General features: G+C 46.5%; 1 protein-coding gene across 3 annotated transcripts; it reads left to right on the forward strand.

Moving 5' to 3' along the window:
• Positions 1-1119: 1119 nt before the first annotated feature.
• On the forward strand, positions 1120-49600 carry ICE1 (interactor of little elongation complex ELL subunit 1). Of its 3 annotated transcripts, none has more exons than XM_031442936.2 (19): positions 1120-1425; positions 11025-11083; positions 11672-11706; positions 13934-13952; positions 14690-14801; positions 16239-16315; positions 17332-17369; positions 19272-19354; positions 19539-19578; positions 19667-19723; positions 26500-26586; positions 28307-28695; positions 30896-35632; positions 36758-36926; positions 37742-37902; positions 40743-40933; positions 42730-42836; positions 46155-46253; positions 48245-49600. In XM_031442936.2, the coding sequence occupies exons 1-19, from the start codon at positions 1342-1344 to the stop codon at positions 48424-48426; spliced, it is 6726 nt and encodes a 2241-aa protein (XP_031298796.1). In that variant the 5' UTR covers positions 1120-1341; the 3' UTR covers positions 48427-49600. The 3 variants fall into 3 exon arrangements, with proteins under 3 accessions (XP_031298796.1, XP_064335389.1, XP_064335376.1); XM_064479306.1 differs by lacking the exon at positions 1120-1425 and adding an exon at positions 4924-6814; XM_064479319.1 differs by lacking the exons at positions 1120-1425; positions 37742-37902; positions 40743-40933; ... (1 more) ...; positions 46155-46253; positions 48245-49600 and adding an exon at positions 4923-6814 and having other exon boundaries at positions 30896-35437; positions 35545-35632; positions 36758-36895.
• The last annotated feature ends 94163 nt before the right edge of the window (positions 49601-143763 follow it).

A 143763-nucleotide genomic window follows, 5' to 3' on the forward strand; every position in this document is an offset into this window, starting at 1 on the left:
ACATGCAATCTAGCAGTCTACAGTCCCCCACGTGGTGTATACCTGAGAGCTACGATATTTGGAGAAGAACCCAGGCTACTTTCTGGGAAGGGGTGTTTTCAACTGCAATTTCCATCCTTAAGATTTAGGAAGGAGTCGGTAAGGTCTGGACATCTCAACACACACAATGCTTGTACTGGACCCTAAGAATTTGGACTTTATAACCAGACGTTTGGAAACCATGGAAGTCTTCTGAGCAAGGTAGCGATGGCAACAATCTATGATAATTAAAAAGGTTCTGGTAGCGGTGGATATTGAAATAGAGAGGGGAAAAACCTCCGCTCAAACAAGAGGATCAAGGCCTGAATTTATCCAGGAATTGCGGTCAGGTGAGGATTTCTTTTCCTTTATCCCTTCCCAAGAGATTTTAAAAATAAGACTTGGCAGTGGCTGGCTATTGACCGCTGGCGGGGTCGCCGAGGATTCGGCCATGCGCCGTGCTTGGCACCTGGCTTCACGGACGCGGCGGGGACCGGTCTGGAAAGACATGGAGGAGCGCTGGGTCCGACGGCAAGTGGACACAGGAGGCAGGCCGAGCTGCCGGGAAGAAAGACAGACGTTCCCAGAGGAAGGACAGGTCACTGCAGGCCACGGCCAAGGCGAGGCGCCGCAGCGCACCGAGCGCGGCCGGAGGAACCGCTCGGGCTGCGCCCGCCGCGAGGGGCAGCGGGAACCGTAGTCCTCACGTCTCCTCCTGGGACCGGCCGGACCGGGGCAGCGCGGTTCCCCGCAGCTATAAATCGCGCACTAGCCCGTCTGGTGCGGGGTCCTTCAGGGCCAGGAGGCGCCTGAGTGACGTCATCCCCAGGTCGCCGCCCCTCTGTCGAAGGCTTTAGGTGTCTAAAGAAACCGTGCCACACAGCAAGCCGGCAACGAAAGATGAAACCCTAAACGGTGGGAGAGGGGTCCTCCATTGCCTCTTCTCTCTTCGGCTCTTCCTTCGCGCGCGTCTTCCCTGCCGCACCTGCGCGGCCTCGCTCCCTGCTTTGCTCAGGCAGCGCCTCAGGCAGCCCCGCTCCGAGGCGAGGGGCGGGGCGAGCCAGGGCGGGGCGGGGTCCTGGCTGGGCTGCGTCGCGCTCGGGGGCCGCGCCGGGTAGCGTTTCTTTCTAGTGCTGGAGGCGGCTCTGGCTAGGAGAGCCCTTCGCCGGCTCCACGGGGACCTCTGTGCACGGATGGACCCGCCCGGACCCGGCGGGAAGCGGCCTGGCAGGCGGCGGCCCCGGCGGCGTCAGCAGAGGCAGGGCAGGGCCGAGGCCACGGGTCCCTGAGGCGCGCGGGCCCACCGGGCCCGGCGGCGGCACCATGATGCCGGGCGAGACCCACTCGGCGGCGCCCGGGACGGCGGCGGACCTCTCGCGCTGTCAGGGCTGCGCCTCCCTGCAGCAGGTGCGGCGTCTCCCCTGGGCTGAGAACGTGGAGGGGCTGGGTCGACCGTCCATGGCGCGGCGCTGGGGGTCTGGCTGCGCGGGCGACCCCTCCGCGCCGTGCTCCCGCTCCTGGGCTGAAGCTCCCCCTCCTCCCTTTCGTCTAACCTCCTGCAGTCGATTTGGGAGTGGTTTGCGTTGTTTAGCTTTGGGATCCAGGATTCGTTTAATGGGATGCGGTGGTGGGGCGGGGGAGCAAACGAGTTCTGGAGGGCCCTCTCCACTTACCCAGTCTCGTATTCCCCAAGGCTCACTTTTGATGAGTCGTGGTCAAAATGACAAGGGACGCTACTTCTTCAAGGATAAAGTTTTTTGTTGTGCTGGCTCATCTTAAAATATTTCTTGCCTGGGGGCAGGATCTTTTGCGGCCTACGGTTGGCTAGGAGGTTCATTCATCATTAAAGGCACGCGGATACTGGAGGTTTTTAACAGTAGCGTGGACTGTTCGCTACAGTGACAGCAGAGGAGTTGCAAGTGTCTGGCCCTGGATCTTGCGGAATAGTAGGAATAGTCTCGAATACTCTTTTCCAGCTGGACTCTCCCAGCTGTCTGGTGTCGGGAGTCTCTCTTCAGTATCTTCAATGGTAAAGTGGAGCCATCCACGGCCGTACAAAGGTGTAATTAGATTATCGCTTATTCTACTTAGGGTTCTAGGCAGTAGGGACATGGTAGTGAACAAAATAGGTAAAAAATTGCTTTCATAAGTAAGATCTATGCCTGCAAATAAGACTTTGGAAGGTCTGAAGTGTTAGGAGAAAAAGGAGGAGTCAGAGTGGTGGTCTTGGCTCTTGGCTGGGGTGCAGGCAGGGTATTTTTGAGGAGGTGACATTTGAATGATGAGAAGGAGCAGACTAGAAAAGGTGTGGGAAGAGCTTTCTAGGAGGAGCCTTCTAGCTTCCTAGGTAGGGGCATTAGCAGGTGAATGGCTGTTGAGGTGAGAAGGAGCACATGAGGAGCAGAATAAGGGCTGGTTGGTGTGAAAGCAGTGCAGAGGGGAGAGTTCTGATGAAACCAGAAAGGAATGTAGGCCAGACAGGCCATCAGGAGAAGTTTAGTTTTTTTTTTCTTTCTTTTTTTCCCCCTCCAAACTGCATTGCCTATGAACTGATCCCAAACGTTTTAAGGCTGAACGCAGGGGAGGGAGAAAGTCTCCCTCTTTGTCGTGGGCCGGCACTCTGGAATAGGAGGGCTAATAGTAACATCGTTGCCTGTGCTGAGCTGCCTCTTATAAACATTGTTTATAATCTGCTTTTATGTTTTCCCCTCAAAACCTAGGAACATGAGCAAAGTTCTTTTAAATCTTTAGTAAGTTATATTTCTTCCTTGGGCCAGTTTATTCCCTCAACAAATGTTTACTGATCACCTGTTGTGTTTTAGGCAGCACAGTTACTAGCGGGGGAGAGACAAATATTCTTGATCTCTTGGAGCTTCCATTTTAGGAGGTGGGGGGAGGAGGTAGGATAAAACAAGTTACGTGGGAAGGTAGTAAATACATTGGAGATGAGATGGGCAGAAAAGGGGGAGAACAGAAGGGCAAGGAAGGAGCCGGTTGGTGGAATTAAGGCGGAAGTCCTGGGAGGCCTCACAGAGCTTGTGTTTGAGAAAAGGGGGTGAGGTAAGCTCTGTAGACGGCTTGGGAGGAAGGCATCCCAGACAGTGGGAAGATGAGATGCGGCTGACGCAGGAGCTTTTTTGGTGTGCTTGGGAAGAGAAGGGGGCCACTAGCTGGGGTGGCGTGACTGTTTGGGGCTGCTGTAACGAAGTACCATAAACTGGGTGGCTTTTGAGGCAGTAGGAATTTTCTCACAGGTATGGTGGCTGGGAAGTCCAAGATCAAGGGGCTGGCAAACTTGGTATCTGATGAGAGCAAGATTCCTGGTTCATGCTTTCTTCTTGTTGTGTCCTCACATGGCTGAAGGGGAAAGACAGCTCTCTGGAGTCTCTTTTACAAGAGCACTCATTCCATCCACGAGGGTTCTGCCCTTAGGACCTCCTCACCTCGCAAAGGCCCAGCCTCCGAATAGCTATCACGTTGGAGACGATATTTCCACATGTGAACGTCGCAGGGGCACATGTGGCCTGCAGCAGTCAGGGAGTTTGAAGTCAGAAGAGAGAGCCTGATTGTGGGAGCCCTTAGAGACCATTGTAAGGGTTTTGGCTTTTACTCTGAAAGGTTTGTGAATCGTGGGAGGCTTTTGTGCGGGAGAACAACTGCTGTAAACTGTGCTTTTCAGTTGTTGATCTGATTTTCCTTCAAAATCCTGTATACCCGTAGTGGTCCCCATCCTGCTTCAAAGTAGCAACTGTTTGCTTCTGGTTGCTTAGGCCAGAAACTAGGTGTCATCCTTGGTTCCTCACTTCTCTCTCACAACCTGCATCCAGTCCGTCAGCTGATTCTGCTGGCTCCGTCCTTGTTATCCCCCACTGTCTTGCCGTTCCCACTGCTCCCACCCTTGGTGAGCCAGCATGATCTCTGGCCTAGAGGTTATCTCAGTAGCTTCCTAGGACGCCCTCCTTCCACCCTTGTCACGTTCCCCCTCTAGGTTCTGAGAACAGCAGTAGGAGCAATCCTGCTAAGTCTCTGAGTCCAAGGGTCTGCAGGCCTTTTCTGTAAGGGATAAAGTGATAGATATTTAGGTGTCGCGGTCTTGTTCACAGCTCCCCAACTCTGCCTGTGTAGTGTAAGCACAGCCACAGTCATACGGGAGGAATGGGCGTGGTTATGCTCCCTGGAACCCTGCTTTGGAAAAACAGGCAGAGGGCCTTTGCAGACCTCTTTCCTAGACTGTAGCACTCCATTGTATTTGGGTTTTCTGTTGCCTGAAATGCTTTTTTAGCGGAAGGGGATGGTTAGATGTGAGTGGAGTCTCTGAAACAAATCTTTAATATTGCAAAGTAAAGCTGGAAGAAGAGATTCCATGCAGATTGTGGAGGACCTTGAATGGGAACCGCCTGGAAGTTCTGTACTTACTTCCGTTCGCAGTGCGGAGCAGCGAAGGGCTTGGTGTGGTGCCGCACAAGGGCCATGCTGTGGTAGAAATCGCCCGTGCTGCGTGCAGGCCGCAGGAGGAGGTAGATTACTTCACTAGCGCATGCTGGCGGTGATAAATGTGTGGCTTCACTGAAGGGTCTTGGAAATGGGACAGCGAAGAAAAAGGTTCTGAGTGTGAGAAACTGCAGAGTGGACAGATCTCAAGCCGGGAAAATAGAAGCTTCAGGGAGTCAAAGCCCTGGTGAGTGTGAGGACGGTGGTAGAGGTAGGAGAACGCGGGCCCCAAGAGGGAAGAGATGTTGGAAACGTGGGCCCGAAGTTTTGGAATGAATGATTTCAGCACTGGGGGTTTTCAGCTGTTTCACATTGTGTGTGGAGCCAAGTGCCTCCAAGGAAATAGAGAAGCAGCAGGTTAGATGGACACCGAGTTCCTTGTAAGAGTTTTGCTTGGGGAGGGGTGGGGAGAGGACAGTGGGGGAATGTGTCCTGTCACTTCAAAGGAACTTTGTAAACCTTGGTGGTAATTAGTGAGACTGCCTGCCATCATGAGGGGTCAGCGAAGAAAACCCACCAGCTCATGACTCAGGGCTACGGCAGGGGGAAAGGGATACACAGGAAGCGGGTAGGAAGTCAGGATGGGGAAGGAGGACTGAGAACAGGCGATGCACGTACCCGTGGAGAGGACGTTTCTGCAGGGTTACACAGCATCACAGCAAGTTCTGTATTTCAGCTAAAATTGTGCCCGAGAGACGAGGCTCCGTACACGGAGAAGGGGTCCGGCTGTGCAGTTTGAACACACTGAACCTCCTGGACTTGCAGAACATTTATGAGCATTTAACAAACATCCGGCCACACCTCCACGGGAGGCTGGCTGTCCCGGGTGGCCCAGCAGTTCGCCTGGACTGCGGGTCTTCCTTCGTGCCTCAGTCCTCCCTGTGCTTTTTCTCTTTAGTGGGTGCAGAGGTACACTGCCTTTGCTGAGATCATTGCTTCGTTCAGACATTTGTAGATTGACCGCATCTTTTTTCGTGGTCTCACAGATCCTCTCATCTCTGTTTTCATCCTGTTGGCTATAATGGTTCATCACTGGTCTGTAGCTTAGTGTCCATGTGGGTTGCCAAACTTGAGGAGTCCTGAACCACTGGATCCTCAATCTGGTGATGTTATGCTGACCCCAGGCCACCTGGAGTTGGAGGAACAACAGCTCAGACCCCACCTCCTTCCCTAGGGGCCGGGCAGTAGTGGGGCACAGTGTGTGCACCCCTAAAGGAACGTGAGTCAGGGCCCTCAGTGCCCTCTGCCTGGGCGCAGCCGCTCTGCACTCATGGTCCTGAGACTCCTGAGTTAGAGACCTTGGTTGCTACCGACATAATCGGATAGAAGGAAGAAGAGCCTTTATTGTGATACTGCAGTTGCCGACCAGAACTGAGCTGCCGCGCAACCAGGCCATCGGGAAATAGTGAGGGACTAGCGTGCTGTAGGAAACCAAGAAGTTGTCTTCACTTCGTTTCATTTTCCCGTGTAATTCCCCATTTTGTAATTGTAAGTTTTTAAAATCAGAGTTAGACATGAGCATAGCTTGGAGACACAGCTGGATACGCAGCTTGTTAAGCCCCTGCCAGCCTAGCCCGCTTCCCAGGGGACCCCGCTGCGTTTGCACTCTGCTGTGTCTCAGGTTGTGAAGTAATAGACGTGTGTTGCTACTTCTTGTTTTCCAGTTTTAGGCATATTGTTCAGTTTCTGACTTTGGAAGGTGAAGACTGAGCTGTCTTTCTGCCCTGCACCCCAGCACGCCTTAGTCTCCCCTCACCCCCCAAAATCCTCTCCGCGTGGCTATGACTTCCCTTAGGTCACTATTTGGAGGTGACATTATTATGGTGGTTTGTTTTCAGAGCCAAACTCTGGAGTCCATTTCAGTTACTTTTCCTTTCCTGTGTGTTTTCTTGTTTCCCCTGGTGAATGATTGTATTCTTAATTCAATGTATTCATCTTGAAAATGTTAACAAATGCTTATTATAAGTCAGAGACAAAGTTAAATACTTATACGGCTCATTCTGTTTAATCCTGGCCAGTTAGGGACCCCCCGCCCCGCCAGCACACCATAAACCAATGTTTCAGTCTCCTTATCTGCAGCGTGGGAAGTGGTACTGAGGCAGGGGTCAGTGAGGTCAGTGTGCCCATGGTGCGCATCCGCAGGGTGCTGGAACAGGACTGTGAACCCAGCTGTGCCTGACTCGAGCCTGAGCTTTCTGGAATGTCTCTGGCGGGGGACTTGACATCACAGAATGGCATCTGGAGGCAAGACTGGGAAGATGAGATGGACTCGCAAAAACTCCAAAGAGAACGGGAAAAAAAAGAGGTTCTTTAAAAAAACAATCAATTTAAATGCGTGATGGAGCCATATTTGCTTGCCCTTCTCTGCCAGTCACGTAGAAATACCACCTTAACGCTTTCATTCCACCCGGTGCTCTGTCGTTTTATTAGGGGAGAACTTCCCCCCAAGCCTTTAGACCGGCTCTAACCTGCACGTGCGAGGCTGCCTCCCAGATTCTCTGTGCTCTGTTTTGTGTCCCACATTGTCCTCCCTGGATTCACTCCACGATTTGGGTGGAACGTGTTCACGTGCTCGTGTACCTCCCTGAGCAAGGGTGTCTGGGAAGTTTGCGGAGACTACAGATTTGAGAATGCCTTCTAGCATCATGATTGGTTGGTAGCTTGTATGGAATTTTCCTCTGGGATCATTTTCCTGTAGGCTTTTGAAGGCTTGCTTTCTGGTCTCTAGGGTTCTAGGTCTCTGGATTATTGTTTAAGTCTGAAGCCATTCTGACTCCAGGTTCTTTGTGACTTTTAAAAAAAATTTTTCTCTCATTCTTACAGGATCTTTGCTTTGTCTCTGATGATCTGAAGTTTTGTGCTGATGTTTCATGGTTTGGATCCTGTTTGTATCCATTTGCTGTGCTCTTTCTGGAAACTTCTGGCTTCAGTTCTGGGGTTTTCTTCTTGAATACCAGCAGTGTTTCTTTAGCGACCGCCCCATCTCTTCCGTCTCTGTCTCTCTCTCTCTCTCTCTCTCTGTCTCGCAGGGCGCAGGAGACTCCTTGCGCTGACACTCCGATTGTTTCTATTTTTGCTCTTCCCCTGTCTGTTTTACTTTATTTTGGAGGGCTTTTTTTTTTTCAACTTTACCATCAAATGTTCTGAGTCTTTTATTTTGCTTTCCTGTTTTTAATTTAGTTATAATAAACAGTTTTACTGAAGTATAATTCACATGCCATAAACTTTATACTCTTAAGATGTACAACTCAGTAGTTTTTAGTATTTGCACAGTCAAGCAACCCAGTCAGCAGTGTGTAATTATAAACCATGTTTATCCTGCCCCTGTGCCCCCGCCAAGAAACCCCTTAAGTTTCGGCAGTCATTCCCTCCCCCGGCGCCCAAGTCCTGGGCAGTCGCTTACCTGCTTCCTGGCTCTCTGGATTTGCCTGCTGTGGATGGTTCATATGGATGGGGTCATACAGGAGCCTTTTGTGACTGGCTTCTTTTGCTTAGTGTGTTTTCAAGGTCCATCCATGTTGTAGCTCGTGCCATCCATTCCTGTTCATCATCGGTCAGTCCCGTCGTGTGGCTATCTGACGTTTTGTGTATCTGTCCGTCAGCTGCTGACCCACCCCTTTATCAGTTGACACTTAATTGATTTCCACTTTTTGGCTGGTGTGAGGAAATGCTGCCATGAACCAGAGTGGACGAGTTTACGGGCAAGTGTTTCCACTTCTCCTGGGTGTATACCTGGGAATGAAATTGCTTCTTGTATAGTTAGCTGTTTACCACTTTTTGTTTGTTTGTTTACCATTTTGAAGAGCTGCCAGATTATTTTCCACAGCAGTTGCACCTTTCATATTCCACTGGCAGTGTATGAGGGGTCCAGTTTCTCCACGGCTTCATTTTGATTTTAGCCATCCTAGTGGGTGTTTGTTTTTAATTTAAAAAAGATTTCTAAGAACTCTGAATATTTCTTTTAAAGACAGCTGCTGTTCTTGTTTCTTGAATATAACATTTATCTCAGATCATATTAATATTTTTAAAGTTATGTTTTAAGTTTTTATTTCGTCTGAGTGCTTTGGCTCATTTTGTTTTGGTCCCTCATGCTACAGGGTTTCTCTCTGATGTTTGGAAATCCTTGATTGTTTGTTCTCATTAGAAGCAGTGGCTAATACGGTGGTTGGAGACACCTAGTGTGTGGGGCTTTGGGGCCCTGAGCTTCACGTCAGTACCTTTAGATCTTGTCTCCAGGCTGGTCAGATTTCTTCAGAAAACCTGCTTCTAAGTGTCCCGCCTTGAGGGCAAAAGGGTTGGCTGGCACTGTCTGGGAGCTGAATGGCGAGAAGCAGGTGGTCAGTGTCAGGGCGTGTGCGTGGGTGTACCTTGTCCCTCTGTCTTTGGTGCATTCCACCTGCCCCATGTGTTCACAGTGTCCCAGGCAGAGAACTTCAGAAAGCAGACCTTCTGCTGCTTGAGGGAGGAGCAGTTTCCTAGAGGCAGAGCAGAGGCGGGCATTTGAGGATTAAACGCTTTTACCAAAAAGCTTGCAACTAGTTGCCATTTTAGTGCCCACCTTCCCCGCCTCCCGCCTTTCCAAGGAACCTGTTTCTTCCACTCTTGTTGAAGTTTTTTGCAGTATAAACTGAGAATTGACTGGTTTGTCGTCGTCCCCCACCTGCCCCACCCCTGGTTCTCCTGGGTCTGCTAAATCAGTATTCTCAGATCTGCTTTCCTGTTTCCATTTCTGTTTTATCCTGTTCTCATCCTTTGGGGGAAAATAAATCCTGACTTTAGTTTTAGGTGGTTTTAGGGAGGGAGTAAAAACAGTTGCATTATTACCCTCTCTGGTTAGAAATCTGCTATGTAGAATTTATTATGTACATAATGAAAGATTTTTTTTTTTATGTGGAAAGCCAGATACACTAAAGCTATTGAATAGTCCATTCATTGCCCTTTTCACATACATTGTTCAGAGTCCCTACTGTACACAAGAATAAATTCTAGAATAAAGATAGGAATTTAAAAAGGCATAAAAGTAATAGAATTAACATATAGAAGAATCCTTATATTTTAGCATCTTAGGTGGGGCAGAACTTTCTAAATATATCAGGAAACCAACATTTAAAAAATTAACTATGTAAATATTTAAAACTTCTGTATTCATATGTGGTTTTATTTTAATGACCACTTGACAAACATGCACATATATTTGTATATATGTATATTAGTAACATTTGACAAGATGTTACTATCCCTCATATACTGTAGCTAATAAAAAAAGTACAGCCACACCAATGAGCAAATCATACCAAGGGGCTATTACTGCAAGAAAAACTGTGACTGGTCAGAAGAGATAAGGATGGTTTCTCAGTCTTGTGAAGAAATACGAGTGAAAAATATGGCTCTAAGATTATCAAAGCTCCCAACCATCACCAGTGCAGGGAACCTATTTGGACTTTATCCTAAGGAAAAATAAAAGTGTCTCCCAGAGGATCGGGCAAGGAATGCATTGCCTGTTGTTAGTAAAGGCTGAACAGGATCTAAATGGTCTTTGGTGGAGAGTTGGTGAATTAAGTACATCCAAATGTATTTTCAATGTGCAGTAACAGTTCTGAAAGGATATATGCAAAAAGTATGAGTGATTTTTGACAGGTGATGGGATCATAAGAGCATATACTTCTTACTTTATATGCTTTAATGTGTAGATTATTTTCTCAACAAATAACGTTACATGTATGACTGCAAAGAAAATGCACATATTACCATGAAGGGAAGTATCTGTATAATTCTCAAAATCAATCAGATTATCTAGTAAAAGATATTTTGGGAATAACTAGTGAAAAATAAGTTCTTATTTCTGAAGTATTTAACAGTGAAAAAAGGAGGCATTCAAGGGAAAAGTCACTTAAAAGAGAAAAAAAATCTGTTCATTTTTAAATTTTAGGAGCATTTTGAACAATGTAACTAATGTTTTCCCTGTCAAGTTGGTAGCAGTAATTTGGAGCCCAATTTGTAGTTGGTCCCTGAAGTGTAGTATAGCTCTTTATAAAATAAGTTTTTCACTTAATTACAACCCCTTTTTAATATGCGCTTTTGTCTTTCCTATGTTATTTTTATCTTTGCTGGTTTTTTTTTTTAATAATTTGTGTGTCTTTCTGGATTGTCTGAAATCCGTCCAGAAATGATGAGGGTTGACGTGTAGACTGATGGTTAGTAGCAGGGAGTGAACTAGAGTCGTGAGTGTTTGCTGAGCGCTCGCTGTGAAGAAGCGCGTGCAGTCAGGGCGTCTGTGTCGCTGACTGCCTTGTTGGAGCGTCATTCGGATGAAGATTCAGAGAGGGACAGCCTGGGCTCGGGGCTGCACAGAATACGTCTGAGTTTACACACAACATAAATGTTAGATTTACGTATTTCTGTGTTTAATGTAGTGAGTAGTATGTTTATATTTTATAATAAATGTTCCATAAAAATTACATATAAAGTAATGTATATTATAAAAGCAAATAGCTAACTGTATTTTTTTCTTTCAGAATTTAAATGAATATGTTGAAGCATTAATTACCTTGAAGCAAAAAATCATTAATACAGAGTGAGTATGTTTTCATGTGTTTGGCTGGACTCCACGAACCCGACATACCGGCGGGAGCAGGTGGTGGTGGTAGAGCCTCGGGCTGAAAGGGGGACTGGGGTTGCTCACCTGGGGCCTGGGTGGTGTGGGTTCGAGTGAAACCACTCTGGGGCCACCTGCGCAGGAGCCCCTGGTCTTGGTGCTCAGGCTTTACAAGGCTCAGGGTTAGGACGTGATTTTTGCTAAACTGTAATTTTTTTTTTAAACTGTTGTCTATCTTTAAAGTCTTCTTAGCTTTAGGACTGGACCTCAGATTTCCTTGTAGTACTTCATGGCCTTGGTATGAGGGTGTTTTTATTTTAATCCTATAAAAGTCAAAGGAATTTATAGGCTAAGATATTATTTAGATCAAAGGTATTTTAAATTAAAAGCTCATATATCAGTGCAGTGCTTTAAAGGAATTTAACATGATACATGTTACATTAATTAAACATAAATTTGTTGCAGGAAACTTGGGATGAAAGGAGCCTGGCACATTTTGAAACATGATTTTAACAGAGTATATTTTCAGGATTAAGAAAAGTAACATAAATCTTTTCTTTGTTGCAGTAATTTGTTAACAGAATATCAGAAGAAATGTGATGATATCCTTTTACTGGCTTTTCCTTTGAAGTTTTAAGAATTCATAGAAATGTGAGAATTTTCATGGTCATCTTTCCAAAGGCAGTGTTTTCAGGCTTAATGTAGGAAGTCCCTCTTGCAGGCACAGTAAGCAGCTGGTTTTCTGTTAACACGTGTTAATGATAAAGGCTGTTCTACGGTGCATTTTGTTTTTGTCTTTGATTTGATTTTTTTTAAGGACTCATAAGCTTTTTAAAGAGCAATTTTTGTTTGTTTGGTTTTTTGTATTGCAGATGTGACTGTTCTTCAGGGTTAGGAATAATGTTAGACTGAATATGGTGCTGTGAGACAGTTAGGGATCTCTGAAGTGCATTGTAGAAGTATTCAAGATGTTTGAAAATTAACTTTTGTTAATCAGTTTTGTAATTGTGGAGAATTAACGAGTATATCCAAATCACAGTGTAGTTTCTCATCCATACGACGGCCCCGGGGCTCAGTCGGCGTTCGTTGAGTTTGGCTGTGTGGAGCCCCTGTAGTGCAGCAGGCCTCTGTGTTTTCCTGGTGGAGTGAAAACCGGGTGTGTAATTGCTTCTTCCTCACCTTGTGGTGATGCGTACCTGAATTAAATCTCTCCCGTAACAGTAAACATACATTTTTAGGGATTTTAGGAACAAGCTGACTTGCAGCTCCAGCTTCGTATTACAGCCCCCTGTGCTATTCACTTGGGCGGTAGCCTGAGGCCTGCTTCAGTGTGATTTCTGGCGCCCTTAAACTTACTTACATGCGATCACCAGTCATCGGTGTTGGTACCATCGTATCTAATTTGTGTGATTAGAGTAATAAAATCAAGATGTAGCATGTAGATTTATCTTTAGTATCTGAATTTTTACATTCAAAAAAATAGGTCATTGAAAATCTCTCGTGCTTTGTTTGTTGAAACTGCCAGTCTGTTTAATTATAAGTGCATGTTACTGCAAGAGTAATAGTTTTGATTTTGAAAGCTGTACAGAAGTAGTTCTTAGAAACATTTTTAATTAGCTAAACAGGGAAATAGATAAACAGTTAAGAGAATATGTGTTCATTATATCCTCTTGGAATAAATAGTATGAATGTTTTAAGGTAATTACACCTGTAATCTGGCAGGGAAACCTTTGATTTACTTTGCTAAAATGTGACTGCAAAATCTTAAAGTCAGAATTATTAGAATAATTTATTACAAATTGCCAAAACATTTTGATTATTCTTGAATTCTCATTCTGTAATGTGGTCATCTATTTTAGCTTCAACTGCAAGTAAATACTGATTTTTTTTCTAAATACAGTTGGCTTTTGCCCACCATATGTGTTTGTTGTACCTCAAGCGTGCGGTTGTTTGCTCTACATCCTGAGGTGCTGGCGCTGAGGGTTAACGTGGCTTCTTATGTGAATTGATTTCTCACTCTTATGTAATTCTGACGTGTTTATTAGTTCTTCTTTCTTCAGGACAGAGTATATTTTATTTTGTCAGATTTTTTTTTAACTTTTCTTCCTTGCAAAGACTGCAGGGATGTGGGATGAGCAAAATAGACTCCTTAACCCTGAGAAGTTTACATTCTATGGAGGCGGGTTCAGGTGTGCTGTGACCAACAGACAGCTGTCTCCTGCGACATGAGTAGGGTTGTATAGGAGAGGAAGCTTAAAGGAATGGTTTTTTGCCGCCTTAGAACATTTTACTGGCAGCATGATGAGAAATGAAGTTTTATCAGATTGTGCAAACTGTACAAGTAAAAGGTTGTCTAGATTTTATGTTCTCTCTGTTATTTATTTTCTCGTTGCTCATTAAATGTAGATGTATATGGTTTTAGTGAATACATAACTCTTTTCTGCTGAAATTACGCTGTGGACTGAGAAATGAAGGGTGGGTTGTTTGGGTATTCTGATGTATACAGGATTCAAGGTAGTTTCCACCGGTTGCATATTACTTTGTCTTTATTCTTGGAATTTACTATGAATCATATATTTGACCAAGACTTTCTTAACTTAGAGAAATAGATATTTTGACTTTTGGTACATGTTATGATAAATAGGGGTAACTCAGTAAGAAGCTTTATTGCTATGTTACAGATGGAACTTTGAATGTTGTTTTTTAGGAATTATGATCTTGCCTGTATGTGTATTTAACACAGATTATTACAGATGGTTTTAAGTGGGTTTTTTCTTCAGACAAATTCCAGCAGATTAAACTATCAGAGTTTTCTTTAACAAGTTTTACAGCTGCAGTTTGCAAGAAGGTAAGCTACCTGTTTTCATAGTCGATTTGGGGGAGATGTTTACAGACTAGGTTTTTACAGAGATTCAACAAAGTGCCACATAGAATTGACCCAATGTTTAGGATGTTTCTTTGATGCTCATAATAAAACAAGATTCACATTTTCCTTACTATTAAATTGTCCAGGTGAATTTCTCACTAAGGTCTTAAATTGCAGCCTAGAGTTTTACCTTTCAGTAACTTACTGACGTGTGGCCTTTGGGGTGAAGCTTATTGCTGTCTCTGAATTCAGCTCTTTAATGTAGCTGTTTTTTGTGCATATTTTAAACAATTTAAAAGTCCTGTGTAGAATTCAGTAGTGTTTTATACTCTGATTGCATTTATCACTTAGAAGGCAAAACATGGTTATAAACTGAATCACAAAATTGCCCGTCATTTAATTTGAATCAGTGGTTGGAAGAGCCAAATTACTTGGCAGATTGTTCTTCAATGTATTTTTCAGCAGATTGAGAATCTATTGTATTTGTTTCTCAAGTGGCTTTTTGATGTACTTTTATTAGAAACAGAATATAATGACAAAGAAATAAAGAGGGATATGCAAATCATTTTGGTATAGAGAGGATGCCTTGAAAAAGAGAGATTCTTTTCTTTCTTTTTTGTTTTCAGGTAGAAATAAAATCCAAACTCACCAGTAGATGTATTTGATAACTCACTGGAGGTACTTTTGTAGTGTAACGTTAATGTATTGTCCATTTCTAGAGAGAATAGTACTCTGCATCACCAAGTGGAACAGATGCTTCAAAAAATTTCTCCTCTGCAGAAATGTCAGGAAGAACTAGGATCTTTAAAAGCAGAGCTAGAAGAGAAAAAGGTACCTAAAGTAATTTTTCTACAAAGGATTATCTTCAATAAATTACAGTCTACTTATTTATTATAATTGGGATAAGGGGACGTTCTACGTCTTAACAAAGGGAGTAAACGATAGGACTCTGTGTATTATTATACTTAGAGAATATTGAACTGGTTGAAATGGCTTGGTCCTTGCAGGAATTATTAGCTCTGTAATGCTGTATTAGTTGCTTACGCTTTTTGAGAGGTTCGGTAGAGGAACCTCTCAGCAGTGAATTTTTATGACTGTGTCCTGTATCAGTTGCCTTTTCACACTTTTCTTCCTCTAAGTGTAAAATGACATGCGGAAGTGCAAACTTGAAGTTAGAGACATCGTGTTCTACATTTCAAAATCAAGTCACGGTGAAACAGTTATTTTAAATGCTGTAAACTTATTTTTTAAATATAAATTTTGGTTTTCTCTTTACTGGAATTCTTTAAGGAGAATTCATGGCTTTTGTAGTTTTAAAAAAAAAATTCTGAAGTCAATAAAGTTAGATAGTTTGCATGAGACAAGTCATAGCCAAGCTGGAATGATTCCTGGCTTCTCGACCTATTTTCTGAGCTCTTTTCATGATAGTATTTGTGCTTCTCATCTTCAAATTGTGCCATTTTAGTAATGCCATGGACATCTCTGAGGCTTAAATACTTTAGCAGGGGTTGATTTTCCTGTTTCTGTAGAAAGTCTTTATTGTATATTTAACTCTACAGTAAAAGTTACAGAAACAATCACAATGTTGAATTTTATTTACTTCTGATTATAAAATAATCTTACCAGCCATACCTGAGAGCAAGCATGAACATTGGAGTCAGACTTGAAAGACTGTCAGTCCTTCACTGTGACTTTCAAAGAATAAGTCAGCTTCTGAATCCTCAGACCCCTCATCTGTAAAAGGGGGTCATAATTAAAGCCCTTTTCTCAGAGCTGTGGCGACTGAAGAACTGTCATATCACAAGACACTGTCATAGGCTCCCCGAGCGTCCTTCCTGTTCCACAGGGGCCGCAGGGTGTACATACTGATTGGTGTTAACGGGTAATGATTTGTTTTATATTTTTGCATAGTAGTGATATTATTTATTAAGCTGTGAAATTTCTTTAGGTTTTGTTGAATTGTAATTGGTTGCGACAAAAATATTAGCTATTCAATATTATGAAGATTTGGAGTTACCTTGTGATTAGTGTATTTTAAGTTTTACAGCTCTGTTTGATTAGACTGTTAGTCATACTACCTCTGTTAAGGATCTGGTTATATCCAGTCGTTCAGTGAATTATACTTTGGCTTCCTGCCTAATCATGTTTATTCATTTGGTTAATTTCATAGTGTTAAGTTATAATAATTTAGCCTTTTCAGGTCATAACCAGTTATCACTGATGATGAGTGGCTTTTAAGTTGATAATACACATTTCTTCCTTTTTCAGAGTTCTCTGAAGTTGTACCAGAACACTCATCAGGAATATGCTCGTGTGAAAGAGGAATGCTTGAAAACTGATGCTCAGTGAGGATTTTTAAAATTATTGTGGAAATAATTTTCATCTTTGAAAATGTCTAATCCTTAAATCAGTAGTGTTTCTCTTTTCTCTGTTTTTGGGTTGGTTGTCTGCAATTAATTAACTGGGTGATCTTGACCTAGTCTCTCAGTATTGGATTCCACATCTGTGAAATGGGAACTGTACCTACATTGAAGGATCAATAGGAGAGTTAAATAAAGCATGTGTTAAAGAGCTGCTCACAGGAAGGACTGCATGAAAGCTTTTCTGTCTGAATGCCTGCGCGCACGTGTGTCTGTATTATGTTTTCCTAGAGAAAACAGTTATCTCCTGTCTCTGTACCAGTCCTTTAACAGATGTCATTTGAAATGGGTGTCTTTGTCCCATTAATAAACAGGGCTGTTCAGAAGAAGTCAGTTGATTGTTTTGCAGTTTAATGCTGTATTCACATTATTTACAGAACTTGTGAGTGACGTGTGCAGTGGTTTAACGCAGGTGTGATGACACGGTAACTCAGAAACTTTCTCAGGGCTTCTTACCTTCTCTGGCTCAGAAATCTGTCCTAAAACAAGGGCAGTGTTCCAGCCACTGCCTCCTGTAGAATGGTGGTGTGAACCCTCCCACCCTGTGTGCTCCTAAAAGTAACTTCACCTAATCAGATGCCAGACTGACTCTGGGAGACCATCTGGACGCATCAGCTTGGCTCAGAGATGGGGCCACAGCAATTCAGGAAAAGGCCCAGACGTGGCATGTCAGAAAAATGCAGATTTCTGTGATCCACTTTGTGAACATGTCGCCCTGAACAGCGTGCTGCTCTTTGTGGGGTTCACTCTCCCCTCAGAGCAGTTGCTGGTAATTGTAGTGCTTGTGTGTGATGCTTCTTGTGGCTGACATTTTCTTTGTTATGTAAATCCCAGTAGTTTTTAAAAAATATGTCCTGGAAATTGTAACATTGAGATTTTTTTTCCTGTTAATTTTTTTTCTTTCTTCTATACCATTTTAATTTGTAAAATTGTATTCTCAGGAAGAAGAAACTAGAAGCCAAGGTGAAGAAGCTGGAAGGTAATTGGCCCTCTGGTTGTCCATCTAATGGAATTGGTTGTCTCTGTACACATGGTTGGTAACTGCTGGTAACTGCACAGGATTATAGTGCTTGGTCAGGCTGAGTCCTGGACTGTGGTGGGGCAGCCCTGGGTGAGTGCATTAGGGCACTGTTAGGAAGAAGTTTGAATACTATTCTCCTCTTGGTTCCTGGATAGTAACGTGGAAATGGTAGAAATGTGGCAAATCCTGAAGTGTTTGTTCAAAATAATAACAGCCCCTACTTTTACTGTAAAAAGCAGCAACCGATAAAAGGATTGAATTTTAAAAGTTGAGTCTCATGGGGCATTCTCATTTTTTCCTAAAGAAGTAAGTGGTTAGTAGAAAAGGTTACTGCTTTTGTACTGAGGAGCTGATGTATTTGGATGGTCATGACGCACTCGTGGAGGGAGTCCCCGGCGACTCCCCACACCCAGGTCGCCGCTTTGTCCCTGGCCCTCTCCCGGCCCCAGCCCTCGGTCAGGGGCTGCTGGCGCACCCTGAGCAGGCAGAGTGTCTGCTCAGTCCTCCTGGGGCAGCCCAGAGCCCTTCAGGAGCTGACCTCAAGATCCTGTCTTCTGTTTAACCATCTTCGTTGAGCGGTTGTGACGTGGAAACAGCATCACGCGGAGACGAGCGGGGCCCGGCCGGCCCCCCAGCTGCTCGCCCTCTCCCTGCGGCCTGGGCTTCAGCGCCCTGCCGCTGCCCCGCTTCCCGAGCCCGCCCCCTGCACGCGGGCTCCCGGCTGCGCTCGGCCTCCTCTGGAGGAGGGAAGGCTCGGTTCTTCTCAGTTCCGGTGTGAAGTAAGAACTTAAACGAAAGTTGCTGAATATATTTTTAGTCATTAACCTGCCTAGATTCAGCCCAGCTTTTCAGACTTAAACTGTAAATATTTTGCTAACAGCTTTCCCTCTGACTTGCTCGTCGTGCAGCCTGGGCAGGGCAGTGAGCACTCATGGTGCTCTGTCTAAGGGCTGCCTTCTCTTGCTAGTGTGTGGAGAGAAGTGTCTATTTAAGGTCATTTTTTAAAGGGATCTAAAATGCCTGTGAGACTATATGAATCTTTTAGAGCAGACTTCCTTTCCAAGTGTGTTTTCCATGTGACAAAAATATTTTCCTCCAGTAAGTGATGGGACGTGATAATCGGGTGAAGAAATGCCCGAGCTTGTTAGAGGAGTCAGGAGAGGGCTGTTACTGTGGTGTTCGTGGGGTTTTGCTTTTCACAGCAATTGTAATGAACGTATTCAGATAAAGTCAGTACTGCTCAGATTCTTAATAGTATATTTGAACCATTCAGTGCCTCAGAACCAAAAACTCGAGTTAAGAATTTGCTGTAGACCCACAGAAAGGTTATGCAAATAGCTGAACGGTAGACCTGCAATAAAGACACTGGGACTTGGGACTGTTGGCTTAGGGAGAGGGAGTGCCAGGCAGAAGGAGCAGCAGTATAGAAGCATCCAGAAGACCGCCCCTGCCCCAGATGAAGGGGCCAGTGTGAGCTGTACTCGAGGTGAAACCTGGTCCAAGTCTCTGAAACTTCAGTGCTGCTGAGCGTTAAAGAGCAAGGGACCGCGGCCTCTCCCGCTCAAGGCCTGGGCGGCGGGCTGTTGCCTGACTAGAGTCTGGCTGGCTGGGGTTAGGACTGGAGCGGGTTCTCAGGGCCTGCGGCCGTTCTCTGGTCTCACAGGTAGTGGCCTGGACACACACGCTCCTGCACTTCTCCGTGACTCTGACAGTACTGAAGGGACAGCACCTTTTTACAAAACGTGTTTCAATTTCAAGAAACAAAAGCTCTCAGTAGATTATTTATTTTGAGCATTTCGTTGACAGTAGTTGTAAATTTGGTAATGATTTTTCTCTCTTCACTGCACGCTTTAAATAAAGAGGCTGCCGTCAAGCAAACTCAGGACTTCAAGCAACTGAGGAATGAAAAGAAAATACTTGAAAAGGAATTTAAGAAGACACAGGTAATAGCTAGCAGGGGTGCACACGTGTGCCCGGTTCCTGGCCCCAGGGCCCCCTCGCGCCCCGGTTGTGCGGGGGTCCGAGCGAGGCCCCGGCGAGGACAGCGGCGCCCTCCCCTCTCGCGCCCTGTCTGGAGCGCTGCATCCTGCACCCGCTGCAGACCCTGCTGGTGTTTTGTTTTTGCAGGAAAGGCTGGATGAATTTTCTAAACAGAAAAATGAAAAGGGTGAGTGTTCAGTTAATACTTATTTAAAAGTTCTATTTTGACCTGCAGTTTTTTTTTTTTTTAAACTGTTATTTCCCCACATTTTTAGAATTGAGACACATTGGAACACAGATTTCAAGTGATTCTTACGGAAGTATCGATAAGAGTGAGTACATTACGAGTTTAGGTTTAATCTCTGTGCGTTACTTTAGTGGTTTGGGAGGCTGCTTGTTGCTCTTACCTGTAATTGTGTGAATTCCAGGGTTTGTCCATGTGTTTTGTTAGAAGAAGCCATGTCCTCTTTCCTGTCTTCATCAGCTCCGTGTTTGTTATCACCACCTTGCTGTCTGATAGAATAATACAGTGAATGAAAAAGTCAAAAAGCAGTATTGTTTGGGAAAGAAAAATCATAAAAGGTATAATTTCCATAGTCTTCAATAAATAAGTGTAGTTTTCTCTTTAGATTACAATTTATCAAGTTAATGTATTAAATTTCTTAGGTGCCAGATACATAAAAATGGTGAAATTCAGGCAGGCAAACTGTGGAGCCAAAGCCGGATGGTGTTTCTGGAAGACAGGAGGGTCAGGGAAGGCCCCTTGCAGCTGCAGGGAGCGGGGCAGTGGTGGCAGGGCGGGGCGTCCCCGGCGCTCCGGAGCTCGTGGGGCGGCAGGGCCGTGCAGATGGGCGGGTGTGGCTCCGCGCGGGGGCTGGAGTTTTCACAGGGGTGTTTCTGTTTGTTGTGTGACCCTGGCCAGCGGCTTCCCTTCTTTGTGTTTTCATTCCTGATGTTGGAAAGGAGATGATGAATTTCTGCTCTGCCTATCTTGCACATTTTTGGTAGAGATTGATTCAAAATGGTAAAGAAGTAAATGATGGCATTTTCATGTCACTCATGTTTTCTCCAAATGGAAGTTATTAAAACCACTTACATTGTTTTGTGCGGGTACGTAGTGTCCCTTCAGAAATCTCCTTCACTTTCAGCTTCTTTTCCTTCGTTTTTTTTTTTTTTTTTTTTTTTCCTTTCTTTTCCCTGTGGCCCAAGGCTTAAGACTTGGACAGTTCACACCTGTCAGTTGCCTGGGCCCTGATTCTCTGTTGATCGCTGTCCCTGATACATAATTCCATGTGCTTTTGACTCTTCTTCCTACTCTTGTGTGTGGAAAGTGAGACTTTGAGAAATAGAGGACTTGGCTTTCCCAACTCACAGTCAGCTGTTGAGTGTAACCACCTCTGCACAGACAGGTTTGCTTCAGGGTTTGGCGCTTCTCCGGCTTCCCTGTTAAAACAGAGCCCTACCCCTCCGTAGTCTGTCTCTAGCCTTACATTCTGTTTCATTTTCTTCAAAGAACTAGTTACTGTCTCAAGTAAAATCTCTCTCCTTTTTTTTTTTTTTAAATCTACCCTCAGTGTGAGAGAGTGGATATTCTTTATTGTACATTTTACTTTTTCCAAATAAATGAATGAAGTCTTTAGGAATCTGTTGATTATTTAGCTGTGGGCCTTGGTGGGTTTAATTCCTAATTCTTGTGTATATCTTTAACACTTTTCTCTGTTAATGCCTGACTTCTGAATGAGATTTAAAGTGAGGCAGAAAGAGTGTTGGGTTGGCTTCACTTTTAAAAAGACTGCCTAAGTGCTATGTTTGTCTGCCTGCTTTCCTTTCAGATTCCAATAAAAAAATGGCAGAAGATTTTTTTAAAAAAGAATAGCTCTCCTTTATCCTTAAAAAGTGCTAGAAATTAATGAGGAAGATGTAAAGCAGAATGATGTCAGCTGGTGATGAAACCCAAATTACAGAGAAAACAGCAGCCCTCAGAAAGCAGGTTTTCACTGCAGGAGCCTGTGTCTCCCCAAATCTGAGGTGGCAGGAGTGGGGAGGGAGCAGGGCCTTAGCAGTTTGCCCTGGATTGATTGATTAGGGGGTCAAAAATCTATAGCCTTATGGTTTCAGGAACAGTTTCTGGTGAGTCCTACAGGGTGTGGCCCGACATTTAGTTCTCTGAAGTGTTAGGACGTGAGGGGGCCCAGAGTGGGTGTGGATGTCAGGAAATTGTATTAATTATATGGCTGCTTTGAGGGATAGCCTCTTGTGTTCATTCCTAGAAAATGGGACATTTGTGTGTGTGTGCTGTCAGTCCTCACAGCTGCCTTCGCCCTGCTCCCCTCCTCCTGAAGGCAGGGTCCCATAGGTTTCATCTAGAACCGAGAAAAAGCAGGGACGGGAAAGAAAGGCGCCAGACTCAAGAAAAAACTGGTCTCTGAAGAGGTGATATCCTTAGAGAGTGTCTAGGAACATACCTGTAGGCTCTGCTGTGAAATCTGAGTTGGGGGTCCTCAAATACTAACCATACGATTGTAGAAATAAACCCACTAGAAAGGCTGGATTGTTGAGTGGACAAATAGAAGATTGCTGCAGTGAACCAAGAAATTTAGTCGTGGTCGTCTCTGAGAAAGTGCTGTAAAACGACAAGGTAAGGAAAGGTATAAGGGAAAATCTGAGACTGGAGTCATGCAGCCAGGTGTTGTAATTGTTATCTCGGACTTTTCAGAGGTGAGGACAGGGTGTAAGGAGAGAATGTGATCGAGAAATAATAGAAAGAAACCTCCCAGAGCAGAGCGCGGGTGTAATGCTTCGTTAGAAAATCCTCCAGCCATAGAGCGTGTTTGTTACGTGCAGCCTCCACCTGATCTTGTCATAGGAAATGCATTTCAGATCAAGTGAAGCAGAAAGATTGAATATAGGGGGATAGGAAAAAAAAATTCCAAGCAGATACTAACTTGAAAGTAGTAATAAAGGCAAAAAAATTCAAGCCTAGAAATGAATTTCCGGGGATTAAAAGGAAATGTCTAGACTGAGTAAAGGTGCAGTTCATCCAGAAGCTGCTGCTCTCATGCCCTTCGAGCGTGAAGCTGCATCCAGTGACATGCTTGGACGTTCTGGGGGGCGTAGCCTGATCTGTTTTCACGGGAGGCCTCCGTGTGTTTCTCAGAATATAGAATAAAAGCAGACAAAGTAAGGGATAGAACTGGACTCCTAATTACACAATGGAAGATTTACATACAGCTCTTTTAAACCACAGACTTTGACGTCTTTAAAATACTTTTCAAACATGTGAAAGATGACTATTTACTAGGCAACAAGAAGCTACAATCTAATACGAGATACTAAGATACTGATAAGTCATAAAATAGTAATAAAAATCTTTCCCACCTGCCCCCCAAGAGACCTGATAACTGAACACACATAAACACAAACAAACCCCTCTTGGGCAACAACAACAACAACAAAAAGAACCAAAAATACCAAGCTGTTTTAGAAATAAAAGTAGGGCAATATTTACTAAAATCCTTGAGGTACTGCCAATATGGGATTCAATGAATGGTTTTGATCTTAGGCTATTATTTTGGAAAGCAGGAATTACGGAAAATGAATGACTAAGAAGATAGGAAAATGCAACAGAAACGTAAGCGAAGTAGGAAGAGGGAATTGGTGAAGGGGAAAACGTAGTATGCTACTGAAATAGAAAAGAAAGCAGTTGGTTTGGGACCATTAAACGTATCAGCTGGGTCTTCACACTGCTGGTGAGACTGACAACCCTCTAACAAATCGGACTAAGAGAGGAAGGAACAAAAAGCCAGTAGCACCAAGACTGAGAAGGCTATGAAACTACATTTGGAGAATTTCTTAATTTAGAAATTTATATTCAAATTTGATCATGTTCATAAAATGGCTCATTTTGTAGGAAAACATACTCAAATTGACACAGACAATCCTGAACAGAAAAATAACCCAGAATAAATTTTAAAAAATAGGTAAGACCCAGCACCATGGAAGATGCAGGTGGCTTGCAGGTGAGCAAACCTTCAGTGAAAAACTGATGTCTTTATTATTATTTTGCTTGTTTAAGAACTTACAAGAATATGGAATGCTGTCATTCTCCTTAGACTAGTGTAACCCTGTACCAAAGCCAATTAAGAATAACATGCATACGTATCTTCAAGACTCACAACTCTGTCACCTAGGATTAAAGCTGCAAAAATACTAAATAAAATCTTGAGAATATGAGTTTATGAGTAATTTAGAATATGGACAAATTATGGCTTAAGGATTTATCACAGGAATACTGTAGCAACTGGTCAAAAGAAAATGATACGATCATCTCAATTCAGTACCCGTTCCTCATTAAAAAAAAAAATTGGTGCGGTAATAATAGAAAAAACCACTTTGAACTTGAGAGAGCATAGTGGGTGCTGTCAGAAAGAAGGCAGACCTGCCACGTTCCGTCCCTCTGCGTGCTGGAGACCTGAGCAGCGCGACGGAGCGGATGCAAAGCAGGTGCTGCGTGTGCTAGTAGGGAGAGTCCAACTGTCATTCTTTTAAACCATGTCTGTGTAGAAAGTGGGATTCAGAAGTCCACAAATGACAAATGCTGGAGAGGCGGTGGAGAAAGGGGAACCCTCCTACACTGCTGGTGGGAATGCAGTTTGGTGCAGCCACTGTGGAAAACAGGATGGAGATTCCTCAAAAGACTGGAAATAAACTTACCGTGTGACCCAGGAATCCCGCTTCTGGGCATATATCCAGAAGGAACCCTACTTCAGGATGACACCTGCACCCCAATGTTCATAGCAGCTCTCTTTACATTAGCCAAGACATGGAAACAGCCTAAATGTCCATCAACAGATGACTGGATAAAGAAAATTTGGTACATTTACACAATGGAATACTATTCAGCTGTAAAAACGACAACGTAACGCCATTTGCAGCAACATGGATGTTACTGGAGAATGTCATTCTAAGTGAAGTAAGCCAGAAAGAGAGAGAAAAATACCGTATGAGATCACTCATATGGAATCTAAAAAGAAAAAAAAAAAAGAACATAAATACGAAACAGAAACAGACTCGTAGACATAGAATACAAACTTGTGGTTGCCAAGGGTGCGGGGGGTGGGAAGGGACAGACTGGGATTTCAAAATCTGTAGATACTGACAGGCATATGCAGAATAGATAAACAAGATTATACTGTATAGCACAGGGAAATATATACAAGATCTTGTGGTAGCTCACAGAGGAAAAATTGTGACAATATATGTATGTTCATGTATAACTGAAAAATTGTGCTCTACACTGGAATCTGACATAACATAACTCAATAAAAAAAGTTAAAAAATTATAAAACTGTCGTGATTAAGGAAGCATGCTTTTCATGTGGAAACTGACAAATCAGTGGAGTAGGAAAGTCTAGAAATACTGCACTCATAGATTTCTAGATTTTGATAAAGGAGGCATTTTAAGGAATTGGGGGAGGCCTGTGGTTCAGCTGAGAGATTTTCGCAACTAAGTAATGATGCCACAATGAAGTGGTTTTTTTGTTTTGTTTTTGTTTTTTCTGCTTTGCTGAGAATGGATAGCTCTTTTTTGTCAGATTGGAAGTAATGAACGAGTGCTTGGTTAGAGTAAGCATAGCTCTGGTTAACAGACTCCATAAGGGCAGAAAAGTAACTTTTTTTCTTTTCTTTTAAGGTTCCTTGTTTGCTGCTTTGGGTATACGTAATAAGCAGGGATCCTGGTCAGGTCATTTAAGCAAAGGGGATTACAGTATTTGGAAGCAGGCTTTTGGGTAGGTTAAATCACAACGTAGATAAACTACTTGGTCATAGAATTTTTAAACTCTAAAACTAATGCACCTCACACACACAGTGACAGTGGCTGACATGGCTCAGGAGAGGTTGGAAATGTCCAACTTTTCAAACGTCTCTGTTATTGTGTCCCCATGGGTCCTGGCCTCTTTCTCTGGACTTCACTTCTTGGAGTGATGTAATTTGCCATCTTAAATAGGGCTGACTTATTCTAAAATCTGTGATTCCTTAGAGATATTTTGGTTTAAAAGGTTGGTCTTTTTAGCCTCTCTACAACTGGATTAAAGATTTCAGTATTTTCAATAAATGATTCTGTTTAATTTAAGAACTTTAAGTAAACTGTGATAGAACTTTGAGGTAGCCTGAAATTACCTAATACTTACTGCTATTTTTAGTTTAATGAGTGTGGATTGCCTTTTAAATGTATTATTTGACATAAACTATTGATCTTTATAGTTTTATGAATTTTTTTTTTTTTTTTTTGCTTTGGAAGGTTTTTGGGAATTTGTGTTCTTAATGTTAAATTTGCTCTAAACCCATAGCATACTGTTCTTAAATGTAACGTGACTTTGATTAGGCCTGTCTTGGTTACAGTTGCCCTTTGCCTTTCAACTTGAACCAGTGGTTCTTAAGCATTTTAGGAATTCAGACCCCTTTGAAAAATCTTTATAAAAATTCTCAAGCTTTCACTTTCCTTACAGAAGCATATGCTTCTTTCTGTGTGTCTGCTCATGTGTGTGATTCTCTCTCCCTGTCCTTAAGTTCCTACACACGCATTTTTGTCTCCCTTCATTTTCCCTTAAGGCCATTAAAGAATTTTCCAAGATCTGTGAAGCCCCTAGGTTAATTACAGCTTTTCTGATAACCTCCTGGAACTGAGGAAATACCTCTCTACTGTTCTGGAATCTCTTATATTCGTCGTTACCCCTGTGCTTCTCCCCACCCCCAAATTTCATATCACTGTAGAAAATATGTAGACCAGAAACTTACCTATCCCATGCATACTTAAAGGTGATCAAAGCTTCTAGCAACAAATAGATTTGGTCTTCTGAGTCCTAATGCTGTCTGCACCGCCCACCCCACCCGCCCCCAGTAGAAGACCCAAGCTTGTGTTCAGCCTTCAATCAGTAGACCTTTCCATCAATAGCTTAACCAAATTGTCTGCAAGGGTTGAATTTGGGAAAGATGTTTAAGTCACCTAGTATTCTAAATTCCTAATAAATCCTGATTTCACCAGAGTAGTTTTGGCCTTGTATAGAATGGCCAAATGACATGACTTTACTATTTTACTCTTTCGCAGGAAAAGTAAAACTGCTTCTGAAGGAACTCTGGCTCTGTGTAAACACAACACGCAGACTTCCTGGTGAAGGCAGAGGATGTGTCCCAGGTGAGAGAGAAGCTTCTGGAAGGACATTTCATACATGCAGTAGGAATGTTTACCGTGGACACTGTATGCCTTTAATTTTTCACATCTCTTGAATCTTGCATTGAAAGACTGAGATAAACTAGGATGTACTTTTAACCATACAAAGCTCTGTTTCCTTCAGCATGACTTCCAGGCTCAGTGAATGCATTTGGTTTTTAATTTAATAGTAGCTTTCATCAGGGAACATTTATGGGATCCAGAAGGACACTTGGGGGAGGCATATATGGCAGGCGTGTGTAGAGCCACGTGTGTCGTTTCCCATCCCAGGACCCACTTTGCATTTAGCGGTCATTCTTCGTTTCCTTCCCCCTACCCCGGGTCTGGCGGTTCATCAGTCTTTCCTTGTCTCAGGTTTTCGACGCTTTTGGAGAATACGAGTCATTTGGTAGAAAGCCTGTTTGCTTAGCTGATGTTTTCTCGTGTTCGAGTGAGTCTGTGTTGTTGGCCAGAGTTCCCCAGCGGGATACTGGGGAAGGGATGTGTCTGTGCGTTACTGCTGGGGATGTTAACCTTGACTGACTGTTTAAGGTGGTGTTGGCCAGGCTTCTCCGATGTGAAGCTACTCTTCCTTATTCGTCGATTAACTATCTTGAGGGAGATTCTTTGACACTGCAGGCGTTCTGTTTCTCCCCAGCTCGAGCCCTCCGATTTTGTCACCTGTGGATGCATCCTGTCTGCTACGACTGCTGCTTTGTCTAATAGTGGTTTTTACATTTCCCTCCTACGTGGCAGTTGGAGCTCTGTGAGGAAGAGCTGTACTTTTTCACCATTTATTTATTCATTCACTTATTTCTGTCAGTGTAGTCTTACAGATACCTGTTTTATTCTAAACGCTGTAATTCAGTACTTACGTTATTTCATTTTTCAGATTGTACCAGACTTGGTTAGTGGGAGCGTCTTCAGTTTGGCTCTTTGGCTCCTGGGTCTTCCTGCGTTTCCGTCTGTTCGGGCTTTTTTACCCCCGGTCCTGCAGGGTGTTTCAGGCTCAGCTTGTGTTTTCCCCTCCCCAGTTCTGTGATCAGCCACTTCTCCAAGGAGCCCTGAGTTCTTCTGTGAAGTGTGTTTTTACAGCTTTCAAATATGACAAATGGTTATTTCTGGTTATTTCCCAGGACACGGTGTTTTTGCTAGCAGTTAGCACTGCTGCAGTTTACCAAAATCAGACCCCAAAGGGTTTTTGGTGATCTTCCCGCTACGCCTTAATGCAGAGCATTTGGGTGGCCTAGTCAAGTCCCTTAGAGCACTGCACAAATACGGTCACGGGCAGGCGTGATACAAGTGGATTTTACACAGAGACAGCAGCATTCCCTGTCCACACTCGTGCAGAGAGCCGCTCCTCCCGAGCACGCCTGGCTGGGCGGGAAGATGCCCCAAGAGAAAGAGCGCGTCCTTGAGGCCCGTTACCGGCTGGGATGGAGGCCGCTCCACCCGCGCCCCCGCTGCTGACGGGGCCTCCGTCCCTCCGCCTGCCTGCTCGCGGGCTTGTCGTGGGGGAGGCACACTTAGGTGGAACGTGTTCAGGTCTTAGAGGATAATCTTTGGGTGGGGATTGGTTGCCTTTTAAAAACATTACTACTTGGACTTAATATTGCAAGCATTTTTAACTGTTAGAATAAGGTAGTTTTTTTTTTAAGTTCTCTCGATATTGTAAATAATTTGATACTCACTTTTTTCCCCACAGAAAAATCTGCCATAGAAAACCCCAGAGCCATCGAGCCTGGGGGAGACGGTGCACCCCCTCCCGCAGGGGCTGGCCCTCTCGGCACCTCTGCCGTGCAGACTTGCCTGGCGGAGCTGTCCACGGAGGTAGAAGGCCGCTTCCCCCCGCGTGAGGGGCCAGGTGGGGCCGCGTCCCGGGACGGCGGTGGTTTCAAAGAGGACCGCAATCCAGGGGCCTTGCCGCAGAGGAATGACAGCTCTGCTGACGTTCCTGATCACGACCGATGCTTTGATGAGGATCTGCAGGCCGCAGTTGACTTCTTCAAGCTCCCCCCTCCTCTTCTGTCTCCGGTGCCATCACCCCCTTTGGTGTCACCACACCCGGGTGCCCTGCGTTCTTCGCTCGTGTCCGTGAGTTGGCGCTTTAGATTCGCGTGACCGAGTGGCCACATTGTCCGTGTCCGCTGTGCTCGAGGAACGGCCGTGGTACTCAGAGCAGACTGAGTTAGGGAGGAACCCGGGCGCTAACAAGGCGCGCCGCGCCCTCCGGGCCCACGTCTGTGAGGCTTTCCATTTTGCATCGCGCATCTGTATTTGTCTTTATCTACGACGGTTCATAAGCCTCTTGTGGGAGGACTGTTTCTTAATTGTTTACTTTTATCTTTAGTGCCTGGCACAGAACAGATAAGGAACGAGTGAATTAAACAAGTATTTTTAGAGATAGGAACTCCATGTATATAGCGCACAGGCCTGTTAACTTCTGTCACTGATTCGCCACCTTCATGTGATGAATTCATCATGTTTTTGTGTTTGCAGGTGGTTTATTATAATTTCTTAGTAAGTCAGACTTGACAGAGCATATTTGTGTGTTTTTTGGCTAAGGAACAGATCAGACTCCTTTGAGTCCCTTCATTCAGGAAACATGACGCAAGCCTGTTCGGTTCTAGACACGGGGCTAGGCCCGGGGAGTGCAGCGGTGACATAGGATACGGTTGTCTGTGGTTGGATCTTGTGTGGTGGTGGGACTGTTGGGGAGCACTGTGGTGCCAAGACGTGTACCTGCTGGGAAGGGCCTGGACAGAGGCCGGGTGGAGCGGGGCTGGGAGGTGCTCAGGGAGCTCGCATCCCAGCTGGGGGATTAAGGAGGGAGGGAGGTGCTTCAGGTGGAGGAGCGAACCTCATGCTGGGGAATGGTCAGGCAGACCAGGTCCCCAAGGGACGTGTATCTGAGAACTTTCAGTTTACCCTGAAGGCAGTGAGAATTCCCGATGGATCCAAAGAAGTGGGCCTAATGCTAGAGTTTCACTTTGAAGTCTCAGGGGTGTCCCAGCATGAGTGGGTAGGGAATGAGGATAGTGGAGAAAGAGGCAAGAATGGAGCCAGGAAATCGTTTAATCAGCAGTTTCCTTCTCTCGACACCTGAACCCAGTAGTAACATTGGGGTTAAGGAGGTAGGGACTGGCTTGGAAAAGGTTATGAGGTTGAATAAACAGCATGTCTGTTAGGATTTGTAGTGTGATTGTTAGAGGACACAGGGCATCAAGGATGTTGGAAACTAGAATTACGGGAAGAACCCGCTTGGGAGGAGGATGACATAGGAAGTGTGCGGGATTTCCAGCGGTTCATGTGCAGGGTGCGTTTCCCATCCTCGGGCATGGTGCTTGCAGGTGGGCTGCGGTGGGCGCAGACGCTGGGGTGCAGCGGGAGCCATGGGAGTGTGTGATGTCATTCCATCCAAATGTGTAGAAGAAGAGAGTAGGGTCCCAGACAGAATCCCGGGGAGCTGTCAGTGCCTACATGGCTGATTAGAAAAAGAGGAAGAGGAAAAGAGGTTGAAAACAGCGTCAGGACAGTAGAGGGACCAGGAGGTGATGGTGCTCTGGAACCCAAGGGAGGAAAACATTTTCCCAGTAGGAGTCAGTCTGTGTCCACGGTCCCCTGAACGGGGCAGGGTGGTGCACGGATTGGCTCTCCCGGGAGCCACGTGACGACGGGTTCACTCAAGATGGGAGGGGCTGGTTGGGGGTCATGGAGGGTTCCTGGAGCAGAGACGGGGAGCCGGGCTGTGCATGTCTGTTGATAACAGCTGGGTTGCACCTGTTGCTGTGAGGGAACGAGGCAAGAGACATCCACGGGGTGACCTGCAGAGCCGGGATGCAGAGCCGTGGCCGGGCTCGGTGCTGGGGAGCTGCTGTTCTGGCCACGGGCCAGACGCTTGGGGAGGTGGAGGAACACGGCGCTGGGCAGCTAGAGCCAAAAGCCATTTTACCAGAGAATGAGGAAGTCAGAGTTGAGAAGGACTGTTTAGAAGTCAGGAGAACAAAGGTAGCCCATGGCCGCACATGGAGTGGAGCTGGGAAGTGTCACTGATTCGGGAAAAGCAGGGCGAACGTGGGCCTCTGGGCAGCGGCGGCTTCCGTGAGCGGCAGCGAAGCAGCGCTGTGCCCCACGAGACCTCCCTGCCCCTCCGAGGCCAGGGTGCAGACCACCCTTGCCTCAGACCCTTCAGGAAGCGTGTACTTTTTTAAAAGATGCATTTAATTGATAGTTATGTTTAGTTGGTTGAATTGGTATATAACTGACTAAGTAGTATAATTCATTTATTTTTAAGGAAGCCTACTTTGAAGAGTGTACAGATTCCAGTGACAACGACGTGGCCCCACATAGAGTTTCTGCTGAGTCCGTTTCAGAAGATGATGCACCTGAATCACGGGATTCTTTTAACTCACCTGGAAAAAGTAAAGGAAGTGGGCCATGGGAGGAAAGACTCAGATCGCACGAAGCCACCCAAGCTCCAAATGCACTGGAAGTCAGTGAAGTGACCGCTGTCGGGCTTGGGACATTTACAGCAACCCTGGGAGAGCCTTCAGCCACCGTCTCCTTCGCTCGTGAGGAGCACTGGGCCGTGTCATCCGAGTTCATGAGCCGTAGAGGAAGGGGCGTTTTAGGTGAGGTGACGAGGCAGAGAGAGGGTCGGGAGATGGACTGGTCGGTGCACCCAGAGAAGACCCACCATAACCCCCCGGGCAGCGAGCGTGTGGAGAAGCTGTTGGGCAGCCTGGCTCGAGAGGAGGGAGCGGCGCTCGGGACGGCAGGCCTGCGTCGTTCTCCCCTTGGCTCGAGGCTGTGGAATGAGCCCAGCACATCTGGAGGAAACACCCTGGGGCCCAGAGTGCTAGGGTCACCCACGCCCGGGTGGACCAAGTGGACGCTGGCGGATGGCGTCCCTTCTCAGCCCGGCCGCCTGTCAGTCTCTGGCCGTCCTCAGGGCCTGTGTAGAGGACTGGAGGAGCAGAGAGAAGGCCCGCGAGGGCTCGTCTCAGGAGCCGCCCCTGCACCCGGGGCGGCGGGGGCCGCGCTGCTGGCAGCGGGGCTCGGTGTCGAAGACGAGGTGTCTTCCTCCTCGGCCTCTATAGCCTCGTCTCTCTGCGGTCACCTTGGGTCTCCCTGTGATTTGGAGGATGTCGATGACACCTGTCTTCCCACTGAGGTGGACCTTCCCGAGCTGCGTCCATCCGAACAAAGATTACAGGCCGCCACGTTAAACACGTTCCAGGTGCGTCCTGAGCCCCCGGAGTGTCCCAGAGGAGACGGCGCTCTGGAGAACAGCTTCCGAGCTTTCAGTCCGGTGTCGCGGGCACCTGATTTTCACGGCCAAAGGAGCGATGAGGTAGGATGTGCGACCCTCTTAAAAGGCACGAACGAAGTCTGCTCCCTTCCTCAGTTGGGATTCATGGGAGCCATGAGAGGTGGACTGTGTGAGAGTCGAAGTCCAAGGGCCGCGCTCACGCCGAGTCGGTCAGACTTGACGTTGTTGGCAGGACCTCAGTCTGGCTCGATGGGGAGTGGCCTCGGCTTCGTTAAAAACACTTCGTGGCGCCACAACGATCTGTTACGGCGAAGTGGCACAGAAAGACTGAGTGCTTCGCCTGAACATGAACAGGCCAGACGCCAGTTACAGGAGGTGGTGTCCCCCCCAGAGAACAGGACGTCGGCGTCCGAGCCGGAACGCACTGGAGAGGGTCGCAGTCCTGTGGCATTCAGGGCCACAGCGCCCTTGTTGCCGAACCAGGTGTCAGTAATCACAAAGCAGACACGGCCTGAGACCACGCAGAGTGCTGGATGGGAGCCCATGAGACCAGCTCGGACGGAGCCTCCCCTGGCAGCAGATGCTGCCGGTGGGGCTGGTCGTGTGTCACCCCGAGCACGACGCGGAGGGAGTGAGCTCACAGCACAGGAAAGCAGGGAGGCAGCTGCCACAGAGAGAACCTCACCAGGCGTTTCCACCTCCTTGAGGAAATTAGATTTTAATTCTCTGAGTGGTTCTTTACCAGTAGAAAATCCTTGTTGTCCCGCAAATAGTAAATTATCTTTCACTTCTGAAAACATCCCGGTCCCAAACCAAGACATGGTGACGGAAGCCAGGGGGCAAGAGGAGGTGCAGAAGCAGAGTCCGCATCTTCCTGCCCCAAGTGTGGACTCACCCAGGCTGGATGTGCAGAAAATTCCAGCCGCAGAGGTGACACTATCAAGAGCTTTTCCTGGTAGAGAAATACCCACTGGAGACGCAGTCAGGTCTGGCGGGGAGGCCCCGGCCGTCTCAAAGGACCCGCCTGCTGTGCGGCACTGCCCGCAGGAGCGTCTGCCGGCTCAGACCCCTGGTGGTGCTTCTCCTGATGGTGTGGGCGCCGCAGATCCTGCTTTTTCCCCAGTATTCGGCAGGAGAGGTGAAGAGAAATGCTCTGTCCCCCAGAGCAGCCTTCCTGGTACCCTGTGCTGTTACACGGGCATCCGGGAGGTGGCAGGTGGCGACACTGAGGTGGAGGAGAGTGAGGCGCCCAGCTGCAGCGAGGGCGAGAATGAGCCTGAGGCCGCAGTGGAGCAGGGGCGGCCAGAGTTAGCAGCTCCGGGGGCCGCTGCGGCCGCGCCCAGACCTTCCACGGAGGTGGGCTATCTGACCTCAGCTCTGCGGGACTTTAACATCAGCGCTCTCTCCGAGATGGACAGACTTTCCACGTCAGAGGTCGTGATGTTTCTTGAAAGTTGTCAGCTAAGAGATTATAGTTCAGGGGACTCTGTTTCAGAATGTTCTAGCAAAGGAACCCGAAATAAAGGAGTGAACAAGGAATTAAAGCAAAGCGAACCATCAGGAGACACGTACGGAAAGCAACTCTGTGAAGAAGAAACGCTCGAGACTTCTGAGGAGTGGGTCGAATCCGAGGAGGAGGACGGTCCTTTGAGGAGCCCCAGTCGGCTGGCGCAGTGCTCCTTGGAGACGCTGTCCGAGGTGCTCACTAGGATGGGGCGGGAGCTGCAGACTCCCTGCGAGGATGCTGACGAGGGAGACGCTGCTGAGGTGCTGCTCTTAAATGTGCATGACAGTGTGACAGCCGAGCACGAGGAAGAGCTGGTTCCGCCTCAGGAAACCGCCAGCTTGTCCCCACAGCCTTCAGCTGCGCCCCCACCAGGGGCCGGCTCAGACTCCTCGGGCCCTTCTCCCACCAGCGGCGGAGCTGACCACGAAAACGCCCGAGGCAGATCCGAGGGCCACTTGGATGTGATCAGGTCGGTGGACGGCGGGGAGGAGGTCCCGCCGGAACCCACGGACCCCCTGCTCCTGTGCGCTGACTCCGGAGCGGGGGAGGGGGAAGCGGCGTTTCAGTGTCAGATCTCTACGGTGACCTCCGAAATTATCAACGTGCTGATAAATAAGGATCACAACCTCGTCATTGAAAAGGGGGACAACTGGACCATCATCAATGGCGTGGCTCTCATGCCGAACGTGGACCAGGTTATACTGTGTGATGCTCTTGAAGACGCCCCTGTCTCCCCGGATCCAGAGGGGCAGGGGGCTGGCTTCATTTCAGTTCCTTCTGCAGAGCAGTCCCCTGAGACCGGGCACCCTGGCCCTCCCTTTCCGGAGCTCCAGGGTGGCAGTCACATGCCGGGTACCCAGGAGGACATTTCAAGCAGTGGGCAGAATACTAACTTTGATAAAAGTCGTTTGCGGAATAGACCTGTTAAACCTAGCGTAAGGATTAGCTCTGAGATATACGATCAAAACTTTGACTCTCAGACCGTTCAGTCTGATCACACTTACTATAACTCGAAACTAGAGCCATTCAGCAAAAATAAGAATCGATCAAAGGTTTCTAACAAAGATCAGTCAAACAAACCAGTGAAGACTTCAGCATCAAGCCGGGTTGAAACTACTCAAAGTGAAGATGCTCCACCGTTTTCAGGGGAAAGAGGCAACGCAAAGGCTCCGAGGAGTCAGACGCAGACCATTCTGGCCAACGCTGACACCTCCACGCCTGCAGACTGCGGTGCTGAGACGCTGAGTAAAATACGGCAGGAGGTGGGGCCTCCCCTGCCCCCCTTGCTTGCTCCTTTGATAGCCACGCCTCCAAGGGCCTCACTGCCGGCCTCCCCGCTGATTTCAAGCTCCAGCCCTTCCTCTCCCCTCTCTCCTGCTGGCCAGGCCTCTCCCCTGGCTGAGATCCCGGCGCCTCCTGTGATGTCCCCTCTGCCGGAGGAGCCGGGGCGCCCCTCTCCTCCCCGCACGTCCCCGTCCCCATCCACTGCACTGGCCAGTGAGAGGGTCTTGTCATCTCCTCTGCAGTTTTGTGCTGCGACCCCAAAGCATGCCCTCCCCGTGCCTGGCCGCCTCCCCGCCTTCGCACCTGCCCACCCTGCGGCGGCAGCGCCCTCGGAGAATTCTGTGAAGATCCTGGACACCATGTACCCAGAGCTGTCCGCCCGTGCCCGCACCCTCAGCATCCTAAAGGGGAACGTCCAGCTTGCTCGGGGGCCCCCGGCCGACGGCAGGAGCGGCCCCGGGCCTGTCAGCGCCATCGCGGGCTTCAAAGCGATCACTTCTGCCTCAACCGCCTTTGTTAAAACGGGGGGCAGCGCTGGAGCTGACTGTAAGTACGGTCAGCCAAGGGACGTGGGGCAGGATTCCGGCGGGAAGAGGACTCTGTCGGCGCCCTCACTGAGAAGCGCTAAAAGGCTGCGCCTGGACGGCGTGTCCCCCGAACCGGAACCCACCGCAGAAGGAGTCAGCGGGGACCCCCGAGAGGACCTCTCTCAGGCTGAAGCTGTGAGGACGGAGGAGGAGAGTTCTCTCCCAGCCGCCAGTACGGCTTCACAGGTACCTCTGAACCCCAAAGAAACCGTGGAGTCCCACGACCGAGCCATAGCCGACGCCCTGAGGAAGATCGCAGAGTCATCCTTTGACCTGCTACCTGTCATTCGCAGTCACGTGTATGTGGGGAACATCTCCAAAAAGCCTGTGATGAGAGATCAAGAGAAGGACGTTGTTTATGAATTCAGCACAACCAAAAAGGTACGTGGCTGCTTTTCTCTGAGAGCGTGGGGACTGCAGGTCCCCAGACAACAGGCTGTTTCCCGCGGGCGGAGTGGCAAGTTTAAGCTGACACAAGTTTAATCTCAAAGGTGGGCAGCTGGCCACGTAAACATATATTTCTCGCCAGCGTTTTACCCATTTGAGAAATGATAGGACACTGGAGATTTGATAATGTGCGTTCATCAGATAACTTAAAATTTTAAAGGAAAAAAAAAGCATCAGGACTTAAGATGCAGATCTCCCATTGATCCCGGCGTGTTTTAAAGGCTCAGTGATTTGCTTTGAAGTGTCAGATTGCTATGCAATGGAGCCTTCTTTTCTGTGAATAGTGTTGTCCACACATCTGAGAGTTTTGAGAGTCAGAAAAATACATTGTGTGGGTTTCTCCCCTCGCTCCCTTAATGTGTGTCACAAATCAAACAGGAGCAGATACCTAGTTTCAAAAAGGGGCAGGGGAGGATTGTGCAGATTTACATACACGGTTTATTAGGACTTTCATAGGTTTTTAATTTACAAACATTCAAGTTGATACTGTGGAAGACTTCCAGTTTTCCATGGATTTTACTTTATTGGCTGTCTGTGCATCCTTGGAATCATGATGGTGTAAATATTTATTTTTCTTAGAATGCTTACCTTCAGAAAGCATAGAGAGCAGTACAGTTAACTTTGAAAAGATGTTTATTTTCAAATGACTGCATGTATGAAATTATTTAATGCTCCTTTTCCTGAGCAAGGAAAGCGCTGCCCAGTATACCCAGTATTTTAAGATCTAAACAGGATAAATGCGCAGAGTACATTGGAGTTCAGAAGACAGGAATGGGAGTAGAATTAGAGTGGGTTTAACGCACACACTCACACACAGATTATTTCACTGAAAACCAAGAAGTTGTCACGTGTTGGAGTGGCGGTGGTGCCCGGGCGCCACCAGGCGTGCATGGAGCTGCCGTCTGGGCCCCGCGGCACCACTGGCCTCGGCAGCTGCGGGCCCGCTCATACCCTGGGGCCAAAGGCACTTGAGTTTGTAACTTAGCTGTTCTTCAGTAGGTTGAAGATAAATACCAGTGAGCATTGCTTTTTTATTTTCTCTTCTTTTTCCCCATCCAGCATTTAGCAGAGTGCTTGCTTCACTCTATTCTCTCAGAACTGAAAACTCAGAAGACTTCCGTGGAGCACAGCTACATCCATGCCCTCTGCAGGGTGTACGTGGGCATCTGCCGGCAGCTGGGGGACTTGGAGAGGGCGCGCTTGTTTTGCTACAGCCTGCTCAAGGAGGGTATGTTTACAGGGTGGCCTGCTTGTGTCAGGAACGTCTTACTGCGTTTTTGTCTGCATCTGTACTTCCAGTTAAGTTATTGCTGTGTGTCTTTTACAGTCATGTTGTTTTGTGCATTTGCCAGAGGAGCCTTAGCCACAAACCCAGCTGGGCCTGATTTCCAGCAGGAGTTTCCGTGGCTGCAGCTCGCTTACGTCCGCGCAGGCGTTCCCGCGGGTGTGTGCTCGTCCCTCTCGTTGCCGCTCTGGCTTCGTTCCTTGTACAGCTGCTTTAGAGTCAGTGACGGCCGACCCAAGATAAGGGAATGGTTTTTAAGTGACAGACCACTCTGCTGTGTCACCAGCTGGAAAGGGAAAAACTCAGTTGGATTCATAAGCTCATGAAGAGTTGAGAGGAGAAATGGAAGGGAGGCTGTCCTTTGATGCTCTTCCTTTCCCTGCTGTTTCTTCAGTCTTCCAGTGAGCTCTGTGTGCAGAGCTCAAAATGCACAAAACATGGCCTGAAACGACACTCACCACATGGAGGGTCCTGGGCTCGGGGGTCTAGAGACGGGAGGTTTGTCTTCTCTTCTGCTTTGGGGTTTATTGCCCTTTTCATGTATACTTGCGTGTTGTGTTTCAAATCTGATTAAAGAAAGTTTGCCCAAAGAAAAGGGTGAGTTGGGGTTGGGGAGAAGCAGATTTAAAACGACAGGGCGGGACTCAGCCTGCTCTCTCCCGTCAGGGTGGGTCCCCTCGCATCACACAAGGGGAAATTGTTCATACTTCACTCACCTCATCAGACATAAAGATTTATTATCTTGTTTTCCTTCTCAGATTTTCCAGAGTCTGAAAAGTTGACTTTGTTCATCGCGAACATGTGGCATGATGTGTTTATCTCTCAGTCGGTGATCAACAAGGCGATGCAGTTAGTGGCCAGGCAGCGCGCGAAGGGGGAGGTTCTGAACTGCTTGAGAGCCTTCCTCAACTGGGAAAAGGTGAGGTTTCTGTCTGCTTTCTGTAATACTGCACTTGCAGGTCTTACGTAAATGTTAGCGTTTAGTTTTGTTAAGTTTAGTCTTGTATTACCTCATGAGCATTTTAGAGATAGTATTCTTCATAACAGATCCTTTAAAATGCCATTTTAGTCTAAGCTTATGCATTTTGCTCATTAACTGTGCAGTGAGACTCTGGGAAGAATTGTAGACCTATGTACTGTGTTAACTGAACAGAGTTTATTTGTGTACTAATTACGGCTGATGGAATCCATACACACAAGTGTGTATGTGTGGGCTGAGAGGAGATGTAAATCGTCTGCTTCTACAGTAGGTAGGAAGGTGAAAAAAATGGCATCTCAGCTCCTCCCTGTTGTGATTTTTCTGAATCTAATGTTCTGTGTTTTTCTTTCCAGTTGGTGGAATTTGTCTTTGTTCTAAATATTGTGTTTCTTGTTTCCTTTTAGCATTTTGATTTGTTTAGTAACAGATGTGCTAATTTAGTACCTAGACTGGTGTTCTTTCATTCATAGATTTCTCCAGCGAGAGTCTCTGGATGCCAGGTGGATAGTGGTAAACTTTAAGAAGAGGTACTGACATCAGTGAGGGGTTGACTTTCATTTTGTTCTACCCTCTTCTAGTGATTATATGACTTCCCTCTTTTAAAAAAACTCTGGCCATGCGTGTTGTAGAATTTCATATGCCACTTTGCTTCCCTTTAGTACTTTTTGATGTTTAATATTCATTAGACTTTTATTTTCTTATGAAAAGAAAAGCAAAGGGCTATTGGTGGACAGAAGTTAGGGGAATGTTAAAAAGCAAGTTTGTAATCTCTTCATCAGTCCATCTGGACAAACCAGAGTGTGTCCGTGTGAGGTTCCATCACAGTCCGGTCAGTCACTTAGAAGAGCACTCCTGTGTCCTGCCGGCAGCCGCCTGCTGCCACCCGCCACACACACCCTCCCCCACCGCGAGGGGACCTGCAGGGCCGCTTCTGCCCCTGCCTGGTCCTCCTGCTTGTGCAGGGGAGCCATCTCCTGGGGCCCATTCAGAATGAAGCCAGATGTGGTTTGATGATAAAAGACATGATTTATGAAGAAGGTAGAATTTTAATAAATGTATTTAGCCTATATCAAATAAAAATATAAAGTCAAAGCTGTAAAAACAATGAGGAATACTTGGGGGAAAATACCATTATAGTTCAGTTCTCTTTTATAGAATTCAACAGATGTCCTAGACAAAAATAAGTCAACAGACAGTGAAATTCAATCATATAGAAAGTAAACTTGAATGAAGGCTGTATTTTTTCGTATGTCTATGGCATTTACAAAGACCAATCATGATTCTGGCCACACAAAAACCTCAATTTTTAAAAAGTGAAGAGTCTACCCTCAAAATTCTCTAGTAAATTGGTAAAAATTCAGTCAAATTAGACATAAGTAATGAAGAGATTTCATTAAAATTCCCTGGAAATTGAGATGCACAGTCTCAGACAATCTGTGAATGGAGAGAAACTGAAGAGTAAAATCAATTTTTTAAGTCATTGATGTGGAAAACCCTTCATACCAAAGATCTCTCGTTTTTGGAAAACTTTACATTCATTAAAATAGTTTAAATGTTTCCATTATTAAACATATAATAAAGCTGGCTGATAATCTTATAAATTAAAAATTTGAGAAGGAATCTAGGAAAAAAGAATATAGTTTAAAAGGTAATAGTAATGAAGTAGAGAACAAAAAAAAACTGCCTTTAAAAAGTACTAGTGAAACAGGTAACTCAGTTCAGATTAATGAGAAAAGAGGAAAACAATAATAGTCAGGGTTTCGCAGTGAGAGCGGGTGTAAGCGGGCACAGGATGGAGAGTGAGAGGACTGCCACCTGCAGCTTCACAGCGACAGACGTGGGAACACAGGATGGTTTCTTAGCAACATAAAAATGATGAAGGCTGGTTTTAGGGGCAGAGCACTTGAATAAACCAGTTGTTTTCAATTATAAAAAGTAGAAAAGATGATAAAAAATTTAGTATACAAGACATATGTATAGGTTCCACCTGAATTTTATCTAATCTTTAAAGAACCAACTAATTCCAGTCTTTTTCAGATTATAAGAGAAGATTGAAAGCTGTCTTCATTTTTAATAACAAAATCCGGTAAAAAATAACACGAGAAAAAAGGGGACCCAGGGGAAGTCAAATTTATGTCCACCAGAAGGCTTATCCATGAGTGTTCACAGCAGCAGTACTCATCACAGCCTAAAGCTGGAAGTAACCCAGACGACTGTCAGCACCGAGTGGGCAGGCGAACCACGGCACGCCCACCTGGTGGGCTGCTACCCAGCAGTCAGAAGGCACGTTCAGACCGCCTGTGCGCGCAGGCGCGTGGAGCCGTGTCAGAGAACGTGCACACGCACTATGGAAGCCAGACGAGGGAGTCCCGTACCGGCGTATCAGTTTCTAGAAAAAGCAGATTGATATCTAGGGTTAGAAAAATGACAGAATTTTAAAATTTCTTTAAAAATTAAGAAATTTTTTATTATATCTTAACTTTATAACTCATTCTCTGATCTGAATTAAAGGAGGCCTGCATTCCTATCTGGATTGCAGTGTCTTCTTCACGTGACTGGATCCTGCATTCTGCTGGACTGTTTTTGTCTGGCCTGTCAGCTGCCAGGCCAGGTATTAGAACCAAGGTAAACATAGCTCCTTACGCAACACAGCTTTCAAAAGGTGTCTTTTAAAGGTAAATGATTATTCAGTGAGTGCTCGTCATACTCTGAGATGATGCCCATAAGGTATGTTATATTTGAAACTCTACGTTTTCTTTTTCTCTTTTTCTCTTTGCTAGAATGCACCTATAGACGTTGGCATCATGGTTTCGAAGCTGCTTTTGACCATACAGTTATGTCCAAAGACGGAATTTCAGACCAGTGAGCGGTTTGGGGAAGACCTGAGTGATAACACATGGGAGTACATCTGTGCCATCGACCTGCTCTGCTGCCATCAGAAGTGGATCTGGACCCACGACAACATCATAAGGTGCAGGGCCACCGGGCTGGCTGGCAGTGGGGCTCCCTGGGTCGCAGGGTCTGTTCAGTGACAGCTGAGTTGTGGTTTGAATGTGTTTGCTGTTGAAGGCGGCTGAAACATTTCCAGGTGACGTTTTCATTTGGGTAAGAGTTAACAGAACTGCCCTTTAGGGTACCCGCATCAGTGTCCCGTCCCCTTGCTTCATTTTTTTTTGTGATGCCTTCGCTGCTTTTCGTCATACCTGTTTATTACCGTCTCCCAAGGAGGAAGTGAGTCTCAGGCGGGGGGGACTCGGGCTCACTGGCACCCCCCTAGCGTGTGGAGGGAGCAGCGCCCACACAAGTGGGTGGTCGGCATATCTCAACGTGCAGGTGCTCTGAAAGAGCCCACAGGAACGGAAATACTCAGACTCTGGGCTAGCCGCCCTTCTCCCTGGGGCTCCGGGAGAGAACCGAGCCTGACGCGCTCGGGCCTCCGTCTTAGGAATGAATGGACGTGTCTGCGGCATCTATCTGGGTTGCATCTTTGGAGAATGGAGAAACAGTCAAACAATGTTCTGGAGTTCTTAATTTTCTTACACCCCTGACTGAGAAGGGCTGATTTAAAGGAATTTATGACTTTGAAAAGGATTCACCGAAGGATTGCACGTCTCTGTCTTTGAGATGCCTGCCAAATATATTCTGTGGAAATCTGTTCTTTCTCTTTTTTTTTTCTCTCAACACTAGAGAATGATACATCTAAATGTCAAATAATAGGTAATTGAATTATGGAGCATCTTTATAATGAGATGCAGCCATATTAGAATAAATAGCTATGCACAGATTTTTCTGTGTTGACATGAAAGCATTTTGCAGTCTGTTACTGAGGAAGTGACAGGACAGTGTATTCAGTGCTGTCTGTGTCATGGTGTGTGGGTGGCCACCCTGGCCTCATCTTCCTGGGAGCACAGGAGACAGCGGCCCTTCCGTCCCAGTGACAGATGAGACCATGGGGGATGGTGCCAGTCAGAGATGCTTTGGCCAAGGTCCCTCTGCTGGTGGTATGGACAGTGTTGAATCTCAGGATCTCTGCCTAAGCGGCTCTAGACTCTGATTCCTAAGCACTGTGGTCACTTTGACCATGTCTTCTGCACACGTGCACACACCAAGGATGTGGCAAGAAAAGCTCAAAATTAGAAGAGTGGTAGTTATCTGAGAATGTGTTATTTGGAGTGCTTTTAATTTACATTTTTGTTTGTATTTAACTTTCTACTATTATAAATACTGTATAAGAAGTTAGTACGTATTATTTTCGGAAAGACGAAACAGAGGAACTGCCACTGTTCCCAGTCAGTAGAAGGTGATTTAATCCGTGTAGGTGTGGTTCACTCCCCGGTTTAGTTCTTCCTACAGATACAGCTGTTTGTCCCTGAGCTTCCCAGGGAAACTCAGCTTCTGGAGCGCAGGTGTTGCGTTAGTGTGGATGGTCCACCTCCAGTGCTGTGACTTGGGGACGTTATTCAGCACCTCAGCGCAAAGCACTGTAAACAGTTAAAACAGAATAAAAGTGCAAGCATGGGAGTCTGTAGCCTCTTTTCCGCCAGCATGGGCACGGAGATCCTCCACAGCTGGAGGGTGCGTGAGCTCCAGTGTCTGTTGTCGTGTTAACCTGAGAAGCCACATCTGCAGAAGTTCCTCCTCTTCCCTAATTATCTGTCTCTTATGGACCATTTTTAAGATAAGTTCTCGGTGTTTGAGTGATGGCGGGTGTGCAGACTTTCATACACGTGCATACGTACATATGTGTGTGTTACTGTTGTCTTACAGTAAGGAGCTGTGGCCTGTGATGGACAAGTGGATAAAATACAGGAAAGGCCATGCAAACATCGCCTACACTCCGGATATTATAATAGCATCGATCCTGAGGCTCATTGGTGAGTGGTCTGTGCTGTTACATTTGTTCTCGTTCTTGACGATGTCTTGGTGGAAGGATAAATGTATAATAATATATGGTGACTGAGACTTCACTGTGGTAACTGATTTTACAGCCATCACAGCAGGTGCTTTTGCACTAAATTCATTTTCATTACTCATACTCTTTCTTTAAAAATCAGTGCTTTATTCGACTCTGCCATAGATTAAGACTTCTGATGTTAGAACATTTTATTGATAATTGAACTCTTGATTCTCAGACATTAATTTTAATACGCATGCATGCACACACTTACATATACACACCAGGGTCCATAAACTGCTATAAATTACATTATAGTCTAATGTGATTTATAAAGTAAGTGTATCTTTCCTTGTTCATACCCAGGTTTTTTCCTACTTGCTCAGTAAGGGTAACATAACTGTACTTTCATAATTGGAAACTAGTTTCATGTTGTTTCTGTATTTTCTAAGCTGAATATACAAAAACTAAAATCATTGTTTAAAAATATTTTAAATGTTTAAATATTTTAAATATTTTAATTGTTTAAATATTTTAAATATTTTGATCTCCCAGCCTCCCTCCCCAGGCCCTCCGGAGTGTGGAGCGTATTGTCTGACACTGAGGTTAGCTCCGCGTTTCTCATTTGAGCTGTCATGTGGCTGAGCTGCCCTGGACTCACTCACTCTCCTCCTGGAGGGGGACTGCTCTTCCCATCTGTTTAGCAGATTTTTCCCTCATTTTGTCAAGTCATCACATATGTGTCTTTTTACCCAAACCATGTACTACTTCAGATTCATGATTTTCTCTTATTTTATCTCTGATAGCTCTGTCAACTTAGGTAGCTTATAGAACCTAACCCATTAAGCATTTTTAATTAAAAGGAAGGGAGCCATTACACAGTCATATATCATCTGGAAGCACGTGCGTTTCCCACAGCCCAGTGATCCCGTAGCTGCGTTAGGCATACGCCCTGTCCCTTTCTCTGCAGTTAGTCGTGTGCTGAATACTCGTAACAGATGGTCTCAGATGACAGGTCTGGTGGCATGCAGTTAGCACTTTGATCTAATGGCAGGGAGTTACTTAAGAGTGATCAGTACCTTGAAATTTCTGATCTCTGAAGTACGTTTCTTTTTAACCTCAGTGCAAGACTTCCTGGGGGATTGTCCAGATGTTTACAGCTTCATCCTGGATTAGGAATTATCCAGGGAGTCACTGATCAGTAGGAATTTACTGAATGAAATGCCTGCTGTCTGCTGACTAACACTAAGCTCGTTCCTTTAGGGGCTACAGAGAACTAAAAGTCCTTTAGTGTCCCCATGCCTCGGTGTCTCCATAGTCAGCCCAGAGACGAGGTGGACGGACAGGTGTACGTCAACCTGTGGGGGGTCTGTAGTGTTGAGAATGTGGACACGCACAGTGGGCCTGTGAGATGAGGCTGCCCTAAAGCATGGGACGAGGACTTGGATAAAACTGCACCCAGGCTCTGTCCTGGAGTCCTGCCCGGAGTCCTCCCAGGGGCAGGAGGGCGTGAGGCTGACCTTGAGCGATGGTGGGGAGAGGCTTCTGCTCTGAAGCAGGCTGGGGCCCCCAGGGCTGTTCGGCAAAGGAAGGCCCAGATGGCTGGGGTTGAAGGGAGAGGGGCTGTCCCATCTGGGTCCCCTGGAGAGACCCCCGGAGGGCTTTGTGCGCCATGTTTCCTGTGTCATTTATTGTTGTATCAGATGTGAAAACTGGGCCTTGGAAAAAATAGTTATTCATTTGAAATTAATAATAATAAACTCATGTTAACATAATTGATATTTTTAATGGAAAATAACTATTTTGAAAGCAAAAAGAAAAGAAGAATGGAACGTTTTCTTGTGGCCGGCCTCTTCAGTGTCTGGGTGAGTGGAAGGGCTGGTTTCCTGTTGTTGCACTGCCTTCTGTCTCTGGCTGCCTGTTGTTTTGATTGAAGTGTTTGAGGAGAATCCAGTCTCGTGCAGATGTGTAGTTGATTTGGGGTACTTCAATAGCCTTTTCAGGCAACTGTGGATATTCTTCTTCCATTCGACAGTGGAACTCAACAAGTGATAATTTCTTAAAGGCTGGTGGCAGTGTGCAAGCTGAAACCTCGTCGGCGGACTTTGCTCCTTTGTTGTCCGAAAACCCACTGGTCTAGCTGACACCGAGGAGATCTCTGCCCACTCAGGGCCTTGTAACGTGCGCTGCTCTCGTGAGAAGTACTGATTTGCACAGATCTTCTGAACGTCAGCAATGTCAGAACAGACGTTAACATCTTCACCGATCTCATCAGAGAGATCTTAAGTATTTGAAGCTGTCAAGCTTAGGGGAGCTGATGGAACTTTTTCCAAAATTCTAATCTTGCTTGAGAGCTCAGATTTTATCATTGACAGCAGTGATACATTTCCTGCAATGACAGGTTCACTTTACTCGTTTTTGAGAAAATGTCTTTCTCGGTCTAGGTAGCCATGTTGTCCGTCGTTCTTTCAGTGGAAGTGGGTGTTTGAGGGAAGGAGCAGCCAGTTCCCCCCACAGCGAGGCAGCTGCACAGGGGCTGACCTGGAGACAGCCAGTGCTCTGCTTTGCCTGCCCGTCCACAGAAGACGGCAGTCGTGTGCCTGGGGGTCTGGAGTGGGTAAGAACCGCTGTCACTGCTTCATCAAGGACAGTCCACGTGGACTCAGCTTTTTTGACCGTGAGCTCCTGGCAGTGGAGAGTGACCCGCATGCAGCATTGGTGCCACGGCCCTGATGCCGCCTTCGCGCCGTCAGTCCACATCTCGGCGTGGGGAGGAAGCACGTAACTGCTGAGCAACCTGGAGGAGCAGCTCTGACCTCAAGGGCTCCCGGGTCCGTAGGCAGCTGAGAGCTGCTGCCCTGCAGGGGGTGGCGGCTGTGTCGGCCCTGCTGCAGCAGCGCGCAGTCTGTGATGGGCCACGTCTTGCATTTCGTCTCCCCACCCCGCAGACGTTAGTCGTTTCACACTGAGCCTGCTGAAACCATTCATTCTGCTGAATTCCATTAATTATATGACACCTGGGAAAGCAACACACTGTGTGTCGTGTTTGTGTGAAAAACAGAAGCGGTGGTGAGTCGTGTAGCCAGCAAGCCCCCGCCCAGGACAAACGGAGCCCTGCTGGGTCCTGACACTTTACCTTAACCTGTTTTCAAGCATAGGTACCCACTTTAACTTCGGTTCATCGTGAAGCTTAATGTACCTAATGTTATATGAAGGAAAATGTAAGTTTTAAATTCCTATGAGAAGTTAACATTTAACCAAAGGTCGTTTACATTTTGGTTTATTTTTTTCCCTCTAGGTCGTTTAGGCCAATTGGGTTTGAAGGAAGGGTTTCCATCTGCTGTGAAAAATATTAGTGCGGTTATTGGTATGTTTATACAGCATGCCCAGGATGAAGGTAAAACTTTTGTTTATTATTTTTAAATCATTTGTGTTCCTCTTGCTGAACCTCTTTTTGAGTTCCTACTGTGGCCCTGCTCTGCTGTGCCCTGCTCGTGCGTCTCTGCTGGGGGTGAGGAGTGGGTGATTGTGGGAGCGGCGGTCTGTCTGCATCCTCAGCACTGGCATCTGACTGTGTGTGGGTTTCCTGTGGTGTCAGTGTGGCCGCGTGCCCCATGGGGCAGCGCCTCCCCGAGGAGGTGGGCTCACTGGCCGTCCAGCGCTGACCTCCTGTCTCAGCATGTCGGTACTCTCTTCCTGCTGCCCCGTGAACCCCGAAGGTTGACTGGACCTCAGCCACCTACAGGGGCCCAGCTGAAGCTGCGTCGCGATGACCAAACGAGGTCACGTGTGGAGTGCATGGCGGCCCCAGTGCAGTGCCAGCGGTCATTGCTCAGCATCGGGAGGGAGCGGGGACCTGGATGCCTTGTGAGGCGGCCTTCATGGTGGTGGCGTCCTCTGCTTCGTGTACCGCACGGCACGTGCTCTTACACGCTTACTCTTCTGTGGGAAGAGCTTAAAACTCAAAGTAACCCCTCAAAGTGATGAGTCTTTTATTTGAATGTTATGCGATCCAGGAGTGATGCAGTTACCCTCTTCCTTTCAGAGACACATGGGCACACCTGAAATTTAATGCCAGGTGCTCCTCCCGTGGGAAGTTCTTTGTCTTCCGCTTTCAGGGCGAGGCTTGGCAGGTCGAGCTGATGAGAACTGCTTTCTCTTTGACTTTAGCAGAGCTGCTGAGGGTGCGCGTGACAGTGCCCCCTTTCATGGGCTCAACCATGTATCACCGTCAGAGAGCAGCCAGCAGAGCGAGCGGCTGACGGGTGTCTTCCCGCCGCGCTGTGGGCGCCCCTCTCGGCAGCGTGGCCCCGCTCCCAGGAGCCAGGGCCTCGCGCTGGGTTAGGCCCTGTGCTGGGCCCTGCCCCACAGCGCAGCCCGGGAGCCCCAGGACGACTGTCCGAGGGGTGGTCTTGACTTGTTTTATGCACAGGAAACAAGCCCCAGGAGAAGAGGGCTTAAGGCCTGGGGTGGTCAGCGCCGCCAGCCCACGGCCGGGCTCCCCGCGCCCAGCGCGCAGCCCTGCACGGGGCGCGCGCCCCCGCCGGCTGCAGTCGTCGTGAATTGCTGCTTCTCTTACCGTTAGACCCGGGTCTCCGTCTGCACCGCGTGCCGGCCCTGTGCTGCTCTCGCTGCCCTGCAGATTAGGGGAGGGCAGCTTTACATTTGCATGTGTGGGTTTTGTGACGGCGTCTCTTCGCTTTTAAATAGTAGTAGTTTGCCCTGTAGGGTATTTCATCACTAACAGTATATACTTAATAATAAATTTTAATGAAATAACTCCGAAAATTAAAAAAATTAAATTTGAATTAAGTAACTGCTAAATACACTTACGAGAGTCTAAATGAGAACTCTATACCGTAACCTCTAACCCAGTCTACAGTTAAATGCCATGATCTGTAATCTAGTGTGTGAAGGTGTGGTGTGAGAATAGCTTCTCGTTTGCTCTTACTTTGCTGGTTTCCGTTTCCAAAGTCCACTTACAAATACTTCCGGTGGGTATTTAATGGAGTCATTTACCTGATAATGCTCTGGGGCCCGCATTTTGTCAGAACTTAACCGTGTGGGGTGTGATCCTTCCAGAACTGGCTGGCAAGCCTGGTCACGAGAGGACGCAGCTTCAGGCTGTGCCCTCCACCCCGGCTCTCACTGCCCTCGGGGCGACCCTAGGAACCTGTATCCAGCTGCTCTGGTTTGGGGATTTTTTTCCCTATCTATAGAAGGGACTTAAATGAATTTTTTCATTGTCGAATTTATTTTTAATTTTTGGTTTTCATTGCTGGTAGATATTATTCTGTATTTGAGTAGTATTTCAGTAGATTAACAACATAAAACATTTTGAATAACGAAGATTTTCTCCTTGTTGACTGACATGAAAACTCTTTTCAGATATACCGTGGGGTATACAGCTGGCAGCCGTGTACGCTCTGTGTGACCTGAGTCCCAGCAATCCCGCGGAAATATCCAAGATCCTGGAAGCCTGGCGCAGAGAGACGGCGCACAGCGTGCCCTCGGCCGTGGTCGGCTACCTGCAGGAGGTCAGCGCGCTGTGCGCCGACGAGCTGGCCTGACCCGGCTCGCGCCTGGAGAAGTGCCTTCCCGCGTCCCAGCGGGAGCAGATCAGTCCGCGTCAGGATGCAGACCAAGGTTGCAGAGAGCGAGACCTGAGGGAGAAAAAGGCGCCGAGAGGCTCTCCTCTCTGTGGCAGAGGCAGGGGAGCGCGCAGAGGCTGTTTTCCCCCAGACCACACACATCTCATCAGTGATCTTGTGACGTATGCATTGTGTTTCGTTGTGTCTTGGTCAAACAACAAAAACTTGAACTTAGCCCTTTTTTTGCTGCAGAAAGTGTCCTTTTAGTCGCTTTTTAAAATTGAGTGGCATTTTGTAATGAATTTAATATAAAAACATTGATTTGGTTCCTGAGCCAATTTTGGACTTTGTGCCCAAATGACTGACTAGGAAAAAATGAGGTGGCCCAAAAGCTGGGAGGCCCGTCTGCTGTCTTAGCTGGAAATGGGCTGCAGAGTTCCCCTCCAGGTGTCGTGCACAGCTGATCAGAGTAAATAAAACAGGGAGAGCCTTTAGAAACCCACGTTAGTGCATTTCTTCGTATCTCTAAAGTCCTTAAAAATATTTAACTACGTGTCAGTAAAAGGAGCAGAGCAGACGTCTCCGCGGGCGCCTGCGTGAGCGTGTGCAGACAGGCGCGGGCGGGCGCGCCCCTGCGCGCGCCGTGTGCACGTGAGCAGCTATGATGTGTCTCACATTTGATGGTGTTCCACTTTCGGAATTTTAGTGTTTGTACATAGAAATGGGTTTAATAACTCACCATGGTCCTGATTGTCGTATTTTCATCATTTCTTAAAACTCTTGTATGTGTTTTTTATAATAAAAAATAAAAGTAAGCCATGCACATTATTGTCCTGATGAGTAGAGTCGCACATGGCCTTACTTCTGTTCCAACCAAAGTTGAAGAGAAAACCCTGCACTAAAGCAAAGCCACAGAGCAGCGGCCTCCAGAGGAGACCCCCCGGGTAGAGGCGCGGTCACTGCCAGTACTTAGCTGATTTTCCGTGTTCTCCCGCGGGCTCTTAGTGATAGCAGACACCGCTGGCCCTCCGTCCTTGGTTTGTCCGTCTAACTGCAGTCACTGCCCTTTGACAATTGTGTTGTCACTCCCTCCTCCTGTTTTTAAGTGATTATCACGAACAGATTTATAAACAGCTCTGCCTTGCCCTTTGCACGCTGTAGTTGGTGTGTTGCTTCTTTCTGCCACTGCTTAGTGAGCACGTGCTCTGAGCCAAGGCCTTGCTGAGAGGAGCTGGTGATCAGCTGGTAGAGAAGAACCCTGCCCAGGCACCCTGATCAGTGAACAGTCAACAATGTCAGTAAGTGCAGTGAGGGAGACATGGGGGTCTGTGGTAGGAGAGTGGGAGACCCCTCTCTGTCTCTTTTGGCTAAGGAGGGTCCCTCTGAGGCAAAGGGACCTGCCTGGAAAGGAGGGCACCCTGACAGGTGTCCGGGACAGGTGTGCACGGCTCTGCTCTGAGAGGGCAAGAGCCTGCCATGCGTGGGCAAGAGGCTGGTGTGGGCAGAACATGCTATGTAAGGGGGCGAGCTTCCTTTGTTCGGTGACACGGGTAAACCGCCAGTCACTGGGACCTGGGCAGCCCTGGGCTTGGTCACACTCGCTGGTCGGGAGGTTTGAGCAGAGGCGTCAGATGAGCACAGCTCACCAGGCTGCTCTGTGACGGGGAAGGGGGGCGAGGCGTGGAGCAGGCCTATCCAGGAGTCAGCGCTCATGGTGCTGGTGGCCGTGCAGACCATCGGGGTGGGTGTCACATGGGTCTTGGAGGTGGAATCAGTGTTGAGTTTGTGGCCTGGGGGTGAGGGACAGGTGGGAATCAAGATTGCCAGGGTGTTGATTTGGGCACCTGGGCTTGGGGACACAAACCCTAGGTATATGTTTGGGACATGATACATCCAAGTGGAGGTGACAGGGAGCCTTTACTGGCAAAAGGCTGGAGTTCAGGCAAGAAGGGGCAAAAGTTAGGGAGTGGGTAAGAGCTTGGAGGCTGTTTAAAGCTGGGAGTGCGTGCGTGGTAACCTAGGGAGAAGGGTAACTTCCTGGCTCAGCACCTCTGTGGTTTGAAGCTGTGTGGGAGAGGGAGGAGGAGGAGACCCCCCAGGGCAGGAGGTGGCCGTGCAGCACCTTGGCTGCTCCCTTGCCCCAGCCTGGAAGGCCAGAGGTAGGCAGCCGACCGACCGCCGGAGCCGCCAGTGGAGGAGCGGGGCGGTGGGTGGCCTCTGCTTCCTGCGGGGGTGGTGAGCCCGTGGGCATTTCCCAGGGAAGACGGGCTTAGAGAACGCTGCCGGGTCAGAGGGGTGAGGGAGAGAGCGGGTCTGCAGACTCAGTTTTGGGGAAGATGCGCCCAGAGAACAGGTGTATCACATGGTTCAAACGTTAGTTTAAGCTCAACAGTTGCACGCGTTCTAACTGGGGGTGAGGTGCACCTGACAGCCCCCCCGCGGTGCGGAAGCCCCTCGTCAGCACGGCGCTGACTCCACAGGCCTGAGCCTGCTCAGGGTCTCCCTCAGAGGGTGAAGCAGTTTTAAGCTGTTGTTAAGTTTAGTTTCTGGTCCCCAGGCAGAAGTTGTAGAGTTTTATCGTTTAAAAAAGCTGAATAAACACGAAAAGGTGGGTAAGCCTGTGAGCCTGGAGTTGGGCGGGGCTTCAGGCCGGCGTCGGCCTGTGGGCCCGGGAGGCGCACGGGGCCAGGGGCTCGGGCTGGCCCTGCAGGCAGCCCGGACGGGGCGCAGGGGGGCCTGGCCCGCCCTGCCTGCAGCCGTGCGGCGAGGGCAGGTGACAGCAGTGTTCTTAGTGGACGTCTGGGCCTTGTCCTCATGCACATTCCTAGGGAGGTCCCCGCTTTTCACTACAAGCACAAAATCAGCCTGTAGGTGACACTTCAGGCTGTGATCCCCGCCGCCCCCCAAGAATACCAGGTCACACTGCTTGCTTTGTTTATTAAGGTGGGATGTGGCCACATCTCTCAGATTTTCACTGTAGCGACGCTGTGTCCTTGGACGCGGCGGCCGTTAGGGGGCGCCGTGGCCCCACTGTGAACAGCAGCGTCGGGCGCACAAAGGGCCCCTCGGGCTGCAGTTTGCTCTACGGGAGCCTTTCCGTTTGTATTTTGAGCCTTGAAGAGAGTGAGCTTTACTGCCTTGGCCCATTATGTCCAGAAGCAAGTAGGAAAAACAGGTGGAAAGAGTAACATGTGGACTCAGTGGTATTCGAGGTAATAGCCCCCCTGCCCCCACCCCGAATAAGTAGAAGCAAATACTTTCCCTGTTTGGTCAGATTCTTTCCTGGGCATTTTTTAATGATCCTAAAGCAAAATGCTTTGACCAAAAAAAAAAAGTGCCAGGTGTGAGAGTGACGGTGGGAGGACGGTTCTGTGACACGCTGGATGGCGTGGGTCCCCTGCCCACAGGGACGCATCAGCTGCTTTCACACCGCACCCCGACACCTGCTGTCCTGCAGGGCCACGGCACGGACTCCGTGGTGCGCACGGCTCGGTCTGACCAGCCCGCCTCACTGCGACTGAGGACCCAAGAGTCTCCCTGAGGGGTGTTCCAGAAATTTGAGGGACTTTGGAAAGTAAGACAGAGCCATTAACTTAAACGCTTTCCTCTCTTCATCTCTTCATTTGCCTGACACTTTCTCAGAGAAATTCAGTGTGCTCGTTTTGCTTGTGAAGCAAACGAGAAGTCCCTTTTCTTGCCTCTAAAGAGAATTTTAAGGAAGACCTGCTTTAACAGCGTGACATCTGCCTTCGTGTGCTCCCGTTATTGTTATGAACTAAAGAGCCGCCACCGTACTGTAGTCAGTTTGTTCAGCGAAAGCATTGTGACCATGTAGCCAAAGACAGAATGGTGAGTGAGAAGCTGTGAGACAGGGTTCAACCCAGTTTTATGAAAATGGAAGCATCCATTTGTGAAGGACTTCAGGTCTGGGGAAGGACTGTAGGACCAGGGCTTCCTGCCTGTGCTTGGAACCGGCCCTCTGCGGGGCTCTGCTTCTGCTGGGAACCGTGGTGCTGCCCGGGCACCTGTCCAGGGGCTGGATCCTGGGGACAAGGCGGGATGTGAGGCGGGCTGACCCCCAGACCAGCGGTTCTCACAGGGCACGGCCTCACCCGGGGGCTGTCCGGTGTGTGCAAGCCTCCAGGTGAGACGCGTGCTCCCTGCAGCGTGGGAGCCCTGTCCTGCCCTGGGCACCACCTGTTCTCCCGGGCCCTCTGTGTTCAGGTCAGATCTCCGCTGTCCAGGTAGCCGGGCCCCTGTCCCCTTCCTGACCCGTGTCAGTGGGAATTTGGGAGAAGATGAGGTGTGCACATTAACTGCCTTCCACCCTCTGGAACTGAATCTAGTCCCTGTCTCTTGTTTTTCATTTTTTTATGTCATCTTTAAGAATGTTATTTTTCCCTAACAAATAGCCATTGATTGCTGCTCGGGAGATAATTTCACCCTAAATCGTGAGCGTTCAACTGACAAAACTCCACAGAGGAGGAAACGGGGGGTGGGAGAAGTGAACCCCGACCCTGACCCCACCACCCTTGGCTTTCACAGAAGGGCCACTCTTGGCTGCCGTGTTCTTATATATAAATTTGTATTATTAAATATCCATTTTAATGGTTTAAGTTTCAATCCAACGTGTTTTATTATTTGATTTAATCTTTTCATCCTAGTTTTGTGTGCATGTAGTGAATGAAATGTCAAAACAGGTCACACACTGGAATGTCTGTCCCTGTCGCTCAGGCCCTGATTTCCCAGGCAGCTCTGTGACCAGGCTGTGGGCTTCCTTCCAGAGACCCCAGGTCCACAGAGGTGAGGGTCCTGTGCCCACCCCCAGCTCCTTCCGATGGAGCCAGAACCTAAGGGCCTCACCTGCTCTGCTCCCCTCCTGAGGTCCCTGGAGGGTAGCAACAGACTCAGACACTTCCCCCGTCTCCCACCTGCTTTTCCACTGGGGAAGTTGTCCCCAAGGGTGGAAGGCGCGGGCAAGGGAGCACTTCGGGTTAACTGAGCAGCCGATCCTGCCAGGAGGTCAGGTCTGGAGGGCTGTCCCTCTGCTCTGCCCCTCTCCCCGGGGCTGCTGTCCTCTTGTCCCCCGAGGGAGGAGAGCCCCACATGCCCACACCTCGCCTCTGCTCCCCACTGACTTGGGGGGCAGGCGAGTGTTGCGGGGTCTCCACCCAGCTGTCACCCCAGGCAGCACGAACACCGCAGCTCCTGACTCCAAGGACGTTTGTTTGTGTTCCCTAAACTCCAGGCCAACCTCAGTTAGCTTCTTCAAAGCAGCCTTAATAGAGACGCAGCAAAGCCTGAGAGGAGGTGACCATTCTGATTTCTGAATAAAAACCGCGTTTCATGTTTCGTGACAGTTCTTAAAGGAAAAGAGCGCCTGTGCTGTCTCGGGGGCTGGCTTTTAGAGGCAGCCGGCGCCTTTATGATGAGGTCACCTTGTGCCGCGCACGGGTGAGCCTGCGTCACCGTGCCCATTCACGCCTGCTCCGCTCCTGCTGTGCTGAAGGCGCCTTGGTCACTCGGACTCAGGAGGGGCCTGGAGCTGGGAGGTGACTGACAAGGTGGTGAAGCCCCAAACACGAGTGCCCGGCACTGCCCTGCCCTGCCGGGACTCCTTGCCCGGCGTGGCCCTCGGTGGGGGGACCTGGCCCACCTGCCTCCTCCGGCCTGTCTGTCAGGTGCCTGCGGATAACTGGGGGCTTTTTAAGAGAAAACCACGGTCATGTTTGCAAGTGTTTGGACAGTCCAAATCCGACCTCCAGGAGCGGCCTTCGTAGGAAGACCTGGGGCGTCAGTGTGCTTCTGCAGGAGGGAGATCTGCTGACCTATATCCCTCTATTTTTTTCAACCATTGCTTCACCTTTGGAGAAAAAATAGTAAGTTTCTGGAGAAAGAGGAGTGAGTTCTCACAGAGGCATTTAGCCTGCAGGGGCTTCTTTTTCTGAGTGGAGTCCCCTGCCCCCACTGTCCTGACCCTGCAGAGGAGGGCCAAGGTCACGTGACCCCAAGGCACCATCCCTTTGGGGAGCGCCCATCGGTCGTTGATCCAGAGGCCAGCAGGACTTCAGCTCAGGCTTCTGCTCCCACATCACCCCGAGGAGAACCTGCCAGTGTGGGGCGTTTCCTGCCTCTGGAGTCTTGTTCGCATGCAAATATCTAGAAAAGTGTATGTGGAATCTAAACAATGATACAAATGAATTTATTTTCAAAACAGAGAGAGACTCATAGACACAGAAAACAAATTTATGGTTACCAAATGGGAAAAGGAGAGTAAGGTAACTTAGGAGTTTGGGATTAACAGTTACACATCACTGTATGTAAAATAAAGAACAAGAACCTCCCGTACAGCACAGGGAACTGTATTGAAAGCTTGTAATAGCCTATAATGAGAAAGAATCTGAAAAATTATATACATATATATATACACACACATATACATATATGTGTGTGTATATATAGACAATCTGAATCACCTTGCTGTACACCTGAAATTAACACAACATTGTAAATCAACTATACTTCAATTAAAAAGAAAAGAAAAGAAGAGCATAGTTGGGTTCTGTTGTGGTGACAGTTGCGCCCCAGAGTCATGCTGTCAGTTGCGGAGCCATGTCATCGAGCAAGGGTGAGACCAGGAGAACCAAACATGACCCATGTGCCGCCTTAAAAGCTGAAGAAGTGCTTTATGCTCAACATCATTCGTCATGAGAGAAATGCAAATTTAAGCCACGGGCACTAATCTGCCTTTTGATGGCTAATGTTGAAAAGACACATCTTGCCAAATGCTGGCAAAGTGATGCTGAGCATTTTCATGCGTTTTTGTCATCATACATCTTTCTTTGCTAAAATGTCTGTTCAAATCTGTTGCCCACTTTTTTATTGAGTCAGTTTTTGCCTTTTTACCATAGAATTTGAGAGTTCTTTTTATATTGTGGATACAAGTTCTTTATCAGCATGTGATTTGTGCTTTTCCTTACCCTGAAGAGGAAATGAGTTTTCTGGATTTTCATGCAATTTTAAAATGCATAACTTTTAATTTCTAAATAGAAATATTGGCATCAAAAAAGCTACAATTTCATAAACTGTAAGTTCACTTTTTTTTCCGGCTTTCTTTAGCTGTACATCCCATTTTTAAAACACTTAAGAAAAGGAAATCTGATTGTGAAGGCTTTGTTTTTTTTCATACGTTGAGCTTTGCATTTTGTCCTGTGAATGAAAAATATTGCAGCCATGTAGTAAACAAAGGACGCTGTCCTCAGCTGCTACCGCCACCCCCGACAGCAAGGGGAGGGGAGGGAACTCAGGATGGAGGCCAGCAGGCAGCTGGGCCTCTGCTGCCGCCCCCACGGTGCCCCCTGAGGGGCCTCAGGATGGGAATGAACAGGACACCAGCCCCGGACACCTCGGTGCACATCAAAGGAGAGGTTTCAGTGAGCGCAGACTGTTGTATCTTCCCTTACATAGAAAAGCACCAAATTCCGTAACTCGAGATACCTTGTTTTCTTTAACAGAAATCTGATGTCCCAACTACCTGATCTGTGTTGCAAAAACTCCTATATATCCTGGATCCTCCCTGGCCTCTTCGGAGCAGCCCCTCAGAGCCATCTAAAAGGCTACACCTCAGGCTTAAGTCCTCAGGAATTCCCCCAAGTAAAGCATAACTCTCAACTTCTAGGTTGTGCATTGTTTTCAGTTGACAGTCCTTGCCTGGCATTCCTTTCCACTCACTTCCCACCATCTGACCGAGTGCAGGGAAAGGAGAGAGAAAAAGCCATCTTAAGAAAACCCTTGTGCCTGCTGTCTCAAGTTGAGTTTTTTTTTTTAAATCCCACGCAAGTGCGTTTCAATGTTGACCTCAGTTCCCTTCCTCTCCTCGGAGCTGGGGCCTGCAGTCACCTGGCCTTCCCGGCAGGGGGCGCTCTGCACCTTGGTCGTGAGCCCAGAACCATCCACTGGTCCGGAGACCCTCCCACATAAACACAGGCTCAGGAGAGAGAAGAGACAAAAGGACGCAGAGGTGTATTTCACATGAACCTACTGCTTTCTTTTTTCCAAACATGCTCCCGGTGTGTTCTAAGGAGGAAACGTCCATGGAGCAAAGACTGCGTCAGCTGGTGGTGGCCGCGCTCTGGAGGACCTGGGAGGGAGCGTCCTGCGCAGAGGTTTTGAGCGAGTGTTGCGCAGTTACACCGTTACCTTTCGGCCTGGTCGCACACCGCAGCTCTCCTGGAGCTACAGCGGTGGGGCCGGGGGGCGCGGGGCGGGGCTGGGGCAACGCCGGACGTCAGTCGACCTGTCTTCCTTTGTGACTTCACGTGGCTCTTTGCACCCCTGGGCCTCGTCTTCTGTCTTAGTGTAGCAATGATGAAACAAGCCGTGCAGATACCATAAATATTTTTATGGGTCACCCCGGAAATCTTGGTGGGGCTCAAAATTTTTTCTCTAGAAAATACAAATAACGCGCCAGAAGAAATCCGCTGCAGACACTGAGAACCTGCGCGCAGGAGATGTTCAGCCTTGGCGACGTGTCTTTGTGTTGGCAAAGGCCACGTTTCAGTCTGTGACCCCAGTGGGGTCCTGGTCGTTTGTCAGTGGACACCGTTAGTGTTTGCTCACCATCGGAATGAAATTCCTGTGATTGCTTTATTTGCCTTTGTTGTTTTCCTGTTGTTGTTTCTGTTGTTTTTCTTTTCTTTTTTTTTTTTTTTTTTTTTTTTGGACGGGGGGTGTTGGGAGAGTGGGGGTTTGCTTTCAATGTGCCAAGTTCCTGCACAGGTATCACAATATTCTTTGTTAACTATCAGCAATTATGTGCCACTGATTTCAACTGATTAACTTTTTATAGATTTTTCTTGGTAGTTTGTCAAGACAAACTACTGTTTTTTAACATAGAGGACTGCTGTATCTCTGTCTTCCTCGGAGCCTGCTGGAAATCAGGCACTGCTGTGATCCCCGCGGGCTTCCCACGCCGGGCCGGGGCGGCGAGGTGACCTCAGTGCCGGCGGAATGTGGCTCGCGAAGAACACTGAGTGGAGCCGAAGAGACCTGCGGCCGCAGCTGGCCTCCCGGGCGGTGCGCCGTGCCGGGCGTGAGGCGCGCTTCCCGTCCAGAGCCTGCGTTTCGCCGCGTCAGGCTGAGCAGATGGGGAAAGTGGCAGAAAGGCCAGACGTGGTTTACAGCCACTTCCCTTGTCTCTTGAAAGAAGATAGATGGGGGCCTGGTGCTCCCCGCCTTTAGAGCAGGACGGCCAGCCGACTGCTCGAGGCAGAGGACACGCGGTGGCCCAGAGCGCGATCAGCCCCGGCTGCTCCCCGGCCCCAGCGGCCGTCCCCGCGGCCGCCCTCCGCGGTGACCTCAGCACCGATCGGGCGCCAGCCAGGTGCGAGCGCCCGGGGGCGGCGCGGAGCTCGGGGCAGGGCTGGCGAGGCAGAGGCCAGGCGCAAGCTAGGCCTCAGGCTCCCGTGCGGAGCCGCCGGCTCCCCGCCCCGTGTGTGTGTCCTCGGGGCAGGCTTCCTCTCCTCTGCAGAAAGGGAGAAGCCAGCACGTATCAGGAACCTCACAGTCACCTCCACTCTGTCGGATGATTTTACCCCGGACTCGCTCACAACGTGTGTGTGGGAGTCCAGATTTGACGATGCATTTCCCTTCTCAGTTATTAATCTTGCACAGATTTATTCAACATTTTACTCACAAAAGCCTCTGAGAGCAATTAACAGCAGCTTTTTGTCATTATTTAAAATACATGTTTCTGCCCAACAATTAATTTAAAATTAGAAGTAACTTAAGTATTGTCCTTTATGTCATAAGGGCTTATTTGAGATTTAAAACAGTAACTTCGTAGTAGTGACACATTTACTTTTAAACTTAGTAAAGTATCTACTTTCATGTCGGCGTTCACAGCTACCAGACGAAAGGCTACCGTGACGCTCACTTTAATGCGGCGTTTGTGAAGCCGCAGTGGGCCAGCAGCCAGGGGAGGGGGCAGGCTCTGCCCTGGGGAAGCTCTGCACAGCGCACACCCACCTGAGTGTGTAGCTACCTCGTCCCAGGACACACACTTCCGCCCACGCACCCAAACCCTGAGGTGTGCTTTAAAAATATGCCTCCGGGGGCCCCTGGAACCTGTGAACACGCCCACCCGTGGTCAGGAGAGCAGGGCGGAAATGGGAGCTAAAGGGGGGACCCTGCAGAGGTGCACACAGAGAGCACAGCTGAAAATGCTGGATAAAATATTTACAATATAATGCACAGTTGAACCCACAGAAAATAAGGGACTCTCCCACAGGGAAGAAAGGACAAGGAAACTGGAATCCACAGTGGGAGGGATCACAGGCCTGGACGGGAACGGAAGGGAGGAAACGGGTCTTGGATGGCAAACAGGTTGAGGTTTAAGGGCCTTCCTGTTGAGGACGGTCACAGGAGACAAGGCCTTGGGCCAGAAGAACGTGTTCTCATCACCGACAACTCCGCCCCATAAACTCATAAACCCCTGGGTCAAGCCAAGAAAAAATCCACAGAAGGAGAAGGCAGGTACGGGAACACCTGCACCTCCCTCCATCCTAGCTGTGGGCAAAGCTAGAAAAACTACACACACACACACACACACACGCACACACGCACACACACATGCACACACACTCACCAGTATCTTGCATGAGAATTTCTACCCGAAGTCCCGTACTCATGGGAGCCTGGGCAGGAATGACACCACCTACGTGGCCCCAATCTCTCCAAATTAGTTTACAGGGCCCCCAATTCAGCAGCACTAATGCCCCCAGGAAAGGCAAGTGCACATCCTCGTCAGAGAAAAGCTCTTTCTAAACCGTCTTTGAAGAATCACTACAGATAAAGTTCCAAGGAGCATGAATTCATACCCATACCCACCAAATTATTAAACAGATGAGAAATAAACCCAGAAACAACAAACTGTTGTCAGATTTATGGGATTTGTATATGTTTTATTTATGTGGTTTAGAATACATAAAATAATTGTCTTTAATTTGTTTTAAAAATAGTAGGGGAATATGAAAGTGTGACAAAAGAATAAGAGATTGTAAAAATTTATGAGACAGCAGATTTGAAGAAGAACAAAATAGAACTTCTAAAAACAAAAAAGATACAGATACGCCCACACACGTTTATTTCCAAGTATGAAGCCAAGGGACAGGATAAGAGCAAATTAGTTTCAAATGATGAGATATTGGTATAAAATTTCTCTGGCAGTAATTACCCAGAAAACAACTCAGAGAGACAAAATGAGAGAAAACAGAGAGAAGGTAAGAGATGCAGACGATGTCTTTTTGGTTAGAATGTAGAAAATAAGAGACTGTTGCTCTCAGGAACCCAAACAAGGTGGATGAGCCGCAAAACCATGGTCTTTCTAAACCAGAGAGCTGATGCAGCAGCCACGAAAGGGGGGAGAATCAGAGTGTGAGAACTGAGACAGGGCAGCCAAAGACTGCCTGGAATTGCAGCTGCCATGACAGGGCACCAGCAGGAGGCCCGGGCGTCCTCCCCCCGCCCTCCCCCAACACTTCAGGGTCCCCACTGACCTCGCTGCAGGAGGGGCAGGAGCGCTGAAAGGGACCCCTCCAAAGCCGGCCAAGCAGAACCAGGCCTTCACACGGGTCCAGGGCCTGGGGCCAGCCGGGAAAGCGAAGAGAGCGCTCCAACAGCCTACCATGCTGTCGGTCAAGTCGTAAGTCAGAAGGCGAGCTATCATGGTGTGGAAAGCATGAATCGATTCGGAGAATCTTGCTGGCGTTCACGCCAAAATTACCGCAGAATGGAAATCCTGAGCCCACCCTCAAAATACTTGCAGCTAGCAGTGAACTTAAACCAGCTAAGCTTGCCCAAAAGTTCAGACCCAGCTTAATTATAGAACAAGATGACTCAGTCACTCCAGGCCAGTGACCTGACACAAGAAAGAAAGCTCTTTTCTAAAGGAAAACATTTACTTCAGCCTCTCCTGTTCTGACATCTCATGAGGAAGGAAGAAGACAGTTAATAGAAGCAGAACTGTAGGGAGACCAGATACTGGAATTATTCGAGAGGAGCTTTAAAATACCTAGGAATTTGCTAAATGATCGACTAGAAATTGTGTACAGTATGGATGAGGAGATGGTGAATTTCAGCAGATACAAAGCAATTACAAAAATAAACCAAGCAGAAGTTCTAGAAATGAGAAATACAATATCAGAAATACATATTTTATTGGGTCTAATAGCACAATGACTCAGCAGAGGAAATAAGGCATGAACCTGAGGATGAGGACAGGTGAACTGAAATCATTCAGACTAAAATGCAAAGAGGAAAAAATAACAAACAAAAAAAATAAACCAGACCAAAACAAAACAGAATAGATAAGTATGTCTTAACCTATGGGACAGTATCACATGGCCCAATATATCTGTAATTGAAGCCCCAAGAAGGAGAAAACAGAAGAAATATAAATATTTAATGAGATATTTGCTGAGAATGGTCTAAAATTGATGAAAAACATCAACCCACAAATCCAAAAAGCTCAGAAAACACCATTCAGGAAAAATACAAAGGACACGCATGTGTGCACACACACACACATCCCATACATACACAAACAAACGTCAACCTAGAGTTCCATATGCTACAAGAATAGCCTTACAAGTAAAGGTAAGCCAATCTCAAACTGTTACATGTTGTATAATTTCATTCTTGAAATGGCAAAATTATAAAATGGGAGACAGATTAGTGGTTACTAGGGGTCATCGATGGGGGGAGAGGAGAGAGGGCAACATGAGAGATCCTTTCAGTGTCGGAAGTTCCACTGGCATTGCATCTGTGCCAACATCCTGGCAATGTTGCACATGGTTCTATAAGGCGTAAGGTGTTATCGCTGGAGGAAACTAACGAGTAAAGGATACATGGACTCTCTGTATTTCTTAACCTTACGTGTGAGTCTGCTATTGTCCCAAAGTAAAAAGATAAATTTAAAAATTGGAGGCAAAATAAATACATTTTCAGAGATGAAAGCTGGGAGAATCTCTCTCCATCAAAATTTCTCTTCAAGAAACACTGAAATAATTTCTGCGGGCTAAAGAAAAATTATATCGGATTCAACCCTGAATCTGTAGGAAGCAATGAAGATCACCAGAAAAGGTGCATATTTGTATAAATTTAAAAGACCTTATCAATGTGTGTGTATTCTTGAAACTGCACATATATATCTTTGAATAGTAAATTCCAAAATTTTAGAGTAGGGAGGGAAAGAAACCAAGAGAGGTAATGGCATCTGGAGACGGTCACACCTGCTACGCCGCACGCAGGAGGGGAGAAAAGAAGTGCTGTTCTGACGGCAGGAGACGGACAGTGATAAACGAACGTGGTTGGAAAGTCAGAGTGGCCTTGCTCCTGCTGCAGAGGAGCTTAAAATGCAAGAGGAGGAGTTGCATCTTGTGAGGTCATCCAGTGCCCCCAGGTGTATCAAAGCCAGTTGTCAAAACTTGTGTGAAGAATCAAACTGAGGAAAGATTATATTGTTGCTCTATATTAATACCCTGTAAGCCAGGTTTTAAAATGTGCTTGTTTGAGTTTCATTAAAAATAAAAAAAAACCTCAGTCACTAATTCACTCCAAATGAAAATCTATTTGAGATAAACTGTAGACCTAAATGTAGAGACTAAAACAAAAAATACATAGAAGAATGTATTTGTGATCTTGAGGCAAGAAAAGCTTTCTTGTGAGGCAAAGGTATGATCATAAAATCAAAAATGATAGATTAGACTTCATCCAATACAAAAAGGTGATAAAGGACCACAAAGCATTATCAATAAAATAAACAGGCAAGTCACAGACTGAGGATGTGTTCATAAAGCAAAGTATTTGTATCCAGAATACATAAAGAACTCCTGAAACCCAATAACAAGAAGACAGCCCAATTTGGGGCAAAGGCACACAAGTACGTCACGAAAGAAGACACATAAACAGTCAGTAAGCACGTGAAATACTGCTCAACATCATTAATCATCAAGAAAATGCATACTTAAAACCCAGTGAGGAGTCACTACATTCTCCACTGGAGTGTCCAAACTTGACCGGAGCCAGCGCTGGAGAGCCCTGGGGCAGCCGGACCCCCACGTGTTGCTGGGGGGAGTGTGAAATGGAACGACCACTCGGCAAAGTGTCGGTTTCTTGGAGTGTTAAATCTACTTATCTGATGACCCAGTAATTCCATTCCACTTAGGTATTTGTCCAGAATAAATGTGTATGTCCACACAGAGACTTCTGTAAGACGTTTATAACAGTCAAATCTGGACTGCTGATCAACAGAATGGATAAACTATGTTTGTTCACACAGTCGAAAATTGCTCAGTGAAAAGAAAAAAAAGAATAGATTACTGATGCACACGCACTACGTGTTAAGTCTCAGAATAACAGGCTGAATGTAATAAGCAAACACAAAAAAGACACACTGTATAATTCAGTAGGAATAAATGTCTGGAATAAGCAAAAGAGACCCACAGTGGTAGAAGTCAGATGAGTGCTTGCTTCTGGGTGGGAGGAGGAGATGAGACTAGCGTCTGCTGTTGAAAGTGCTCTGTGCCTCTTCACAGAGCCTCATGGACTAGTCCACTTGCTATCTGAGCATTTCAATGTGTGTAAGTTGTATTCAAAGACACCTTTCCTTGTGTGCATTTGGGTAATGCTGCCACCCCCAGCAGAAAGAGCAGAGCTGATACTTGAAGTTTCCTTCACATGGAAATTTCTAGAGGGAAGAAAAAGAACGGATTTGAGAACATCACCGCAACGACCAGCTCCTTCTGCTCCTCCCTCAGAGCCTCTGCCCTCTGCAGGTGCCCACCTCCGTGCTCTCTCTGGTTCAGGGGCAGCGAGGCAAGGGACCCAGCAGCATAGCTGCTTTCTGGGGGAACATGACAATTCTCTCCCTGTGGAGTTCCAGAAAGAAGGGAATATCCACCAGCTGCCATCGTCAACTTTAGGTGTCACCTTGGCTAGGCTGGGCTGCCCTGTGCTTTGGACAAACACCCATCTACATGTTGCTGTGGAGGTACTTTCTAGATGTGATTAACATCTACAATTAATTGACTTTAAATAGAGGAGTTTCCCCTTAACGATGTGGGTGGGCCTCATCCAATCAGTTGAAGGCTCTCAGAGCAAAGACCAAAGTTTTCCAAAGAAGAAATTCAGCCTCAAGATGGGAACATAGAAACCCTGCCTTGCCTTCCAGCCTGCTGCCCTCTGGAATTCAGACTCAGGACTGCAGCATCAACTCTCAGCAAGCTGAATTCCCAGCCCACTCCATGGACTTCAGACTTCCTGGCCCCCACAATGGTGTTAGACAATTCCTTAAAATAAATCTCTCTCTCTGTCTCTCTATATCCTTATCTGTACATAGATATAGAGAGAGGTGATGTGTGGGTGTGTGGAGATACATAGACATTGATGTAGAGATCCCTACATACCTACATGTCCCGGGAAATATGCAGACTGTGGCTACAATCCTACTTGTCTGTCTGTCTGTCTATCCTTTCACCATATCACTGCTCCCCAGAGACCCAGAACCTCATGTCCATGATGAACATGTCCTCCATGTCTCTGAAGAACCCAGACTGACACACCTGCTGTACCTCCCTCTGCACCAGCCCAGCATCCTGAGTCAGAGGAGCAGGTGGCCCGGTGTGAAAGGTCGTTTATTTGGAAGAACGCATTCCTGAAGTGATGGATGAGGGTCCCTTCCAGCTGGCACCTTTGGGGACAGGACATTCATATTTCTGGGTCCAGATTCCCTGAAACGGGGTGCTGCGCTGCTCACCACCTCATTCTTCATGGGGTACCTGTTCATTATTTCCTCCATGAAAAATAGTGGTGAGCTGCAAAATTGTTAACCACATTCTCTTCTCCTGGGGGCTGGGGGCTTTTTAACCACATGGTGCCTCTTCCAGCTGAGGGCAATTACTCTAGAGTGAACTCAGCAGTGGGTGAAGGTCGGCTTCTCACAGTCGCCGTGGAGTTAACTGCTCGAGTGTGACTGGAACCCCAGATGCCCCAGGTAAGGGGAACAGCTCGGGGCAGGGGGCTTTGTCCACCCTCCCTGGCCCACACCCACGTGACGCAGGCAGCCCTGCTCCCCCAGCCCCTCAGGCTGTATTAAGCTCTTACTTCTGTGTCCCCAGATCTCAGAAGCTCTTCTTGAAAGCCTCGAGCTTGGTCACTCGTTGGGGTCACATGTGTGAGGTCCCTTCCTCCCCTCCTCGGGCCCTGTGCCAGCACCAGGCTTCACACCCATCACCTGAGTCACTGCTCCAGCCAGGCAGGGCTTTTAGGACCCCAGTTCTGTGGACAATGTGGTACCCACATGCTATTCCTCTGAGCACAGCGCCATCAATACACTGATCAGCAGGCCTCTAGATCCCCATCAGGGATGCTGACGGAAGGCTGTGGACAGGGCCCAGCTGACCTCACCCATCGACAAGACCTTTTCTGGTGGGGAGGCTGGTATTCGGCTGCTGGAAGCTCTCATGTGTCCTACAGCTGCTCAGGGCGGATCCGTTCTCCTTGGTGATGGCAGTGCCATTGAGTCACTGAACATTTCAAACACGACGTCTCTCGTAGCTACAGTAACCAAGTTACCATCATTATATGCAGCTGGTCTTCAGTATTTGTGGATTCAATTCTGTATTTGTGGATCCACCTGCTAACATTTATCTGTACTCCCAAATAACACTGTCAGTGCCTTCGTGGTCATTGGCAGACGTGGTCCTGACACACGTCCCCTGCTGAGGGGAACAAGTCGTTCTGCCTCCCGGTCCCAGCTCTCACCCTGGAAACAAGTGTCCTTTTCACCGTCTATGTAGTGACTGATGTTTCTTATTGGTGTGCTTCTCACTGATGATTTTGCAGGTTGAAATTGCCCTCAAGCCTCTTGCAGGTGTGCTGTCCGGTGTCCAGAGCGCAGGGAGGCCGGCTGTGCCTTACGGAGAAAACCACGTGTCAGGTAAGCTTCGTCCAGGCGCCAGTTACAGAGATGCTGGCGTGAGTTCAGCGTCAAGCACTCAGCTCTGTATGAAACCAGTGCCTTTGAACGAGACACCTAAAACCACAAACCACGTTATGTATTGATGAGTTGACAAAAATGTGTGGCCAGAGGCCCAGGAACCTGACCCCGTTTCCCCAGGAGCAATGATTCAGCGCTGACCAACCCCGTGTTCGGGGTGGTTTCATCAAACGCCCAGCAGCCCTGCCGTCGCCTAGACCAGGGCTCAGGGGTCTCTGCCCTGGGCCACGCCCGGTCCACCCTCTGCTCAGCCACCAGGCCCGCTGGTTTTCACACTGTCGGTGGCTGTTCCTGCACTTCAATGGCAGACTCCGGCAGCTGAGACAGAGCACTTACAGCCCGAAAGCCTAAATAACGAGCTTCTGGTCCCTTCCAGAAAATGTCTCCACCTTGTACACAACATGTACACAAGCTCCCAGGGAATCCTGCCACCTCTGGCTGTGGTCAAGTCTTCGCAGGCAGTGTGGTGCAGGCAAGGGGCCATGGCTGGTGAGGGAGAAACAGACCCAGGCTCTGGTTCCCACTCGCCCTGACCCCTGATCCCTGATTTCAGACCCCAGCTGTGCTGCTCAACAGCCAAGGGCAGGATGCTCAAACTTCCTGAGCCTCAGTTTCCTAATTTCATGCTAAAACCCACATCCTTAAGGGTTGTTTCTTAAATTTCTTGATATTATAATCCTGTTGAAAGAGGGACATGGCGTTATTTTAATTGAACTTTCTCCTGCAAGGTTACATGTCATCACCCCACTGATGGATGTTGCTGGTGGCCCACCCAATACCTACTTTCTTTTCTTCCCTTCCAACTGTGTCAGGCGGAAAAACGACCTCTCCCCCAAAAGTATCCAGACCTTAATTCCTGGAGCCTGTGACTATGTCACCATACATGGAGCAGGGGAATTAAAGCTGCTCATTCCTTAATTAATCTCGAGATGCTGGATTATCAAGATGGAACCAAAGTAATCTCAGGGTCCTTAACAGCAGACAAGGGAGGCAGGAGAGGGAGAACCAGGGATATAAAACTTCAGGAAAGACTTGCCTGGGTTTTGCTGGCTTCACGGTTGGAGGAAGCCACAAACCAGGGAATGCAGGCAACTTCTGGGAGCTGGGAAAGGCAGGGAAACATTCTCCCCTCACCTTCCAGGGAGGATGCAGCCCTGCCTGCCCCCTGTTTGGAGCCCACTAAGATGCAAGTCAGACTTGACCTCTAGAACCGTAGGAGAAGGAATGGGTATTGTTTCGAGCCTCAAAATTGTGTTAATTTTTCACAGCAGCAATGGGAAACTCAGACACCCACGGGACCCTCATTCTGGAGCAACAATGAACCCAAGTAAGGAAGGTATTTTCTAGTCTCCTTTGCATGGGGGGTGGCCGTGTTACTGAACCTGGACTTGGGTCTGCTCGCCCGTGTGCCGTAAAGCCAATCTACTGACGCCGGGGTGTGAAGGAAAGTACAGCCTTTATTGCAGGGCCGAGCAAGGAGAATGGAAAACTCAGCCCAAGAGACCCAAACTGGCTTTCAGGGAGGGGTTTTTAAGGGCTGTATGAAGGAGGGCTGCCAGGTACATGACCAGCTCGTGCACAATTCTTGGACTGGTTGGCATAAAGGTTGTTTTGAGCATCACCAATCTTCTGATTTCAACCAGTCTGAGGTCTACATGCTTGCGGTCAGTTTTAATCTGATGTGGTCTGAGGCCTCGGGTGCGGTGGCGTCTGAGGGCCCAGGTGAGCCAGGAGAACATTGATTTGAAATCAAATCATGTGGCAATTGTATAATTCCTCCCCCAGCATTGAGCTACCCCCACGTAGGCAAGCAGTTGGATTTATTCAGGACCAGGGCTTTGAAAATCATGGAAACATTAATAGTTTTGTCAGAATTGTTGTGCTCATGAAATGCGGTAATTCATGCAGGTCACCTTCACCTAGCGCAGGTCAGTGCACAAGCACAACTGCTCACACCCGCCATGGAAATAGGGCTTGTGCTACAAACTGGAGTTCTCAGTTTGCCCGTTTCCTGGCTAAGCGGAAAACACAACGCTCCCTTGTTGGTATATGTGACCTGTGTGTGCCAAGCGCTGGAGTGTGACGGGGGGGGGGGGGGAGATCTGTGTCTTTCTGCAGGTCCAGCAGCCTTCAGTGTCCTAAATTACATGGGTCCTTGAGGCCAGCCCAGAACAGGGCTTGAGCAAAGCTGATTATTTTATCTCTGGTTCTCCTCTTGTTTAGAAGACTTAATTGGTGCTTCATCTCACATTGTTCTTGGAAAACTGGGTAGCCGATGATACCAGTTGCAACTGTGTGATGCATTTTTAAGCTGATATTTATGTACAAAATGTACTGCTACCAAAAACAAGCTCCCCTAGACCAGATGTTTTTATCACAAGTCCTTGGTATCTGGGAAAAAATAAAACAGTGCAGTGGGCTGGTCGTTAAACAGTTAAATTTCAGGGACCACACTCTTGAAAGTGCCGCTTCGAATGTTCTTACACATTTCTTAGCGATGGAAGTGACTTTTACCCGAGAGAAGATGCAGTGTTATTGTTTCAGAAAATGACACTAAGTGTGTTTGAATCTGCTTGGCTGAATTTCCGCCCCTTCCAAATATATTTTGTTATTTTTTTCCCTAATGCTCTTTACCTAAAGCTTGTGTTCTCTCATCCTGCTGCCCGCGGAGGAAAGTGTGGGACGGTAAGCAAGGCGAACGTTCTCTCTTAGGGCTGCCCCTTGCAGAGAGTGTTTTTCCCTCATTCTCTTAGTGACTCTTGTTTGGGTCTGTCCCATACCGTGGTCTACTCCTCGGACACAGCTGTCCTGAAGACCCCGGTGAGAACTCCTCACTACGCTAAGCAACGCAACCGGAAGGGAGCTTGGGCGGAGCCTCATGACCCCTGCGGGCCGCTCGGCGTTAACCTCTTGTTGGCTCGCGTGCGCGCTCTCTCTGTCTGTCTGTCTCTCTCTTTCTGTGCATCTGGGCTTCGCCAGGGTCTGAGTGTCCCTTCTGCCACATTCCTCCATCTCTTTTTGGCTCTTTGTTTCTCTCTCTCCTTCTGTGGGTTTCACAACCATTCCTTTTGCTTTTTTAAAAGTCTTTTTAATTTTATTGTCATCTTTCATTATGTCCTTTTATTTTTAATTAATTAATTACTTATTTTTCGTGGGGGGAGGTGGACAGGTTTACTTATTTTTTTCCTTTAATGAAGGGACTGACGATTAAGCCCAGGACTCCATGCAGGCTGAGCGTGCTCCCTACCGCTTGAGCTATACCTTCCCCCCTTCCTTTTGCATTTTTTCTCTTTCTTCTTCTAAGTCATATTTTGTCTATTTTGGGACCTCACGCTGTAACCTGTCTGTGATTCTAGGTGTCTTTGTCATTCCACCTGTCCATGAATGTGTGATAAGTAAAACCATGAATTTTATGATTTACATGAGTACTTTTCTTAATTATAAAACTTGACTCGCCTGGACAGGGTACAGTGGCACAGACATGCTCATGTTTTATTGGTGAAACTAAATTGTCTGACTCTGAAAATAGATTTGCCAGTATGCCTCCAGAGCCTAAAGTCATTCATCCTCTTTAACTCAGTAATTGACCTTCTGAAAATCTACCCTTTAAAACAAATCTGAAACTCAAGCATAAAATCTCATACAAATATTTGTGATGGCATTATCCATAATTACTCCAGATGGAAAAGAAGGGAAACATCTCAAAATAGTAAAAGGGTTTTAAAAATGGAAGTAAATACAGCAAAATATTACAATGAGAAAAACAGGAGTGTAAAACGGGGTGAGTGTTAAGATGGAAAATTTGCATGAGGACTGACAGAGAATTCAGGATAGAAATGGATTGAGAGGTGGCACCCAGGACAAGTTTGAGTGATGTGGGCAGAGGCAATGGTGGGTATGCTGGTTAAGTGCCACGTAACAAACAATGTCAAGCTTTGTGGGGTAAAACAGCAATTATTTTATTAGGTTCACAGATCCTGTGGGTTAGGAAATAGTGTAGAACACAGGAGGGAGGTCTGGGCTCTCATTTGGAAAGACTTAAATGTCTGGGCTGACCCGAGGCTGGGGACTGGAACCATCTGGAAGCTTTCTCACCCAGACACTTGCTGCCTGGGCTGGGCTGGCTTGAAGGTTGGGCTCTTCTGGGACAGTTGAGTGGAGCACCTGCACATGGCCTCTCCCCCGGCTCAGGTTTTACTGCACGGGGCTGGGTTCTGAGAAGGAGCACTCCAAGAGAGTGTTCCTGGAGACCACATGGAAGCAGCATGGCTTTTTTGGCCTCGCTCCAGAAGACACAGTGTCTCTCCCCCTGCATTGCTGACTGGCTTAAGGGGAGGAGATACAGACTCAACCCCTAGATAGGAAGAGTGTCAAAGAAGTTGTGAACTGTCCTCTTTTGCCTACAAGGACCTAAGCACCAAGCATAAGTGGACAGAAGGAATGTCACTGCTAAGAGTGTCCATGTGTCCCAGACGTTAGAAATTAATAATGTAGCCAAAGTCCCCCTCCCCCCGCCTGCAGGGGACTTGTTCAGCCTCAGGAGGAGCCAAACACTGGACGCAGAGGGCTCTCCGGCCTTGTTTCCAGGAGTGCTAAGGAATGAGATGGGTGGAAGTCCATGCTGGAAAGTCTAAAACATTTCTATTTAAAAGTAAGAGGAATGACATCAAATTCTTGGTTTCTGTGATTCATTTGTAGAAACCCATTTTCTCTTTTAGTAAACTTTGAAGATTTATAAGTAGAAATTAAAATCCACACTATGAGTCCTGAGAGTAAAATGGGTTTATTAGCGAACGCTTGTTATATACAGCCCCAGAAGGCTTCTAGGAGATGGACGTGAATACATCGTAGACTGGGTTTGCGCCCACCCACCTGAGGATTCCAGGTAAAAGAAAAACATACAGAATCGGAGTCAAACCAGAAAACTGACAGAATTCCTTTCCCCCCTTCTCTTTTTTTTTTGCTTTCTTAAATTTGACAGTAAATTTTATATACTTACAAAAATGTGATTCATTCAATCATCATGCTGAATGATTATTTCCAAATCTCCTGACTCAACGATGTCCCATTATGTTTTTTTTTGTGTTTCTCCAATGGCAAATATTATATCCTGTCTTGGATTATAATTATTTATACATTAATCTAACCCATACTGGATTATATTCTAGTGTATTCTATGTGTTTAGCATGTGGCCCAAATATGTATTTTTAATTTAGTTAAACTGCTCTTTTCCTGCCTTGTTTTGGGGTATGCACGAAAATTAGCAGTAAACGTTTTCCATCACGAAGGCACCTTTTATATTTCCTTCTGTGTTTGCAGCATCAACTACAGTTGACCTTTGAACAACACGGGGGCCAGAGGCATTGACTCCCAGTGCAGTAGAAAATTCACATAAAACTTTGCAGTCTGCCCTCTGTGTACAAAGTTCTGCATTTGCAGATTCAACCAGTCACGGATTTTGTGGTGCTATGGCAGGTTATTTACTGAAGGAAAGCTGTATATAAGTTCAAACACATGTTGTTCAAGGGTCCACTGTACTTATGTTGTTTCATTTTAATATAAAAAGACTTTATTCATGATCATTGATGATTTTTATCTTTTATTTATGTTCTGTTTAATTTTTTGACATGAATGGACAGAATTGTTTGCTACTCTTCAGGGAGTATTCGTTGTGTCCTTTGAGAGCAATGCTATGAGCATTACTGCATAGTCCCCTTTCTTATGTGATGCTCTGGTCCGCGAGTACTGACTGCCTTCCTTCCAGCTGTGGGAAGACGGAATAGGAATAAACGTGATGGTAAGTAAGGAGCTATGGACTATGGACTAAGTTATGTGGATTATGAATTATGTGGTTAAATCCTGTTGCATCCCATTCATGTAAAATGGGATTTATGATACCTGTCTTCTCTACATCATGATGTTCCCCGACATACCACAGTGACGTGTAGGGTGACTGTCATCATGCACATTTGATGAGAGAAGAGGCAGACTCACAGCACCTGCACGGCCTTGCTCCCCCCAAGCCTGTGGCTGGTACCACTCCTGTAGTCACCCCCTTTGTCGCTGACCCTGATTCAGCCTCAGAGGCTTTCTCAGCACGGTGCCAATGAGTTATCTTTGGCACATGAGATGAATTAGTTTTAGGGAGTATGTTTTCTGAGTGAGCTAAAATACTCATTAGGCACAGAACTTGTAGTTTTTCACGTCTGTTCATTCCTGTAGAGGCAGGTCCTCACGGCCCATCTCCACCTGGTACAGCGAGCTGCCCTCCTGGCCTCCATGCCCCGGGACGCCAGCCCTCAGGAGCAGGTGGCTCGGGGGGGTCTTGAGAGCAGACCTGGGGCCGGGGCTGCGCTGGTTGACTCCAGCCAGTCTTCCATTCAAACTCATCACTGACTCTCATTCTCCGAACTGAATCTGGAGAGGAAACGGCTAATAAAAGAGGTTCTGAAGATTGACTTGCTTGATTACATTTCTCTGGTCTGTCATCTTGCTTTCTTAATTAAAATGTTTTTTTTTTCCCTCCTGAAAATGCATTATTAGGTTTGAGGTTATGTTGTACATCCTGAAACTCCTTATTCTGTCCCAACCACTACTTGAAACTTATAATTAAATAATCTGGTATGCTTTAATGAAAGATGAACAATTTTGAAGAACCCTGAGAGAGATTTCTTAGTTTTATAAAAAATTAACTCTTTAGGCCCTTCCTGACACAAAAGGAGGCAGGAAAAAAATTTGTTAAGGAAATTACTTGGAAGGATGTAATTAATGCACTGCACCATCAGACGTCACGTCTGTGGGCACTGGCCGGTGAAATGTGTCTTTCCAGGCATCTGCCATGCTAATGGGCTGTGGAGGCTTATAAAACCCATGTGAAATGCTGTAAGCAATTAAGAAAGGACTCCTATTTCCTGTAACGAATGATGAGATCACGCAGACTGAACTCTCCACCGGTAACAACAGGAAAAAGTGAACACAACGTAAAGAGAAAAGGCCCGCCTGTTTATAGCCATTGCCGAACTCCCAAGACAGCAAGGACTTGAGGACCAGGGCCCCAGAAGGAAGGGGAGGCACTGAGGAAACCCTGAGGAGGGTGCCACTTTTCTCTCAAGGCCCTTGTACTAGCCGAACACCTGAGTCTCTGAGCAGAGCTTTCAGTGGAAACCAGAGATCAGAGCCCAGCATGAAGGAGAAGACCTTGGAGATACCTCAAGCCTTCAGCTGGGAACCCTTCAGGGTAGCACTTCAGAGTAAGAGTGAACCAGAAATAGATCAGGTCTCACAAAGAATGCAGCCCAGCGCCCCCTCACCCCCGACTGCCTGTCGGCAGGGAGAATGATTCCCTGAAGAATGATACCATAAACCAGCACCCAAGCAGTCTCTGATTTCTCCTACCTGATGTTCTACATGCAGAGTAAAACCACAGGGGTGAAAGTAAACAGGGACAGACCAAAGACAGACAGAGAGAAGCCAGGAACCCAACCTCTGGACATCCAGAGATTGAAATGATCAGGCACAGACTTTAAAGCAACTGTGCTTAATTTGTTCAAGAAGTTAAAGCCAAGTTGAGAATGTCACCAGAGAACTAGGGAACCGGCGAAAGAAAATATCCCAGCTGAATCACAGAAAGAGTAAGTGATGAAACTGAGTGGCAAGAGGAAAAGGCCTGTCATTTATAGGTTTGGTGCCCCCAAAGGTGAGAGAACAAGAATGAACTAGAGGCAATCCTGAAAGAGACAATGGTTGAGAATTTTCTAAAACCAATGAAAGACATCAATTCACAGATACAAGAGACTTGTTGGTAATTATCACTTTGCAACATTCATCAAGCCATACATGTCTGAATTCTGATTTTCCTGTATTTAGACTATACCTTAATTAAATTCAGAACACTTGGAAAAACAAAGAACTAATGCTTTAAAACATTAATAAAATAATGTTTTAATAATAAAAACAGTGCAATGAAATGTGGTGTTAATGATATAACAGCAAAGGGAATTTAGAGCAGACATACAATGTAATAGGTACATATAATGCAAAATTCCTTATTAAGTAGTGAGTGAATGTAGTGGTGGAAAGATCAGTGTTTCCAAGTCAGCTAGACCTGGATTTCAACACCAAATCATTGTCTCACCAGCTCAGAGGTCCTGGGCAATTTACTCAATTCCTTTCCTTACCTTAAAGAAGGAACAACGCTTCACAGGGCGGTGTAACTAACACAATGAGCTGCCTTGCTCCTCTATTTCTGCATCTCGTGTTCTTTGTGAAGCCCCAGGCCCCCTTCATCTGGGCAGCAGAATAAGGTTGGACTAAAACACAGTTGCCTGCACTCTTCTATCCTGGGACTCGTGAGAGCTGACCTCTAGGGGCCCTGAAAGCTGCCTGGCCTTCTCTTTACACCCCCAGGTCACGATGTATACCTTCTCGTCCCTCTCGAAATACTCACCACCTCTTCCTCCATCCTCGACATGAACTGATTTCTTGCTTCTTTAGTTTCATGGAGAAATTAGGGATGATCAGAATAGAACAGCAGCAAGTTCCCGCCGTGTCTTCCACCGCCGTCCGCCAGCTGTGCCCACACCCCCTGACTCCCTGCTGTGCTCGGGTTGGCTGTGCCCTAGACCCCATCCCCTCTCAGCCCCTCGAAGACATCACACGGGAATTCTCCTCTTTCTTCCTGATGGTGTCTCTCTCCCTGCTGGGTCATTTCCATCAGCAAGTGAACCTGCTATTCTTTCTAGCAGTGCTGAGAAACAAACTTCCTTTTATTCCACTGTTCCCTGCAGGACCTGCCCCAGTGTTTGCTCTTGAAATGACTCAGATCAAGCTTTTGTCCCCACCTCTTCAGTGATCTCTGGTCAAAGGCACAAACAGTGGCCCCAAGGCTACATCCAGGGGTTAATTCTGGGCATTCCTCTCACAGGGCCCCCAGCTGCAGGTGCTCCCGGCTGAGCCTTTAACAATGCCACCTTCACTCAGCTCCTGGAACACGCAGCCTCCTCCTGTCTCCAGGGTTCCCTTCAGTCTCCTTGCAGAATTTGCTTTCTCCCTCTGATCTCGAAGGCTCAGTGTGCCTCAGGCTCTGTCCTCAACTTCTTCCCTCTCTGTCTGCACTTAGGGCTCCTGGTGTTAACTACCCCACATCCACTCTTGGTTCCTATTTCTATCTCCAGTCACAACCAGTATCCTGAAACACAGACTTTCATATCTAATTATATAGAGTCTTTACCTGAGAATCTAATGGCATCTGAGATGTGACATGTCCAGGTACAGCTCCTGCACGTGCCCCAAATGATGGACCAGAAAGAGGGGAGGTCTGGGGACCCGCTGGGAGCTCCTGCAAGACAGAACCTCTGAAAGAGAGCATGGTCCAGGAATAGGTACCAGATGGGCCCTAGTTCATTGACTGATGCTCTGATCCATTGACTGATGAGGAGGGAGAGACAGGGACCAAGAGACATGCCGGGAGGACGCCATGCAGTGATGGAGATCATCACCAGGTGCAGCTGCCAGCCAAAGGACGCTGGGCATTGTTGGCAACACCAGAAACTGGGGGTGGGGCATGGTGCTCGCCCCTGGGGCCTTTGGACACCTGCTGACACCTCCGACACCTTGGTTTCAGACCTCTGGCCTGCAGAGCTGCGAGAGAATACAATTTTGTTGTTTTAAGCCACCAAATTTGGGACGCTGTGTCACCGCAGTCCTAGGGACCTGACGGTTCTAGGCTCCTCAGAGGCAAAGGCATGGCATGCAGGTTAGAAGGGGCGGGGGTCAAGGGAGCCTGGAGCACAGTGGGAGGAGCCTGGGCACATTTCGGCACAGCAGGAAGGGCCGGGGGGCGGGGATGCAGGGAAGACTAGGGAGGGCACGGGCAGCCAGAAACACCAGCGGGCAACCCCAGAATCTCGGCTAAGAGCCATTTACTGTCAACTGAAAGACATCTCGGGCCTTTGAAAATACAGGTTAGATGATGAGAGTTCTCTATAAGCCTGATCAAGAGTAAAATGAGTGTACCGCACACAGAGGACTGACAGAACTCACGGAAGGGAACGTGTCTGTCAGAACCCCACGCGCGGCGGGATCACTTAGGCGAAGCACTGTTTAGTCCACTCCACTAGCGTCTGCCCTTCACAGAGTTCAAAGGACACGTGAATGTCAGGCATTGATGGATCCCTGGATGGGTGCTGGGTCTGTGGGCTCCATTCTCCAGGCTAAGGGACCTGGTGTTGCTTTCCCCGGACTGCTGCAACAAATTACCACAAATCTGATGCTTTAAAACAGCAGAAACTGATTCTCTCCCAGCTCTGGGGCCAGAAGTCTGAGAGTAAGGTGTTGGCAGGGCTGCGCCCCCACTGAAGGCTCCGGGGAGGGTCCCTCCGGGCCTCTTCCAGCTTTTAGTGGTTGCCTGGTGGTCCTTGGCTTGCAGAACGTCACTCCAGTCTCTGCCCTTGTCATCACACGCACTTTTTCCTGGTGTGTCTCTATTTTTTCTTTCTATTAGGACAAGAGTCATTGGTTAGAACCCAGCCTAATCCAGAGTGACTTCATTTTAACAAATTACACCTGCAGAGGCCTTTTATCAAGTAAAGTCACAATGAGAGATTCAGGGTAGACGTGAGTCTTGGGGAGACACTTTCCTCCCCAGCCCAGACCACACAAGTACTTATCTTCTCAAGCTCAGAAGTCCTGGTGCCCCTCAGCTATGTTCATCCTGCTTGACTGACATTCTTTTTTTCCTTATTAAAGTAGAGTTGATTTACAATGTTGTGTTAGTTTCTGGTGTACAGCACAGTGATTCATTTATATATATATATATATATATATATATATATATATATATATATATATAAATAATATAGAATAAAGAATATATATATATTCTTTTTCAGATTCTTTTCTATTGTGGGTTATTACAAGATATTGATTATAGTTTCCTGTGGTATACAGTAGGACCTTCTTGCTTATTTATTTTATATAAAGTAGTATATATCTATTAATCCCAAACTCTTAATTTATCCCTCCCCATTTTTCTCTTTTGGTAACCATAAATTTGTTTTCTATGTCTGTGAGTCTGTTTCTGTTTGGTAAATAAGTAAATACATTTGTATCCTTTTTTTCAGATTCCACATATAAGTGATATGATATGATATTTTTCTTTCTCTGTCTGACTTCACTTAGTATGATAATCTCTAGATCCATCCATGTTGCTGCAAATGACATTATTTTATTCCTTTTCATGGCCGAGTAGTATTCCTTTGTATAAACATTCCGCAACTTTATCCATTCATCTGTCAATGGGCATTTAGTTTGCTTGACTTATTCTTTTTGTAATTAAAACCTCCTTGAGATATTGATGGGTTTCATGGTACAAGTCATTTGAAAACAGTAGAACAGCTGGAGAGATGGCAGAGTTGTATCTGCACTCATACAAATCAGCTTTTAAAAAATAAAGAGTGACCTGGCAAAATTTTTTTTTTCTCTTCTAGTTGGCTGGGAAAAATTAGAAATCCAGAGACAGTATGTTTTCTATACATTATCTGTCTTCTATAAAGTCACAAGACCCGAATATTTTAAGAACTCAGATGTGTTTTCTTACCAGCATCACTGAACAGATCATCTCTCTCTCCTGCCTGGTATGAAAAATCTTGCTGGCTCCTGTCTGCTCCAGCTGGAAAGGAGCTGCTCTTGGGCATTTGCCTCTCAGGTTTTTCCTGAGCAATCACAGAGGCTGATGTGTTTCTGGTTGCTTTTTAAGATCATCACCCAGTTGCCTCTATGCTCCTTTGTTGCAGCCTGGGATGTACCGGGCAGGATGCAACTTCACCTTTCTTGTGGGTGTGAAGTCTCTTCTGTTGGTAGGTAAATCCACACTTACAACCTCCTCAGACATGCTGGGCTCTGCTATTCTGTTTATCATTTTGTGCCCTCACACTTTATTTATTGTCTTGACTTCTTATGGTTATTTTGTAAAATCAAATTTGCCTCTTATCAGCCTGAGTCTTGGTGGCCTTGAACCCAGCATTATCCTGTGTTGCCATCTTCAAGGGGCTTGTGTTGTGTGATGGTTCCTGTGTCACAGCGAGCTTATTCTTTTTCTTTCTTTTCTTTCCTGATTCAAAAAGACAGACCTATTCAAGTATTTTATTGTGAAATTAGGAACATATAGATTGCTTTTCAAGAGTGTTCTCTTTTTAAAGGAATGTAAGATTAAGGTGCACACATCTGCCATCTGTGAAGGGCCTTGAGGAGACACCTTTTCTGTAAAGAGATTGTCTTTTTATTTGCTTTGATTAAAAACAGCAGCATTCCCTGCTGCCAAATAACTCACCTGGGTTTCATCTCATCACTATAAATAAGTGGAACAGGCAAGTATCACAATGAGCTTCATTCAAAACATCAAGGCAAAAGAGTCTCAGAAGGGCTCCCTGAGGGCCACGGGTCACTGCACTTTCAAGATCACAGGCAGCCAGCTTCTTAACATCTTCATTTTCAGCCATCTGGTCACACTACCTCCTGGGACTGGGTTCCTCCTACTCTGCATCCATTGAGCTCAAAGCCAGGCATCCATCTGCAGAGTGTCTGGCTCAAACAGGGCACAGTTGGCGGTTGACATGTATCCCTGCCATTTTCATATGGTCAGAGAGGGAGAACACACCAAGGTTAGGAGCATTTAGATTCACAGATCTGGAGTGGAGCACTCGGTAGTATGTGAGGTTGGAAAAAAAGAAGGCAGAAGGAATCCACCAGCTCCAGCATGATGATGATGGTGGTGGTGGTGGTGGTGGTGGTGGTGGTGATAACAATTACTATGATGGTGGCAGTAATAGAGATGATGATGATGGTGGTGGTGATGATGATGATGATGATGATGATGATGATGATGATGATGGTGATGCTAATAATATGGATGATGATGGGGTAACAGTGATGATGGTGGTGTTGATGGTGGTGATGACGGTGGTGGCAGTGATGAAGACAATGATGTCAGAGGTGATGTGACACCTGTCACTTATAAAGAATACTCTGTTTCAATTGCCTGCCTCCAATTTAGCCTTAAGGATCAAGCCCTGTTCTAGTGTTTAGTAGCAGGTTATTAGAACACTGTTTCTAAGTGAAAACCATGTTTTGCTTATAGAACTTTCCCCCAGAACACAGTCTCTATTAAATCTGAGTGTGTCTCCAAAGGCTTGGGATTAACTCAATAATCTCTTTACTTATTCATATGGACTGTATTAGTCAGGATTTTCCAGAGAAACAGAACCATATGATGTGTAAATATATCCTCTCTCTTTCTCAGAGAAAGAGACAGACAGACATTTATTTTAAGGAATTGGCTCACATGATTGTGGGGCTAGCAAGTCTGAAATCTGCAGGGCAGTCTGGCAGGCTGGAGCCCCAGGGACAAGTTGACGTTGCAGCTCAATCTTCAACATTTTCAAATGGTCAAAAACACTCTATGGACAATATGCAAGTATGTTGTACAATACGATGGTTTCTGAAGCAATATAGAAGAATTTTAGGCAATCACAATACCATAACATTTTAGGTGGAGAGAAAACTTACATTTTGGCAAAATACCTCTCATCTATAAGAAAATAGAGGACAGATTAAGGCTTGGCACTTACACCTAATGTAGGGTCCTTGCAGGTGTATTTAAGATAAGGTCACACTGGAGCTGGTGGCCCCGAATCCAGTATGACTGTTGTCCTTACAAAGAGGGGATATTTGGACTCGGACATGCACGGGGAGGAAACCAGGTAACAATAAAGGCAGAGAGCAGGGTGATGCTTCCGGGAGCCAGGAAAGAATGAAGACGGCAATGAACCACCGGAAGCCGGGGAGAGGCCTGGAACAGGTCCTTCCTCACCGCCTCAGACGGGACCGACCCTGCCAACAACTTGATCTTGGACTTTGCACCTCCAGACTGTGGGAGAACACATTTCTGTAGTTCAGGCCGCCCAGGGTGTGCGATTTTGTATGGCAGTCCTAGCTGACCGGAGCAGGTGCACTGTGTATTTTATATCCATCTTGGTACGTTCATATGAGTGCAAATACGTGCACACATGTTCACTGCACACCGACACATATTCAGTGGATTTTCCAACTTATAAACCCCGCAGTGCACCCCACACCCCTGTACCCCAGGTCCTTGTCAGCCTCCGCTGTCCCTCCCCTGAGCCCAAGGAGCATCCTGGCATTTGTAACCAGCCCCAGCCTCCGCATCAGCCCCTCCCTCTCTTCCCGGGTCTGCCCTGCCTGCGTCCTCCCACCAGACCCAGGTGAGAGCCCTGGTGGGGGAGGACGGGGACCCCCAGCAAGGGTGAGCACCCACGTGGTCCTGCCTTCTGTCCTGAGAGAGCTCCTCTGACCCTGGTTCCACCAGCAGAAGATTGAACGTTTGGCCCCGTCTTACAAACAGATCAGCTTCCTCAGGAGGAAGGAAGACGAGGAGAGGGAGTCCCGTGGGTCTGTGGGTTTGAGTGGGCAGCGGAGGGTATGTAAAGCAAGTGCCCCCTGCTGTGTCTCCCCAGCACAGAGGCCAGGGCATTCAGTGAAACCAAGGCCCTTGCCTCTGCTAATGTGACAGAGTGATCACCGAACAGCCCGGAGGAGCAGGTGGCCCTCCATCCATATCCCCTCCACGTGTCTCCAGACGAGCGTGGGCTGCACACTTCGGGAGCCTAGAAAAAGATGAATAGTTCTCCGAACTTTATATATTAGTCAGTTTGTTTTCTTTTCCGCTTCATTAAAGCCTTCTGCTGTTGTTTGAACATTCAAAGTAAAACCCATTTTAACATCTAAACAATCTTAAAATGGAAATTGTTTTTTCTTCATGGTTGGATAGCTTCATGTTGGCCATAGTGATTTTTAAACCCTGCTCCAAATCAAGGAAGAAAACACCCCAGTCTTGCTGTTAAAAACAAGACAGCAGCCCCAAATGGAGTTGCTTATGCTGAGCCCCAGACTGAGACAACTGAATTAGACTTTCGGCTCTCCCAGACCTGGGACCCTGCGCCAGTCAATCGGGAATCTCCTGACCAGGGCTGGTTAGGCAATGTGCCTGGCAGACCCTGCCGTCCCCTCAAGGAAAGTGACCTGGCCATAACCAGCCCACTTTGATCTATCTATCTATCTATCTATCTATCTATCTATCTATCTATCTATCTTTATCCAGTCATCTGTCAATGTGCATTCAGGTTGCTTCTATGTCTTGGTTACTGTAAACAGTGCAGCTATGAACATTGGCATGCATCTTTTTGAGTTAAAGTTTTCTCCAGACATATGTCCAGGAGTGGGATTGTTGGATCATGTGTAACTCTATTTTTAGTTTTTAAAGGAATCTCCATTCTGTTCTCCAGAGTGGTTGCACCAATTTCCATTCCCACCAGCAGTGTAGGAGGGTTCCCTTTTCTCCACACCCTCTACAGCATTTATTATTTGTAGACTTTTTAATGAAGGCCATCCTGACTGGTGAGAGGTGGTACCTCACTGCAGTGAAACCACTTCTATTTAGAATGGCTGTGCCTTTTCCTTCTGGTCCTCTTTCTGTGAAGGCCTCAGGGCTCCCCAGTTTGACCCCAGCCTCTGCAGGAAGCACACTGTGGTTTAGGAAACTCAGCTGCTGGGCACTTGTCCCATGAGCTGTTCACTAGCTAAGTGTTGTGCAAACTTAACAGATACATCTCATGATACTGTCTCCTCCCCGGGAACAGCTACCCAAGGTTTCCATTCCAGGGTTGAGGACCCACAGGTGCCGGTGGTGGAATTGTGCCTGGGGAGGAAGATCTCAGAGTCCTGATAGACAGGCAGCCACTGAGGCCAAAGGCGGGTGTTGACCATGATTATACACAATTTTCTGAGTCACAACAAAATGAAGATGTGTAGAATGATGAAAAGTGCGAGTGGCAGGCAGGGAGGGCATAGCTCAGTGGTAGAGCGCGTGCTCAGCATGTGCAAGGTCCTGGGTTCAATCCCTAGCACCTCCATTAAAATAAAGAAATAAAAACCTAATTACCTCTCCCCCTAAAAAAGAACAAATAAAAATAAAAATGTGAAATATTTTTTTAAAAAGCTCAAAAAATTTAAAGATTAAAAATAAGTGGGAGTTGCACAGCAATACACCTGGCTAATGAGATGAGGAAGGACTTGTGTTCAGTGATGTGTATTAACTCATCCTGGCCCAGAGCGGTGCAGCCTAGCACCAAGCGGGAAGAGCTAGTTAATTTACATCCACAAACTCCGTGCGTGTTGACAATTGTTGCTGTTTGTTTGGCTTTATTTTTTCATAAGTCAATAGATCCTGAATAAATTTTTCATACTTAACTGCCCTCTCATTCAAGGGAACTCATTTCATCATATATTTCCCCAAGTGAAGTTTCCCAGGATATTCTTTTGAAATTGAGATAAAATTCATATAATGTGAAATTCACCATTTAAACAACTTTCAAGTATACATTTTAGTGGCTTTTAGTACATTCACAGCATTATGCAACCATCACCTCTATCTAGTTCTGGGACATTTTCACCACCTCGAAAGGAGACCCTGGGCAGGGGGAGGGTACGGCTCAGTGGTAGAGCACGTGCTTAGCATGCATGAGGTCCTGGGTTCAAGCCCCAGTATCTCCATTAAAATAAATAAATAAATACGTAAAGCCCTAATTATCTACCCCACCAAAAATGGGGACCCTGTACCCCTGGCAGTCACTAATATGCTTCTGCCTCAATTGATTTGCTTACTCTGGACATCGCATACAAGTGAAATCATGCAATTTGTGCCCTTCGGTGTCTGGTTTCTCTCACTTAGCATAATGTTTTCAAAATTCATCCCTGGTGCAGCATATTTCACTACTGCATTCTTTTTTATGGCCGAGTTATATGGATACACTGAGTGTGTTTATTCACTCAGCAGTGAATTGATGAAGGCTTTGGGTGTTTCCACATTTTGGCTATTGTGATGGGCAGGTTTTTTAAAGGCCTTTTTCTTTGTTGTTTTTGCCGCAAAATTTTAAAACTATACAACTCACCCTTCTAGATTCATTCTAGACTCCACTTCTCCTGTAACCTCTTGACTGGGATTACGGAGCAGCCTGCACCTCCTCAGTATCCCCGCCGCCCCCGTCGACAGCCAGCGCAGGGGAAAGCGTCCAGAGGGTAGCTGGCTCCGTCAAGTCCGGCAAGACTTAGGCCTTTGGAATGCGGGGTGCAGGTGAGGATGTGGACCACTGGAATTCCTGCGGAAGAATTAACACGTGTGTCTCTGATGAAGTTAACTCTTTGCAGCTGGTCCCCTCCCCGGCGATGCCCTCCCTCACCACAGCCCCACCCCCCTCACTCCCCACCCCGCGCACTCGCACATTCTGGAGCCGCCCCTTCCTGCTCTTCAGCGCCGTGTGCTTCGGACTTGAGTATGAGGACAGCAAAGGGCGTCACCTACACGCACCCCTATGTGGACATGTGATTACTGGAAGCCAGTGTCTGTGAGAGAGACAGGCCCCGGGGTTTGGGTGTGAGCCAATCCCTGTCTCAGGAGTGGCAGAGGACGACTCTGGCTTCCTCGTGTCTCCCAGTTGATCGTGGTCTCTCAGCCTCTGCTCTATGGACACAGTGGCCCAGATATCGTCCTAGGGCCCACGCCTTGCAGGACAGGGAGCTGTGTCCCTGGCCTCTGCCCACTGATGCTAAAAGCACCACTCCGCCTCTTCCAGCGTGATGATCAAGCATGTCTGCTGAACGTCCCCGGGGAGGCAGCCTCATCTCTGCGTGAGAACCTCTGGGTCCGAGAGAGTACTCAGACTCATTACTCCCAGGACCTCTAAGCCTGGTCCTTGGTGGGGAGGAGGGGACAGGGACAGCACCAGGAAATTACAGGCAGAGGAGGGTTATCTGGAGAGAGGAAGCCGTCCCGGTGAGATGTGTGTTTGTGTAGGCCCGAGGGCTGTCTTCCTAGGGGACACTTTTAACCGAGCGGCTGATCACAGGGTCAGGGCCACCCTGACTGCCCATCTGCCACTGCTCACTAGGAGACTGCCGTCTGAAACCCGGTTCTGGTTTCTGCCCTCTTTGGAGAGAATAGCAGATGAGGTCACAAGGGTTAATGGGCACTAAAAGCTACTCTGTTCTGTTATTTCTCCAAGGAAAACAAGTCACCATGGTTTTTGAATGCAGGTCTCTAAAATAACAATGCTAGCAGTGGCTGCTCACGACGAGTCGCGCAGTTGTCTGTGGACAGCCTTGGATCCGCTTTCATGTCCTTTACTCAAAATGGTCTTGGGAGGTAGGCGAAAATAGGTAAATAAGGCATGGCAGCAGACACTTTTAACCCAAAACAGTAAAAAAGCTTTCATCAAAGTCATGGAGGCATGAGTCGCCTGTCCCGGGGTCCCTCTGGTGGCGTTTTCCACGTTGAGTCAGCGCCGTTCCCTGTGCGGCTGTTTCTCACGTGTTCCCTTGCAGGTTTCCCCATCACCAGCGGTAGTCGCTGCTCTTTTGACGTTTGGCGTCTGTGTTTTCAGCAGCTCACTCTGCACTCTTTCCCTCCACCCGCTGCCATCTTCCCTGGCACCCACAGACCCTGTAGGGCTGGGCTGGCTGCGTTGTTAATTTATAGAACGAAGCCCTGTTCCTGTCCCAACCTTGCCTTTTTCTTCTCTGTTCAAAGATTCTTCCCAATTTGTTTCCTTCTGTGTTTAAACGTGGCCTCTGCTCCAAGCCATTCTACAACCCCCCTTCCATTCGGCTTCTACCTGGGGCTCTTCCTTGTACCTTTGTCTTTTCAGCACTAGCTGATGAGCCAGCAGGAGCCAGGGACCTGCCGCTGATGAGCTCTGGGGCCTTGCTTGGGCCACCGGATGAGTCTCTCCTCATCGCTTCACCTGAAAAGAAGGGCTCATGCTACCTGCCTCTGAGGCATAGCTGGGAGAGTGCAAGATGGTAATTTTTAAAGTGCTTTGTGAGCCGAAAATGTAAATGGAAAGTAGTGTCTAATTGTTTATGTTTCTTGCTACTTACCTTGCTTCCCGAGTTCATCACAGACCACTTCTTCCATCACTCTGTCTTGCATGTTCTTGTTACCCTACTCACATCTAGCATCTTTTGAATTTCTCCTTATTTCCACTGTTTCCATCTGCTTTAGGTGATATTCTTTAGAGAGCATGGAAATAAATGCAAACTCCAGAAGCTCTGAGCTCTGAAATGTCCTTGGTACTGACTAATGTCCCTGGCACTGATGGCCAGAACCTATACCCCTCAAGCAAAAGTGCCAAGATGACTTAAATGGATGGTCCTCCTTCTGGATGGAAAACATCCCTTCCCTTCAGATGCACCTACTGAGCATAGCCTCACCTGCAACCGCAGCAGGGTAATCATGCCAAGAAAATGTGCTAGGCTCTCCAGCTCCTCCCTCATCTTCTCTCTTATTCTTTTGTATTTCTTTCTGGGGGAGAGGTGTGAGGGGAAAGGGACAAGGACCAGAAGAAAAGGAGAGATTCGACCCTGTAGACCTGGAGAGGGCAGCGTCTCACCTTGACACGGCCAACTGGACTCCTCTCGTGTGTCCACTCCGAATGATGGCTCTGGCTCCCTGGCGTGCTGCGGAGAAGGACCAGCTCACCCAGAAGGTGTTTGTTTACCAATTGGTGATGCCTGGGCAGGTGCTGGGCTGGGGAGTGGTGGCAAGCATGCTGGAAGTCCCTTCTCCCAGCTCAGTCCAAACTTGGTTAATTTTTCCTTTGGGGTTGTTCATGACTCAGTTACATAAGAAGTTTCTTGACACTTTTACTCTTCTGTGCGTTGGTGCTTATAAAAAAAGGGAATATTTAAAGGCTTTCTAGTCAGTGAAAGGCCCTTGGTGAGGAAACTTTGTTGGCAGCCTCTGAGCTGCAACAGGCATCTCAGAATCAGAGAGATTTAGAGCCAAGAGGGTTTACTGTCTCTCGTTCTGCACTGCAGCTGCCCCAGCCCCGCTTCTCTTTTTCTCCGCATTCTGTTCAGTAATTGCCACTCTGAGTTCTTTGGCAAAGGAAGCTGTTTCCATCTCAGTAAAACTTCACAGCCATGCGACTTGGATGAGGTGCAGCCACGGAGGAGGAATTGTCAGCATTGCTTTTCTCAGGGGTCCAGAAAGAAAGGGTTGTCTCTTGTGCCAAATGAGGCGTTCTTTCTCTCTGCTGCGTCGTTCCTGCCCAGTGGGCTTGAGACGGATGCTTTGCCAGCATACTCCAGTTGAGATAGTAACTTTATTTATGCTGAGCAGTTCTGACCATTCATTACTAATCCATCATCTCTGTTCTACAGGCTATTACTGAGCAGTAATATTGCTCAACTGAGATTCAGGAAGCCAACTGTCACTTCAGTTGTATTCAGTGGAGTCAACAGCCAGGCGGCAGTCATGCTGCAGCTCAGCCCTTGCTGGCCCAGGACATTAGGAAGGGGGTTTTGGGGTTTTTTCAAGGGAGCTGGCCTTTCTAATCCCTGGGCCAAAGAAAGAAAAAGGGAGTGTTACATTTTCCAATTTAAAATGAATTTTGAAACTGAGAAGGAGAGTTGGTATTCAACTAAGTTGAAGATTGAAAAAAAAAAGATACTTATCTTTGGGGTCCACCTGGGGCAAAAAGATAACTGAGAACAGGAACTGAGCTGGCTTTTCTAGTCTAGAGAGAAGGTACACCAGCAGAGCGTTTCTAGAATGGAAATTGGTAACAGCTACTCAAAGTCTGGGCATTCTAAATATCCTTGAACTCAGTAATTTAGTTCTAGGAAGTTATTCTGAGAAATAGCTGGAGGTAATTTCACTCATTAAACTCGAAGTGTGTTTATTATGATGCTCTTGACAATAAAGAAATATGGACAACCTAAATGTAACAAGGTTGACATATCATGATGTTGCAGAAAAACATTTAGTCTTGCAGAAATTATTGTTTATTAAATAAAACAAAAAAATTAAAAAAGGAATATGTGCAGCTACAGTAATCAAAATGGCCCAGTACTGGCATAAAGACAGATGTGTAGACCAATGGACTAAAACTGAGAGTCTAGAAGTAGATGTGTACACCTACAGCCAACTGATTTTCAACAAAGGTGCCAAGACCATTCAGTGGGGGAAAGAATAGTCTCTTCAACAAGTGGTGCTGGGACAGCTGGACGTACACACATAAAAAGAGTGAAGTTGGACCCCTATGCAAAAATTAACACAAAATGGATCAATGACCTAAATAAAAGAGCAAAAATCATAAAATACTTAGAAGACAACAAAGGAGTAAAACTTCACAGCCTTGTATTTGGTAATGGAGTCCTAGATGTAACACTAAAAGCATGAGCAATAACAGAAAAAAATAGGTAAATTGGACTTCATTAAAATAAAAACTTCTGTGCATCAAAGGATATTGTGAACAAGCAAAATGTATAGAATGGAAGAAAATATTTATCAATTATGTCTATAATAAAATTATAAATTACATATCTAGCATTCAGAATACATAAAGAACTCTTAGAACTCAACAACAAGAAGACAAACAACCCAATCAAGAAAACGGGCAAAGGACGATGAATGGACATTTTTCCAAAGAAAATCGACAAATGACCAACAAGCACATGAAAAGGTACCCCGTGTGTCACCAGGAAAATGCAAGTCAAAACCACAGTGAGATACCACTTCACACCCTCTAGTATGACTATAATAGTGGTTAAAAAAAAGAGGAAAATAACAGATGTGGGTGCGGCTCTGAAGAAACTGAAATCCTCGTGGATTGCTAGTGGGGATGTAAAATATTTTGGCCTCTGGGGAAAACAGTTTGGCAGTTCCTCAAAAAGTTAAACATAGAATTTCATATGACTTTGCAATTCCACTCCTGGGTATAGACTCAAAAAAGTTGAAAACAAGTTCTCAGCAAGTACATGGTTATAGGCAAAAGGTAGAAATATAAACATACAATAGCCAAAAGGTAGACCTAGCCCACGTCCATCGACAGATGAACGGATAAACGAAATGTGGTCCATCCATACAACGGTGTAGTATTGGACCATAAAGTGGAATGAAGTCCCGATCCACGTTGTAACCTAGATGAACTTTCTAGAACATTGTGCCAGCTGAAAGCAGACACGCACAACAGGTCACATATCTATGATTCCATTTATATGAAGTGTCCAGAACAGAGTAATCCATGGGGCAGAACGCAGACTGGTGGTTGCCAGGGGCTGGGGGGAGGGGAGGACGGAAAGAGACTCTTTAGCGATGAGTGGATTTAACTTCCAGGTTTGAAACTAGACACAGGTGGAGATCGCACAACAGAGAGAATGTACAAAATGCCATTGACTTATCCACTTTAAAATGGTTTATTATATATATGTTTGACCTCGATGAATTAGTTTGAAAAAAGCAGTCTATGCAATATCCTGTTTTTGTTAAAAATGTTCACACACACACACACACACACATACACAAAGGAAAAGGCTGGAAGATGGTTCATTTGTAAAACTGCTGACCATTTTCATCTCTGGGAGGCGGGATTCCAGGATGGGCAGCAGGAAGGCACAGCCTTGCCTGGGTGCTGGGGCCTGGCTGCTGGGGCCTGGGTGCTGGGGTCTGGGCCAGAGCGGCCGGCTCGCTCCTCAGTCCCATGACCCTGGGAGTGTTACTCAGCTGCTGGCTCAGAGTTGATGTCGGGGTGAATAAGACAATGGGCAGCAAGCCCCCCCAGGCAGGGCCCAGCACACATCAGTACTGGTGACTTCTTACTGTTTTTAAAGGCAATCAAGTTTATTTATATTTTTTAAATTTCCTACAGTGAAAAAGTGAAAAAACCAGGCTTCGTTATAATATTTGGCAGAAGTGTGGAGAAAGAGGACCAGGCCCCTCAGCCCTGCAAAGCCAGGCCACTGGGACCTCCTCGGGGAGGGGCAAGGGCTTCAGAGTTAGTGTGCGGTAAGGAAGAGAATTGTAAACAGGGCTTGGACCAGTCCCCACACACATGCTATTAGTGTTAATGTGCACTGTTGAAACTTGAAAAATAATGGACATTGAATAGAGACTTTCCAGTGGGGTTTTCTTGCCTGGAAGGCTCCACCCCTTCCCTCAGGTTCATGCTGGGATTTCGGAGCCTCCTGGTACATTGTCTTTCCGGCATTCGTTACAGCTCTCAGTTACATACCGAGGTTTGCTCAGTGAATGCTCCTCTATCGGGACAGAATACTCCACAAGGCCATGCACAGTGAACATTTTGTTCACTTCTTTCCCCAGTTTCTGGCTCAGCACACAGAACCAGTGTGATAAACGTATTTGAATGAATTGGGGTGAGAAGACAGAGACAGGTAATCATTACTAGATGACAGGCTTCCCAATCACTGATCCCATTAGACCATCCCTCACCAGGAAGATCGTCTCATGAGAAGGCCAAGCAAGCTGTTGGGTTGTGTCGGTGCTGTGGGTGGGCAGGTGGGGATCCTGCAGCTGTTTGGGGGGCACAGGCCCCTTCCTGATGCCCCTACACATCGTCCAGCTCTCCTTTCCACTCTGGCCATCCGTGCATCACTGCATACCCCCTCCCCCAGGGTACTTGTGCAAAGTGTTTAGGGCTGGGCAGCATCTTTTAGGTGCAGAGAGCAGTAAGTAGGAAGGGGTGTGATTCTGTCTTGTCCTCTATTGCTCTCTGTACCTACTCAGTGTCGATCAGAAGGTGGAAAATAACCCTCAGCAAAGTCTTCAGCCCGAGAGCTGTCCCTCCAAATACGAAGACCATGACTTAAATTTCCAAACTCATGTGATCTCATGATTCCAGGTAATGATTAAAGACTGAATCAGAATCTTTCGTGTGAGGACCTGGGATTCTGAATTTTACATCACTTTCCCAGGAGATTTTTATGATCAGACAAGTCTAGGAAAAGTTTGCTCAAATGAAAAGTGTAAGAAGCAAGCTGTTTTAGAACCTTGGAAGTTGCAGCATTCACAGGAGCCCCATGGTGGGTATGGAGGATACTGAAACACTGTCATCGTCTGTGTCTCAAGATCCTCACTTCTAGGAACCACTTGGGTTAAAGCCTTGGTCACTAACCTCTTGTGGACTCTTCCATGCCCCGGAGGAGTGGAGAAGCTGGCAAAACTCACAACATCAGTTTCTTGGATCTCTTCTTTGGTGAAGAAATGGCTTCAGAAAGGGGATGCTCAGGGTGTCCTGTCATTGACACAGAGAACTCGCAAACATGGGCATGAGAGATCTCCACCTTGGTAAGCCTGCTGACACTACTCCGGCTTATCATACCTGAAGGAAACCTATCCTCCAGGGCCCTTTCCCGGGCAGAGAGAAGCAGACATCTGAGACTTACTGTGACTCAACTTTTAGGATGCTCAGATGATATGGAAGACTCAGAAAGGAAAGCTTCAGCTCAGCTGTAGATGTGGCATTTTAAAGCCATTCGTAAAAGGGCCCCTGAACTTTGTAGAGTTGAACCCAATATAAGTAAAAAAAAAAAAAAAAAGAGAGAGAGAAAAAAAATCTGCAGACATGGTGGGCAGTGGAGGTGACGGGGACATTTATTATTATTTCCTAACACCACCGCCACGGACCACGGCAGAATGAGATGTCATGCAGATCAATCAGGAGATGAAATTTCTCTGTGAGCTCAGGATGCTGCCAAGACTTACTTGTTTCCCTCTTTCTCGGGGCTCAGAAGCCTCCTACAGCCGAGTGGCCCTTTCTGCTCATCTGCGTTTTTATTGGAATGCATTTGTTGGGTTGGTCTCTGAGATTACTCTGTGTGTCTGTCGGTCTTCAGAGATACCTGGCCCTAGGATGTGCTCCAGAGGCCAAGGGCCAGGGAAGCAGTGAGACATCGTAAAGGGGTCTCACAGGAAAGAGCCAGAAGCCTCAAACCACCCAGCAAACTTGGCCACTGCGGAGTCATTTGGGAATGGAGGCCTCCCCAGAGATAAGGGTGTAAGGAGACCCTTCACACCTGACTTCTCCCTTTCCATCCCCTGTCTTTGGAGGCAAGTCATGGAGTCCAGCCCACACTCAGAGAGCGCAGTGGGGGCGGGTCTATGCCCCTCTCCTGGGGAAGGGTATTTACCGGTGTGACGCTGGGAACCAACTTTTGCTTTGTTAATTTTCTCTAGGGTAGACAAACCCATTTAATTTAATTTATTTTATTTTTCTAAATTTACCCTTAAAATTTTTTTAATGTTTTGGGTGGGAGGTAATTAGGTTTTTAAAAATTTATGTATTTATTTTGATGGTGGTGTTGGGGATTGAACCCAGAACCTCGTGTATGCTGAACAATCACTCTACTACTGAGCTATACCCTCACCCCTATTTTACTTTTTAATTCTTATTTTTTATTGTAGTGTAGTTGATTTGCAATGTTAGTTTCAGATGTACAGCAAAGCGATTTGGTTATGCTTATACATACATATGTGTATTTTTTTCAGATTCTTTTCCATTACAGCTAATTATAAGAAACTGAATATCATTCCCTGTGCTGTACAGTAGGACCTTGTTGTTTATTTTATATATATTGGTTAGTATCTGCAAATCTCGAACTCCCAATTTATCCCTCCCTACCCTCTTTCCCCCTGGTAACCACAAGTCTATTTTTTGGACTACTTTTTACAAAAGGCGGAGTTCAGACATCAAGGATGGCTCAATCCCATGGCTTTCCTCACTGCTCTGTGGACCCGTCTCCATGTTCATCCTCATCCTGAAGGTCACCTCCTCCTGGACTTCCCCTGCCGCATCTGCCTTGGGAGCTCTGGCCATTACAGCGTCCTAGGAGCTACATGCCATGTTTCTCTCCTGATGCACTGTCAGCCACGTGGCATCACACCAACCGCAGAGTGCCTGGCGTGGAGCAGAGTGGTTCAGTCAGGCACCAGCCATATTGGCCAATTTGCACCCACAGCCATGCCTTTCTTAAGAACACTTACTCCTTGGTGTCAAGTAATCCCAGAATAACACAGGGAAAAGTGTGGAGTGAGGAAGTGACCTCTAAGCGAAGAGCTGGCTCCGTGTAAGGTTATGCAAGTTTAGGAGGCGTTCGGATCCTTGAAACTGACATGCACCTCGAGCTCTGACAGCCTTTTTCTGTCAGATCCCAGAGTGCGCTCAGCCCCCTCTGATGGGAGCACAGAAACTGACAGCAGCAGACAGTGACCGGTCTTGAAATGGATTCGTTCTGAGCCTCCTCATTTCTTGCCCTGATGTGCCTTGGTTCGGTTTAGTTACGTAGGAAAAAATTGCTTCCCTGGCTGGAATTCTGAACGATGATTCATTTTGGTGGAAGCGCTTATAATTAAAAACAGTCGCAACAAAAACGAGGCATTAGAACATATGAGTCCTGGACAGTCGGCGAGCCCAGGAGGCCCCGCCGCGACGGCAGCAGATGTGAGAGCAAATTAAATTCACGGCTCACTTGTGCCCCCTTCCAGGGGCGTTCGCTCCAAATTGGGCGGTTTATGCAAGTGACTAAAACGTGTGGCATGTCCTTCTTGGAAATGATTATGCATATTTAAGAGTCATTAGGATGTCAGAAATACACAGGTGTGAATATCAGGAAGAAGTGGTGCTTGCTTCGGGCCAGTCAGCCGCAAGCAGACTCCCCTGGTGGGGAAGGAAGAGGGAGGCAGAGAGGGTGACTGATGTACAGATGGTGCAGCATCAAGGTGGACTCAATGTGGGGACGCCCGGGCAGCATCACGGTGACATTGTGCAGACAAGGGATGCAGGGAGCTCATTTCCGTGCTCCTCAGCACACGCTGCTCCTCCAGCCGAGGGCAGGGAGACGCCGCCGGGCGGTGCAGCACTGTCTGGGCCGAGTGGCAGGAAGCGGTGATGCCAGTGCCCTGGAGGGGGGCTGAAAGCTTTCCGGCCCTTTCTCCCAGCATGGGGCACAGTGGCTTAATGGCCCAGGGGTGCTCAGGGCCTGTGCCTGGTGGCATCAGCACGATCACTCCAAGGCTGCAGAGGTGAATCTGAACATTTCCTGTACATTCCAAAACAGCACTTTTGAAATCCTTTCGTTGGCCTAGTGCCATGGGGGTTAGTGCCTGGGGTGGTCCCACTGTGGTGAGCTCCACGGTGGAAGTATTTCTGGACAGGATGTCTGAACAGGGAGATTTTGGGCCAGGAGAGTGAAGGTCTCAGCCGCGGCCAGGCCGGGTGTGGGGGGTGCTGGCTGAATGGGGCCGGCGGGGGCGGCTCCCCGCTGGGAGAGTCTGTCAGCCCCTTCCTGCTCTCCCTCACACTGCTCTCCATCTCATGCTGCTTCAGCTCGACTCTCAGCACAGAATTTATGGAGGACACAGTCCTGAGGGTCCTCTGTTGCTGCTGAGCTGGTCCCAGAGCAGGGAGAAGAGCCCTTTGGGGGCTGGGCAGGGGGTCTCTGTGGAGAAAGAGGGGACTGGCTTGAAGGTCTTGCCCAGGGTCCAGCTGCAACTCTGCTGGGTGGTCTGCCGGGGTCGGGAGGCGTCACTGTCGCTCCCACCCTCCATGTCAGACCCTCCGAGCCTGTTCCTTATGGCTGTGGGTTTCCATGGCGGGGCTGGGTGGGGACAGGCGGCCAGATGGCCTCGCTCACCTCCTACCTTTTCAGACACAATGCCCCACCTCGTGCTTTGGAGGCAGGTACACTAGCTGTTGCCCAGCCGGGGTGCTTGAACGTCCCAAAGAGGTTGGAGCTGAGACGAGGTGTGAGCTCCACCGGAAGGAGGTCTCAGGTGCTCGTTGGTGTTGGAGTTGCCAGCAGGGCGGGCTTGGCCAAGCTGGGGTAGTGAACATTAGTACTGAAGATGCCAGTGACCTCAGGACCCGCCCCCTGCCCCCTCCCCAGCGGCCCTATGCCCACACAGACCAGCGTGTTCCCTCGTCCTGGGTTTTAATCCTCAGTCTCGATGAAGGGGGTTGGGACAGGGACACGGGGTGGTTCTCATCCCTGACTTGGTGGTGTCTTCCTTCTCTGAGCCCTCACTGTGCTTTCCAGCTAAATCTGCAGGGTGCAGCCTGTTTTTCAAGGATTCTTTGCAAGTCAGCCCTGTGCTCCTGGGGCACAGGCAGCTCGCATAAGGACCACCTCCTGCCTCCTCTGGGAAGCCCCACACTGAGTGCAAGAGGCTGGGAGAAGCCAGGTGTAGGTCCTTGGGAATGTCGTGAAGGGCTGGTACAGCTGTGATGCAGCACCAGCGAGAGGGCAGCTTCAACAGCATAACTGTATTGTCTCACGGTCTGGAGGCTGGAAATCCACAATCAAGGTGTCAGTGTTGGCAGGGATGGCTCCTTCTGAGGCTGCTTCAGGCCCCTCAGTCCCCTGGTTTGCTGGCCACCTTTGGAGTTTCTTGTCTTGCTGAAGCATCATCTGGATCTCTGTCTTCATGTTCATGTGGCATTCTTCCTGTGTGCATGTCTGTGTCTAAATATTTCCTCTTTATAAGGACACCAGTCATGTAGGATTAGGGTCCCACCCCACTCTACTATGATCTCATCTACATTTAACTACATCCACAGGGACCCTATTTCCATGCGAGGCCACAGTCTGAGGCACTGGGGGCGGGGGCCTCAGGGAATTCTTCAGGGACCCCACTCAGTCCACGACAGACTGAGGCTGGCTTTCAGGGCTGGGGGTTTCCTACTCTCAAGTGCACTGGTTGGACTGGTTTCAGCAGAGACAGAAATGACATCACTTCTAATTCCTGTAAGAGTAAAAGTGAGGTCCATGCCAGTGAGCTTCCTGGGCATGAGATAGCTTCAGTTTTAGAGGAGCTGACAGACGGCTTCTGGGATCTCACATTGTTCTCCAAATAGAATAGCAAATTACTCCAAAAATAGTTAAGTAGTCAGTACTGTCTTCATTCAGATTAAAGGGAAGACCAGTCCTGAGAATTGGAGTTCCCTTGTAGAATTCCTCGAGAAATGCAGTTTTATCTTTTCAGCCTGGATACAGCCCAGCTCCACGTGACAGAGGCCCTGGGTGTGTGTGAGGTATGGGGTCGAGCAGGAAGCAATGGGGGCTTGTAATGGTTCTGTCAAAAACAAGCTGATTAGAACTGATTGGGGAAATGAGTTTTTCAATCCTTTTTGGTAATATTTTAATTTTTAATAATTGTTTGACTGTGTACTTTATTTATTTCTATTAAAGTATAGTTGATTTACAATGTTATATTAATTTCTGGTGTATAGCATAGTGATTCATAGTGTGTATCTATAAACATCAAACTCCCAATTTATCCCTTCCCACCCCTTTCCTCCTAACTATAAGTTTGTTTTCTATGTCTGAGTCTGTTTCTGTTTTATAAATAAGTTTGTGTCCTTTTTTTTTTTTTTAAGATTCTACATATAAGTGATATCATATGGTATTTTTCTTTCTCTTTCTGGCTTACTTCACTTAGAATGACAATCTCCAGGTCCATCCATGTTGCTGCAAGTGGCATTATTTTATTCTTTTTTATGACTGAGTAGTATTCCATTATGTGTGAGATAGATATAGATACACACACACACACACACACACACACACACACACACACACACACACACACATATAATCACAACTTTTCTATCCAGTCATCTGTTGATGGACATTTCAATAGCAAAAAACAAACAACCCAATAAAAAATGGGAAGAAGACCTAAACAAGCAATTCTCCAATGAACACATACAAATGGCCAGTAGAAACATGAAAAAATGCTCAATATCGCTAATTATCAGAGAAATGCAAATCAAAACTGCAATGAGGTATCACCTCACACTGGTCAAAATGGCCATCATTGAAAAGTCCACAGATGATAAATGCTGGAGAGGTTGTGGAAAAAAGGGAACCCTCCTACACTGTTGGTGGGAATGTAGTTTGGTGTAGCCATTGTGGAAAACAGTATGGAGATTCCTTTAAAAACTGAAAACAGACTTACCCTTTGATCCACAAATCCCACTCCTGGGTATAAATATGGAAGAAACTCTAATTTGAAAAAAAATACATGCACCCCAATGTTCATAACACCACTATTTACAATATCACAATTTACAATTAGGTTTCAATGGAAGCTACCTAATTTTTGACAATTAGACAACATTTTTCCTCATAGAAAGGGGAAAATGTCAAAATCCTGGACTCTGGGATTTCACTTCTCACGAGATTTAGTTGTATTTCAATAAGACATACAGATGATGGGATGGGAAGTCAGAAACTTGTGGGGCCTTGCAGGGATGGGCCAGAGTTATCGCTTAAGGAAGTTTGAGTCTCGACTCCCCTGGAAGCGCCCTGCACCTTCGCTGTGGAGCAGCAGTCGGTTCCTCGCCTCCTTTCTCCTTGCTGTCCTGCATGAGGGGGTGCCAGAGAGCCTCACGCATTTCAGTGAACATTACCTTGACGCTGAACCTGTAGCATACCTGGCTTTCTTTCCTTAAAGTTTTACAGAAGATATTGCATATATGCTTCTAAATCAGATTCTATAAACATTTGTGAGCCCCTGCTACGAGGAATGGGGTTTGTACTTTCTGCTGGTGACAAAGATGACAGATATCTTCTTCTAAAACTCCCTGGGCAGGGTGGCTTCGGAGAAGAGCCGATGAGCACACTCCCTTTGGGGACCTGCCTGGATTTTTGTGGCAATTAATTGATGGAAGCTTGAGTTCATCTTCTAGCCAGAGAGTTGGGGAGCCCAGGGCCTTGAGCAGCTGCTTCTCCCCTGCACAGTTGCCCCCCTGATGAGGGTGACTTTTCAGGCATCTTGCAGAGAAGATTAACTGCCAAGGTAATAAAGGCAACTGCTTTTAATCATTTTAATAATTAATGCATTTATTGCAGCTCCTTGCTGCTTTTTGGGCTGAACATAATGAGCAGGAAGGAAGGAAGTGTCCCAGGGATCCCCGAGATCATCACCTAAAGGTTAATTAACCTGGATATTATCTGGGCAATGACACCTGGCCCGCACTGGCGGGGGCCGTCACAAGGACGGTGCCAAGCACATGCCGAGCCTGCACACAGAGCAAGGTCATAGGGAGTGAGCACTTTAGATGATGGGATGTTGCCTTTGAAAGAATGTTAATGTGGATATTGATTTAACTCAAAGCTGAGCACATTCCATTTGGAAGCTTCTAGTAAATGAGAAATGGAAGAAAGGAGTTGCTGAGCAGAACTGCAAACTGAAGAGGTGTTTCTGTGCTGGAACTTGAATGAAAATAGACTTACTGTCAGTTTACACAGTGGTTGGGGTTCGTGTCTGCCGTCTGCAGCCACTCCAGGGCAAGGGGCTCTCTTCAAATAAAGCCATTGACAGACCTCGAAAGCGCGTCCTTCCCACAAGCTGGTGGAGCTTCCAAACGGGTGTGTTTGTCTGCGGTGTTGCTGAAGGTCCAGGTTCAGGTTTCAGAAGGTGGAGCATCCCAGCGCCACAAGAGCACCTTGCGCTGTTTATCCTCAGTGGTGCTGAAGTTCTCCTGGTCCACCTGAGAAGCTTGGGAAGAGAGTGAGCCTTGCATTTCTGGGCCCCCTCATTGGACCCATCGGACTAAAATTGTGGTGCATAACAGGGTTAGGAAGGGAAGAAACAGCAGCATGCCCCCTACTAGCCAATGAGAGTGAAAACCAGGATGGGGCACGATTTAGGAACACGCGCAGTGAAAGTCTTCAAGATAAGCACGTGCTTATTAAGCTCAGAAATCATGCTTATAAAACATCATCCTAGAGGAATAATCACAGATATGCAAGGGTGTTTGGCCATAAAGATGCTCGTTTTATGAATTTTTTTTAATATTTTATTTTTGGTGGGGGGAGGTAATCAGGTCTATTTATATTTTTAGAGGAAGTACTGGGGATTGAACCCAGGACCTTGTGCATACTAAGCATGCAGTCTACCATTTGAGCTACACCCTCCCCAGTTCATTGTATGAGTTTTTAGTAAAACATTGGAAACAGCTATGATTTTAGGATTTTTGTAGGAAAACCTGCCAAATGTACAGGTTTCTACACCAAGCAATCCTCCAGTTCTCTGTAGACACCAACCTACGATCTGATTCAGTTCTGACACCAGTTACTCAGACTCAGCACAGACCCTGCTGGTCAAGGGTTCAGGCTCACGAGGCTGCTCCCCCTCCACCTCAGATACACTTGCAAGTCCCGAGATGTCACCTGTATTCTGACCAACCAGCTAGAATTCGGGGGTCCCCCAGCCCCCTCTTTAGGTTTGGGAATTTGCTATACAGGCTCACAGAATGCAGGGAAAGACTTTACTGATGTTTGTCCATTTATTGTGAAGGACAGAATTGAGGGTACAAGCAAACAGCCAGGTGAGGAGGTGCACAGGGTGAGGCCCTGGGGGCCCGAGCTCGGGAGCTGCTGTCTCCATGGAGCTGGGGTGCCCCGCCCTCCTGGCATGTGGCTGCCTTCACCCACCCGGAAGCTCTCTGAGCCTCATCATCCAGTGGTTTTCTAAAAAGGAGGCTTCATCCTGTAAGCATGATTGATTACTCACTCAGCCTCCAGCCCCTCTCCTGGAGAACGGGGGTGGGTGGCGGGGCTTCTAATCAAAGTTTGGTCTTTCTGGTGCCCTGAAGCTATCCAGGGGCTCACCAAGAATCACCTCATTAGAGCAAACGAAGCTTCTACCACTCATGAAATGACAAGGGTTCTAGAAGCTCTGTGCCAGGAACTGGAGATGAAGACCAGATCCATATTTCAAACTAGGCCACTGTGTCACAACAGCCTAGTGCGTATTATCTGTGTGACGCTGAGTCACCCGGTGCCTCAGTTTCCCCACTTGCAACTTGCTAGTGTTGCTCTGAGCTTTAAATGAAGTGATGCCTGTGAAGTGCCAAGAATGATGCTAACCCCCACAGGAAGGTTATTATCACTGCTGCTGGTGTGACTGGGTAGTCAGAGGTGACACAGTGACCAAGGGCTGAGTTATTAAAGTGATGCTGATCCTTTGCTGAATAAAAAGGTGCTCACAGTTTAAGTGGAAAGATTGAGTAATTTGATACGATTCTATTATCAGATGAAATTATGCTAATATATGTATATATCATACATGCCTGTATTATATATAAAGAGAACCAATGCAACATTTTATTTATTCATCTTCATGTATATATTGCATACTTTACATATGATATGTATACGTGTATATACATGTATGTGTGTGTGTGTGTGTGTGTGTGTGTGTATGAAAACTAAACCAATACACAGTTAGCAGTGGTCCTTTCTGGGTATGAAAAATAGAAGTGATTTTAAATTTAGTCTATGTACTTGCCATAGCTTCCAAATTTTCTATGGTGAGAATACACAATAATTTTCCTTGAGAAAATGTTCTTTAAAATAATATTATTTAATTTAACTCAACATCAGATTCTGAAACTGAGAGTTTAGGATTGAAACTAAAATCTATGTATTGTGAGAGAATACTGCTCACGTATTTATCATAAACATATAGCCTAAGTTTTGATGTTATTTGCATCTAACGATGTCATCAGACTGAAGACAGGAGAGTGAACATGTTGGAAAAACAGGCATCAGCCTCTCAGAGAGCTGGGTCAGGAGTTGGTATGTAGGTTCCTAACTTGCTCAATATAGTGAGCACGTGTGTGCACGTCCCACTGTGGGCACCGCTGGTTCTCAGGACCGAGTGGCAGTCCTGCAGTCCCAGAGGGCAGTGTGGCACGTCTGGGGGGCAATGGGGTGCGGTCTGGGTGAGAAGGAGTGTGATGTGGTGTGATCCTTGTTGTGGGTGTTTTGGGCCCTCTGACAGTAGCTTCTTGGTGGTTGAGATAAGTCAGACAACACAGAAAGACACGAATGAAGGAAAGTGAGATACTTAGCACCACTTTTCAAATTATTCATAAAGCATTGATTCATAAAGCGATAATAAAAGACTTTGTTAATATTTTTTTTTCTTAAAATTCACTATGTAGTGTTCAAGGTGCCCAAGGCTATTTCTTTATTTAAAAACAAAAGCAACGTCTGAATGGGATGTAAAGTTTAGAAATGCTAATGGTTTTTCTCTAAGCTGACCACAGAAGACAGCCTTAATTTATCAGGATGGGTGAGGAGTGGCAGCAAGCAGAATGCGATACAGGAAATAGGAGTGTAAACAAAAATTTAGCAAAATTGGCTTCCTTGTTGGTTTCATTCTCACTAGACACAGGTCTTAAATAAAGATAGTAAAGTAAGAATAGATTTTCCCTCCTCTTCACTTATGCTAAATAATCACATCCTTAACTTATGGTCACGTGAACAAGATGTAATGAGTCAATGAGAAGAGAATCACTGGGTTTGTAAGAATCACTTTATAAAACCTTCCCTGCAAAAAACCCACCGCCTTTGAGATCTCCCAAAGGATCTCAGTTCTAAAGAGAAAAAACTGACAGGTGTAGAACCCCAAAGCACTCAACCGCTTTTCGCAAAGCAGGTTGCTTTTGCTGAACAAGGGGCACTACTCTGACCAAAGCAGGTTCTTGGCATGGAAATAGTTAATACACTGAGCTTTTATTTTCCTGTCGTCTCGAATTTGGAAGAGATCATCCTTCAGTGTAAATATTTAAATGCATTTACTTTTCTCATGAATTCCTTGTGATTGTAAATGTTGTAGAACTAATAAATGTTTTGAAATTCTCTTTGGGCTCAGTCTGGCTTAAGAGAGATGGAGTCATGGGCCTCTTCCCAGCTCTCACTGGCGGCAACCTCTGTGTGGCACGTGAGGAGTCAGCCTCCCCTTTCTGTTTCAACTCTCTCGTCCTTGGTTTCTGTATCATGAACTCCTTGGATTTTCCTTCCCCACCTCTGCTGGTCCTTCTCAGGCTTGTCTCCCATCCTGTTCCTCACGGCGAGGTCTTCTCTAGGAATCGGCGTCTGAGCTTCTTGTCTTCTCCCTGACACCTCATTTCATTTAATGCAGTCAGCTCTCACCTGTGTGGATGTATCTCAGTTCCTGGTTTCTGGCCCCAGTCTTTTTCCCCAGCTCCAGGTCTGAGTTCATCTTATCTAGTGAACACCACCCAATTCCCACCAGTATCTTCAGCCTCACCAACCGAAATAGAACCTATCCATTCTTCTCATCTCCATTCTTCCTTATTCATCTGTTTGTGTCAATGCAAACATCCTCTGATCCTCCAGAGTGTTACTAGTCACATTGGTAATTGTTATGCCTTTACTGAATACTTACTATGGTGCAAGCATTGGGCTAAGAACTCGGGTTACCTGCTCCTCAAGCGTGTGCTGGCAAACACATTCTACAGCTTCTTATTTGTATTTGTGTAGGAGAGAATTCTTTCTATCAAATTTCCTATCATGTTACTTTGTGATTAAGTCTCCACTTTCCATTATTGACAATTAAATTCCAGATACCTTGGCCTCAGGTGCTAGCTACTTCGTCCCCTCCTCTCGCACTTCACCTTTCTGCTTAATCCCTGCTCTGCTCAAATTAAATGGCCTGTTATTCTGAGCCATGTAGGAGCCCATCTCTGAGATCTGACTCAGTTTTCTTGTTTTGCCCAAAATCTTTGTCCGTTCTATCTGTACGTCTCCATCCTTCTTATTAATCAATGCATCAAAAAGGCATTTCTAGAAACTACTCACTGATCTTTGCAACCAAGTCTCATGTCATCTTGCACGCTATGTTCTTGGAAGCATCATATCACTTGCCAGCATCTTCTTGGCGTCAAGGAGATTCTCTTGTCTACTTAGAGAAAAGCTACTCGAGAGCAGAGTCCATGCCTAACTTGTGTTTGCATTATTGGAGGGAGGGTTATCTCCACTCAAGGATTTCCTCAGTGAGTAGCACTGAGAAATGATTAGATTAATGCTGTACTTAGCTCAGCAGTCTTATCAGTTAAGTATCTCAGGTCTTCCAAGATCAGACACTGAATTATACAGAATGAACAGTTTAAAAATAATGCATTCTATTTCAGGAAGGTACTTTTGATTAAATTGTGGGGTTTATGTTTGGGGTGTGAACTAACAATGTCCACTGATACCTTTTAATCATGCCTCACCGGTGTTTAAAATTAGAGAAAAATTGGAAAACAATTGGCGCTGGTGTTCCTCCCTGAGAACCAGCATTCCCTCAGTGACTCCACCCCCTGTGTTAGGATTTTGAGGCTGGTCTCCATCTCTAACCCTGACATTGTCTAACGATGCTCAGTGTTGATCTTGACCAAGACCTGGGATCGTCCATGGACTGTGCCTGATTTCATAAATAAAATACAAAACTGCAGTTCTCACTGTTGTCATTAACCCGGTACTTCTTTTAATGATAAGAAGTGAGGGATGTGAGGGAACTTTATTAGCATTCAAAAGAAGAAACTCTTGGCATTGTGATTTAATGAACTTTGTGGAGCTATTGCTCTGAGCATTGTTGCAAAGATGATGTGAAACCTGGAAGTTTGCAGCCAATCTGAATATATTAAGTCCATTGAACACTTGTTCAATACATAGAGCTATATGTTTATCCATTAGGACAAAACTATTGATGATATGGATGACAATGTGTTTTGTGGTTAAGACCACAGCTGTGGAGTTCAGTGCATGAGACTGCTGCAGTTTCCTTGCTTTGCTGTCTCATCTCTCTCATCTGCAAAACAAACAAACAAACAAAAAAACAACATTAGCATCTATCTATCTATCTTGGCAGGTTGTTGTGATAATTTAAGGAAATGGTAAATAGCCAGTATGTAGCCCTGTGCCTGCACATAGTAGGCACTGAAGAAATAAATGAGGAAATAATGAAAAGAAAATATAATGATTGGGAGGGTCATAGGTGAAATCATGTGAGTTTCAGGCTGAGGGGTTACACATTACCTGGCAGACAATGAGCAGTCATTCATGGTTGTTCAGCAGAGGGTGACTTGTTCAAAGCAGGATTCTATGATGATTAATCTTGTAATAGTAAGAAAAAGTGAACTGGAGGGAAAGAGGATAGAGACAGGACATAACTGCAAAAGTTCATGCATGAGTAATGAATATGGCAGTGCAAATCAAAACAAAATGCAGATAGAAGAGGCTTTAAAAGAGGAGACCCAAAAATCGCCTGGTGAAAATATAAAAGGAAGATATTTAAGGAAACTCTTTCAATTAGGAGACTGAAAAACAGTGGAGAATAGAAATATTTGGAGGTAGAGTTAATTGGGGAAATTCTAAGTTCAACTTCAGAGCCTGTTGAGCTAGACATGATTAAGCAACGTCACTGGGGGGTGAACAGTAGAAAGTGGGGAGCAGGGACTAGTGATTAGGAGAGACTCCGAGGAAGATGTTCAGATCTACGTTTGGGGTCCATGGTTGCAGCCATATGAGTGAATGGAAACTCCGAGAGGAATGAGGAGAGAGGAAGGCAGAGGCTAAGAATTCCTTGACAGCAGTGACGTGGAGGGGAACCCAGAGGGGGAGAACCGCAAGAAAGGAGGTTCTGCCCGGGAGCGTTAAGGCTCTGAAGAGAGGCTCAGAGGTGAAGACCAAGGACAGGCCACTGGATTGTTCAAAGGAAGGACTGACAGCTTCAGTGACATTCTCAGTCGAGTCCTAGCGGTCGTGAAATTAAACTTCAAATCATGCCAGGTTGAGGAGAGAGACTGAGAGGCTTGGAGCTGTCCAGGTGCTGACCTGGTCTCCAACTGCTTACGTTTATGGGCATTAATGTTTTGTTTTGTTTTGTTTTTTTGTTTTGTAGTTATGGTGGTTGGTTCTTTCACAAAGCTTGATCTTTGTGACTTTGAAATAAATACCAAGTGGTAGACTTTTTTTTAAAAAAGCACCTATTGGAAGACTCAGTGCTCTGCTAATGTTTTAAGTGAGAATATAGGTTGGGCTCTATTACCCTTTGGGAAAACTGAGCTTGGAACTAGTTCTCCCACCTGCGCTACACTTGGATGAAGCTTTATAACTGGATTTTAAAAGAGGATATCTTATGAGATGTGAGTTTTTTTTAAAAAACAGTAAGCCCATAAGAGCAAATCACACTTTTTTAGAATTTAGTTTAGTCAAGAGATTAACGACTGTGCTGTATTAAGATTTGGTCTCTCTTTTTCTCTGAATTGTGATTGCATCTGTCCCTAGAGACAGTGCTCTCCCCTCCCAGATCCAGGAAACCCCCAGGCTTCTCACACTCTTGTTTATCTTAGTTATGGAGCACTTGCATCTTTGAAAACTGGTCAATAATCTGGATTCATAAGAGCACTGGCAGTAGGGGGTGCTATAACCCAGCGATAACTTATATTCTTTTGCTACTTTATAGTGATATTCCTATACTCCTCCTATATGTGAAGAAGCTAAAATGAGATAAACACCAGAAAGGATAGTGATATCCGTGATTATCTTCCCTCCAACAAAACTGGGATCCAGTACAGTTTAGTAGTTGAAGACTTATGATGCACCTTTCCTCATCAAAAGGCCAAGTGGATGTGGGTGCAATCAGAAGGGCTGGAGCCCAGAGAGTGGAAGTGAGGGGGTGTTCAGAAGACTGCAGTTTTATTTAAAGTGCTCATTGTCTGCAGCACAGTTATGAGCCTCCCAGCTGATCTCCCATGGGAAGGTGTGTCTGGCTTGCTGAAATTAGTGGAGGGGGTTGTTAAAAAAATAAAACCTCAAACAACTATCTGATGTGGCCTTGCAGGGTTTTATTCACATGCTAGGTGATCAGTGGACAGTTCCTAATTGGCCTAAAATATCCAGATAAGAGAAGGATAAACTGGAGACAGCATTCATGTCAGGCTGTGAAGGTCAGATCACAGAAAACATTCATGCAAAAACAGAGGAGGATAGCAAGGAGTGAGCAAGTGGAATACCATGTACACATGGGACTTCATGCTCTGCTCTCTGCTGACCTTTTTACTTCATTTCCTACTGGTTTCCCAGAGGCATCTGGAGTTCCAAACATCCTAAAATTTGGGATTTCTTCCTATGAATAGAGTTTGCTCTTACTAGTTAGATGGAAATTTCCTATCTGTTTTATTGTATTGCCATTACAAGGGATAAATAGGTCACCAAGCTTTGCCCACACTTACTAAGTTTTCACCCTGTGCTTCTGGCATCCTTCTAATGTGATTATTGTGCAAAGATCCAGACAAATTACTGTGTCCTCTAAAGCTCCTTGTGTTGTGCTTGCCAGCCACATGCCAAGAAGCAACACCTTCTATCACAAATGACATTATCCAGTGTCACATTTCGCCTTGTCTCTGAAGACACAGTGGTTGAGTATCTGCTTCATCATGGGGAAGATAAGAGCCAGGCCACCATGTCCTGTTACCATGCTCACTGCAGGGTGCTTTCAGATGCATGAGGGGCCATGCAGATGGTTGGAATCTCAGGGCCAGCCAGGGGATGTCCAGGTGGTGTGTCATGTCCATTGGCTGCATCTCAGACTTTTGGTACTAAGCACAGAGTGATGCTGAGAGCAGGCAGGCAAAGCCATCTGTGTGAATTCTGCTTCCAGCAGCTTGCAAGGCATGGGTAGCTAAGTGTGATTGGGGGTGGGGGGGTCCTTCTCCACAGAGACCTTATCCTGCCAAAGAAGGGGGGTGGATATTTTGGTGGTAGGACTGTAATTAAGCAGACATTTACATGGTTGTTGGAGGAGTAGGCCTTGGGAACTTAGCTGGCTTCCCTCTCTATGGACCCTGACCTTCACTTGTCCCATGGGCTCCAGGTCTGCATGCTTCTTTCTGGCCATGACCCTGGTGAGCAAGTGGAGCTGAGTGATGCCAGCTGGGCAGCTCTTTGGGCATACAGACTTCTGTCCAGCTCTCTCCTCACCCCGGGCAGGTGAGGGAGCATGGTTGTCCAACTCTCAGATTGTAGAAGGACCTGTCTTGGTTCTGTTCCTTCCTGGCTGTGTCACCCTGGACAAATTAACCTCTCAAGTTTTCTGTTTCCTCACCTGCCATCTGAGAATAATTCTACCACTATCTTGGTCATGGTACAGGGGTAATAAGGTGACCCATGTAGAGATGCTTATCCATCATTTACTATTAAAGAAATGTTGTGTCCTTCAACTGTCCTTCATCTGCTACTCACTGTTCCTTTCTCACTGTCCAGTGGACTATTTTTTAACCTATGTAAAGAAAGCTCTAATACCTGGCTGTTTAACCTTACTCAATTCTCATCCTTCTTGACAGTAGCTACCTCAAATGCAAGACGCCCCTCGCCCAAATAATTAATCCCCGAATGTCAATTCAGTGTAACCGCTGAAATGCAAATTACTACTTTTACCAGCTTGCAGTTTCAATCACATCAGTGTTTTTTTTCCCCTTTTGAATTAGAGAAGCTCAAAAAGAACACATTTTCACCACACAAAAATAAATGGTAATTATGTGGCATGGTGGGAGGGTTAGCTAACACTATAGTGTAATCATTTTGCAATATGTAAACGTATCAAATCAACATATTGTACACTTTAAACTTACACAATGCTATATGTCACTTCTATCTCCATGAAGCTGGGAAAACACATTTCTGACTATTGCTCGCAAGTCTTCTTTGAACGAAAATTAAAAAAAGATTCTCAATAGACTAAAGAAGGAATTCAGAGAATAGTGGATTCTTAAAACGGAAAGAGATCCAATAGGCCACATGGTTTACTGTCCAGGAGAAGCAGGAATCCTCGAGGCCACGGGTCTTGATCTTGTCTGGATGTGAGAATCACCAGGGAAACCGTTAGAAATCCCAGTGCCCAGGCTGTACCCCAGACCCGCTAAATCAGAGCAGCAGTATTTTATGACTCAGATGGTCCCTGGCAATTTAGAGATGTCTCTGTGGATAGTGACTCCATCCTTGACGCAGGATTCCACTGGTGAGCAACTCACCACCTTGTGAGTTTGCTGATTACTTGATTAGTATCTTAGCTTGGGCTTTTATAACAAAACATCATAAGCTGGGTGACTTACAATCGGCAGACATTCAGTTCTCACACTTCTGGAGGCAAAAAGCCAGAGATCAGGGTGCCAGCACTGTCGGGTTCTGGTGAGAGCTCTCTTCCAGGAAGTCAGCTGCCTTTCCACTGCGTCCTCACATGGTGGAAAGAACGCTAGCTCACTCTCTGGCCTCGTCTTATAAAGGGAACTGACCTCATTCATGAGGGCTCCACCCTCACGACCTACTTACTTCCCAAAGGCTCCACTTCCAAAGACCATCACACTGAAGATTAGAATTCAACATGTGAATTTGGGGAGGACACATTCAGCCCGAAACAGTCAACAAACCACAGAGATTACTGGTGCGTGGGGAGGCATGCAGTCAATACACCGGGTGAGTTGCACCGAGAGGTCACCCCCTGGCTCTGGCCAGTTGGAAATGCAGACTAAGCGTTGCCAGATATTTTGCTTATGGAGAAAATCCGGAAATGCAGATGTTAATGCCCTTGGTTTTAAATATGTGCAAGTAATTGAAAGATTAAAAGCTCAGGGTGAGAAAAATGCACTTTGCTCACTGGTTGTTGAGTTTGTAACCTCAGCTCTGCAAGACTGAGTGTCCCGCTAAGAAATCCCGGGACAGCGAGGGCCCTGGTGCTGTCTGCAGAAAAGATGGCTGGGGAGGGTGGTGTACACAAGGACGATGGAGTGAAGATGCTGGAAATGGAGTCAGGAGGAGAGAGAACCACCAGGCCCCGAGAGTGGAGGAAAAGGGTTGCTGACACGTGCCAACCTTTGCACTCTTTTGGTGTGTCTATGTTTTCCCTCCTTGCCAATGACATCTGATTGGAAAGACTAAAACACTTACTACCAAAAATCCTACTGTGACGTCCCCCTTGCTCTGATCCCCCAGAGCCACCACACACTAAGGAAACTGGAGGTTCCCCATGATCATAGGAAAGGCAGATGCCTTCCACTTATGCTGACCTGGGAGGGGGCTTGTGGGCTGCGATTTGAGGTGGGAGTGGGAGGCAGGAGGGGACCTGGAGGACAGGAATGGACCATAGTCAGTTGGTGTTTGAAGTTCTTCAACCAGAGGTCACTTCCTTTGGCTCATCTAGAGGGGTCTCCGGTCTGGACTCTGAGAATGCCAATGATTCAGAACATTAATCCTTCCCAGGTTAAAAAGGAGAGTAAGATTGGGGCAGAGCTGAATGCTGGCTTTGTCATAGGTGTGCAGGTAACAGCGCCGGGGGTGGCCACAGAACTCGGGAAAGTGATGTCACCAGGAGAGCGGGAGAGCCCCAAAGCCGGTGTCCAAGGACCAAAGGGGGGAGAAAAGCCTAGGGGGTCGTCTGGCATCAGAGGTGGGAGGAGGAGGTCAGAGGTTGGGCAGTCGGGAGAGGCCACACATGCATAAGTGGCCATTGGTTTGGCTATTCCTGGGGCATCTTAAATACTCAACAGTTAAAGTCAAAACGTTAATCCTTGAGGGGCAGAGACGTGCCGAGCAAACACGAGGTCCTGGGTTCAATGCCCAGTACTTCCATTAAAAAAAAACAATTATTTACCACCCCCCAATATACAGTGCTGTATGCCAATCATATCTCAATAAAACTGGAAGGGAATAAAAGGTTAATTCTCATCTTTTTCTCAAAAAAGAATTTGATTCTTTTACTGAGAGCAGATTAAACAGGAAATGGGCAGAGGGAAGATTTAAAACAAAAAAAATGGTGGAAGGAAAGGACGTGGAAAAGATGTAGGTTGGGGACCTTGAAGGTGAAGGAGAAACATTCCCTTTTCTGCTGTTTTCCGATCTCAGTCCAAGAACCAGTTTTCAAGTCAGGTTGGGCTGTGTCGATGACCGCCGGGACAAAGATCTCTAGTGCCCACTAAAACAGCAATAACGTCTTTAATGTGCTGTGTCCTGTTCTGGAAGAATTGGTGGTAAAGACGGTTTTAAGCAGACTGAAGAGCTTTGTAACGGGTAGGATAATTTGAACTAAGAATCACAGAGGAAGCTCTATGCTTGGGTCATTTAGTTGACAACACTCACTGGATAGTGTGCGTGGGAAGCTAATTTACTCAGATCACCCATCTGACGACAGAGTCACAGTCTCACCTGAGTGCCTGAGGAGCCCTACAATTTGAGAAGCCCTGGATGCTGTGCACAGTGAAGAGCACTGGGGACAGTGGGCTTGAAGGAACCGCAGGCCAGTCCCAGAGGAGCCCTGGGTGTTTGGAACTCGGGACAGGTTCAGGTGTGGAGACAGTTTAGGACAGCTTGATGTTCTGGTCCATGCAGCTTCCCAAAGCGCCAGCTCCCGTGGGGAGGAGGGGATTTATCTCGGCTACAGCCTGGCACAGGCGCTGTTTGTCCACTCCCGCTGAGCAAGGTCGACTCCTATCCTTGCTGATACATTTGAGACGAGGCGAGGCTTTGCGGTGTGTGGCTAGGATTCAAATGGACTTGCATGGAAGAGCTAGAAAAGATTACTGGTGTTTGCCATTGCTTTGACAGTGAGCAGGAAAAATAAGGACCACGTGGAACTCATACTCCCCATGATAGCTTTCATCTGACCCGCATTTTTCTTTTTTTGGCTCCTTTTCTTTAATTTGGAGAACAGTATGGTTGCTGCCTGCAGAGACATTGCTGGGAGCTCAGGTTTCCAAACAGCATGATCATCTAAGGGTACCACTGTGGACACATTTACAACCAACAGCGACGGAGAGTGATGTGTGAATGGTGATTTAATAGTAAACCGACCAAGAGAGGCGGAGGGGCACGCTTTTGATAGAACAAGACCTTCATTATCTGACTGGTCTCCCTGGAAACTCATAAAGAAGGGAAATTAAAACATATCTTCCCTCCACTCTGGCTATCATCCAATAAAAAATATTGCTAATGCTTTGTTTTAGTGCCTGTCTCTCTACATATGATGTGCAAACAGTGAATAAGGTATTGATTTCACTGCAGTGGGTCCCATTTGCTGTCTTGAGATTCGTACACACAAGATAGAGTCTGACACATTCACAATAAGGGAAAAAGCTTCCAAGGAGAGGAGGATCCCACAGGAAGACCTGGAGAGGAAGCTGGACAGCTGCTCCCTGGGGTGAAGGACTGAGAGGGGTGTGCCAAGGTGTCCTTGTATCTAGGGCAGGTGCGCTCCCTGGTCCCAGTGGCTTCTCAGAGACTGAGGCAGCTGCAATGCCATCAGCAATTGGTGTCAAGGGGGCAGTATTGTTCCCTTTCTGGTCGCCTCTCCTTGGCTCCCACCGGAGCAGTGCACTGACCTTGTATCCATCCATCTCCCAAAAGGCTGCCTCTGGACAAGTCCATGTCAGACAAAGTGACAGATGAAATTGCGCTGAGCACAAGGTGATTAACATGACTCGTGAATTCTGTCAACAGCGTGAGCTGGAGTTGAGGAGCCCCATGGTCAGGAACTGGGCTTGTGTGACTCAGACCCCCGACAGGCACGGCCCAGCAGACTCTGGCTCGGGTGTCCGAGCTCCTCGCTTCTCTGCTCTCCCATCTGTGAAGTGGCGAGAGCAATGACTGTCCTGAGTTATTGAAAGGCACAAAGTGGGATAGTGAGCTGTCTGCAAAATACCAGGCTGTGGTTGTTCATAAGAAATGGGAGAGGCTGCTCTTGTTCTCTGCAGGCTAGAGGAGAGGGTGGTTTACTGCAATGCAGCCCAGGACAGGGAAGGCAGTCACTCACAGACCTCTTTTGAGTGTCCCAGATGTGCCACACACCGGGCTGAACTCCGGGGAGGTGAACGCAAAGAGGCACGGGCACAGGTGTGAGGGGGCCGCGTGTAGCCAGCAGCACGAGCCGTCTTGGCGGGGGGCAGGGGGGGTGCAGCACATGGTGTCTCAGGGCTGCCATAGCAAAGGACGACTCACTGGGTGGCTGGAAACAGTGGACATTTATTCTTACACAGTTCTGGGAGTCAGAAGTCCAAGATCAAGGAAGGGATTCCTTCTGAAGGCCATGGGGAGAATCTGCCCAGCTTCTGGGGACGTGTTGGCATCCCATGGCTTGCAGATGTGTCCCTCCAGTCTCTGCCTCTGTTGTCATATGGCTGTCCCCTCTCTGTCTTTTCCTTTTCTGTCCTGTATAAGGACCCTTGTCACAGTGCCCACCCTAGTCCAAGATCATCTCCTCTCACTAGCGTCACCTCTGTGACATCTGCAGAGGCCCTTATGAGGATAACCTTTTGGGGTTGCAGGTGGGCAGATCTTCTGGGGGGCACCCGACATCTCACTGCACCTGAGCACCCTGGAAGCACCAAGCAGATGCTGGTTTCTCAGAAAGGCAGCCTCTCCGTTGAGCTGGAAGTCCCCAGGGTTGGTGGAGACTGGAGAGGGTGGTGAGCAGGGTGAGGTCAGCAAGGCACATGGAGACAGTGCAGGCCAGGAGGAGAGAGGGAGTGGGCGTGAATCTCCAGCACACCACTCTGGGGAATCTTCGCACTGCCAGGAATTTTGGGAGATCTTATTTTCTGCTTCTTGGTATTAGATTTGGCTCACATTTTCCTAAGTTTTGGGCATCAGCCTGAAATGGTGGCTTTTGGAGGCAGGGAAACAAGTTCGTAGCTCAGCCATTCCCGGGATAAGTCCACCGATCTCTGCATTGCAACGAGATTTTCCTGCAAAAACAGGGATCCTTGTACAAACACTCAGTCTCTTGGAGGATTACATGAGCTAATGAAGGAGGGGTTGCTGCATGTAACAGTGGCTCATTGTAAAGCGACTTCCTCCCCTCCTCTTGCCTACTCTCATAGGTCGACTTTCAGGCAGTCCCTTCTGTTGAACTATAACTTAAACTAAAAAATAACATGTAGGTATTTCCAGGAGAGTGTTTCCTCATAGATACAACCTGCTCTGTGCAACCAAGTTCATAATCTTTAGCCTCATCCCATGAACTAATTCCTGAACCACTATTTAGTGAACAATAGATGAAAAGGGTCACAGTCGCTGGCTGAGAGCCACCTTGTGCACAGGGCTGGGCCCCAGGAGGGAGGCACTGCTGCGATGCTGGGTCTGTGCTTTGGGGGTAGGAGTCCCCTCACTGCTCATTGTGAGCCCAGGCCTTCCTTCTGTATGGTAGGTAGTTCTACCTCTTACCTATTTTTAGGTCTCATTTTTTTCCCCTTATGATCACATCAACCATGTGTCTTGTATTTGATTTGGGGAAGAATCCAGGGATGTTCCTTGTATCCATTAGGCATCTGATTGGTGCTGAAAATGGGAGAGGGACGATAGGACCTTTCTCTGTGGACAGTCCTTACATAAGTTTGGCCTTAAATTGTGCTGATTCTTCCTCACCTGGTCCCCAGCAGTGGCCGCCCTGCCTTTGCCCCGCCCTCCCAGGAGCAGCGGGGAAAGCATCATAACACAGAACTCTCCTGATGTAACGTCCTGGAGACCCTGCTGCTCAGTTCACACCACTGCCTGGTCATGTGGTGGAGATGGTGCTTCCCCTACTAGCCCGCGAATGTTTTATACTGGACAGAATCTAAACTCTTTAAACTCTAAGACAAATGTTATTTTGGTTGGAGCTTCATTACAGTGAAGCATTTTATTCCAGAATTTCTCAGCTGGCCTTGGAACTGCTTAAAAGAACAACACTGAGAGTAATGCTTCAAAATTGCTTATAATCTGGCATCACCCTAGGGCTCCTAATGACTTGTGTCACCTGGTTTTGTCCTGTTATGGAGCTGTGAGCATGATCTGATGTGACTTGTTCTAAGTTCCACTGACCCTTTAGAAAATTCTGATGTTGATTTGTATTCTTTCAAGGTCTTTGAAGATTAATACTGCGATTATCAATAACTTTGTCTTTTTTTGAATATAGAAGCCATTCTGATATTGCAGAAAACAAATTCTCTGACTCTCTGACCAACATAAACATTTAAAATCAATAAATACTACTCAGATAAAATAACTATGCATTAGAAACAACTATTAAAAGTATTTTATATATCTCATTGGTCAGAAAAGGATGAAACCTAATGAAACTAAAGACATTTGGAACCAAAGTGTAATGGAAACGTATGTGCTAAAACTTTAAAGATGCAGTTTAGAGAATTCTTCCAGGGAATTTTATTATCTCAAATCTATAGATCATAAAAGAAGAAAGATTAAAAATTAATGAGCCAAGCATTGAACTTCAATTAGAAGAAACAATTAATGGAATAAATTAATGGAAAGAAATAAAACATAAGACAAGAAATTAGTGAAATATACAATAAATAACCTTCAAGAATGTCAACAACAACCATAATAAATCTGGTGCTTTACAAAGAATGTTTGAACATTAACTAATCTTGGGAAAAGTCAATCAAGACAAAGAAAATATAAATTAATATTGAGGGTAAAATGGGGACAGAAAGAGCAAAGTTTAAAAATTATAAGCCAATATCAACAGAAAACATTTTGCTATTGGCAAAAAAGCCCCACAAAAACAAAAAAACCAAATTGACACAAGAAGATATAAAAACCTATATAAGCCCTGAATTAATTCTCAGAACTACCCACAGGAATGTATCTGGGACAGCTGACTTTCCTGGCAATTTTACCAAACCTTCATGAGTTAGATAACTCCTATAATTTTCAAACTGTTCCAGAGCATTAAAAGAGTGGAAAATGTCTCAACAACATTTATAAATCTAAGACAGCCTTGTTCCTAAATGAAACATGGGGCGTCTAGACAAGGAAAAGTAAAGGCTAGAGTCACCAAGGATCATAGATGTAAATGTCTTAAATGATACATTAGAAAATCAAATTCAGTAATGAATAAATGTAAAATGATAAAATAAAATATATAAAAATTTAAAAAAAGTATGTATGTGTATACTCAGACACACACACATATGTATTTATCCATATATGTCTCTATATATCCCAGTAGAGTATATTACAGAAGAAGTATGGTGAACATTATAGACATTTTAAAGTATCTAATGTTAGAAAGTTGTGGTTATGCTATTACAAATAAATACATGTTTTAAAACTACATAAATTTCTATCAATAAAGGTTTCACTAAAGATATTGAGATATAACCATGTGATGGCATTTTTATGGAAAAGTTAAGATGAATAATTTATATCCACATATATCAATGTGGATTTATTTTTAAAAATAGAATTAAAAAAATACTGTTTTTGGGAAATAGTATGAAGTTTCCTCAAAAAATTAAAACTAGAACTACCATGAGATCCAGCAATTCCACTTCCTGCTATTTATTCTAAGGAAACTAAATCATTAACTTAAAAAGATATCTACACCCCATATTCATTGCAGCATTATTTACAATAGTCAAGATATAGAAACAACCTAAGTGTCTGTCAACGTATGAATGGATAAAGAAGATGTGTGATGTATACACACACGCACCAGCACATACACAGTCACACACACACACCAACACACACATGGTCACACACACACACACACACACAGGAGTATTATTTAGTCATTAGAAAGGAAAAAATCCTGTCATTTGTGATAACATGGATGCACCCTGAGGACATTAAGCAAAGTGAAACAAGTCAGACAGAGAAAGACAAATACTGTATAATGTCACTTATATACACAGAGTCTAAAAAAAAAGACCCCCCAGAACAAACTCAAAGATACAGAGAACAGATTGAAGTTTGCCAGAAGTGGGAGGAAGACAGTGAGTAAAATTTTTAATTAAAGACTTTAAAAAGAAAAAAGAAATGTTTTTCTGTTCTATTTGAATAGAAAAACATTGCAGAAGAACACATTCAGAATTTTGCTATTCATGTAAATCTAATGACACACAAGATCACTCTTATTATCTATGTACATGAAAATATAAAATTAAAAATTAAAATGTCATTAATAATAATATAAGTTCCAGAGTAGTAGTGACTTTTACAAATGGAATCAGAAAACAATTGTGAAAGCTAGTATCAAATATATTGATTAAAAAGCCTTAAACAATTACGGTTACTAGTCAATATTTCTTAACAGAATAATGTGTAAGTGGGTGTTTGCTATCTTTTTTTCTATTTTTTGTATACTTAAAATATTCCAATATTAAAAAAGAGAGAGAAATGCTAAAAGTTTCCATATATTCGAGTTAACTTTTTTTGTTTTGTTTTGTGATAGCACAATCGTTAGGCTGCAGTTGCAAATCCTCAGTCATGCTGGCAGTTGTCCTTGGGATCTAGAAATGTCTGAAAGTGGCTCAGCAGTGGTTCCTCCCAGGCATGTCGCTGTCATGTGGTGTCCTCCTTCCCAGCTGTGGGTAGAGGAGACTCATCCTGATGGGGTGGCTGAGTTCATGATGCTGCCAGCACCAGGCGGAGAAATGAACCTACTTTGGATGTAGAGTGTATATTCTGTGTGTCATGTGCCCCAGCCTCCTTCCCTCACCTTCAAATGCTGCCCTCAGGAAAGATCTAGACTAAGATCAGAGCTGGTAGGTTTGAATCCCTGCCCTGCTTCCCGGTCTCACGTCTACTTCCTGGCACTGTGATATTGTCCTTGGAACTGGAACCCTTGTGCACGGCTGGTGGGAACGTAAATAGGTGCAGCCACTGTGGAAAACAGTATGGAGGTTCCTCAAAAAATTAAAAATGGAGCTACCAGATGATTCAGTAACTCCACTTCTGGGTCTCTATCCAAAAGAACTGAAATCAGGATCTGGAAGAGATATTGGCACTCTCATGTCCATTACAGCATTATTCATGCAAGTTGAGATGTGGAAACAACCTAAACGTCCACCCACAGATAGATGAATAAGGAAGATGTGGTCTATACATACCATGGAATACGAAGTCAGCCTTCAAAAGGAAGAAATTGCTTCAATATGGGAGAACATAGATGAATCTTGAAGACATTGTGCTAAATGAAATGAACCAGTTACAAAAAGACAAATACTGCACGATTCCACTTAAATGAAATACCTAAAATAGTCATATTCACAGAATCGAAGAGTAGAATGGTGGTTGCCAAGGGCTGGGCAGGGGCGAAATGGGGAGTTACTAACCAAGGGGCATAAAGTTAAGCAAGATGAGTAAGATCTGGAGACTTGCGGTCCAACATTGTGCCCGTGGTCAACACCACAGCGTAGTACACTTAAAAATGTGGGTGTAGATCTCTTGTCAAGTGTTCTTACCACAATACAATTAAAAAAAAAAAAAAAAGAAGACTTGAAGGAAATGAGAAGGAGTTGGGGGTGGAGCGTGGAGACTTCAGGCTGCAGAGTCTTTTCCAAGAATCTCTCTCTTTAATTAAATCTCTCTCTTGTCATTTTTTTCTCTATTTCATTTATAATGACCTGAGGACCCCAGCACAACCCTCTGGCCTTTGATTTGTGTAATTTAAAACAGACAGACACATAAACAAACACATCTACGTCCTGGTTGTCTGGGAGACTTTCTGCAGAGATTTCCATGTTTCTAAACTGAGCAGGAGTCCATACTGACAAGTTGTCACAATTACGGTTGATAGGACAGAAGTTATTTTTAAAATATAATTAAAAATATTTATTTTCCAGTTTTGATGCAAAGTTTCTGGAGACCATGAGGAAAATTATCTTGTCAGTTGGAAATGAGTCACTTATTTTTTGAGAAGATGGATGGAAGTCTATCCCACACCTCGAATAGGACAGAATTTTAGCAAGTGACAAGAGGAATGAACTGAAACAATCCATTTGGACTCTTGGGTAATTATCAAGCCATTTATTGATGACTCAGTGCTGTGTGTGGGCAGATATTGATTTTTTTATGAAGCAATTGTGTCCTGCTGGTCATTTTAATTTTGTTGTCTCAGTGGTTCAGAACATCATTCCCTCTTTCACTCTTGTGATTATTAGACTATCAAGTGTTAAGCTCAGTCAAACTTAAGATAAGTTGTAAAACCAATTGCAAAATCAAAAGCTGTGTTTTGCTTCTAAAGGGAATGATGACAACTAAACGTGGATTAACTTCACATCCAGGGGCTTAGTTGTGCTCCTTAAAAGTGGAGTTCAAAACAGGGATTTGGGTGCTCTTGATTTATGGAGGGAGAGCTCTGCAGGAAAATCTGGAAGGAAGGGAGCAAAGCAGGATAAGGAAGGAGAGACAGCCCACCAAGCGTGTGGTCACAGGCAAAGTCTATGTTTGGTCTGATCTTGAGGATGAGGGGTGTTCTGAAGCATAAATCAACTCCTGATTTGTACCCCCTTGAGTCAAGGGTGCAGATCTGTTCCCTCATGTTAGTCATGCATTGGTTAAGGGCTGCATCCAGGAGGGGTCTGTGTAACTTCCCAGGTACAGCAGCTCCTGTCAGCAGAGAACACATCTTCAGGGAAGGGGGAAGCGGCCAACACTCAGCAGCTGGGGGATGGGAGTGCCAGCCTAGTTAAGGGGATCTGCATGGGGCGCCATATTGCCTCTGACAATCCACCCCATGCAGTGCTTAAATCCACTGTCTCCCACGTTAACTTCACTCTACTCTTGAGTCTGTGATCACAAGGCTCAGGGAAAATTACAAGAGTTAGGTTGGTGGAGAAGTTGCACTCACTGCTGTCCCGGATGGCCCTGGCTGAAAATTCTTCCCTCTTCTCGTACCAGCTCTAAATTACTCTCACTGTTAGCTAGGATTTTGGCTGATCCAGGTGGACTGTCTAGTGTGTCGACCCAACCTTCATCCTTGATGGTTCTGAGATCCTGGGGGATCAAACTCTTATCAGGCTACAGCTGCTGCATTTAGCTATTACTATTTAAACTGTGCACCCAGAAACGCCTTGTGGGTTACCTAAGAGCACTAGTGTTATAATGACTTCATGGTGGGCAGGGTGAACTACCCCAGGGTCAAGGTAACACATTTCTATGCCTGCCGACTCTACAGCATGAGAAGTTCAGTGGTCAGGCAACAGCCCTTGCTCACATTGCAGGGTAGCTTCCTGTCTCCTGTTAACAGCATCTCCTCTTGGTGAAAGGAACTCTAGACTCCCAGTTGAGACTGGCCACAGAGCCAAAAACTGCTGCGACGAGAAATACAGACCCACCAAGCAGGTCACTGGGAGTGGTAGCGGTGGGCTTGCTTCTTCTTCCCCTTGTTTTCCAGACACAGCAGTTGTACCTCTGAGGACATGGCACCAGCTGTCTGGGGTTCCCAAGAAGCAGAGTCTGAGACAGAGATTCGGGTGCCCACGGTCATATTGGCAGTGCTCCTCAGGAGAAAAATAACCTGTAAAAGAGAAACTGACTTAGAACAGGAGAGGAGAAATTGAGCAGGGTGTGGTTTCAGGGAACCATCCAGGTTTGCCAGGGACGCTTTGGAACCTAAATCACATCACCAGGTTGCCACCCTTTTGATGCAGGGGAATGTCTTATGCCTCCTATCAGTTAGCCATCGACTGTGGGCCGTGGGTTTGGGGGACATCCCAGCAGCAGCAGAACTCATGGCAGCTGGTCGGTTGGTATCGCCTGATAAGGGGGACCTGGGTGAGGCATCCTGGTGCCTACTATACCTGCATCCTGTGCCTTCACATTTTCACTCCACAACCACCGACTGTGTGAATGGGGCAAATTAGTTAATCTCTGTGCCTGATTTATAAAATGTCACTTAGTAAGCTCCCAGTAATATTAGCTTTTATTTTTGTCATTTGTTTTTACTGGCATTGTTGCTATTCATTGTTCATTTAATGGAGTTTTCCAAGATGCTGAGCGTGAAAAAAATCTTTTGGAGATTAAAAAAAAATTTTAAAAATTAAAATTTGAGATTAAGAAATACAGATTTACAGACACAAAAAACAAACTTTTGTTTTCCAGGGAAGGCAGAGGGATAAATGGGAGTTTTGCATTTGCAGATACTGACTACTTTATATAAAATAGATAATCAATAAGATCCTACTGTAGAGCACAGGAAACTATATTCAATACCTTGTAATAGCTTGCAACGAAAATAATATAAAAAAGAGAATATATATATATGCATATGCACATATATATATGCATAACTGAACCACTATGCTGTACACCATAAACTAATGCAACATTGTAAACCAATTATACTCTGATAAAAATGTATATATGAAAGAAATAGATGAATTTTCACTATGTACTGTTGAATATTTAAAGACACAATTAACCGCTACAAGGTCAGTTCTAAAATTTCTCATGTTCATTTGTTCTTGTAAGATGATACAATTGTTCAACACTCATGCTGAGTAAAATAATTAATAGCCTGTTGAATACAATTTCTCATTATCTAAACATAGGAGCTAAGTATGAAATACATCAACAGGTCTGGTTTATAGGTCAGGAGAGTTTGGTCTCGTGCCCAGATCCGGTCCTGACTCACTGTAAGACCTTGGGAAGACGACTGTCACCTCCATCCCCCAGGCTTTCAGATTAAGTGGGGACAGGGAGAAAACTGATTTCTTTGAGTGTCAGCTAAACCTGGGGCTGGTTGGCTGTGAGGACCAGAAACCCACTTAAACTAGCTCAAGAAAAGGGAGGTTATTTTAATTTTATTGAATTTATCAAATCCTGGATTTCACCATCAGGAATGTTTGTCACAGTTCTTTGCAAATCAATTTGAAATCTCTCAGTCTCTGTGTGTCTTAGTTCAAATCCTCAGGAGACAATATGATTGGCAGCTGGCAGGTCAAATCTTCTGCAGCAGGAAGGGGGTCCACGTGGTAGAGCCCAGCCCCCCTGCTCAAGGCTGTGAATGGGATGTGAACTAGAAGCACAGCAAATACAGTTGATTGACAGCTCTGCTTTGGGGGCACATCACGTGCTAGTCAAGCCACTGTGCTGTCTGCTTTCTTCTTGATGATCTTGCTGGGCAGGCACGAAGAACTCGCTTTATGGATCTGCAGACTGAGTGGGATTCCGTTGCTTTCCTAGCTCTGCAGTCGGAAGGGCAGAGCTGAGATAGCTCTCCACCTGATTTCCTGCAGGTGCTATGGATGAGAGCCCATGTCCAGCACTTCTGGGGGTTACCCATGCTGGTGTCTCCGTGAAGTGGGGGAAGATGGCGAGACCCTGTGCTGCGATAGCAGGCCGTCATGACTGCATGGCCAGGATTTCCTTCTGGGTGCCAGGGAAGCTTGCCTCCTGGCCCACAGGAGTCCTTGTCCACTGCTGGAATGCTCTGAGACAATGTCCCCTGTCTCATCCATGCCTACATTTCACTCTTGGGTCTCCCAAGGCAAATCTCCCCTGCAGACCGGAAGTGTGTCTTCAAGTGTTAACCTGGGGCAAACTAGGGCCCTGGAGTTCAAGAGCCAGAAGGGGCACAGCTGCTTCCAGGTCTTAAAGCAATCACTCCAGGGTGGCCCCAAGGCCACCCCTTTTCCCTGCTCTTTGATGCCTCAGATCATGTGGTTATCCTGGAATAGTGCTGGGAAAACACCAGTGTTTTTAATAGTCCTGCTTTTTGCTTATATTCTTTGTCAATTTCATTGCCATTGGCTCACAACTTCCAGAAATTCCTCAGTGCTCTGGACTTCCCGTGAAGTCATTCTACTTTCCATCACCAGGATGCATTTATTTTTGTTTTTTATTCCTTCTTTAGTTCCGTAGGATTTTTGTAGAAGCAGGTGTAGATTTGTGTGCTCAGCTATCTTGAAGTGAAGGCTCTGGACTTCAGTCTACATTACTGATAAAAGCCAGAAACAAAGCTTACCTCCTTGGTGCATTCTGATTCTTCTGCTTATGTGTGGCATGATAATTTTAATCGAGTTTTTTTGTCTGTTAGTCTCGGCCTTAGGTGTTGGTGGTTTTCGTCCCTTTTTTTTCCCTCCAAAAGTGGACCATCATAGACACAGCCTCTGGGAAAAAAAGTGAATTTTTGATAGCTGTTCTTTTCATCTTTTTTTAAGCGATTTATTTCTGATTAATAATAGTTTCAAGAAGAAAGGTAGATTCTGTTGCAGAAAAAATGGTAAGAAAACATTCTCTTTTCTTTGGAAGCTATCTATACACATTGAATGCCATGTTCCCTCAGGTAGCGTTCTCAGAGTGAGGAAAACAGTAGCTCTTTTGAATATAAAAATGTAGAGTCATCTCCTTAGACCACAGAAGGTAAGTATTTTGACAAATAGTGACTTCTGGTCAACAGCAAATTTTATGAGTTACCAGTGTGATATGACTGCTAAGAAATAAAACGTGATCTTAAACTGCAATAAACAAGGTACAATATACTTGGAACATTTCTCTCAGTTTTGGGCACTGAACTTTTGTCTTTTTTTTTCTTTAAATCATCTTAACAAATAATTACGAGGCAAATACCCAGTAAGTGCCACTGAATTAATAGAACTTGACATTCTCACCCGGAGCTCCTCTGTCCTAGTTACAAACTCTTCCTGCCTTGGGAAGTCATTAACTCGCTGACTGTTATGGTAATCAGGTCCTTGCATTTCTCGACAGTTTACCACCCATATACATAACTAGATCCTGAGAACTTTTATTTGTATTTTACACTTATTTTAGTCTCAATTTTCCACGCCATCCTTGCCAAATACACAGCCTGGGATTTGAGAATTGCGTTCTCGTGTCACAGGTCAACGTTCTCCTCTGTCTGTTGTGTTCCCTCCAAACTGGCAGCTGAATCTAGAGATTTGCTGAGACTCAGATTCCATCCTTGTAGCAGGCAGGCTAATGTCCTGTCCACCCCCCAAAGACATCTACAAAGATGTCCACATCAAAATCCTTGGAATCTGTGAATATATTACCTTACATGACAGAAGAGACTTTGCAGATTTGCTTCCATCAAGGATTTTGAGATTGAGAGATGACCCCGAATTATTCAGGTGAACCCAGCTATGATCACAAGGGTACACAGAAGAGGGAAGCAGGAGAGTCAGCCAGGGGAGGAGATGTGATGACTAAAGCAGAGGTTGGAGTGATGCGGCCACAAGCCAAGGGATGGGGGAGCTTCCAAAGTTGGAAAAGGTAAACAGATTTTCCTCTAGAGGCTCCAGAAAGGACCACAGCTCTGCTGCCACTTTGGTTTTGGACCTGTAGGACTTCTAACCTCAGAGACTGCAAGGAAACAAACTGTTGGTCAAGTCACTAAGTTTGGGACAGTTTGTTGCACAACCACAGGAAACTAGTGCCATCCCTCTGGCAAGAGCGGAGGTGGCGGGTGATGAGTTCGGTCAACAGGAGACACGCGAGGTCTGGGCTCTTTTTCTGTGACATCAGCTGAGGTGCAGCCCTTTGCTCCGGTCTGCGAATCCACTGAGCCTGCAGAATGGCGTCATTCTGCTTCTGTTATTTCTTGCCCGTGTACTGGCTGGAATAGTTCCAGAAGTGGATGTTTCTACATGGTATCGCGCTCATAGGGGAGATACATACTCACTTTCGCCATTTTGCTTACTGGGTTTTAAGACAATGAATTTAATTTCCTTCCATGTTCTGAAGATGCTCAAGTCAGGTTTTTTTATATAAAAGATTTATGAAGTGTTCGGTGCATTACAAACATGACCCTCAATGAAGATCAAATTGTTCTGATTTTGGCCAATGCAAGACTCAGGATGGCTTCTGAATCCCTTTGACATGACCCTATCAGTCTTTGATTCAAAAGGGTTTTTTGCTTTCTAAAATCACTAGATATTCCAGACTTACCTTGTGCGTTTTTGGCCTTAGGTCTAGAATCTGTTGTTTCTCCAAGAAGTCTTGGTTTCTTTCAGTGGAAAATACAATTTCAAAACCACAATAGAGGGTCTAAGTAGTAATAAACCTGTTTCACCTAGGACTCTGGTGTGTTTTCACCGGTGGGTCTTTTTTTTCACCTTTCTTTTTTTTTTTTTTTTTATTGAGTTATAGTCCGTTTACAATGCTGTGTCGATTTCTGGTGCACAGCACGGTGCTTCAGTCATACATGAACACACATATATTCATTCTCATATTCTCTTTCACCATGAGCTGCCACAGGTGTTTTGACTGATTATATTTATAAAATGACTTTTCTAGCTTTCTTATAAGAATGGTTTGCAATTTCTTTAATAGAAATAAAATAGAATCAAATTTTCATTTACCTAAAGAGTAATATTATATGAATTAATACTTCTGAACTAATAAAATTTAGTCAACATTTTAATAGTATGATTTTGATATTTTATATGCACCACTGGGTGTTCTAAAGTTAGAAAAATACATCTTCTTGAACCTGGATTTACAACTGTCTTCTAACAAATATTTCTGTATTATTAACTCACCCCGACTGCTGGTGATTACTTTATTTCTCTGAAACAATTTGACGATTTAAGTCCCTGATCAGCAGTCCCAGACCCCTGTTTCTCCATCTTAGTTAAAGTCTAAATCCCTTGATCTGGGATTCAGACACCACAGGGGCCCTTGGATTTTTTAAACCAGTTTATTTCCTACCCTTAATTCTAAGACACCTTCAGAACATCTCAGCATCCTTACCAGCTGTCCCCAGACACTGGTTTTGGTGCCCGACAGATGGGCCTTTAAAACGACATCTGGGTAAAATGGGACGGTTTTTAATCCATGTGAGCCTCATTTTCCATCCGAGGATAACACCCCTACTGCTGAAGGAAGGGTTGGTTGAGGACAGGATGGTGAGGCGTGTGTCAGGCATGGTGCTCGGTGCAGAGGGAGTCCTGGGTCACATTAGTTTCACTGCACTGACTATTCTCACCCGCTTAGAAGCTTCCCCACGTTTCCTGCGTTCATCCAAATTTTACCCATTTTTCGAGTCCAGGCAGGCTCCACCATCTCGTAACAGATCCTGCTCCCTTCAGTCCAGAAAGATCTGTCGTGTTGGTGACATGGGATGTCCTAGTCTTTGTGCCAGAATGCAGCTGAGTGAAGATTTAACACTCGCATTTGAAGTGATGCTCTTCTCTGCAGTGTCCTTTCCCTGCTCATGTTGTAATTTTCTAAGATGAGAAGGAAGGATTTGCATTTGCCGAGGGAGTGCTGGCCATGGGGCTGGCAGTGTGCCGAGGGCTCTGCACACGTGTGAGTGTAGTGCAGTGAGGTGAGGCAGAGGATTATCATGGACACACACACGTACACACAAGCACATGCACACATGCACATATATCCTCATTCCCAGCGCTCCTGACTCTGCAGAGAGAACCTTGTGAAATAATAGTGATGTGGGGATGCTAATTTAGCTGGCTGGGGAGGCATCTCAGAGGAGACCAGTGCTGAGGAAGCTGCAGCCACAGGCAGCACTGAGATGGGGAGCCTGCCAAGCAGAAGGGACAGAGCATGCAAAGGCCCTGAGGTTGGAAGGACCTTGAAGTTCAGTAGGTGTGAACAGAACTGACAGGCACTTCCTGAGGGGCATGGAGACAGATGGAAGGTGTGTGGACGTGAATTTGATTCTGAATGGGATGGGAGGGCCGTGGAGGGCAGGAGGACACACTGCCCAATGCTTGCTCTGGAAGACCCCTCGGGTGCTGTGTGGGATGAGCTGAAGGAGCAAGGGGGCAGCTGGTGGTAACTCCGGGGGTGGTTACAATGTCGGGGATGCTAAGTGAAAGGATACATGGAAGGTAGGTGGGTGTGAGAGCATGCGACCACCAGGATGAGCTTTGGAATTTTGTCTGCAGCAGGTGGGTGAACGATGCTGTTTACCAGTGGAAACCATTGTCTCCCATGTTTGTCAGTTAAATTCTACAGAAGCCATTTGAAAGCAGTATGAGGCAGGTGGGTGACGTGGCAGGTTTTACCTGGTAACAATGCTGTCGTGGGTAGGGGAGGAGGCTGAGGGCACTGCTCCCACACCTCAAGTTCCGGGGGGCGGAGGGGCTGGCTGTACAGGCTAACTGGGGAAGGGAAGAGGACTTGGCTCGCAGTGCTAACACTTTCCCGTCCTGCCCTTTGCCTGCCGGCTGGATGGGAGTGTGTAGCCATACGATCTGTGTGCCCTTTGACCCACTAGCTTCCCTGGGACAACAGCCTAGCTCACATCTTATCGTCTAGATGTCCCTTTGTCCCTTCTGTGCCCTGTATAAGGCACACTAATTTGACATAGGACTTCATTTCCCGAGCTCTCTCCTTGTTCCTGAGCAAGGTCCACCACTCACCTGGGAACAGGTTGGATGGGAGGTGGGCGAGAAAGAGGGATGACAGATGAGGAAACACAGAGGTGTGAGAGGCTATCTGTTCTCCAAGGCTCTTCCTTGGGAGGGGCTGGAGCTCTGGGTGGGATTCAGGCCTACGGGGAGTCTGCAGAGATATGGGGCAGACCACTGACCAGGAGCCTGCAGTCTCCCAGTGGCTGCTCATCGCCACCACTGGAAAAGCCACCGGCCACCTACCCAGGCTCCACACACAGGTCCAGCCTTCCCTCCATCTCAGCCCATTTTTTCCAGGTGAGTTTCATAGTCAGCTTCTTTGCAGACAAAAAAGAGATTTGAAACTCCAAGAAAAACTGGGACTTGGGGTCTGGGGACAATCAATTCCATCTTCCCACTGCACGCAGGCCCGCTTGCCCTGTTAGGACAGAGGGAGGCACGTGGGCCACTTGCGTTTGCAGACAGTGGTTCCAGGCTGTCTTATTTCCCGGCTTTCAAGTGGGCAATGAGCATGGATGTCTGAGGCTGCAGTGGGGCCTCACTGGGGAGCTGGACCTCCTAATTGTGCGCAATTTGCTTAAAGTGTGTTTGCACAGACTTTGAGGATTGTAACTACTTATATAATTTACATCTTATTTCAGGAATGCTATAGCCAATTAAACTGTCTTCAGCATCAGATTCCTGCAGGAAGACATTAGCAGTGACATTTTCACTTGTGCTCCACAAGTTACTGTGAAAATAATTAGGGCGCTGAAGTGTTTGCTAACAATGTACTAGGTGGGAGAACGGCTGCTATTTCAAGGAATCTCTGCGCTGGTGAAGTTACTTTTTCCTTCAAGTGTAAAGGATAAATTTTCTCTCGTTGTTTTAAGCTATTAATTCTACGAAGAATAATCGAGATGAAATAAAGGAATTTGGTTGATTAAAAAAATTCCTACTCTCCAAATCCTTCTCTAGTCTAGGGGCTAGAGCAGCAGCGTCTTTTCTCAGAGGTCCCGTCTCTGCTCCGTCTTTCAGACCCAAGGAGGGGAATGAGTCCATATGACCCAGGAGCCCACGTGACTCACAGCAGTGGCTCCCGTGGCCATGTGTCTGGTGGTCCTTGAAACGTGCGTTCTTTATAAGGTGACTTGTTCCCTAAAGGAAGAGGTGCTGTTAGCTTGTCTGAAGACATTCTGAAGAGGAAGAGTGTAGACTCTGGCACCTATAGGAAGCTTTGTGGCTGCGATCTATAAGAGAATTTCCCATCACTGGCTAACCCTGAACTGAATGAGAAGCGAAAACACACTTCATCCGTGGTTCCCTGACCTCATCACACTGGTCCACTGAGTCCGCAGAGGCCCTGCCTAGCGTCACCCTTTCTGTTTGCTCAGTGTGTTAAAGAAGCGTGCAGGCTTTCTCTGCATACGTTCTGCAACCTTGAACGATAAACGGTGATAACCTATGACAACCTCGAAACTTAAATGGCACCGGCATTCACGTGTGGTCTTGGACGCACACTCTCTCTGTGGGTGTGGTGCTGTATTACTGCTCACGTTCAGAGAAACCTCCTTCCCCCAGGAATCACACACAGTCTTCTGGAATTGCCCTTTTCTTCCCACAACTGCCCGTCTCACTAAGAGTGCTGCTGCAGGAGGAATATTTGGCTTGGCACCTTGTGAGTGGACAGAGGACAGGGTTTTCTCAAAGTTTATAATTGTAAGGCCTGTCTGCTCTTGTGGACACAGGAGAAAAAAAAAAAAAGCAAGGAAAGGACTTTTGTGAGTGTGGTGCCCTGAGGGCTCAGATTCCATCTGACCCCACTTAACCTCATCACCTGCCCCTCACACGGGGTGATCCATGGGCTGAGACCTTCCACCAAGGCTGTCCTTTGAAGTGTGGGGAGACCAGACAACCTTTCCTACGCTCATCAGCACCAGAGGCGTGGACGGGTCCCTGGGCATGTGAGTCATGCCACGTTTTCTTCCCACTGCAGGTGTTCATGGCATCTGGGGCTATGATGTGACCAGGGGTCTAGCCGAGCTTGCGTATCTCTGAGTCCAGGTGTAAGGGGGGTGGTAGCACTGCAGAGTGGTACCAATAGGGCAAATGTGTATTTGCCTTTAGCCTGGAGGATGACAAGACATTCCACCTGCAGTCCTCGTTGGAAACAAACCGGAGCTCATTTCTAGGCCCAGTGGCCTCATGAAGGACTCAAGCCCTCACACCCCTGGAGCACCATCAGTCAGGTCTCAGCTGCCCCAGGACGCCCGCGGGCATCCCTGACTGCATGCAGCATCCAAGGCAGTAACTGGTGACTTGGGGCAAGATCTCCTCTCTGTCTTCCTACACATGCTGATGTGGATCCACTGGGTCCCTCCTGAGAGCTTCCATCAGCTGAGCTGCAGCAGGTGCAGAAAAGAGCTCCTGCTCCCTGGGCTTCCCAGGTGGCAGCCCCCTGAGGACCTCCAAGGGACAGAGGGCCGCGCAGGCCCAGAGGGCATAGGGAATCTACATCTCCTCTTATTACCACACCTTTTGGACACTTCAGGGCTCCTCCCAGAGAATCTGAACATTGACATGAGGTTCTGGGTGAGAGTGAATCTCGGTCCATGCCCAGCCCGTATTCCATTCCCATCGTGAAGAAGACTTTCCGTGTCTTTTCTAAGGAACAGCAGCGGCTGTATGACGGCCCCTGTGAGAGCGCCAGTCTCTGGTTCACTTGGTTAGCTGAATGGCATTTGGACACCACATATATCGTAGCAGACTCCAAAGGGCCTCGGAGGTAGAAGGTGTTGTATTTATCTGTATTGGAAGTTAAGTGAGCCTGGGAGTAAGCTTTCACAGTCCTTCGGTCTCTCCTTGAGAGCAGTGTATCAGCAGGGGCTGACTGGCTGTGGAGCTGGAGCAGGTTTGGAAGGAGCAGCGCTCCCACTGGACTGAGAACCTTCCTCTTGACCAACACAAGCTCGCATGAGGAGGTGGACCTGCAGAAAATGTGCCCTGACTGTGAGAGGGTGACACCACCCTGGGTATATTGAGAACATGTTTATGGACAGAAATAAATGAAGGCGATGTCTACGGTGGAGAAAAGAAGACACACCAACAGGTTTTATGACCAAGGAAAAAGAAGGGACAGGCGTTCAGAGTTATGGAGACCCCCTGATTGCTAAGAGTTGGCAGGGCGTCTTTGGTCAGTTGTGTCATTTAGTCCTCCCAGTGGCACCAGGAGGCAGATGGGGGAAGCTCCACACCCGAGGCTCAGGAGAGTCTGGTGAGGTGCCCAAGTTCATGCAGGCAGTGACTAGAGGGGCTCCTGCAACTCCGGACTAGGTCACTCATTTACCTGTTCCAGAAGCCACATCCCAGGGGCTGCAGCCCAGTGCCCCTGCCCCCGGGCTGGCAGGACCGCAGGGGCAGCCGTGTTTCATGCACAGGAATTAGGGGGACTCCCTTGCCTTTGAATCAGGGGTCTCAACCCTGACAGTCTATCTCCTGGGAGTTGGACAGCCGTCTGGATTCATGGGCAGACATGCCTGGGGTCCCTCCCTTTCTGCTGGCCAGGCCAGGGTGTCTTGTGTGGGAACCTTGAGAGCTGAGACTCTCCATTCAGGTCCTTTCAGTGCACGTGAGTGGACATCCAGAGCATTTGTGGAGCGCCTTGGGTGTGCAGTGTGCTGCATCAGGCTTGAAGACTTTCTCGCCACCACTCTGCCCTTCCACCTTGTCAGGTGGCAGTCCTGCCGTCAGTATTGCCATCAAGAAAGAGGGTAACACCAGCACAGCTGGCCCTCTGTATCCGTGGGTTCTGCTTCCCCAGATTCTGCATCCATGGAGTCAATCAACGTTGGACTGAAAATATATGAAACAATTCCAGGAAGTTCCAGAAGTCAAAACTTCAGTTTGCTGCGTGCTGGCAACTATTTACATAGCATTTCCATTGCATTAGGCATTATAAGTAATCTAGAGATGACTTAATGTAGGCAGGAAGGTGTGTGGAGGTTACATGCAAATACCACACTGTTTTACATAAGGGATGTGAGCATCCGTGGGCGCCCGTGCTGGTCCTGGAACCGGGACTCTGACGATGCTGAGGGATGCCTGTGCCTAATATTCAGATAGTTTGCAGTTTACCAGATGCTTTCCTGACTGCTCTCTTTGATATAAAACCTTCCTTACATTCTGACCCAAAATCATCCTTCAGGATGATTGGTGACTTGGGTCTAAAAAATGATCTATAGGTAAAAACTAGACAGGGTTTTAGGGTTGGGAGCAGAACTCTTTAAAAATGTGAAGGTTTTTGATTGCTTGTGATCAATAAATGGAATTTATAGGGCTGAGTTTTGGAAAACAGTATTTACCAAATCACCATCTTTGCTTTGGGAAATTGGGCTTTCTCTTTTCCTTCATATCAAAACGCACAGAAAGGACAGGCCTTGAAAGGACAATGAACCAGCAGACGAAGCACATAAAGCAGAAAGGAGATTTTGCAGCAAAGGCTATTTTGGGAATTTTGTTGTTTTCCTTTGTGAGGGTAATTTATCATTTCTTCCTCTCTCTCTTTTTGTGCACAGCGTTTTGTTAAATGGCATTTTGGTAAATTGCCGGCTTCAAATGTGATTAGGAAGTGATTGTTCTGAATTATAAGCAGCCAAACACCTTTGTTTTGCAAGAGACACATGAATGATGAAGAACCAGTTATTGTTGATCAGTAATTATGGCCAACATCAATTTGCAGTCCTGCCTTGGCTCTGGGAGAATGTCCACCATGGAAGAGCATGTCCTGTGTGTCTGCATGCACTCCCACATTCTACCTACCCCCTCCATCTCTGTAAATACTCCAGAGCCGAGGAAGCAGAGATCAGAGATGCAGGCCGATGGAAGACTTTCCTGTCTCCTTGAGAGGAGCCAGACTCTTGACTGTGCTGCCCAGAGCTCTCTCCGAGGCTATTAGGACATGCACAGATCCCAGGTTCTGTGAGTCCCACCTAGAGGGCTTCTGTCTGAGCACTCTCCCAGGTCAAGGAGCTACACAGTTTGGCCACACTGGGAAGACTGTGCAATCAATTGCTTCTGTTATCTTCTCCTCAAATGGAAATAAGGCTGCCACTGGTTGTCCAGAGATGCCCGTGTGTGAATGAGAAAAACAATTTCTAGCACCAGGCACACAGCCTGTGCATGTACAGACTGCAGACCTAAATGAGCCTGGTGGATGCTGTGATGCGTGCTCAGATACCCAGAGCCCCTTCTGGAATGAGGGACCTCCCATCTCAGGTGCTGAGTATGTTGCTGGGAGACAGCCCCCAGGCTGCCTCACCAGAGAGAACTGCCTCGCCCAAGAACACACCCATTCTTGTGGTGACCTGTATTCAAGGGCTACAGGATGTCCCAAGTTCGGAAGGCCATTCCCAGCTGCAGGGTTCCCCACAGGTGGGTGGGGCCTTCCACAGAGACTGCATCACATCCTAGTTTCTCCTTCAGCCTGTTTCTTCCCACAGGTCATGGCTGTAGGAACGGTCACTAATAATCCACTTGTGTGCTGATCTCCATCCAGAGCCACTTCTGGCAAACCCAGCCTGCAACAATGGTTGGTTCTCATCTGTTATCCAAACGCAGCTTCGTGATATTTGCAAAGAGCTAGTTTGATCGTGTCATCCCTTACTTGGCATCTTTCACTGGTTGATCTTTGTTCCTAGGAATGAACAACCCCCTCCTTCAGGTGGCTGTTAAGTAGTTTGATCAAATACGCCATCCAAACTGGGACAGTTTGGGAAGCACAAGAGAGAACAAAAAATAATTAACCTACATGATTTCAAAATGTTTATTAGCTGAATGACAGCTGATTTTATTACATGGATGAACCTCTAAAACAAGTCTATTAAACAACTATTAAAATTGGTCTAAATATTAATATAGCAGGCTCACCAAGGGGAAATTTAACCTTCATATTGATGATCAGAACATTACAATAACATTGGCAGGATAATTATTTTGGCACATATTCACAACTTCTGTCAGTCATCTAGTATGTTTGTCTTTAATATTAGGTGACTGACATTATTGTGTACAATTTTTTAAAACATGGCCTTATTTTTTTGTAATATTTAAAAAATGAGCTGCACTATTACAGAGCTGCATTTTATGGTTAGTGAATGTGAGGTCACTGATGTCTTTAGCTGGCTCTTCTCTGAAGCCATCGCGTTTTTAACTGAGAAACTATTCTTCCTGGGGATGCTGGTACACCTAGTAAGCTCAGAGCAAGTTCCTCAACAAAGGGGAGAATTCTCAATTCTAATTTTAAATACATAAATGTTTCAGGTCAAATACCTTCAAAATTTCTGACTTTCTTCCTCCATTCAGAGTACTATTCTTTAATAAATATTTTAAATGACAAAATTTGTTAAATTGTCCTTATTTATGAATCTTTTAAATAGTTCACCAAATTTTGATATTGAAAATCATAGGTTTCCATTTCATCCCATTCTGGTGCTAAATATACATTTATGAAATTAAAAGTTCCATCAAAAATCCTTCACAAAACCTGAGACATAAAACATCAAAATTATATTTTGAGCACCATATGAACTCTCATCTTTTAATCGGTTTAGTTGCTTAATTCCTCTTTATGATGAAATTTCATTGTCTTTTTTTTCTAAACTAGCTTTGTTTTAGATAATTTAAATTTGCTAAAAGTTTTAAAAACTGGGATTTTCTTGCCTTACACCATTAAATACTCTCAGACATGGGAATTTTCAATTTTGTTCAGAGAACTTCAAAACATTCAGTCTTTTTGCAGGACACTGGTGATTTACAAACACAGTGCTTCAAAGGAACCAGTCTCTTTTTTGAAAACTTTTTGTTGATGCGTGTCATATTTAAAGTACGTAAATTTTAATGTGTGCAGCTTAATCTTGATAATTTTAAAAAATAATTAATGTACCTGTATAAACACCACCCAGATAAAGATTCAGAGTATTTCCACTCCCCACGCCCACTTCCCACGTCCCATGCCTCTCCCCGTCAACATTCCCGCAGTGGCGTCCCTTATTTGATCTCTGATCCCACATGGTGGGCAGAAGAGTGGCTCCCAATGATGTCCACATCATAATCCCTGGAGTCTGTAAAAATGTGTGCTACATGGCAAAGGGGGATTAAGACTGCAGATGGAATTGAGGTTGCTAATCAGCTGACCTTGCCACAGGGAGATTCCCTGGACTCTCCCGTAGGCCCCAGTGCATCACAAAGGTCCTTAGTTGTGATGACTGAGGCAGAAGGTCAGAGTTAGCAGTGCCATGTGAGAAAGCTTTGAAGACAGACAAGGAAGGGGCTGGAAGCCAGGAAGTGCAGGCAGTGTCTGAGACCTAGAAGAAAATGGATTCTCCCCTAGAGCCTGCAGGAAGGATTGCAGCTCTCACAACAACTTGACTTTTATCCAAGGGAGACCCATTAGATCCCTGATCTCTAAGATTTGTGTTATGTTAAGTCACCAAATTTGCAATAATTTATTGCAGCAACAATAGAAAACGGATATACCCTGTCTTAAGTCAGTTTGGGCTGTTATAACAGAATAACACAGATGGGGTGGCTTAAAAACAAGCATTCATTTCTCACAGTTCTGCAGACTGGGCACCCCGAGATCAAGGTGCTGACAGGTTCGGTGTCTGGTGAGAGTCTACTTCCTGATTCATAGGTGGCTGTCTTCTCACTGTGTCCTCAGGTGGTGAAAGTAGGGGGAGCTCTCTGGGGTCTCCTTATCAGGGCATCAATCCCATGATGAGGGCTCCACCCTCATGGCCTACTCACTTCCAAAGGCCCCACCTCCTAGCACCTAACAGTGGGGATTAAGCTTCCACATGTCACAAACATAAAGCCCATTACACACTCCATATATTAAATTGATCTGCCTTTGCAACCTTGTTGTTTTTGCTTTCTTATATAACAAAGTGAAACATACACATTATGCGCTTACATTTAGTAAGTGTTAGCAATGGTACAGGCACCTATGTAACCAACATCCCCATCAGACAAAGACCAGTTCCCATTTCCCAGAAAGTTCCCTCGAGCTGCTTCCCAGTGCATCCCCAACTCCATCTCCAGAGAGACCACTGCTCTGATTTCTATCACCATGACTTAGACTGCCTGCTACTGAACTCCATATAAACGGAGTCATAAGTCATACGTGTGTATTCTTTTATGTCTGACTTCTTTTGCTTAGCATATTTTATCTAATCTCTGGTTGGTAGACATTGGATGGTTTCCAATTTGGGGCTATAATGAATAAAACTCCTATGAATATTATTTTACAAAGCATTTTCTTGTCACAGCCTAGTATTTCTCTTAGATACATGCCGTGGAGTGGAGTTGCTGGGCTGCATCATAAACGTATGCTTAACCTTATAAGGAACTTCCTATCTATTTCTCAAAGTGAGTGTACATTGCATGTATGAGAGCTCTAGTTGCTCCTAGTTCATAAGACCGATTGTCAGTCATTTAATTACCACCGTTCTAGCGGGTATGGAGCGGCACCTCACGGTGATTTTAACATGCCTGTCTTTTGTGACAAATGATGTAGAGTTCTTTTTCATGTGTTCACAGACCAGCATGTATTTTCTTTGGTGAGTTGTCCATTCAAATATCTTGCCTACTTTTAAGATCAGGGTGTTTGTTTTTATTATTGATTTGCTGGAGTTAAAAAAAAGAACACACTCTGGACACACGTCTGCTGTCAGACACACACGTATTTTGAATATCTTCCCTGGCTATGTCTTACCTTTTCCTTAACTGTGTCTTCTGAAGTTCATAAATTAATAGTAGTAATGAAGTCCAATTTATCATTTTTGTCTTTTTCGGTTAGTGCTTTTGTGTCCATAGTTATTATGAAGATGAAAGCTTACATTTTGCTCTAGAAGCTCTGTGGTTTTAGCTTTATGTTCAAGTCTATAAGCCACCTTGCATTAACTGTTTTATGTAGCATGATACAGCAGTCAAGGGTTATTTATTTCTATTTCCCTGGCTATCTAGCACTTTTTCACATTTACTGTCATCCTTAACCAGAAGATATATGGTTTAGTTGCTCTGTGCATATATTAAAATTTTTTACATCTAATAATTAAGCTCCTGTTTTGACCAGTAAACTATCTCAGCCAGCTTGAATGCAGTTATGAATTATGGATGCATTATAATCAATTTGAAAGTGAAATTCTGATTCATGGATTTTTATTTCAGTAAGAATTTTGCTTTTGCCATATTTTGTTCCACCAAAATTTGTATTCACATCATTACACAAAAATAATTATATGTTCAGTGTTAAACTTGTAACTGAATATACCAGAACATTAATAATAATGTTTCACCTTCATCAAAATAAACTTCCAAAAGCTTTTCGGTGACTCCATGGATTGCGTAAAATATTTAACAATTATTGTAGTTACCTTGTTTTCTATTTGAAGCATCTGGTGAAACTGATAAAAAAAGAAAAAAAACTGCATCATTTAACTGTAAAGGTTTTCTGTCACGGAGCCAGCAAACAGATACTTCTTCACTTTTTGCCCACGCACAAGAAAACTTGGAACTGAGATTGGGAAATATTAATTTAAAGAACAGCCATTTGATTTAAAGTCAAGCTACTCAGAGTGAAAAGTAACTTCTGCAGCTTTTCTGCAGCTGCTTGTGTTAAGTTGTCCCCTTCAGGCATCATCTTGTCAAAATCCCTGATACTCTCCAGGAGGATTTTGTCTTTGACTTTTGTGTGGGCTGCGATGTCCCTGTGTCCTTCATGGGCACGTGGATGATAGATATTGGCAGACATGCAGTGCATGGTTCACATTTACTATCCACGTTCTTGAAAAATAAGAAATTTTCACCAAACATGTACCTTTATTTTTTAGCTCTTTGCTGCTGAATGTGTTTAATGAAAAAAGTCAAATAAAATAAGCAGCTAATTGTGGAGTTTTATAAAAGATGGGGGAGCTGCAGCAGCAAGAGCGTTCAGATGCTCTGGGTCATGTGTTCTGCCTCTTCCTGCACCCCTTGTCTGTGATTTCCCACATTCACCACTCACCTGCTGGCGGTAGGCTGGTGACAGGATGCATCCTGCAAGCTTGGGCAAGCATGTGACGAGTAAATTGGCGAGTAAATCAGTGGACGGCAGGAGCAGCAGGTTTACAAACGTTCCCATAGTGAGGAGAGAAGGACTCAGCTACCCCTGGTTGCCTGTATCTAAGCATTGTCATCAAGTGCCCTGCAGGCTGCCCTTGAGAGGAAGGCCGCGCAAATCTCACGCGCACTTTGGCTACGCCACGCTCACAGCCGCAACCATAAAGAAGAGCAGTACAGAGCACTTTTTACTTTATTTTGGTGCAACCAGCAATACAGATACTTTGCTAAACCCTGTAAAAGTTGAGACAAACACTGAATCAAATGGGAAGACAGAGCAATGGCCGTGGTCAGGACTTTCCCTCTCTAAGTGGGACACATGGCGACCCTACGTTGTCATGCTGCAGTTCCTGGCCCCTGCTGACACTTCATTCACCTCCTGATACAAACGCTCGTCACCCAGTTACCGGGACCTTCATGTAAGCATGTGATTCATGCTCGCCTGCACTGCTAGCCTTCAGCTCTGCAGGCACAGTGATCGCAGTGGGTCTGATTCACCACCGGGTCCCTGTGCCTGGCAGGTGGAGGATGCTAAGTCCCGTTTGTTGAATGAATCGGAGTCATGAGAAGCAAAGATGCAGGAGGAGAGCATCTCCTCTCTGGGCTCGCAGGAGAGAAGGCGCCCCCCGCCCCCCGGAGAGCTGCGTGCAGTACACTTTGAGGGCGGAGGCAAGATGAACTTGCAGGTGTGTTCCAGGGACCAAGAGACATATGTACTGAATGTCTGATGTTATTTAACTATTCTTTTTAGCTACTTCACTTCCACTTATTATTTGGTGATCACATTACATGAGTAATACTGAGTGCAGAGTGTGAGGTTCAAGGGGAAAATTGCTTCAAGAATAATCTAAATCCACCAGCCGCTTCTCTCCTATATCCCAACACACACACACACACACACCTGGCAGCGGGATGACATTCCAGACATAATTTCAATAGATTTAATTACCACAAACTCTTTTCAAATTACACATACAGGTATAAATATATGTATATAAACAAATATGTATGTTTTCAAGTAAAGTTACTATGTGCTGCGGCAACAAATTCACTCAAATCCCACAAAATCAGATGTGGGCTTTGGGGACTGTATCTATTTGGGGAGGTACATAGCTTTGCCAGCCTTCAAAATATCTGTACCCCAAGTTTCAAACATCCACATGCTTTTCTAGGCCAGGATCACGGTTCACGTGGCAACAAAATTGCTGTGAAGACTCAGTGAACCGCTGGTCTGTTTTTTGTGGACATGTTCTCACTTCCTTTCTAGACTGGCCGAGGAGAATTGCCCCGGACAGAGTTAAACAGGCAAAGAAGACTGTATTTGAGACTGTTGCAATGGGGGAGAGAGGTTGGCCTCAGCTCGGAATACAGCGAGGGCAGCTGGGGACCTCAAGTCCATGGGCTGAGTCTGTGGATGGAAAATCACCCAGACGAACTGGTTAGAAACCAGGGTGGGGGAGGAGCACCTTGATTGGATATCAAGGCTGGGGGGACTCTTGATAACCTGGCTTAGCAGGAGTCTTGCTAAAACTGGGCACAGCAGGCCAAGGACCAGGCCCAGCCTGGTCCAGGAGGGCGCCCTTGTCAGGGCACGGAGCTCGAATGCTCCCTGTTTCTTTGCTTTGTTACCCCCGTGTACCCTCTTCCCAAATGGAGGCTGCTTTGAGGTTGTATTGTGTTTTCACCCCTCAGTCTTTTAAAGTCCCACCTTTTACTCTTCAGAGTCTAGAAATAATCAGATCATCCCAGGCTGCAAGGGCCCCAAATTCTGGACTCAGAATTTTCTCTCACCTGTGTTTGCAAATAAGCTAAGTTTCTATGACTTATTTGTCTTTCCTGTAATACTTTTTTGAACCCAAGTGATAACTAAATGCACACTTTGCCCCTTTTCTGTTTTGTAAAATGGATCTCCCTTGTTTCAGCTTCTGGAATCAGATCCCTTGCCACGCACTGCTCTGCTGTTGAGCCAATGTCATGAATTTTCATTTTTTATTTCCGCAGCACTCCACCTTTGCACAAAGATTCATAATATTATGATAACACTCAACTCTGCTGTGGTAGCAGATAAATACTCAGGTGACACTGGTTTAATACAATGAAACTTTACGTCTTGCCCACAGGACACATCCTGCGCCGAACAGTGAGATGAAGGATGGCAGGTTGGGAGGGGTGTCAGCTGAGCTGGATTCCGCCTGCATGTGGCTGCTCATGTGGAGCCAACAGTCATGGTGGCAGGTGTGCAGGAGAGAGGACTGCAGTCTCGGGCTCCTGCAGGCCTCCGCCTGGAGCTGCCAGGCGCTGCTCTCACGCCCTATTGGCCAGACATGGCTACAGGGCCCGGGGAGGCTGGACGCTGGCAGGGGACCGAGAAGCATGGTGGACAGTTGATGTATCTACTACAGTAGGTTTCAAAAATATGATACATAAATAAACATACGTCAGTGTGCTCTCTACTGCGGGCTCACTCTGTTTTGAAATAACCTTTGTGTAAAGGCCAGATCTTGTCCATCAGATGCTCATGTTTCAACACGGGCAGTAGGTTGCATTTTCTGAGGGTGGCCTCAAGAGAGTCTCCCGTTGCCATGACGTTGTCACCCTCCTCGCCTCTCACGACAGCTGGCCCACACCTTGAGTCCAAGCTGGCTTCAGGGACTCACTTATCACCAAAGAAGGGGCAGGAGCGATACTGCATGACTTTTCTTTTTTTTTTTTTTCAACAAAGTCTATTCTAGGAAGAGCAACTCATTGAGAGATAAAATCATTTTAAAATGTACACATATGTACTGTTCTTTGTTTCTAAGAACAGTTTAGAACTTTAGCTTTTTAAACTTACATAGTTATCAAAGGAATAAAACCAACCACAAAATAAGAATCAACAGAATGCAGTAATCCAATCATAAAGGAAAGTCAAATGTGCTTACACACTTTCAAGAAATCAGTCAGTCAATGCATGACTTTCCAGAATAGATCCATTCAGGATTTGCAGATATTAGCTACTATATTTACAATAGATAAACAGCAAGGTCCCCCTGTAGCACAGGGAGCCATACTCAGTACCTTGCTCTAGCCTACAATAAAAAAGACTATGAGAGGGGAGGACATAGCTCAAGGGGTAGAGCACATGCTTAGCATGCACTGGGTCCGGGGTTTAATCCCCAGTACCTCCTCTAAAAAAATAAATAAATGAAGTTAATTACCACCCCCCACAAAAGATAAAAAACACGCAAAGGAATATATCTGCGTAAATGAGCTACTATGCTGTACACCGGAAATTAACATAATATTGTGAATGGACTATATTTCAATTGAAAAAAACAAAAAAAGGAATAGATCAGAAATGCCCCTGTGGCCTCTGCCTGTTTCTCTGGAGTCTTACTTTGGATGCTTCCTGCTGTGGACTATAGGTTTGCACTCTTGCTGTGAACCTAAGCTGTGAACCTAACACTGCTCTCAAAAACTTTAAAGAAGGGAAGGAAGGAAGAAAGGGAAGGAGGCAGAGAAGTGGGAGGGAGGGGCCATCCTGGATGCCCAGCGGCCAGAGCAGCAGCCAGCAGCACGGGGAGGACCTTGCACCAGCCAGGCTGCAGGTGCTGGCGCTGAACCAGGGCAGGAGCCACTCAGTCCCGGTTCCTCCAAGACTGAGCCCTGGGCAAGAGAGTGAGGATCGGTGAGGGCCATGCGGAGGGGATCCAGGGCTATGGGTGACAGAGAGCACCTAATGAGGAGAAGGACAGGCGGACACAGGCCTGACGTCCGGACCATTACCCAGGCCTTTGCGTGAGGACAGGAGAAGTTCCTGTCGGACACACACCCTCTGCCTGTTTCCACCCTGAATGATGTCTGCCTTTCTAGTAATCCTTCACCCTTCAGCCTTTGGGATTACTTTCAAGTCAGAGCGTTTAGCATAAGAGGCACGTTCCGGGTCAGCCTGCACCAGCACCTCATCCCGGGAGCCCGAGGCGGGTGTGGCTCCAAGTGGGAATGTGGCTCTGCTGGCAGAGCAGCCCCGCTGACCTGAGCGCCCCTTCTTTTCTGCTTCCTTCTCCTACTTCCTCCCTCCTCTCCCTTCCTCCCCCGTGCCTCTAATTCTTCCCCAATCCCTGCACTCCCTGTCACAAAGACTGCTGTGTGCATGATGAACGTCCCAGTCCTGGAAGGATGCACTCAGCTCAGCAAAGAGGCTAACGGGAAGGAAGGAGAGAAAGGAGGGTGAGAACAAAAACACGTGTACAAGTGAGGAGCTCCCTCCTGTGATCCCGAGAAGTAGACATCGGGGCTGTTCAAGAGTGAGGCCACTGGGGATGGACGGAAGGTGACGAAAGAAGGAGTGACTTACACAGCAGCTGATGGGAGGAATATTCTAGAAACTCAGTGCTTGGTAGATGAAAGGCTGCTGAGCAGCTCTGAGGAGGTGGGGGATCCAGATGGCATGAGTTTGAGGTAGAACAAAGGAGCGTGACAGAAACACTTTGGAGCTCCGAGCAGGACGTGTCGGGCGTGGGGACCTGGGTGACGCGGAGCGCTAATCCACCCCGAGGGAGGCCAGGCACGTCGCACACATTTTCTCTGTGACCTTGTCTCGCATCAGAGGTCTCCCAGCCCATTCTCGCAGCTATTTGAGTTTCTCTATTTTTGCCATCTCAGCGAGTTCCATTAAGTGGCGAACGAGCCTGGAGCAGCACTTCGAGGGTAATTTCCTTCCTCACCAGGCACGGTCACCGTGACTCCCTCGGTTTTGTACGAACGTTTGTATTTAATGACTCTCAGGGATCCAAGATGCCTCGCCTCACCGTGAAGCATCTAAAAATAGAGCTACTTTGGAAACAGGGGGTATAAACGAAACTCTTTTCCTAAATTAAACCCAGATATATTTCCGACCTACATTACAGTTTTGTCACACTGTATTTTTAAACTCCCGTCCTGTTCCCCTCCCGTCCCCTCTGTCACCTCTGCCTTTGTCACTGTACACAAGCAAACCCTTAAACGTGAGACAGGCATTCACTCTGATACTTTAGCGGCTGCATAGAAATCACCCAGATTTCTCACTTGACCCTTGGATTTAGGCTTATGTCCAGATTTTTCCGAATAAAAAAGGTTTGGTCATAGACCTGACGTCTCTCTTACTTCTAGTTCATGCTAGTTCACGCTGGCACTTAAACGAGAGGATTCTTTTTGCTTTTAATCAAAGGAATTGAAGGCTGTGATCGGACTCTTAGCAGCATCCAAGGAGATCAGTTCCCAGTGAGCAGGCCCTGCCATCTGGTTCCCACTGTCTGGGGACCCAGAGCTCACCGGGCACCCAGTGCTGGGCAGGGACGGGGTCCTGGGCAGATCTTCCGCGTGGGAGGGGGTTTGTCACCAGCCCCTCCCCCGGCCCCCGTGGCAGCAGAGGCCGTGCGTCTGGGTGGGCGCAGTCCTTCTGGAAGACCCGCAGGGCTGCCGCTCAGCTTGGCTCTGGGCTCCTTCTCCATTGGCCCCAGTGCCTTGGCCCCACGGAGAAAGGCAAGAGGCAGGGCGTGTGTGCTGCAGCACAGCATCTAGGGGTTTGCTGGGGGAGGGGGAGGGGGAGGGCACCCCGAAGCACACCGCGGAAGGCTCTGCAGAGGCGAGGGGCGCACGCACCCCTCCCTGACAGCCCGGGCATCAGCCGGCATCCCCACCCCCCAAGGCAGTGGAGGCAGATAGAAGCGTGGTCGTCCGGGCTCTTCGGAAACGGCCCGTGGGAGCCCTGCCGCCCTGCCCTGCGCTCTCTGAGCTGCAACTCCGTCAAAACCCAGCCCAGCAGCCTTCACAGGGATGTGCGGCATACGCTCTGGTGTGGGAGTTTATTTCCCACCAGAGAGGGCTTGGCGCTGTGCCTCCCGGAGAGAGCCAGGAAGCAGAAGCCACGCTCTTCCCCTTCTGCAAAGCTGCTGGCAAGCAGGACCGAGAGGCGCTGCGGCCGCGGCTGGAGGCGGAAGGGGACGCCCCTCTCCCGGGCCCTTCCCGGGGACCCCGAGTCCCAGCTTCCGAGGCTGGGCGGGGGACCCGGGGCCACGGCTCTCCCACCACCACCCCTGCTCTCTCGCTGCAGAACCGTGGGGGGCGATGGCGCTGCGTCTGGATCCCCAGGCGGACCCGTCCACCTGCCCCATATTCGGCGGTACTTAAACACCCTCTGGGGAGGGTAGGTCACTGAGGACAGGGCTTGTCCTAAATCAAGTCAGCCTTTTCAGATACAAGCGAATTCTGAGCCAAAAGGGGGACCCTGAGACTCACGTGCAGAGAACAGGACCCACGTGAGCTCCCGGCTGGGGGCGGGGGGTGAGGGCTCGCGGGACGCCCTGTTCCGGGTTCACCGCCACGACCGCGTCTGAAGGGTTGGGAACAGGCAATGACCGAATATCGTGCTGCTCAGGAAAAGGCAGGGATTTGAAATCGGAGAGCAGCCCCAATTCTGCCCCGCCTGTTGGGACCTGTGCCATCTCAGGAGACTTGTTGCCCTTTCTGAGCCTCAGTTTTTGCTGCCCTCCATGGATAACAGGACGTGCTGGCAAGTTAACACGATAAATGGGAACTTCGTAGAGAAACGTGAGGCCCTCGTGCTGGTGCCTGAGTCACTGGAGTGGGCACTTTAAAATTGATGGTAGCGCTGATCACATCGCCTCCAATCTGATTATTTCACCTTCAAATTTTTTTTTTCTCATAATAGTGACTTTTGGAGGTTTCTTTTTGAGGCTGGAAAGGAAAGGAAACAGGGAGAAACTGGGCCCTGAATCTCTCTAGTAATAATGCAGTGGATGGAGCTACAGGCCAGAAGTCTTAAGTAACAGGCTGGAGACCCCTCCCTGGCACTACCCAGTGACATGGGACATGGCGGGGCCTCCTCTCCCCTTCAGCCTCCCCAGGACCAGAGTGAGAGCTTCAATCTAAACAATCTTTTATTATGAGACATCGATTTAGAGGAGGGGCACCTAACCAGGATGATTTTGCCTCCCAGAGGCATTTGGCAATGTCTAGAGACGTTTTAGGTTGTGACAAGTGGAGGATGCTACTGGAATACTGTGCAGAGAAGGGGGTCCTAAAATGCACAGGACAGCCCCCATGGCAGAAGATTACCCAACCCCAGATGTCAGTGCCACCAAGACTGATTAGATGAAGTAAACACAGTGTGCGTGTCTGTGTGTGTCAAGAAAATTTATTCCAACGATACGCATGTCTTAGAAGTTTTGGAACTTATTCTTAGCTTAGGAAAAAACCAACAGGATAAAACTTCTGCACATTTTAAAAATAAATATCTTTTATTATGCCTTTCAGGAAAGGGCCTTATGAAATCTGGGTGTGCATGGAAGATGCTAACATTTCAACCAAGTGTATCACCTGCTTCAAAGGTAACATGTTGTTCTTTGAAAGAAGACAAGGTATTTTTGGGATACTATGGTTTGGTATTTAGTTTCAAGATTCTTATCTACTTCTCCCAGCTGGGTTTAATCTAGTTTTATTTGCCCATCTAACATATCGTTACTGAAAAAAAATAAATTAAAAACGGTATTAACTATTCCCGTTCTCCCTCCTCTCTTCCTTGTCTTCATATCATTGTGTAAGTAGGTCTGGTGATAATTAAGCTTCGTCCAGATGGAGGGGGGATCTCTACTAACAGAATTACCCACAGATGCTGCCTCAAATCCATCTGGCCGAGGGAAACACGACGCTTTGCTGTTCTTTAGGTAAGGCCTGTTTTGCTGTGGATACAAAGACATGCCTTCTTCTTAAGAGTACTCATTTTAATAAATGAAAATGCCCTGATCTCTCATTTTACTTATGCCACGTTTAGGACACAGAGGTCAGCCGAGAATGACAGCGCATCACACCGGAAATCCTGTGTGTGCGCAGCTGGCCAGATGCTAAGGGTCAGATGAACGATTCTCCCCCCCACTCTCTTCCCCTCTGTCTCTCTCTTCTCACAAAGATTTAGTTTTTCTCACATTTCTAGGAATAGGAATGATTTGGGGAGAAATCCAAAGAGGCAGATACTAGTTTTGTGTTGTGCCTTCCTTTGGTTCCCCTCTAACGAGCATCTGGACTAACTGGACCCTGGGCTGTCCTTAGAATCCACCTTAGTCTCAGACTAACCCAGGAGAGGCTGACCCTTTGCTCATTCCAGGGGATATCAACGTCTTTCTAGACCTTTCAGGATTCATCTCCTATTGAATCATTCCATCAATACTCTTTGAGTGTCCACCATGTGGCCCCTGTTGCTTTAGATTTTTCCATCCTAACCTATTACGTCCCCACCTGTATGATCTTGATAATTCATTTAACCTCTCCCCGTTCCAACTTCCCTCATCTAAAAAGAGACAAATGACACGGAAACCGACTCATTACTTAATGCACACGCTCCCTCTCACCACACACGCCACGTCTTTGGGTAACAGTGGCTTTTCCGAGACCCGCACCAGGCTTATCCCGAGAGTCTGTGACATCGTACCCCTGGTGGACAAGTCCAGCCTATGAGCTGTCCTCCTGTCTTTGTTTTTCGTGTGGGTTTTGGCCTCCCTGTGAGTTCAGCTATGGGAGACATGCCTCCCTGAGCACGTTATGATATGGTGATCTTGCCTGCTGCCCTGTATTTTACATAATCATTCTGGAATTTAATTCAAAACTTCTCCATGTTCTAAAATTAGTCTATCTCTTGTCTTATTTTTATACCTCTAACATGGCTGCCAACTTTTTGCTTGGCGTGAAATATGAGTTCAAACTGATATACCAGAATGGTATTAATTATAGCACCCCAAATAGTAACAAAAAGCTGCATTACGAAAATTACTGGTTAACCACATACAAACAGTGCTTGCTGTCAGCTTTTTATAGCTAAAATTGGGACTAAGTTGGGCCCAGTTCGTCTTGAACAGTGATGATGTTTCAAACCGCTATATCCTCCAAGAACCCATAATGTGAGTAGGTTAATTTAAAGACTTGAAGAGCAAGGACCATAAATGCAGGTCCCCAGGATGTGAGGTCAGGTTTCTGGTTCTGTCTGGAACACACCACCATTATTATGCACTTGGAGGATCAAAAAAGAAACACAATCTTATAATGCCACTGAGAGGAGTAGCTTGTTAAAATATTCAGAGCATATTGAGATACACTATAAATAACTAACTCTGCTTTTTTATTCTCTCATCAAGTTATAACAATAGCTGTGGTGCAATCAAGTAAAGTTTAGATTTTCCCAGTGATCTAGGCTTTTGACCCTGTTTTATATATAAATTTTTTTAAGAGAAAATTTCCTTTGTAAAGAAGGC

This window comes from Camelus dromedarius, chromosome 3 (assembly GCF_036321535.1).
Source record: "Camelus dromedarius isolate mCamDro1 chromosome 3, mCamDro1.pat, whole genome shotgun sequence".
Lineage (NCBI taxonomy): Eukaryota > Metazoa > Chordata > Mammalia > Artiodactyla > Camelidae > Camelus > Camelus dromedarius.

Bases quoted from the DNA above. Each gene is read 5' to 3' on its own strand.
- ICE1 (XM_064479306.1), top strand. From the start codon at position 6,710: ATGTCTCTGGCGGGGGACTTGACATCACAGAATGGCATCTGGAGGCAA. The intron at 28,696-30,895 runs GTGAGTTGGCGC...TTTATTTTTAAG, and splicing joins TGCGTTCTTCGCTCGTGTCC to GAAGCCTACTTTGAAGAGTG. The intron at 35,633-36,757 runs GTACGTGGCTGC...TTCCCCATCCAG, and splicing joins AATTCAGCACAACCAAAAAG to CATTTAGCAGAGTGCTTGCT.